Genomic DNA, 144179 nt, shown 5'->3' with positions numbered 1-144179 from the left:
TTTCTTATGTACCTTTTCAAGTTTTGTTCTGTATCACAAATATCCCGTGTATACGCAATGTACATAAAGTTCTTTGTTCATTTTGATGGAGGTGAAAATAAAGTTGAAAGTTGAAAGACATTGAGGATTTGTTTTTACAATCCCTCAACGACAACTTTAGGAATCATATAATCATTTCTTCAGGTTCGGCAACACGAGTTCGAGCCTTTCATTTATTTGTTTTTTTTTTTCAAAGTCACATTTTAGAATTCATTAAGTATTCAACGATTCTCAAAGCAAGGACAAAAGTTGTTATTGTAGATGACTGCCATAAATTTTCTGATGAAATAAAGTGGATAAAGTATCAAGGCAAGACGCCTTAAAAAAAATGATCACATTGCTGTTACATGTCTCTATTTCTTCAAGATAGAATTTGAATCTAAATTATGCGTTCAACATCAAGTAGCAACATTATGCGTTCAACATCAAGTAGCAACATTGCAATACTTAAATATTCCTATCACAGAGGACTGCTGTTTGCCAAATGTAGGCCTACAAAGAAGTTTCCATATTAAAGTTAAATCGAAACAAGATGATATGAGGTCTAGCCTTGTGACATCAATATAACGAATATTGTTCGTCAAACTCACTTGTCATAAACGCCATAATTTTGAAAAGTTTCTAAGAGTTATCGATCTACAATCTTTTCCACAAGAACCATGATGTAAATTTCAAAGGCGGAAAGGCAATAACAAACAGAGAGCAGTACATGGAAGACTCAAGAAAATGCCAGCATACTCGTTCAATCATGTCGATATTGTATCATCAATCTTTCAAAAGTCTCTACCAAATCTTTGAGAGAGTAGTAACTCTGAAATACTCACCCTCACAATCTCTGCCTGGGTAGGCAATATTCAGGTCATCAAAACCTTCATTGCACTCACAAGTAAAATTGCCGTAGGTGTTTATGCAGGTAGCGTTGGCATGGCAATCAGCCAGCGAAATGCATTCATTGATATCTGCAAACAAGAACGATGGGTTAAAGAGGTAGATTTCTAAGATTTGTGTGTGTGTGTGTGTATGATTATCCGTCATAGATGTTCATAGAGGTGATTATCTCTCTTTCTTTTATTCATCATTTGCAATTTGAAATAAATAGAGAGAATTGACACGTACATTAATTGTGGCGAATGCACGGCATGAACAGCAAATACAACATTGCATGAAGAAAATGGGACTGTGCAAAAGGCAAATGGCTTGTCGTTTGTGGTGGTTAATGGGTGTAAAGACAAACTTTTACAATTATTAGAATGAACAATCATTCCAATGTAACATGTATAATGAGGAGATTTCACGAAAATCAGTAATTTCAAATCACATAAAACAGATGATTAACAGTAAAGAATAGCCAGAAAACCCAAAACTTTGATGCCACTGCCAACCTCCGGGGAAGTGGCTTATAGTTAGGAATAACTCCTGGTAACTCGGAAAGGCCCTTCACATCTTACCAAGTACGAAAATAATGAACTGGCAGCTTCCAACGTTTCCACTCGGATCCTGCGAAGTTACAATGACCGTAGTGTTGTCGACAGGAAACAGAGTTCCTGATTCGGGAGTAGACTGAGGCTCTGAGTAAAAGCCTGAGTTATCCACCACCACCGGGTCTGACCACGTCACGTTCAGAAAAGCAGAGTTCGGCATTTGTTGCACCGTAATGTCATCAGGACAGGTGATATTAGGAGACTCACGGTCTACAACAAGAGATGATTATTTCAGCATGATTTATGAAATAAAGCAGACTACACATCGATTAACTTCGAAGAGTTGAAGTTTTTATGTTCTTATATGTAATCATCTAGACCGCCGCGTTTTCCATGCCAATGACCCTCCTCTTAGGGTTGAATTAAACATGGATTCTCTTTTTGATGTGGACATCACATAAAGTTCTGAGCAGGCATGGCTTCCACCTAAATTGTTCATGGGACTATTACGTCGCCGTCACCACTCTATCCACTCACCTATCACGTTGATTTCAAACTGGCAAGTAACAGCATTGCCAGCCCAGTCTGTCGCAGTGTAGCTGACGTTGTATTCTCCAATGTCGAATCGAAAGCCATTCCCGCGGGGTCCGTTGAACACAAGAGACACGTAGCCAGATGAATCTGATGCGTTCGGTTCAATCCAGGAAACAATCGCGTAAGGCAATCCAGGGAGTGTGGACACCGACTGAGAATCTGGACATCCAGTGATGTTTGGAAGTGTCACATCTGTGAAGAGATGTTGTCATGTCAGTCTTCAAGTAAAACCCCAGTTGTGTTAAAAATCTTGCTGCTCGTGGATTTGACATCGAGAATTTGTTTTACAAGCCCTAACAGCAGCTGCAGGACGCATTTACACAGTCGTCAAGATTTCATTACATGAGGTCGAGGGTTTTATTTCATATTTTTAAGTCATAATTAAAAGTTTATTGAAAGCTCAACTATTCTCAAAGCAACGACAAATGGATCATCATCGTAGAAGACTGAATAGGCCCTATACAATGATCTGATGGAATAAAATGGATAAAGAATTAAGGCATGACGTACAAAATGATGAGATCACTTTTACGTGTCTCTTTTTCTTGAAGAAATGGCTTTCATTATATTCACAGTAAATTATGCTCTCAACATCAAGTATCAATATTTTAATGGCTAAAGATATCGATCAGAGAAGACCGTTATATGCCAAAGTATTGTCATATCCTAGTATACGTGGGAAGAAGCCGCGAACCATGATCAAAAAGATGCAAGATGGAATGAAACGTTACCATTCATTTAATTATGTCAGTATGTTACCAGTAATGGATTAAACGGTTTACCAGTGAGCTCCGAGGCAAGTGACAAATTTGAAATTCTCACCTTCACAACTTCTACCCGGGTAGGCAATATTCTGGTCATCGAAACCTTCATTGCACTCACAAGTAAAATTGCCGTAGGTGTTTGTGCAGGTAGCGTTGGCGTGGCAATCAGAGAATGAAATACATTCGTCAATGTCTGTTAACCAGAACAGATGGGAAAAGAATTATATTTCTATGTCTTCTGTATGTGTGGGGTGTGAGTGTGAGTGTGTGTGTGTGTGTGTGTGTGTGTGTGTGTGTGTGTGTGATTATCCGTAATGGGTTTGGATAGATAAGAATTATTTTCTTTTTCTTTCATAATATTTTTTTCACTTAAAAATAGAGGTTTGACAAGTACATTGAAGTAAAGTGAAAAGAAATACAAGCAGGCCTCCATGAAAGATATGTGACAGCGAACAAAGAAGAAGGTATGTCCTTTGCGTAAGAAGCGTAAAGGCAAACTGGTATTGACATTATGTACTGCTATCCACAAAAATATTATCCTCATTAAATAGCACAAGCGCACATATTCTGATATTTCGAGAGAGGATATTACCCTGTTCCCTTTAAACCCTTGACCTCTCTGAATTTGGCGCAGGTAGAAAAGAAAAAAAAAAATCTTTCTCCAGAAAAATGAACCGGACTCATTAAAGTCATTCGACACTACGGAAGATCTCAGTCCGCTGCGCCATTGACCTCTTAAGTAGCTCAGAAATTTACTCATAATGGTAAATTTTAAGACGTTACAAGCGAGCTCTGCTTTGGTAACGATATGACAAGAGGTTAATATTTCGTACACACTTTCATGACTAACGGAATAATGATACGGTCGTCTTTATCTAGGATTGAATCTTCAGTGTTGCCACTGCTCTACCAAAGGGCCCCGGTACCTCCTTTACCTGAAGGTTGAAAAGTGTGAGACATCAGAGACAGCAGAAACAGAATGGGCGGACAACCCGAAAATACATTGCTTCTGGCAAGCTTTGGAGGTATAAGAGAGGGTTAGCAATCAGTTCTATGGAAATTTGAGGGGTCCCTGCACGTCTTACCAAGTACCGTGATGATGAACTGACAGCTTCCAACGTTTCCACTAGGATCCTGCGAAGTTACATTCACGGTAGTGTTGCCAATACCAAACAGCGATCCTGACGCAGGAATAGACTGAGGCTCTGAGTATAAGCCCGAGTTATCTACCACCACCGGGTCTGACCACGTCACGTTCAGAAAAGCAGAGTACGGCATTTGTTGCATCGCAATGTCATCGGGACAGGTGATGTTAGGAGATTCACTGTCTACAACAAGAGATGATTGATTCAGCATGATTTATACAGTATATGGGCGTAAAGCATACCATGCATCGATTTACTTCCTAACGTAGTCATTTTTATGTTCACCCACCGTTTTCCACGGACCCTAATTCTCCTATAAGGAATGAATTCAACATTGAATCTGTTTTATGTGCATATCCTCTTCATTCCTGTGAGAGGATGATTTCGACTTAGGAACTCCGGCTTTAAGTCACTATCACACCGCTGTCACCACTCTCTCAACTCACCTATCACGCTGATTACAAACTGACAAGTAACAGCATTGCCAGCCCAGTCTGTCGCAGTGTAGCTGACGTTGTATTCTCCAATGTCGAATCGAAAGCCATTCCCGCGGGGTCCATTGAACACAAGAGACACGTAGCCAGATGAATCTGATGCACTTGGCTCAGTCCAGGAAACAATCGCGTAAGGCAATCCAGGGAGTGTGGACACCGACTGCGAATCTGGACATCCAGTGATGTTTGGAAGTGTCACATCTGTGAAGAGACGTTATTGTCATGTCAGTCTACAAGTGAAACCCAAATCATATTGTTACAAATATCACAGTCAGAAAACATTTCTACAGTCGTGATGATTTGATGTCACAAGGTCTAGAGTTTAAGTTCACTTTCTTTTTGAAAGTGCCATTTAAGTGTTACGATTCTCCAAGGACAACTGAGGCATCTTTGTACAGGGCCGATATAAATTGTGTGATGAAATCAAGTGGATTGAGTATGAATTGAAAAGGTATCACGAAAAAAAAAATGATTAGATCACTGTTACGTGTCTCTATTTCTTTAAAAAGAAGGTTTTTTCATTACATTCACACTATAACCTTTATGCTTTCACGTTAAGTAGGAATTGTTGTAACAGTTAGCAGTACCAATCACAGAGAACAGGGATTTTGCGCGTCTATTTGATTCCAAGACAAAAACGTTTTCATATGGGACAACGAAATCAAGTGTGAGGACGTTGAGAGTTGTGATACCAAGGTAAATGTATTGTTCATCACAGTCACTTGTCATTGACGCCATGATTTTGAAATCATTTTGAGAATTATCGATTTAAAAGTTTTCCCACAAGAAATGCGATGTATATACATTCAGTAACGCAATAACAGAGAGCAATAGATGGAAGACATTTGTACCTCGAAATATGTCAATGTTCAAATGTATATTTCTTCTACGTGCTTATATGTCTATAGTATTTTTTGTTTTGTACTAATTTTTACAAGAAGACAAATGGAACAGACTGACAATACAGACGAAGGGGAATATCAGCATATTCATGTTTTTGGTGTTTGTTTTTTTTTTTTTTGGGGGGGGCAGTAATTGTTTAAAAGTTCTAAATATAAGATCTTCGAAAAGTAGAAACTTTGAAATACTCACCTTCACAATTTCTACCTGGATAGGTAATATTCTGGTCATCAAAGCCTTCATTGCACTCACAAGTAAAATTGTCGTCCGTGTTGATGCAGGTAGCGTTGGCATGGCAATCGGCCATCGAAAGACACTCGTCAATATCTGGTTACCAGAACAGATAGGGAAAGAAGTGCATTTTTGTGATTTCTATTTGTAGAACAAAAAATAGTGCTGAAAACTGCTTGCCATATATAGTGGCGAGCCAGTTGATTAAAATTGAATAAAACCTGAGCTTTCGATCCTAGCATAATATACGTCAGAAGCAAAATGGCACACACGTAGGATACTCATACGGACTACACACAACACGCGTAGTCTATAGGAAGAACAAAGGGACACAACAAATAAATCCATAGAGGTAAGTTAGAGGGCAACAGGGCAACAGGTGAGAGGAGGGGGATGTAAAAATAAAGGGGGTACGTCAAACAAAAGGGAGAGGAAGGGCTAGTGATAATCCCAGGGATTACGGAGGGCAAGCTGCAAGGATAAATGGAAAGGCAGCATTAAAGAAGATCAGGAACAATACAACGGTAAAGAAATGGATAACAATGAAAAAAAGGACATCGTAAGTGGAGTTTGTTGAAATGCGCAGGATGAGAAATAACTGCGGATGTAGTCATTTCCCTCCTGGATGCATGCTAAATTGATTCCATTGGGTTGGATTGTGCGAAGTTGTCTCATCCAGAGCTTTTCTCTGCTGGTTCGGACTGTGTCTGGAGGAGAACCCAAAGATTCGATGCCCTGTGGAATGATGTATGTGATAGGGTGGTTCAGAGAGGTTAAAATGGTGGCCAACTGGAGTGTCAAGCTTGACTGTGTTGACAGTTGATCTGTGCCCATAGAAGCGTTCTCTTGAGCGTGGTCTTGATTTACTCTACATACTGGATCCTACAAACTCTTCAAGTGATGAGATACACAACATTGGTGGTGATGCAAGGTAGATTACCCTTGGTAGGCGAGAGGAGCCGCTAGAGTTACTGGCGAAAGTGTCACCCTCATGGATGTGTATATCACAAACACCTGTTGGCTGTGAATTTGAAGATGCCATGCTGATGGGAGAAGAATTATCAGCAAGCATGGCGAGAGAGGGTACTTCAGCTTCAACGAAAGACCTCTTGAGGTTGCAGCACGCGTCTTAAGGAGTATCATTCAATTCGCTTTAATCTATTTACTTATTTATTTCCACACAAAAAAAGAAAAACATAATTCAGGGGGATAGTTTATCAATTCAACTGTTAACAAATTTGAAAGGAAAAATTGTTGAGTGTGATATAAATATAAATACGAATGCAGAGAAAAATGAACAATGCACTCATTGCAATGGTAACAAAAACAGATAAATGATATGGCGATGAAACGGCCTGTATAGAATGCAAATAGAAGTGTACAGAATATGGTTATTTTCATGAAGGATATGGATGCAGATTGAGATGGAAGATGGTCACAAGGGGCATTCTGTCGATAGTGTCTTGTTTGTTAGTTTTTGGTTTGAGAACTTGAGATCTGGGGAGAGAGTGATCTTTATCAATGGCTTGTTAAACTCTCCTGGCACCATAGCTCCTAGGCTCCTGGCTCCGAAGCGTCTCTTCAAGTGGCTGGCATGGGAGGAAAAGTCAGAACTGAACTCCGGACGGACGTCATCTCCACTAGACCACCGAGCTTCCACACGATAGTTTTTGTCATTGTCGCTTTTGGATTTATACTTTTCGTAACATCTGAAATGAAATAATTCCATCCCACCTGTTGTAGCTGTAGGCCTTCTTGTTTCAGGTGTCGTTTGCTCGGTTGTGTCGACTTGAAGTTACAACTGGAGTAGTGTCATGTAGGTCTTATTTTAGAATTGGATTTACAATACCAAATATTAACCGATACACAGTGAAACTTCGACTTCTGTTACTGAATGTTGAATCCTGCAGTTATTTGATTTAATCTTATCTAATCTATTCCGTTTCTCCTACCCGTTGTCACTGAACTTGTCAAAGCTGTTGTCAATTCAGTTGGCGTGGACAGCGTTGTTGCAACTGCTGTAGAACCTTCCAATGCTATGATAGGAGTTACAAAGTACAAATAAATAACATTGCTATGTGAAATCGAATTCTCTTAGTGAATGCTCAGACATAGCTACCCACAGTTATAGTCTTCTTACAATTAATATTTGTCTTTGAATATGATTTATAGATCCTGACGTGATGGACAATCTTTTAAAGTAAAAAGTTTGTCAAAATAATTGAAAACAATTTTCGTTGGAAACATGAACATGCTGATAAATTGTAGCTACTGTAAAGTTGAATTTCATTATCAACAAATTGTTGGCGGGAGGCGGGAGGGAATGGCAACAAAGATATTAGTAGAAATCCGGGAGGAAATCTTGAAGACCACTTTAGATTTCAAAAACTATGTGTAACGCTATTTATTCCCTGCACTTTTTTGTAACATCTCATATAAAGGAGTTTAGCAGTCCTACCTGTTGTGATTGTACTTCTTTCAGCTGTTGCTAACTCGGTTGCTGTCGACTGCGTTGTTGCATCTGGAGTAGTGCCATCTTATGTTGGAATAGTGTTGTAGTTAAAATATCAAGCAGTTGCTTTGCTAAGTACTACATATGCTTTTGCTGAATATTCAATCATAGTAACGCACTTTTTTGTCTTCTTACAATCGATTTTCGACGTTATGATGTATGACATGATATTCATTTCATTTTTCACAAAAAGTTTTCGCTTTCATCCTTGACACTGTTGAATGTGAGAATTCTGATTGAAATTAATTTCGCACTTAGTTAATCAATTGTGAACTATTGTCATTCGATTTTCTGCTTTGTCATATTTTTCATCGAGTGCGTTTCAAAGTCGTCTGTCACGGAAGCTGAGCTGGAAACTGCAAAATCAGCATTCATATTGTCAAAGGTTCACTTTGCTGTAATTATTGCCTAAATCGAATGAGTAGGGCCTAGTTTAACCATTCCCTGATGTTTTTTAACGTTTTTACCCTCACTTTTTCGAGGATGCTTTATCTGAATCTGGATGATGCCATCTTGAATCCTTGAGGGTTTTAAGATAATTATTATTCAAGATGATGGCCAAAGGGATCGCTAAAATTGCATTATCATCTTATGAAAAATGGAAACAAAAATAAAGTTAAACCCTATACAAAAGGTGGTGAATCCGAATTTGAATGATGCAACTTTTGCATTCTTCAGGATTGTGAGATGTTGAAGATGGTCGCCACAAATAGAAATTCCCATATATTTCTTTTGAAATGGTTAAAAGTTTTAAAATGTTGATGGTCTCAACCTATATCGGGCATCCTGAATCCCAATCTGGATGAAGGAACTCTTGCACCCCTGAAGTATTTGACATGTCCAAAAATGGCCGCAAAAATGTTAATAAAAGTATTTCCTATTGAAAATGTGAATAAATTGGAAGCAAGTTCGTTGTTTTGTCCTATTTCTAGGGTTCTGTTAATGCAAGTCTTTTATCATTGAAGTTTTGAAGATGGCGGCCAAAACGAATATAAAAATCTTGAATATCTCAAAACCTCAAGTATTCAGCACCCTCGAAATAGGGTAAAGCCATCATTTTCCCATTGATTAATTCACCATATATAAAGAATACTTAAATTGAAATTTCAATTCTTGGCTGCAATCTTGGATATGCCAATAGAAAATCTTTATTTTTATAAGATTTTGATCATCCAGATTGGGATTCAGCGCCCTCGAAATAGGGTAATATCATTATTTTGGAAAAAAAAATGACCGGTAAAACAAGGTTAGGCCCTGTATCTGAAATCAGGCAGACAAATACACTTTCCTTTACGCATTTAGTTATACCTATCCACAAAGAAAAAGCCTTCATACATGTCATATAGGCCTTTGCATTATACCGTACATGTACGTATATGATGCGATCTGGTATTATCAGCTGATTGTATAAATGCAACACCCGAATTTGATGCTAGTATTCCTAACTCGCTAAGCTACACAAAAAAACAGATTGGTCATAGTGACATATTGACGCATTGGAATGCTTAATTTCTGAATCTGATTGCTAAAAACTAATATGAATGACATTTCAACAGAATTAAACCTAAAATTCAACGCATTTAGGTTCTCAAAGCGAAGTTGAACTGAAAATTGATGAAAGAAAATGAAGATGTGACGAAAATGGGCGGGAAAGCCTGTACTGCTTAAATAAGGAGAACAATTTTTGTCGAAAAGATGATTTATAATAGGACCTATAGGCATACCATTATCAACAGGGCTAATAGGAATTCACCCGACATTATTATTATTATTATTATTATTATATATATATATATATATATATATACATATTAAGCAAAGCTTTATCATTATAGATTTTATAAATTCCATATTGAAATGATACATATCCAATTCACTCACAACTTTCTAATAATGTGACCTGGCCAAAAAAAAGGAAAAAAATAAGAAAGAGAAAGTATGCACAAATTGTTTCCAAACTCACATGTATATGGAATGAAGAAGATAATAAATAAACATCCGTAAAAGAGCACTTTCGAGACCACGAGACATCTCCAGTTCTTAGAATCCATTTTTCTGAGTGAATCATGTGATATCCGGTTGTCGGTTGCTCTTCTGTGATGACGTCTCCTTGAAACAACGCAAATTACAAGGGCAATGATATGGTCGCATTTATGTTAGCCATTAATGTAAGTAAGCTTGTTGCACAGGAGTATGTTATGTACATGTTTGAACAGGTACCCCCATATTTTTTTTTTTTTGTGAGTGTGGTGAGTGCACCTAGCAGCTGCCTCCCACAGTTCTCTCTACTTTTGCTCTGCTCATTAGTTTCAGCTGGAATTTCTTTATAAGGCTGTTGCCAGTCTGATTGCACTAGTTTGCAGACACTGCTAGACAACTTTGGTACCTGGATTTTGCATTTGAACGTGATATTTTGGAAATCAACTTTTCTGGCTTCAGGCTGTATTAGTCACAGCACTGCAGGGACCTGGGGCCATTACTTCTGTGCAGTAGGCCCTACATTGTTGTTCACTCAACTGTACACTCAAGACAGCAATGCCTTGCACCATTAGCCTCCTTTCACTGGTTCTTTTGTGTTTGTCCATCAACTTGAATGTGGACTTTGCTTCTTCATCTATTCATGGCAGGACAGTGAATAGAAGCCATGACCATCACCGCCATCACTACGCAGGGAAAAGGATTCTATACTACAGCAACTCCACCAGCACATTTCGCACTGAGTTGACAAAAGCTGGTGATGTACATCCCAATCCGGACCCTGGTGAAAACGCTAAGGATCATGGGCTTTCTTCAGCATTTTCTGCACAGGCCATTGTACCTAGGATACAGAGTCTGGATCGAAGAGTATCCTACAGCAGACACTTGGCAGATCTGAACTCTTTGAACTACACTGCATCCAACGAATTGACCTGGGTACTTGGGATGCCATTAAAACACTATGGATCTCAAGAAGGTCACAAAGGTCCCACCACCAGGCTACGGACGTTGTCAGATGGTTCTCTGGAATGCCAGATCTCTTAATAAAAAGATGCATATATATGGTGTCAGACATGGTAATCTCGCAACATGTGGATATCTTGGCACTCACTGAGACATGGCTCACAGGAGACGCACGTGATGATCGAGCCCTGTCTGATTTATCCACTGACCTCCCTTCCCATCAGTTTATTCACTCACCCCGAAAGGAGAGATCAGGTGGTGGTGTCGGTATATGCCTTCATCGAAGCTACACTATCCTCGGAAAGGATGTGGGTACACTTGAATCTTTCGAATACATCAATGTTTTGATCTCTGCCAAATGTCAAAAGCCTCTTCGTCTGGTTGTAGTTTACAGGCCACAGAGAACAAAGTACCGAAGATTAACTTCATCCGTCGTTTTTGGATGAATTTGCAGTATTTCGTGAACAACTGGCATCTGAATCCGACCATCTTGTAATCCGTGGTATTTTAATTTTCACGTCAATGATGATAAAGATCGAGAAGCTCTTCTGTTTCTTGACTTGATATCATCAGCCAATTTTACACAGCACGTTGACTTTCCTACCCATCAGAAGGGCCATACGTTGGACTTAATTCTTACCAGAGCCTCCGATGATGTCATTTCCCAAGTTCAATCATCGCAGTTTCTTCCATCTGACCACTCATCTGTTAGCTGTTATGTTAACATCAGAAGCCGGATCTATCGAAAATTGATATTAGTTTTCGAAAACTTAAGCATATTGATATCCAGGCTTTCCGGGCAGATATTCTTGAGTCCGAACGTTATGAGTCACCCGCCTCAGATCTTGAACAGCTTGTTCTCCAGTACAACAGGGTACTTCAAGCTCTTGTAGAGAACTATGCCCCTCGATCACTAGACGTATAACTGCAAGACCGCATTCCCCTTGGTTCAGTGATGATCTTCGCCATATTAAGCAGAGGGTAAGTCAACTGGAGAGAGGATATCGTCACTCCCGAACTGAAATCCTTAAGAATGAATGTCATTTCTACAGCAAGCAACTTGCCAAGGCAGAGCGAAAGTTCTACTCCGAGCAGCTGGACGACTGTGACATTCATTAACTCTTCCAGAGAGTTGATCGTCGACTTCAGCCGGTGCCAAAAAGGTCCTCCCATCTGATAACAACCCAAACGAATCTCTTGCCGATCGGTTTTCTGATTTCTTCATCGACAAGATCGATGTCCTCGTCCAGTCATTTCAGAAATTACCCTCGGATAATCTATCTCACATCACTTTTCAAAGCACTTGGCACTGTTTTCATGCTTTTTCTCCGATACTACAGAGCCAAGTTCAGAAAGTTATGAGAGAGTCTCGATCAGCCTCCAGTCGACTTGATCCTATTCCTACTTGGCTGCTAAGAACTCCGGTTATTACATCCATTGTCAACGCTTCCCTCAAGGATGGTCATTTCCCTGGTTCTCTGAAGTATGCTCATATAACTCCGATCCTGAAGTCATCTAAACTTAGTCCGGATGAAATTAAGAGCTATAGACCGGTCTCTAATCTTCAGTTCCTCGGAAAGATTATTGAGAGACTCGTGTTGTCTCAATTTCAAGATAAACTGTCTGAGCACAATCTTTACTCTGAGATGCAATCAGGCTACCGGCCACACCACAGTTGTGAAACAGCCCTGCTAAAAGTCACAAACGATATTCTTCTCTCTCTAGACAAAGGTGAAGAAGCAATTCTGCTGCTATTGGATTATTCGGCTGCCTTTGACACAGTGAGTCATGATGCCCTGCTTAGCCGTTTGCACGATAGATTTGGACTTAGTGACACTGCCCTAGAATGGTTCCGTTCCTACCTTACTAATAGAACCCAGTCTGTCGTCGTTGGTGGTTCTGAGTCACAAGTCACCTCCTCTAGCTTCGGAGTTCCCCAAGGGTCTGTGATTGGCCCACTGGCCTTTAAACTCTTCTCATAAGGTGTATGACCTATGCAGCCATACTCAAATTTACCTTGTCTTCAAGAAGCAGCATCCGTCTACTGCTATAGTATACAAAGACTTAGTGCATGTGTCTCGGATATCAAGAGTTGGTCAATACAGAATGGTTTGAAGCTGAATGAAAGCAAAACAGAATATATACATTTCACAAGCAGGCACAGGATTTCAAGACCGATTAGCACGATTTCTTTAGATGATACTACTATACAATGCTGCACAGATGCAAGAAACTTGGGTGTCATATTTGATCACAATCTGTCTTTGAAGACTCATGTGAACAATGTGTGCAGATCAGCCTCATTTGCCCTACACAGAATTGGCAGCATCCGCCAATTTCTAACGAAAAAGACAACCCAGAGACTCGCCCAGGCACTGGTTATGTCTGGCATTGACTTTTGCAACAGTCTCTTGTATGGTCTGCCTGATGCGCAAATCAACAAACTGCAGAGAGTTCAAAATTCAGTTGCCAGGCTTATTGCTAAACGTCGTTCACGTGAGTCGCTTACCCCACTACTGAGAGAACTGCATATGTTAAGAATCCGCGAACGAATTAACTTCAAGATTCTTTTGCTAACTCTTGAATATTTGCGAAATATTACACCGGTTTATCTTCAACAGTTGATAGCTGAATACCTACCCTTCCGGAACTTGCGGTCTAACAACAAATCACTTTTAATACCTCTTCCTGTCAATACACGATCTTATGGTTCTAGAGCTTTTCAGTCAGCGTCACCTCAACTCTGGAACAGTTTACCTGAATGCTTGAAACAAACAGACTCAGTAGACAAACTTAAATCCATGTTAAAAACGTATCTGTTTATTGAGTAGTATTATGACTGTGTCTCATGTCTTATGCCGTTTCTGAACTGCACCTTCTTCTTCTTTATCTCTTTTCTTTCTTCTTCTTCTCTTTCTATTTTTTTCTTTTCCCATAGCGCTTAGAGACATTTTATGTAATAACGCGCTATATAAATGTTGTGAATTATTATTATTATTATTATGCCAAATAGGATGACTGGACTTGATTTTGATTGTAAACTCACCCGCCCCAGCACCCCCCCCCCAAAAAAAAAAAAAACACACACACAAACAAAACAAAACAAAACAAAACAAAGCAAAGTCATGGAAAACAAAACGAAACACAGATTATGACACCCTGGATGCGATGCACTTGACACAATTATTTTGGGGCAAATACTCACCAGATGTGTTTGAAATATAAATCGACCATCTCTGCTTCAAATTTCTAAAGAGTTACCAGTCAATACGGATGAACATCATTTTTGAGACATACTTCTCACAAAGGTTAGTACAGGAATGTATGAGAGTCAGACCACATATGAAAATTGTTCAGTTTTCGCACACACACTAAAATACATAATAGGTCTGCTCTATCAATCTGATTGATAACTTTGTAAGTGTTCCTTGGACTTTGTTCATAGATGTAGGATTTTATGGTTTTTGTGGAGCTGGTAGAAAGGTACAACCACTATACCCATATATGAAATGGGTTCTTTTTTCAATCCAACGTTTGTAGGATTTGAACATATTCAACTTTCTGTTCCTCATTCATTAAGACTTAAATCCAAAGGTGTTCAGCGCAGTGAAGACGGCTACGAGCCAAAAACACGTGGTTTTAATGTACAACAATCTGCAACACAACTGCTCTGAAAGTCATATGGGTCACTGAGCTTTTTAGTAGGCCTGAAAATATGAGGGGTTTTGACAGTGATTAAAAAAAAATGAGCTAGTTGCCGTCAATATGCACATAACCTATGCTTGAGGAAACTAAATAATTCATGAAACTCTGAAAATAAAAGAATTGGCTCTCTTTGAAAAACCTTTTCTTACAAAAGTAAAATCTTGTACAATGTAATAATGAGTTACAAATTATCTCAAAGCTACGAATCACGTTGACTTCAATGTCCCATCTGATCTCGAACCTAAATTTTAGCGCGGCCAATTTTTTTGGTTTTGCAGTGAAAGGTCAGATGGTAGTTGCAATCGTATGTGGGTACTACTACTGTCTATATGAAGCCCCACTGGTGACCTGCATAGGGAGGGACACAATGTGACGAACATGTTCAGATTACATTTACAAAGTGATGAATTATGGTCCAGCCCCGGCTGACAAACATTTATTCACCCTTGGTGCAAACATTGGATGGATTTTTTTTTTGTCTCTTTTTTTTGTGACGAAAATACTGCCAGTCATAAGCTACCCATTAACTGGAGACATGAATTCAGGAAGCACATCTAAGTAGATCTATCTCTAGATTCCTTTTGTATCACAAATGTTTTTCTATAAATGGTCCGATTGTGATGGACAATACCTTGGGTCCTCGCTTGCATTTGGGAGGATATTGTTTTCCCAGGGCTAACAATAAGATAAATATGATAAAGGCACGTTTGTATAGAAGGGGAATCCACCTTTTTCGGAGAGTTTGCTGTTTGCTTTGCCTCACTTGAGTGAACGTGTGGTATAATCAAAGAAATATTTCAAAATATGTAGTACAGGCTGTAAACCATCTGCTTTAGCAATGAGCGAGATGAGGCTTCATATTTTCATTATAATTGTGACTGAATGAGGAGCCAGCGGGAACTATAGGCCTTTATACAACACCTCAGAATGATGTCGAATTGTGATTGGCCAAGAACATGTCACATGACATTCAATAGAAAATACCTACCAAACTCATTGAGAGTGACAGCCATACAATAGGCCCCTGGCATGGGCCTATTGCACGGCTCGAAGGTACTATAGCACGGCTTCGTGGGGGGCCACTAATGCATGGCCGCTCACAGCAGCAAAGCGCCAGCAAACTACATTGTACGTGCTGGCCGGCTGCGCTGCGATGCGCTGCCGGTAAACGGACCAGTCGCGCGCGGCGGAGTACTGCAACGTTATTGTGTACGCGCAGCTACTTTACCTAGCTAGTTGCATGTATTGCGGCCTACATGCTGTGTTTTTAGTTTTGACTCTGATCTGCTACGTGGACCACAGTGATCCCAAAATCAAGACTTCATTTCAAGTTGAGAAACCGTAATTTGATTATTTTTCTGTGTTTTTATACAAAATCATTTTCGGAAATAGAGAAAGTCTAGACCTACTACTAGATCTACCGACATCTCAGGTAGGCTTAACAGTCAGGCCTAACTCGATCTAACGTTAGCGTAGAATGGGTATAGACCCTGCGGAGTTTGTGATTCCTGTGACTGTGTGATCGAATCATGACGAGTGTTTGAAAGCAGTACACAGGGTGGTTTACAATTCTCGGCCTAATTGTTACATTTATTTTTGGGCCTTCCTGAGTTAGCGGTCACTAATTTAGTACTGTGATTGTGGACAAGGTGTTGTATAAAACGAATAATTTATGATTTTGTTCGTGCATTGGGGCACGTAATACCGCACTCGGCGCGAGATTCGCCACTGGTCTATTCAACGCGGCGCTACGCGCCTTGTTGAATAGACCAGTGGCTTATCTCGCGCCTCGTGCGATATTCGTGCCCTATGCACTCACAACTCATAAATTATTCGTATAATAGTTGCATCTTTTCTTTTCTTTCTTTCTTTTTCTTTTTTTTTTTTGCCTTCACTCGCCAAATTTTACCCTTTTACCGGTCTCCTTGCATGGCTTTTGATACACAACAACAACGACAAAAACAACAACATCAGACCCGGGCGTCTCGCGCTCTTTTGATATACAACAACAACAACAACAACAACAACAACAACAACAAAACAATTACAACAGACCGGGCGTCTCGCGCTCACCTGAGTATCCGAAGTTCCACCTTCCACGCATTCTTGAAGATTATTACCTTTAAAGCATAGCAAACTTGAGGGGGGGCAGCTCTGACGACCTCCAGGGGGTATTGTGTCCATTGGTATGTCCTATCACAACTGGCATTTCTACCATGTCTACCTGCCAAGCATGTAGAAACTTTCACCATACATTTAATTTGTAAAAAAGAAGATGAAAATGTTAAAACCTGATCCCCCATTCGGTTCTGGGCAGATGGGGTCACCCCGGATCATCCACAAGTAACTTTACAGGTACACTCCTGGATCTATTTACTCATTTCTGATTTTATAGAAGTATTTCTGATTTTATAGAAGGGTTTGTGAGTGTTGTTGTTCTCATTGTTGTTTGTTTTGCTTTGCTTTGCTTTGTTTTGTTTTTGTTTTTGTTTTTGTTTTGCTTATTCAAAATGCCTTTTAAATTTAGTAACAGATCTGACCATGTGTTGCCAAAAAAAAAAAAAAAAAAAAGATGACAATGTGAAAATAAATTAGACCTCTTGTTGGTGCCCCCACAACGCCCATCCCGGGATCTGCCATGGACACCCTATCTATTTGATCATAACACTAATCTGGTTCATTACTTCTGGTTCTAGAGAAGATTTGTCAAGTTTCCTTAATTTCATTTGTGCCCCCCCCCACACACACACACACACACGCACACACTTTCTTGACTTTGTTGCCCCTGAGACTCCCTGAGAAGGGAGTGGTAAACATTATTTTTGCAGAAATGCATATACTACGATCAAGCGATAAAACATACCTGCCAAATTAAAATGCGACTACGCATTTTTAAGAAGAAGACGAAAGTGTGAAAACTGGGCCGCAATATTATTCCCCCGTCCACTCCATGATCTGCCATCCACAAACTTGAAACTACAATCACCAATCACCTATACTCATAGCACTAACTTTTCTAATACCATCTGCTTCTAGCGGAGATTTTTTAAGATTCCTCAATTTAGGACTTTACTTGTCATCACTCCCCCACCTCCCCCCCCCCCCCCGCCCCCGGGGATATTGTGCCCCTGGGGCTCACAAGGAGAAAAAAAAAGTCAATATTGATGTAAAAATTGTATTCATGTATTCAATTACTCTAATAATGATAGGCCTAAATGACAAGTTTGATTGAGTTTGACCATGCATCTTCAAGAAAATGATATTGTAAAATTTGGTCCCAATATGAACCCCCATAGGATCCCAAGGGGGCACTCCCTTTTAAAAAGTTTACCACGACGCAAGACAGACTACGAACACGAAGGCGTTTAACAAGGTAACGTATATTCTAACGTGTACCATTTTAGTACTGAAATTCTGCAAACTATGCGCTCGAAATGTACTCTCGAACTTTCGGGCAAAAGCTTGTTTTCAGACTTTCCCCAAACGAAATATGTTCGCATGCTTACTTTAATACCAGCGTACAAAGTAACGAGGAAAGAATATGCGTATAACGTTCATCCAACGGATGCTGAGCGGATCAAACGAATGACCAGCGAATACCCATCGTATGCATAACATAATGACTTTATTTATAAGGGCATCCCTGTCTGTACGCTTCCTTGTTTACCAAAATATTCAACAATATCCTTACAACCCCGCATCCACAAAGTCTCTTTAGTAGTGTTATTAAAAAGGAGAAGTCCCTTCAGTAGAGTTATTGAAAAGAATTATTTTCGATGCATTTGGGTGTCTCCAAAACTATTTCATTAGCGTTTGTTTGCAAGAATTTTCATAAAGTGCACACGAAAACAAATAACCGAATTGGTCACCTACCTGGCTTTAAATGAATCATATTTTTACAGATTCTTTAACCTCATTAATAATGGGTATGTTTGAATACCGTCAAGGTATAGCTTCAGGGAACTAACAAGCACAATCTTCTATCAGTAAGAATAAATTAGATCAAAGGTTTCTGAATTCAAGTATGTATTTGGTGCTGATCGAGCTGAAATTTTATACTCGAATTTTCAATGACAACACCATTACTACATTATTCATGACGCACTTGTTATTCTATCGGTAGACCAGCATCAGGCTCATCACATGAACTTCTTGAGAACGCTGAAGTAGTTTTGAATATGCTGTGTATTCGTTGCCCATTAGAAAGTGTAAAATTTATACTTCGTGCATTCGTTTCGGCAAATGTGACTATGGTCGCTACGAACAGCGGACGATTAAAAAACGAGCATCAAGCGGACAAAATGAATACTAGCGCATTGATTGATACGTTGTTACCTGCTCAGTATTAAACGTGCCCAATTTTTTTTTTGAAAAAAAAAAAATCGGCTCCAGCTTATCTCTGCATGCGGAGCCTTATGAACAGCTAATGAATGCAACGACCAAAATTTTACTAAATCCATGGTTATAGCAGCGGATGCGCACGTATCTTCAAATTTTCGAATTCGTTGGTTTGATACGCTCTATAGTGTAACACGGCCTTTACAAGGAAATTTGAACATAATCAAGGTGAAATGAAAACAGAAATATTATTTAACTTAACATAAAAACAAACAAAAATAACTTATGGAGTAGGTATCTGTATCAAAACAAACTGATTTAGGCTTACCTTGATTTCTGGCGTTTGGAAGAAGATGAGTTTGGCGGTAAAGTGTTTTGCATCTCTTGAGTGAATGGAAGGGGCGTTTTGTGTGCAGACGGGGAAGGACTGTGGCGTGTGGAAGTGGGGATAAGGTCAAATGTTGATGACGCGAAGGATCTGTTGGTGATACAACAGCTCCATCGTACAAAAAAAAAAACACGAAACAGCTAGTCTACAATAAGAAAGAAATGAAGTATCACATGACTGGGACTTTTGATAGCCCACACTGATAGTCATCCGATTGGGGGAAAGAATAAGTTTCGTCTTTTTTGTGATGAGGGAGGGGTACGATCCGGGTTGGAATCCCTGAATATACACTGCAAAAAGTCGGTGTTAGATAGTGAACACCGAGCTGGCGTTAAATTTTCGGTGCTCATTTATGGTGTTAAATTAACACCTCCGGGTGTCATTTCCAAATATAAAACTGTTTTTAGAGGAGTTTCTTAGTAACTGCACTTCTTGTTGATTTCTAATTTAAACAAGACGATCAAGAATTTAACATTAAAATACTAGATTTTTGAAAAAATGTGAAAATAAATTTACACCACAGTAACGCCAGCTGGTGTGGTCTCTTATTGAAGGTGGACGGGTGTTACACCATTGATATTAACATTAACAAATATCAAAGTAACACCATGTGGTGTCATTTTTGAATTAACACCAGTACAGTGTCAAAATATTACCAGGTACAGTGTCAACTTAACACCACGAATTGTCAGGTGAAGACTTTTCAACACCATTACAGTGCATTTTCAACATCTGTGGGTGTGGTCCTCTATTGAAGTTTGATTGGTGTTAGATTTAACACCCATGGTGTTAAATCTAACACCGATGATTTTACAGTGTACCCTTAGGGTACAAGTATACCTTAGAATACTTTTTCTATAAATCTAAAATTTTGTGAATTACATTCTCTTGATAAACAGGCTACTTTTTGTTGTTGTTGAATGAATGTCTTTCAGAGAGATTGGAGGGGGAAGCAGTTCAAGCATATCGATTGTGTGCATAGACCGGGCGGCTGGGGTATAGCCCTCTGTAAACTGCCTAATATGGAACTCGTCGAGTTTCGTGCAGGAATTTCAGAATCGCGTAGAATAGGGGCTAACACAAGGGAAACAAAGCTGACACTGGCTTTTTTGCTAAAGAAAAAAAAAACGATCACCACGCAGTGGCGGATCCAGAGGGGGGCGCAACCGGCGCACGCTCCGTCCCCTTTATTTTTCGTTAAAAACAAAAGAAATAAAAAGAAAAAAATGAAATGAAAACCCGTAAGTGCCACCAGAAATATTAGTCACGCCCCTCCCCCCCCCCCCCCCCCCCCTTTACAGAATTCCTGGATCCGCCCCTGCCACGTTTAGGCAACATTAGCACAGGCTTGAAAAAGCCGCACATCTTGCATATTTGCTGTTGATCAGTCTCCTGCCTGGTTTATTGTGAGAGATCTTTCGTTGAAAACAGACATGTTGAGAAGTCCTTACATTGTTACAGTTCTCCTCTTCTTCTCGTATATGGTATGCACTATTTCAAACCTCTTATACAATTTAGAGGAAAAAGCGTGAGTTCAGCACATCAGTATGATTCACATCTGCCTACAATCAAACAAACAGAAAGGTTCGCCTGGGTTATAAAACTACATGTAACGTGCCAGGCTTATACATACTGTCTGTGGTTGCTACTCATTTTTGCCCAATCATTGTAGTGGCCAGGATTACCAAACTTATTCTTTGACTTTGTCTGACTTTGCTGATTTTTAATAAACTAAATAAAAGAATTACTTTTCGCCAATCACAAGCTCATCTGGACCTTCTACTACTGAGATATATAATCTATTGTCTTATAAGCATTTGCTACTGACCACTATTAAGTCACTAATAAATAACAATTTGATCAGATAGCTCTCTGCTAGTCGACCCAGAATGGTAGCTACCTCCTTCACTGGGGAGATGGCATTAGATAAGCCAGGTTATCTTGTCATGTGGAGTTCAGATGGGGAATTGAGGTGGTGAGTTGGCTCAGTCGGTAGCGCGTCTGTCCCACGATCCTAAGGACCCTGGTTCGAACCCGAGTCTGGACTGAGCAATGTTGTGTGTTATCACACCGTCCCCTCTAGTAAGAGGCAAAACACTCTGTCCCTCGGATAGCACATAAAATGGAGGTCCCGTACGTGTGTGAGAGAGTCACAACTCATGCACGTAAAAGATCCCGTTTCATTCATTCATCGCAATAGCAGGGTGTTTAACCCGGTGAAGTGGTTCCGCATCGCATCCAACTGGACCCCATGGAGACAAGGTATCGTATAGCTGAATATGGGATATCCAGCCATCTCCTCAGATGGAAATGAACAAACAAACAAACAAACAAACAGACCCGGCTCTTAGGCTTTTGATGTAAATTGGCTCTGTCTTGTAGCATTTTAAGTGAGTTGTGGGTATTATTATGTGATAATGAATGTGTCTTTTATGTTCATATTTCTTGTTCAGATCAGGGCCCTTAGAATAGAAAATAGTGAATAGAACGGAAAAAAAAAAACAGATGAAAAGCAACATGCTCTCATGATTAGACATTGATATAATGATAACACTTTTTTTTCGATAAATGAATGCACTTATATTGTTTATGGCTGTCGGGTAAAAAAAAAAATCCAAATATCCGGGCTATGATAATTCACGCCAGACTTCTTAACTGATTTTTTTTTAAGCGATCAGAGGTATTTCTACAATCAACATGATGTCGCCAGTGCATCAATTGAAATGCACCAAATGCTTGACAGAAAGACATGAAAATGCTGAAGTGTTGGTGTATCTATTACACTATGCTACAGTGTCTCCTGAACGAATCACAGTCGATGTGTGTCGCCTCCATTCACTAGTTACGCGAGATCATTATGGGTGAACCCTATTTCGCAGAGCGTGACTGTCAGTATAGGAGAACAACGTGCGCGGCTTGCTGCTGATACGGGAAGGCGGTGTGTGCAGCTACTCCTCGTGACGCCTTGTTTGGGTTAAAAAATAAAAATAAAAAGCGTAAAGGCGACTCGAACAAAGGCAATTCCAGGGAGACGATCTTTCTAGTTCATGTAAGCCACAGAGAAACTTTGGCTATTTCCGTGTTTAAAGCTGCTATCAGTTCAAATTAATATTTCTTTTTGCGTAGAGTTGTTTTTATTGCAACTGACTGATAAATTGCCTTACATCGACCTAAATAGGCACCGAATAGGTAGCCACTATGTCGATGTAGGGCAATTTGTCAGTAAGCTCAAATCAGTGTTTCAAAGTTCTCATGGGAGTTCAAAATATTAGTGTCATCAGCAAAAAGTCTAGATTTGAAAGTTATGGAGGAATTGTTATATCATTAATATGTTCAAAGAACGACATATGCCCAAGATTGATCCCTGGGTAACGCTATATACAATGTCAAATATCCGAGTTTCAGAAGATTTAAATGAAATATATTGCTTTCTGCTAGATGAATAATAAATCCTAATCCATCCGGTCAACAATCCATGAAAGTGTTAACCCCAGAACATCATATCTTTTTAATTTGTATAAATCAAATAACATGACCTATGCTGTGTGAAATGCTTTCAAAAGATTCCTTAATAATTATTCGAATTAAACGGTCTTTAAATGATAAAAAGGACCAACGAGTTTGACATAAGGCGAAAACGGCCCACGAGATCGACATTACATTACTGGGATTAGTGTGTCGGTCTCGTGGCTTTGTTTGTTTAGTGTTGAACTCGTGGGCCTTGTTTATTTCGTGTCGAACTCGTGGGCCTTCTTTGCTTCGTGTCGAACTCATGTGCCTTGTTTGCCGAGTGTCGGACTCATGGACCTATGCTTATTAGTGTCGAACTCATGGGCTGTATGAATCGTGGGCTGTGTGATTCGTGATTGTCGAACTCATGACGTGCATCCAAAACATTAGCGAACTTGAATACATCATTAAAGGGATAGTTTAGTATTGGTGGAGATGAGAATTTGCCTTTTAACTTTTTTTCGAGATACCAGGAAACCACTTATGAAATAGTACAGAGGATACCATTCTAGGAGGAATTCAAAGTTTATTTGATGAAAATCGGTTTTGATATGGCTGAGGCACCCAAAAACAAAGTAAAACAAACGATCGTAATAAAAGCTGGGTCCCATCTTCTATGAGAATCGCTCTTTTTTTGGATATCTCAGCCATTTCAAAACCAATTTTCATCAAATAAACGCTGAATTCCTCTTAAAATTACATGCTCTTTCATATTTCATTAAAAGTTTTTTATTATCTTACCAAAACATGTTGGAAATCTGAAGTTAGGTCTCAACTGAAACTGTACAATCCCTTTAGTCTTTCTTGTAGATTAGCTTACGAGATTGACCCACACTTGAAAAACAAGAAAAAAGTAGAACACGCAGGTGTAAAGCCAGCATAATTATGATTAACCGTTATCTGATTTACTACACGTTGGGTTAAAAAAAAGCAACAACATTGATAGTGACAAGAACTATCACGAGGGCAAACTTGGGCAAATATATTGGGCTGTTTGTGTCTTTATTGCAAATATTATCCATGCTCCTTTCTATTATATCAAAAGATGTTAAGTTAGGAACCGATCTAATAAATCATTATAATACGACGTGATTGCATCAATATTGACTAATATAAATATATATATATATATATATATATATATGTATATTTTCTTTTATGAGAAACAGAGGATCATATCCCATTTCAGTATGACATAAAGAATCCTTAATCAACAAAAGTGGTAGGCGAATGGATGGAATACAAATTCATATGCAATGAAATCACGCCAAACATAATTCTTATAGGCAAATTTCAGTTAAACATCTTTTTGTCATAAGGCATCATTAGTTTAAATCGCTTTCAAATCGATGAAGCCGTGGGATTTCAGAAATTATGTGTTAGTCAGTGGAAACGTTTGTGCATTGTAACACATTAGATAAGGAATACACAGTTTTAAGGGGGAAAAGAATATTTATTAACAAAAGACGACACAAAGAATGGTTTGCTTTTCTTTTTGCGTCATCAGTGCGACAGGGGCACTCTCTTGAAAGCGAAATTATTAATTCATACGTATAAAGTATAAGATAAGAAATCTCCGATGAAAATCAATAGCATTAGTCTGAAATCAACAGCATTAGTCTGAAATGATAGACGGAACAAGAGATTTTAGACATATTGATTAAAAAACTAGCATAGAATAAGCATGTGGTGGTGATGATTTGCCAGTATTGCGTGAACTTATACCTATTTATCTAAACCTTCAATTTCGTTTTCAACACACTTGATAAAAGTTTGGATACACCAGTGACGGAAACACGACAATTTGTCTCTTTGTACCTCCTTCAATTTGTCCACACAATAGTTATTTCCTTCAATAAAAAGGAGAGTTTCCATTTCGCAAGATCACAGTAATTTTTATGATTCTTTTTAAAATACACATTAGATGAAATAAAAAGGAATTCGTAGGTTACAGTCTCCAGTTTTGTAGGTATAAGACATGCGTAGGTATAAAACATGCAAACTCATGAAATCATGGAACCGACTGGTATACTGGAGGCCGATACATTCTTGTCTTATTATTGAGGAAATACTTTATGAATTGAATGTAACTATTCCCACAAAACAACGCAGTCCCCTCAGGTTTCCTCTTTTGTGGCTGTAATCGATGTCGTTCATTGTATAGAGATAATGAACTATCTTTGCGGTAATGTATGGAACGCCATTAAGGAAACAATACAAAATTCATTTCACTCCAGCCAATATTCATTTCACTTTTAACAAATACATTTCACTCACAAACATTGATTTTACTTTATATAAAAATACATTTCACTTTTCACAATAATACATTTCACTTTTAAATTAAAATTCATTTCACTTTTAAATTAGAATTCATTTCACTTTTCACAAAAATACATTTCACTTTTGAATTAAACTTCATCTTACTTTTCACAAAAATACATTTCACTTTTGAATTAAAATTCATTTCACTTTTCACAAAAATACATTTCACTTTTACATAAAGATTCATATCACTTTTCACAAAAATACATTTCACTTTTAAATACAAATTCATTTCACTCTTCACAAAAATACATTTCACTTTGGCGTACCATATCACTCAGACGAAACCATTTCACTGCGCTAAAACCATTTCACTCTGATAAAACCATTTCACTCCGATAAAAAAAAAAATACGTTCCTCTTTTTTCCCGGCCAAAAGGTGGCGCCAGTCTGAGAGGAGTCACAGTGCCATGGCACTTAGCACTGAGCTGAGGTGAGTGGCCGGCCAGCTGGCCGGCTGGCTATGCAGTACCTAGATTTAGCGCGCTACGCTGGCGCGGAAGCGACGCGAGGCGAGCTACGCAGTCGACGGTCCTCGCCTCGGCCTCACTCACTAATATGCACGCTCGTGCCGTTACATGCATACTACATCGAGAATTGAATCTACGCCTGACTTGCTGAATAATTAACGTGTGTTTTACAACGCTTTTCAACAGCGATGTTGTGGGGTAAGTTTGATGTCTGACTTCTTGTGATCGACATGCTATTTTTTCCGCTTCAAAATGAGTATTTTTTTGCCGTTTAAATAGTATCTCGAAGTTGACATAGTATTTTTCCTCTTTCAAAACATTCCCGTGTTTATAGCTGGCTGCTGACCCATCTAAAAAGGGGATTGATGTGATTTTTTGTTCATCAGGTCGGCAATACTTCGTGCTTTACGCAGATACCAAGATCGACGGTGCCCTAGAAGCATAACTTGTTAAAAATTAGGCCTGAAGATTTCATTTTTAGAGGCCAAATAGTGTATTCTAGTCCTCCGGAAGGTCACGTGATCGCATCTAGTGCGGAAGGGGACTTTTTCGGACCGTAAATGCACCGTTGTTAACGATCTCTGCGGAGGTGCAGGGTCAGTCCCATATATTGAAATTAGCGTTGTTCATTCGCTCAATTGGAACTTCGTGATATCTAGCCCCGGAGACCGCGCCGCCACACTGCGTGTGGCGGCTGTCGCAGTTACGTGATATCGTGTGTTGTGTACAGTGAGTCAGTGTAGGCCGGTGGCGGTAGGCCTACAATTGTATGTGGCGATGGCAATTTGTAAATTTGAATTTACAACTTATTCACAAAAATTGTACAGTGTACAATGTGTATGCTGTCTATAATAAACAGGGTCTTAGTCTTCATCTCTTAGTAGTTAATTATATGATTTAGGCACCTACTCATCACTTAATACAAACAAGAACAATATAGATTCAATATTATTATTATTATTAGTTTTTTTTTCTTTCGCATGGAGAAAGAAGGCACAAGAGCGATTCTAGTATTTGATGTAAACATAATTTTCATGACATGTTTAAGAGTTGACCCGGCTGCAATGTTAACACTAATAGAGTACCAGGCTATTTGAATTTTTCAAGTTGGTATACAGGGTGTCAGTAAATATAGAGATGTATTATTAGTCTTCCGCATCTACAATTTGTAACAATAAAGTTTACGAGGGTGTCTGAATGAATGCAATTATTCTCAGAATAATATGAAGAGTTTGTTCGCAAAAACCGATAAGTCCATATTTGCCAAATGGAGATATTTGCGATTAAAGGTCAGGAAAAATAAAGAGAATACTAAGAAAATTTTTGCTTCTTTTGACCATAACTTCAAAAATGCCCTTTTATATGTAGTGACCAATATCTCATTTAAAAGGTGTTATTTTGTACTTTATGACAGAGACCGTACTTGAAAATCTTCAAAAATGGACTTATCGGTTTTTGCGAACAGACTCTTCATATGTTTACCATAGTACAGTGCATGTCTGTAGTTTCTCTCTGCTTGAATTGGGGTTTACTCCAACATAATGTTTTCGGACATGTTATTGTGAATAATGGTTTATAATATCATCTATGATTAATTTTCTCTATTTGTGTCACATTGTATATGTAGGTATCCCCAGTACCTGACATCACACCGATGGAACATGCATATTTAAGGTGATTCTCTTCTCTGTGGCCTCCAGGAAAATCTGCATGACATAAACGCGAAGATCTACACTGTCAGTTCTATAGTGTATTTTGTTTTCTTGGATGCACACGTACCATTCAATCTCTGACAGATTTTTATCAAGGAGAGCACTGCTGTTTTGCAAGCGCTGAGTGACTTCCTCACAAGAATAGAAACAACTGATTAGTACACCTGTCAACTTTTTCATTTCATTGAAAAACCTGGAGCAGTATGTGATCATGATAACCTACCTCAGAAAGGTGCTAAATATGTGATATGATACAATAGGAAGAATGAAGTTGATATACAATTGTAACATATTACAGTATGCTACTGGATATCAACTTCATTCATCTTTACGGTAACATTTTTAGTAAAGAGGATGTACATGTATATTCTTTGAAAAGCACGGTTGTTGTAGTAAATGTGAAGTTCGACCATTACAGATACATCAATGTGTGGAACTATGCAAGATAGTATATGTTAAATTATGTGCATTTAAATTACTTTGGAGTTTGTACAGATGGCAGAATTATGAGCCCTGATTAAACTAAATATTATCCTTCATGATATTCTTGATAAATGTTATGGAAGCAAGTACATTGTACAGTATGAAGTAGTATCTGGACGTACAGCCATTACTCGACAGGGGCATGTCTTGTTGCTGAAGGTATGAATTTAATTTGTACATCATCACTGAAGCACTATAAGAGGTTTAGTTAGTACATGTATGCATGTTTTATTGCTAATATTTTGGTTGTGACCCATTTCAGAAGAGGTTTCAAAGATGTAAGAATTCTGTTCGATCAGGAAGATACACAAGGTATGTCACCAAAAGGAATTGAACGGTCAAGAAGGGATAAGGAAGATGAAGATTTTGACACAACAGTTAGATAGATGATACATTACATTAGTACTTCCCCCAAATCAACCAAAATTTTGAACATGTTCGCATTGAACGGGCATGCTCTTATTAGATACCTATAAAGAAAAATTGTGGACCTTGTGAAAGGTAAGATGAGCACATTATTATAACACCTGGGGGGGGGGGGGGGGGTTTCATGTTGGCCTGTAGTCTACCCCAGGGTTGTCGAGTGTTGTTACTGGTAAGGGGTTCGAATACACATTTGTATCATTCACTCAGTCATAACCATGAAGAGAGTGACACACAGATATTTTAAATGTGTATGATACTGCTTGTGTACATGTACTGATACATGTGTATTCAGTTGACAGAGATGTTGGGATGATTAGTTTGCCTTTTGACATTTCAGATAAGATTATATACAGTCAATGCTAAAGTTGGGAATGAAAGATTTCTTCACATAGATGTTTTGCAAGATGCTATAAGGCCAAATCTAATCTGTCTGCTTCGATTTCCAGTAATATTGATGTTTTAAAGTTACTTAAAATTTTTTATCTGTTTAGTTTCCAGTAAGTGAACTTCATACATTGGCGGATCCAGTTAGGACCGCAACTGGCGCACGCCCCCCTTTATTTTTTGTTTAAACAAAAGAAATTAAAAGAAAAAATGGGGGGAGGGGTGCATGCGCCCCCCTTTAATTTTGTAAACGCGTCCCCTCTTTACGGAATTCCTGGATCCGCCCCTGCTTCATATGTAGTATGTACACTTCTGAATTGTTGATGCAGCTGCCAGTTCATGTGTTTGAAACATTGGCAGTGTGACCAATAGATACATTGTACTTGCCTTCAAAGTATTTAAGGGCATATGTACACCTTCAAAACATTCTCTGCTGTTTGGACTGTCGATGAAGTTTATATATTTTGTACATGTTTCATTTTGTTTCCAGTAAGTACACTTCATATGTATACATGTACACCTTCAAATTGCTCTTGCAGCTGCCAGTTTACTGTCACCCTCTATTCATGTGTGTGAAACCTTGGCGATTTGAATACTATAGTAGATACACGTATGTGTACCTGCCTTCAGAGTACTCAAGGGCATTTGTACACCCTCAAACATTCATGCAGTTTGAACTATTAATGAAGTTATCTCTGTACATGTATCATTTGAGTGAAACCTTGCCAAAAGTGTAGATGGCATGTAATTTACAGAGTATTGCCTCAAAACATTTGTGGTATTCTTGCTTGATTTTATTCACTTACATAACATTCAAGCCATATTCACAACTGTTTCGTGTTTGTGCAACATCGGTATCAGTATAGTTTGTTTATTGCCAGTGTTAAAATTTGCCGGCATTTTATTTGTACAGATCTGCTCCATACAATGTAGCTCTGCAATTGTTCAAACTACCTGGTACATTCATTTGCTCTTGTCTTATTACTGAGCTTCACCAGAAGAATTTTTTTTTTTGAAATGTTCACTGTACATCACTGTTGTAGTCAAGACAGACTGATCCTACTCGCGTTCCTACATGTACTCACAAGACCGCTGACAGTTGTACCTTTCGCAGGTCTCTTACATGCCACTTGGCTGGAGACTGAGTCCAATACCACCACCAAAAAATGAATTAAAAATAATTAATAAATGAATGAATAAATAAATGAGAGTTATAAATAAAAAAAAATGAAATGATCTAAAACTGCATTTGACTATACTGCTAAAAAGTAGATAAAACTGTAGACTGCTTATGCAGCTCTTACTTTAGGTATTATTTTTTTTTTTTGTTATGTGTGTGATACATTGTCATGAAGATTGGTGGATAAGCCTACCTTGAAACTTAACTGCAATGTAGTTCTTTCAACACTTACATGTAATAAACAAATATATATATATATATATATATATGGAGATGTATATACATTTATAAAGAAAAAAAAACTTGTGGATTGTGCTCCTTTCTCTGTTGTTATTAATGAAAAAAAAAAGGTATTTTATTAATTGATGAGAATGGCACGTGCAATAATATATGTAAATTTCTCTGCTAGTTAGGTAGGCCTATAGTAATAGAGTGAAGTAATGTAGTGAAGTCCTTGGGATCAACAGCTTTCTTTTGTTATATCAAAATGTTGTTATAACCAAGCATGTAAAAAAAAGTGGATAATGTAAGCGGAATTTTGATATAATGTAACTGTGTTCACTTTAGCGGAGTGAACGGTATAAGTAGTGGTTATAATATATTTGAGTGGATGCTTAGGATGCTTTGAATTGAGAGAGAGTGATGTGAATGATTGATGGCAGAATGAAACTGAGAATCAGACACTTCCTGTTGACGAAATCAGAAGGGTGGACAAAAGCAAACAAAACAAGCATACATTGTATTATGAATAACAAGAACAAGACATACAATCAAAAAAAAAGAGGGAAAGAGAGAGAGAGAGAGGGAGGCCCAGCAAGAGGCTGTAGACTATTAGTACGTAATGTCTAATGACAGACACAAGCACAGTATATCACAGCTAGACGCTCGAAACTGACCACGTGTATTTACGCTGGGGTCGCTCATACAGTAACACACACGTACAAAGGCATCGAGGGCACACGTCAATTTCTATATGTGGGACAGTACAGTACTTCGCGATTTCGTGCCGAGAAAAAAAGGAATGACATCCCTATGATATCAGCTGGCTGCTGACCCATCTACAAATCATCACATTACACTTTTAGGTATCATCTTAAAGCTGAATAAATTTCCTTTTACATGATATAACTTTTGTTGGTGCCCCACGATGAAAAAGAAGACTTTTAGGAGAATTTTAGAAGAATATCTGTATCCATTATTTCCGGAACATCTGCAATTAGTCATGGGCGTCACCAGGGGGGGTGCGTTGGGTGCGAACGCACCCCCCTTCAGACTAAAAAAAAAAAAAAAAAAAAAAAAAAAAAAAAAAAAAAAAAAAAAAAAAAAAACTTCAGTCTGCGAGCGACCTCAACGCCGGACACTAAATGATTATTATTTTTTCTTATATTGTTTTTTTGTTGTTGACATTTTTGCATCGGGGACAAAAAAAAAAAAAAAAAAAAATCGTGGGCAAAAGCAATTCGCACCCCTGGTTCTGGCAGCACTGATTTTATACATAATTATCTACTAGTACAAGTGTATTCTATACAGTGTTGACTATATACATAGATTTTGGACATCCTTCCCATACTTGGTCACTTCGACGCCACCTCGCTGGTCATACCTCCCCCAGTCATGAACATAAACCGACACCCTTGACTACCAGTGGCGGATCCAGGGGGAGGGGCGCACCGGGCGTCCCCGCCCTCTCTTAATTTCCAAAGCGAAAAAGTATAGCTAATACAAATGGCAGTTTTTGGACTGTAAAATGTCAAAATTTTCAATCTCGCTCGCTGGCATTTAGTCGTAATGCCATTCTCCTGCCAGTAATTGCCGGCAGTTCCACCCGGTGCGCCCCCCCACCCTTACTGCAAAAAATATAGCTACAAACGGCAGTTTTGAGTCTGTAAAATGTCACAATTTTCAAGCTCGCTCGCTCCGCTCGCTCGCATTTAAATTCTCCTAATATTGGTGCCAGTAATTGCCAGCAGTTGCGCCCGGTGCGCCCCCTCAATTTCGAACGCAAAATAAAAAATATAGCATCAAACGGCAGTTTTTCTACTGTAAAATGTCAAAATTTTCAAGCTCGCTCTCTTCGCTCGCTCGCATTGAATCGTTATGCAATTCACCTGATGTTGCTGCCAGTAATTGCCAGCAGTTGTGCCCGGTGGCATGCGCTCCACCCCCCCCCCCCTTAATTTCCAAAGCGAAAAAATATGGCTAAGAACGGCAGTTTTTGGACTGTAAAATGTCAAATTTTCAAGCTCACTCGCATTTAATCTTTATGCAACTCCCCTGATGTTACTGCCAGTAATTGTCTGCAGTTGCGCCCGGTGCGCCCCCCCCCCCTTAATTTCCAAAGCGAAAAAATATAGCTACAAACGGCAGTTTTTCTACTGTAAAATGTCAAAATTTTCAAGCTCGCTCTCTTCGCTCGCTCGCATTGAATCGTTATGCAATTCACCTGATGTTGCTGCCAGTAATTGCCAGCAGTTGTGCCCGGTGGCATGCGCTCCACCCCCCCCACCCCCTTAATTTCCAAAGCGAAAAAATATGGCTAAGAACGGCAGTTTTTGGACTGTAAAATGTCAAATTTTCAAGCTCGCTCGCATTTAATCGTTATGCAATTCACCTGATGTTGCTGCCAGTAATTGCCAGCAGTTCCGCCCGGTGCGCCCCCTCCCTTTATTTCCAAAGCGAAAAAATATGGCTAAGAACGGCAGTTTTTGGACTGTAAAATGTCAAATTTTCAAGCTCACTCGCATTTAATCTTTATGCAACTCCCCTGATGTTACTGCCAGTAATTGTCTGCAGTTGCGCCCGGTGCGCCCCCCCCCCCCCCCCTTAATTTCCAAAGCGAAAAAATATAGCTACAAACGGCAGTTTTTCTACTGTAAAATGTCAAAATTTTCAAGCTCGCTCTCTTCGCTCGCTCGCATTGAATCGTTATGCAATTCACCTGATGTTGCTGCCAGTAATTGCCAGCAGTTGTGCCCGGTGGCATGCGCTCCACCCCCCCCCCACCCCCTTAATTTCCAAAGCGAAAAAATATGGCTAAGAACGGCAGTTTTTGGACTGTAAAATGTCAAATTTTCAAGCTCGCTCGCATTTAATCGTTATGCAATTCACCTGATGTTGCTGCCAGTAATTGCCAGCAGTTCCGCCCGGTGCGCCCCCTCCCTTTATTTCCAAAGCGAAAAAATATGGCTAAGAACGGCAGTTTTTGGACTGTAAAATGTAACATTTTCAAGCTCACTCTCTTCGCTCACTCGCATTTAATCTTTATGCAATTCCCCTGATGTTACTGCCAGTAATTGTCTGCAGTTGCGCCCGGCGCACCCCCCCCCCCCTTAATTTCCAAAGCAAAAAAATGGTTACAAACGGCAGTTTTTCTACTGTAAAATGTCAAAATTTTCAAGCTCGCTCTCTTCGCTCGCTCGCATTGAATCATTATGCAATTCACCTGTTGTTGCTGCCAGTAATTGCCAGCAGTTGCGCCCGGTGGCATGCGCTCCACCCCCCTTAATTTCCAAAGCGAAATGATATGGCTAAGAACGGCAGTTTTTGGACTGTAAAATGTAAAATTTTCAAGCTCGCTCGCATTTAATCGTTATGCAATTCACCTGATGTTGCTGCCAGTAATTGTCAGCAGTTCCGCCCGGTGCGCCCCCTCCCTTAATTTCCAAAGCGAAAAAATATGGCTAAGAACGGCAGTTTTTGGACTGTGAAATGTAAAATTTTCAAGCTCGCTCTCTTCGCTAGAGCGCATTTAATCTTTATGCAATTCCCCTGATGTTACTGTCAGTAATTGTCTGCAGTTGCGCCCGGTGCCCCCCCCCCCCCTTAATTTCCAAAGCGAAAAAATATAGCTACAAACGGCAGTTTTTCTACTGTAAAATGTCAAAATTTTCAAGCTCGCTCTCTTCGCTCGCTCGCATTGAATCGTTATGCAATTCACCTGATGTTGCTGCCAGTAATTGCCAGCAGTTGTGCCCGGTGGCATGCGCTCCACCCCCCCCCCCCACCCCCTTAATTTCCAAAGCGAAAAAATATGGCTAAGAACGGCAGTTTTTGGACTGTAAAATGTCAAATTTTCAAGCTCGCTCGCATTTAATCGTTATGCAATTCACCTGATGTTGCTGCCAGTAATTGCCAGCAGTTCCGCCCGGTGCGCCCCCTCCCTTTATTTCCAAAGCGAAAAAATATGGCTAAGAACGGCAGTTTTTGGACTGTAAAATGTAACATTTTCAAGCTCACTCTCTTCGCTCACTCGCATTTAATCTTTATGCAATTCCCCTGATGTTACTGCCAGTAATTGTCTGCAGTTGCGCCCGGCGCACCCCCCCCCCCCTTAATTTCCAAAGCAAAAAAATGGTTACAAACGGCAGTTTTTCTACTGTAAAATGTCAAAATTTTCAAGCTCGCTCTCTTCGCTCGCTCGCATTGAATCATTATGCAATTCACCTGTTGTTGCTGCCAGTAATTGCCAGCAGTTGCGCCCGGTGGCATGCGCTCCACCCCCCTTAATTTCCAAAGCGAAATGATATGGCTAAGAACGGCAGTTTTTGGACTGTAAAATGTAAAATTTTCAAGCTCGCTCGCATTTAATCGTTATGCAATTCACCTGATGTTGCTGCCAGTAATTGTCAGCAGTTCCGCCCGGTGCGCCCCCTCCCTTAATTTCCAAAGCGAAAAAATATGGCTAAGAACGGCAGTTTTTGGACTGTGAAATGTAAAATTTTCAAGCTCGCTCTCTTCGCTAGAGCGCATTTAATCTTTATGCAATTCCCCTGATGTTACTGTCAGTAATTGTCTGCAGTTGCGCCCGGTGCCCCCCCCCCCTTAATTTCCAAAGCGAAAAAATATAGCTACAAACGGCAGTTTTTCTACTGTAAAATGTCAAAATTTTCAAGCTCGCTCTCTTCGCTCGCTCGCATTGAATCGTTATGCAATTCACCTGATGTTGCTGCCAGTAATTACCAGCAGTTCCGCCGGTGGCATGCGCTCCACCCCCCCTTAATTTCCAAAGCGAAAAAATATGGCTAAGAACGACAGTTTTTGGACTGTTAAATGTAAAATTTTCAAGCTCGCTCGCATTTAATCGTTATGCAATTCACCTGATGTTGCTGCCAGTAACTGCCAGCAGTTCCGCCCGATGCGCCCCCCTCCCTTGATTTCCAAAGCGAAAAAATATGGCTAAGAACGGCAGCTTTTGGACTGTAAAATTTACAATTTTCAAGCTCGCTCGCATTTAATCGTTATGCAGTTCACCTGATGTTACTGCCAGTAATTGCCAGCAGTTCCGCCCGGTGCCCCTCCCCCCTTAATTTCCAAGAAGAAAATATATGGCTAAGAACGGCAGTTTTTGGACTGTAAAATGTAAAATTTTCAAGCTCGCTCGTTCCGCTCGCTCGAATGTAATCATTATGCTCTCCTGATATTACTGCCATTATTTGCCAGCAGTTGCGCCCGATGCGCCCCCTTAAATTCTAAAGCGAAGAAATATAGCTACAAACGGCAGTTTGTTTGTTTTTTACTGTAAAATGTCAAAATTTTCAAGCTCGCTCGCTCGCTCGCATTTAATTGTTACGCAATTCTCCTGATGTTGCTGCCAGTAATTGCCGGCAGTTGCGCCCGGTGCGCCCTCCCCCCCCCCTTTATTTCCAAAGCGAAAAAATATAGCTCCAAGTGGTAGTTTTTCTACTGTAAAAGATGAAATCCTAGCTACGCCGGTGCCCTTTCCCCACTTGGTTTCCCTCAACAACAGTAAAAGTCTAGGGATTGAGAGCTTCCTATATTCCAAATGTCTGTCAAAAAAAAATCTCGTTACATTAGGGTAAAAACGCACCCCCCTTGAAAAAAAGCTGGTGACGCCCCTGAATTAGTTAGCCACGAAGTTGATAATCTTTCATGTCGTTCTTGGAAAAATCAACAAGATAGCATCCAAGTTTTAACCTTTACCTATCAAATAAAAGAAAATTCATGTGAAAACGTAATTCAGTGACCAAGATATGAGCATTTCAAAACGATTCTCCAATCGCGCTCTATGACTTGCGGGGTCAACTCGCGTGCGAGGACTTGGATATTCTAGACGGGTTTTTTTCGGGCTTGCCGACTGACTGGCTTCTCAGTAAATCTAGGTATAGTACTGCATGCATAGCCAGCCGGCCAGCTGGCCGGCTACTCACCTCAGCTCAGTGCTAACAAAGTGCCATGGCACTGTGACTCCTCTCAGACTGGCGCCACCTTTTGGCCGGGAAAAAAGAGGAACGTATTTTTTTGTATCAGAGTGAAATGGTTTTATCAGAGTGAAATGGTTTTAGCGCAGTGAAATGGTTTCGTCTGAGTGATATGGTACGCCAAAGTGAAATGTATTTTTGTGAAGAGTGAAATGAATTTGTATCTAAAAGTGAAATGTATTTTTATGAAAAGTGAAATGAATCTTTATGTAAAAGTGAAATGTATTTTTGTGAAAAGTGAAATGAATTTTAATTCAAAAGTGAAATGTATTTTTGTCAAAAGTGAGATGAAGTTTAATGCAAAAGTGAAATGTATTTTTGTGAAAAGTGAAATGAATTTTAATTTAAAAGTGAAATGTATTATTGTGAAAAGTGAAATGAATATTGGCTGGAGTGAAATGAATTTTGTATTGTTTCCTTAATGGCGTTCCATAGTAATGTAATACCGTATCCCAGCCAAATTATGGGCAATATGAACTCTCAAACCTGAATTCTACATTATCCAGTGTGTACAGTTTTTACAACTCTTTGTCATCGTCATCTTCGCAGTTAGAAAACACAATACAGTTAATCGTATTCGCGGGTGACAATCTTACGGTACGTATAGGCCTTATACTAGGTGTTTCAAAAAACATTTCCCACTTTTGATCATTAATAGTTCTAAAACTGTTCATCCGATAAAATTGTCATTGATATGAGTAATAGCTGAATAGTGTACAATTTTGTTGAAGGTAATTAGAATGTGAAAGCATAAATCAGTTTCATTAAATCTAAGATTGATTTGTTTGTTTTTTTGTTTGTTTGATAGATACTTTATTTTCTGCAAATCAATATACATAAGTTACATAATCATGAAAATGCAGGAAATATACAAAGTAAATTAAACGCAAAGTCGTTTGACTTGCATAAACCAAGATACATACTAAGTACATAATCATGAACACGTAGGACATATGTAAAGTAAATTTAACACAGTCTTTTGACTTGCATAAACAACGATATGAAAGAAATTTAATATACAGTATGCATGTCTATGCAGCAGTGATAAGAATAACATTTATAGTTAAGAAACGATTATGCAGAGGGCCGCCATTATAAGCATTGCTTGAAAAGATGGCCGGCCCGAGGAAAAGATAAGGACGTACTAAATTCGTAACAATATAAATTCTGCTGCGAAGGTAGCAGGGGAAAATAAACTCTAGTGTGTGATGGTGGTGGTGGTGAATGTGTGTGCAGGTGCTTGAGGGTGCACAATAGCAGATAGGCTGGAATTTAGAATAGTGAAATTGGTTTACTGAAAGAGGGGACGATATGCGCTGTTGCTATCAGGAGACCAACATTAGTTACAGGTTTATATAATTTATTTGTTTTTAGTTCATATTTGAAATATACTGTAATAAAATGTACTTCTTTAAGTTTGCTTTAAATGAAAACAAGGAGGCACACTGTTTCAACTCCTCAGGAAGAGTGTTCCATGTATCCGGACCTTGATGTCTAATCGACTTTTGAGCAAGTAAAAGCTTCGGATTACTTAAGTGAAAATCATGGGAACGACGGGTAGGGTATGAGTGAATATGGTCATTGGTTACTAGGGTATTATGAAAAAATGGTAATGCATTTCGAGTGTGTTTATACATAAATATGGCAGTTAGGTATAAATGTATATCATGGGCCTTCAAAGTTTTTAGGCGATAGAATATGGGGTCAGTGTGAGCCAAAAAATGTGAATGTGTGCATATACGAAGAGCCTTTTTCTGGAGAAGAAAAATTGTGTTCAATTTTGTTTTGCTACTGTTGCCCCATACAATATTACAGTATTTTGAAGTAAGGTTTCAGATTTTGGTCAAATTTTAACCCTCTGTACAAAAATGAACTTTACACAGAAACCAATGATGTGTATGTGAGTGTGTGCTGACAATGGCCCTGAACAATGGACATGCCTGAACCACCTGTTGACAAGGCGTCAGTCTGGCGCTCCCTGGCACATGAATGCTTAATCAATAACTCATGTTGATTGCCCTGGGCACTGGTAGTCTGGATTCATGCACGGTAAAGGGTAAAATGCATGCACATGGAAAAAGTAAGTACATCTTTCCATGTGCTTGCAAACACCACATTTCATTCCAGCTGGCAATCATTTTCAAATTTTGCTTCACATATCACTAAATTTGGGATATAATTAAGCATAAATGATCTAAAGTTCCTCATTTTTATACAACTGTCTACTAATTAAATAGTCTGACAAATTTTCGCTTTTTCGATAAAAAGAGATCATTTTTGGTAAAGAGTTCAGCAGCATTTATCATTGGACTGATTTGTGTCACAGTAGATTTGTTTAAGGCTCCATATACACAAGTGTATACTCTAATTGATTTTCTTTGCTTCCTGTCACCATGTTTACGATAGAACAGAAGGTATTCATTATAATTTCGTTTTTCAGAAGTAGGGAGAGCACTGTCGCGACTCAAAGACAGCATCAGCAGGTGTTTGACTTTACACAGATACTGCCAGAGGCTGACTAAAGACTAGTTGTGACAGTGGAATTTCTCATGAATAAATAATAGCCGGGTTCACACGTACAAATTAGCGGGATGACGATCGCGATGCACATCCCGAGTTTTTTTGCGAGCGTCCACACGTAGGCCTACCAAATTAGCGGGATAGCGATCGCGATCGGTATCCCGCTAATTTGGCGAGCGTCCACACGTACCGAATTATCCCGCTAATTGCCGATAGGCATAACAGCAAAGCCTGCAAACTGGGTCACGCAGCGCCCTTCTCTATCACTGCCTGCGCGCACTTACCTTTGTCCATTAGCCGGGTTCACACGTACAAATTAGCGGGATGACGATCGCGATGCTCATCCCGAGTTTTTTTGCGAGCGTCCACACGTACCAAATTAGCGGGATAGCGATCGCGATCGGTATCCCGCTAATTTGGCGAGCGTCCACACGTACCGAATTATCCCGCTAATTGCCGATAGAGATAACAGCAAAGCCTGCAAACTGGGTCACACAGCGCCCTTCTCTATCACTGCCTGCGCGCACTTACCTTTGTCCATTGTCTTTTACGCGTCAGTGGTGTGGTTCGCGCGCTGTTGTTGTTGTGCTCCAAAGAGGTGAAGGACCTCTTCGCAGAGGCCTCGCTGTTGTTATGTGCGCATTGCATGATGGGATGTAAAAACTCGAGATTGTAATCCCGACCGTTCACACGTACCAGCGCGGGGCCAATTATCCCGCTAATTGGCGAACCAGCGCAAGATTTCTTGGGATTGGCATCGCGATGCTTATCCCGCTAATTTTCGGGTTTTTTCTGTCCACACGTGCAAAAAACTCGGGATGACGATCGCGATGCAAATCTCGAGATTTGTATCCCGCTAATTGGTGTACGTGTGAACCCGGCTATTGTCTTTTACGCGTCAGTGGTGTGGTTCGCGCGCTGTTGTTGTTGTGCTCCAAAGAGGTGTGAAGGACCTCTTCGCAGAGGCCTCGCTGTTGTGATGTGCGCATTGCATGATGGGGTATAAAAACTCGAGATTCTAATCCCGACCGTTCACACGTACCAGCGCGGGGCCAATTATCCCGTTAATTGACGAACCAGCGCAAGATTTCTTGGGATTAGCATCGCGATGCTTATCCCGCTAATTTTCGGGTTTTTTCTGTCCACACGTGCAAAAAACTCGGGATGACGATCGCGATGCAAATCTCGAGATTTGTATCCCGCTAATTGATGTACGTGTGAACCCGGCTAATGAAGCATTCAAACCCTGGCCATTGTTCAGGACCATTGTCAGGGTGTTAACCACACACTCCCATACACACCCATTGTCCCCTGTGCAAAGTGAAATTTTGTACAGAGGGTAGAAAATAGAGCAAAATCTGGAACCTAACTGTGAAATAAATTACGGATTTCATGAAATTGATTCATGCTTTCATATTTAAACCACCTTCAATCAAATTGTACAGTATTCAGCTATCACTCATGTCAATGACAGTGTTATCTAATATATAGTTTATGAATTATTAAGAATCAAAAGTGGGAAATGTTTTTTGAAACACCTAGTACTTGTCCTGAGGAAGGTGCTCAAAGATAATCTATTTCGACCTGCATTTCTATATAGGCCTAGACTTCATAATAATGATGTATAGTCCATGGGCCAAGACCCGAAAAATGGGTTGTTGGTACCATCTGAGGTGGCACAACCTTTTTGGTGTCAGTTTGTTTGTCGGGCATAGATATGCTTATCAAGCTATGATAGCATTTCCAAATGAGTAGCTTAGTCATGATAAATGAATTTTTAACCAATTTGGTCTCGTTTTTATATCCCTATACTTCTGAATCGAAACTAAACCGCTATACAAAGAAGAGCACTGCCTTCTGTATGTCCACAGGTGTTCTGTTGTAAACACGGTGCGCTTAGTCTTTATTCAAGGCAGCGAAGGGAATATCCAAAGGGTTATGATGTCCACAGCTGTCACGCGGTGCGCTTAGTCTTTATCTAGACCAATGTACCGTTATCATATCTAAAGTTCCTCATAAAAGGGATTATCTATACTGTTTTTATACTACCCTATCAACAAATACATCAGTTTTAAACAAAAATCACTCTGTTCATTTACAATATCATTCATTATAATGTATCGTAGTGTACCGGTACATTGTTTTTGCATTATCTTATATTGTTGGAGGGAAATAAAGCGACATTGGCGTGGTATCAGCGTTTTCACCGTAGCGTTTTCGCGGGAAAATGATAAATGATTGAAAGATACGGTAAAATTCACGAGGAATTGCTTTTGTAGTTGTTGTTGTTTTTAGATAAAAGGATATACACTGTATCATACGCTTTGGATATTCCCTTCGCCGTCTAGAATAAAGACTAAGCGCTGTGGACATCATAACCTTTGGATATTCCCTTCGCTGCCTTGAATAAAGACTAAGCGCTCCGCGTTTACAATAGAACACCTGTGAACATACCATAGAGCTGCATTTTACAGCTCTATGGAACATACAGAAGACAGTGCTCTTCTTTGTATAGCGGTTAGTTTCGATTCAGAAGTATAGGGATATAACAACGAGACCAAACTGGTTAAAAATTCATTTACTATGACTAAGCTACTCATTTGGAAATGCTATCATAGCTTGATAAGCATATCTATGCCCGACAAACAAAATGACACCAAAAAGGTTTTGCCACCTCAGATGGTACCAATATCTGGCCTGGCCCATGGACTAGTAGGTGTGATGACTGACTTACTTGACGGTTTCCGTCGTCGAGTGGCTTACTGACTACATGTATATAGATCCAAACGCAATAAATAACACAACCCCAATGGACATTGACGGTGCGACAGTAGAAGTACAGCTGTAATCAGTTAATAATCACGCATGGGTGATAAAAAAGTGGTCCGATTAAACTTTTAATCGTAAAGCCAACTGACGTCATCACTTTGAAGTTTTCGAGAGTACATTATTTTAATTCAACAAGGCTTTATCATTACGTCCATTCTGAGTCTAATTCCTTTTGCGTATACTAAATATTCTTGGGTAAAATTTGCGTACCTTTTCTTGCTCCCGTAATATCCAAGAGAACACCGTTCCCCTTCTCCGGGACTTTGACCTGCAGAAGATAACCTCGGTCTGTGTAGCAAAACCACAACTTCCAGATTTCTTTTCCAATTACGGTTGGGCAACTCTTTCTTTTCTGGTGTCCTCCCACTGGGCCTCCTATTTGATGTTAATTTGAAATTGGTGTTTGGTGGACGTGCGTGCCCCAGCTGCAGGGAGGCACATCCAACTAGCGTCTGCCCTTTTGTCCGCGAAGGCTTTGGAACTATAATAGGGATATTGCATGAGCTCATTATTCAATAGTGCTCGTTAACATGATCGGTGAAGATTTTTTTTCTTTTTCTTTTCATTCAAGGGTGGATGCTCCATTGCTTGTGTGCTCTCTGCCTGCTATTGCCTGAGTTTTGTTAGTTTAGGATCCTTTTTTTTTCTCTAGAATATATACTCAAAGGTCGGAAAAATGTATCAACCATTCGGGGAACGCCTTCTCGCTGAACTTCTAAGAAATACATTGTAATTCCAGAGATGAATACAATTTCCATGCAAAGTGAATCATTTCTGGTTAACTAGAAATTAAAATTACCCCAAAATGGCAATTTTATTGACACAAAGTTCATGCTTGCATTCAAAAAAATGCGGAATTACATAGCACTAATGATTGCACTATACTGCAGGACATCAGACAATAGACGGTGATTTACTTTTTTCCCCTTTTAGTCAGGTCGCTTATGCCCCTTTTACACTTTCACGGATTGCTTCACGGATGACCACGGATCGTCATCCGTGGTGTTCCGGCATGCAAACTATCTATTTTCCTCTCAATGCCGGTGTGAATACGATCCCAACTGGGTGCCTACACGGACAAGTACGGAGGCTACACGTACAATTAAAGTGCCTACACGAACAGACAAGCAACGAACGCGAACCACAAGGGAAAAGATACGGAGCTAACACGGATATCAAGGAAAAGCACGGATGCAGCTGGGTCCCTTCGCGGTCTTTACACAGATGTCCCTAAAATGTTGATAGATGACATTTACTTTTGCTTTGGATACTTTATCATTCTCGGGCAACATGCCGCCAGAGCTAATAACAGCAGCCTACATACTGTACATGACATACGCCTGGGCTTGTCGACATCAGGCAAATCTCTTCTCGCAAACTCTCATTTCGCGAGAACATCATGACATAAACAAAGCAAAACAAAACAAAGCAAAACAAAACAAAACAAATAAAAAAACACACACACACAAATCATCAAGGAAATGTGTGTGGGTCACTGAAGCTTCTCAGGCTACAATTACTCGAACAGTATGAGGGGTTCCTGGCTGTACCGATGGGGGAAGATGTGAGCAAATTTCATGGACTTTACGAGCTTGTATTGGCAAAATACACGAATTTCTCATCCCGGATGGAGCCGATGCTAATACGGACGTCCCGATGTGTACACGGATTGTCCCGGAATGAGTACGGAGGCAACACGGAATAGCCGGTGCCTACAAGGAAGGAATACGGCGGCAACATGGAGTAGACGGTGCCAACAAGGAAGAGTTCGTATTGATTTTCATCCGTGATGTCCGGGATGAGAAATTAAGCAAGCTTAATTTTTCCCGCGGACATGCCGGATGATCAAGGATAATGCCGGATGACTTCACGGAGTCAACACGGTCATGCCGGAAACAGTACGGATGATCCCGGATCGACGATCCGTGGTCATCCGTGATGCGATCCGTGAAAGTGTAAAAGGGGCTTATGTGAAATTACCGTTACACGGCGGATAAAAGCATCAAATTTAGCACATGGATTCCTTGAGGACTATGAAACAATATTAGAGTAGGAGCCTTCCGGGAATTTATGAGAAAAACACTAAAAAGATCAAATTTCAAAATGGCCGACACTTAACTGGCAAACCCCTCACTTTTCATGTCATATGGGCAATATGATGACAATATACATGTATTACATATTTTTTTATGTTTGATTTGGTTTAGAGCCTTGATATGGACATTGCAGTAGGAGCAATGTTTATATACTTGCGTAATGTAAAGTACCATCTAAACTGCTGGGAGAGGGGTAGGGTAAAAGGGGCGGGGCACACCCCCTCCCCTCTTAAAGATATAGGGTTTTTTTTTTTTCGTTTTGCTCTATACACCGCGGATAAAAGCATCATTGGCGCACGGATTACTTGAGGACCATCAAACAATATCAGAGTGGGAGCCCTCCTGGAATTCTTAAGGAAAACACACACACATACACACACACACACACACACACACACACACACACACACACACACACACACACAGAATCAAATTTCAAAATGGCCGACACGTCATACCCCTCACTTTTCATGTCATTTATGGGTGATGTTATTCTAATTTTGGTTTGGTTTACAACTGAAGTTGAATATTGCGGTAGGAGCATCATTTCTATCATATTCTTGCGCAATGTAAAGTCTAGGAAATGCTGGGGGTAGGTCAAAAGGGGAGGGACCCCCTTAAAAAAATTGTTGGCTTGTTCTTTTTTCTTTTTTTTTTCGTTTTGGTTGTATACACGGCAGATAAAAGCATCAAAATTGGCGCAGGGATTCATTTGAGGACTATTAAACAATACATTAGAGTAGGAGCCCTCCTGGAATTTTTAACAAAAACACACTTACACGTACACACACACACAAATCAAATTTCAAAATGGCCGACACTTATGGCAAATTCCCCGCTATGCCATATGGGTGATTCGATGACAGTATTTGTATATCTTTATCTTTGGTTTGGCTATACTTATATGAACCTTCATTATAGACATTGTAGTAAAAGCATTGTTTAAATTTAACTCCGGGGGGGGGGGGGGGGGGGAGGGAGGGTAGGGCAAAAGGGTAGGATCCCCCCCCCCTTAAAATGGTTGCTTGCTGCTTTTTTGCGTGCTTTTTTTTTCGTTGTGCTTGTATACAAAGGAGGATAAAAGCACCACATTTGGGGCACGCATTCCTTGAGGAATATTGAGCAATATTAGAGTAGGGGCTCTCATAATATTTCTAAGGAAAACACACACACACACACAAATAAAATTTCAAAATGGCCGACACTTTTGGCAAACTCCCCGCTTCTTTTTATGTTTGATTTGATGACAAGATATATTTGTATATTTTTATTTTTGGTTTGGTTAGGAGCCATAATTTGGACATTGTGGTCGATGCATTGTTTACATTTTTGCGTAATATAAGCTGGGGCGGTAGGGCAAAAGGGACGGGGACCCCTTAAAAAGTGTTGCTTGCTTGTTCTTTTTCGTTTTGCTCTTACACTGCAGATAAAAGGTTTAAATTCGGCACGCTGATTCCTTGAGGACCATGAAACAATGTTAGAGTAGGAACCCTCTCATCTACAGTGAAACCCCGTTATAACGAGGAAACGCTTTTAACGAGATGATCAAGTCGGTCCCATTTTTCTTTGAGTGTAAACCTATGGTAAAACGGATCGCTCGGTTACAACGAGTTCGGTTATGATGAGATTTCGGTTATAACGAGGGCATCTTCGGTGAGTCATGATAAAGAAACACATAAGCAATTTGATCGGATACAACGAGGTTCCATTTCTTGACCTGCCGCTTTCAAACACGCGAGACAGACGAAATATTGAAAACCAAATTCACGCTATCCTTCTGTTCTCTTTCCTTCTGCAGAGTCATTCTGAACCAAAGAGATTATACCTATAGAGTAAGTAGTCGCCATACGCGTGCGTACAAATAGTGCGTCCAAAATTGAAGAGGGAGCGCACACTCAGCTCCTGGCACTGGATCTAAGTCTACGTTCAAGTCATATCTTCTCATATCATATCTGGAATGATATGTTATTCTTCATTACACATTTTCTTTTTCATAATCACAATGTGGTTAATTGTTTAAATATTAGTTTCTACGATGATATCACATCATTTGAACCATTTGGTAGAGTCCAGACCTTTTTGTTATTCCCAAAATAAACAGTGGGAACTTGGGTGTAGACTAGACAGTACTTGAGCATTATGACGTTTGTTTCGCGTACATTCCCACTCACGCCATAAAATCAAACAACATCAGCACCATTATGACGCTTCAACATGACCATTGTGACGTCACAACAAAAACAACGCAAGGTCACTGCGCCGAATATTCAAGTCGAGCGCATTACACAGTGCGCTGCCACCTACTGATTAATAACTGTACAGGATCCGTGCAATGGCGGCTCCCACAACGCAAAATGGCAGCTCCCTCGCGCGGCTGCCTCCCCAGTGCCGTATATTAAGAGAGTCTGGCCAACTCTGTTTTCGGCTGATGTGTTTTGAAGCCTGTGATTGGTCAAAAGCTGGTCCCGTGATCTACAGGCGCCATGTCGTTACCAAAGTCAATCACACGGGCGTGAGCAGAGTTCATACGCAGTGCCCATTGTTGAACATGCGCAGCTACGCGTTAATATTGCTTGCCTTTGGGACATCCCCAACATCACACCCCTTCGAAACCGTCTGGACCATCGATGGGAGAATTTTCGCCATCAAGAATGCGAACGGAAAGGAGGAGAAGCTATCCATCGACTCCGCGAAAGACCTGCGGAAAGTGGGCTGGACAGTGGAGAAGATCAAGGACATCACTCGCCACTAGGAATGCGATGGCAACAAAGAAGAAGTGGACTTCTTATCGATAAGTAACTTAACTGATTCATCATTTCCATCTGATATTCAAATACTAGGTCTAAATGTGTGTGGTTTGCATTCTAAACTTGAATTGGGTATATTGTCTGAAATTTTTTAACCCATCTGCATACTTTGATTAATTAACCACATACATACTCAGTCAAGATTTTCATTCATACATACATGCATCTTTTCTATTGTTGTTTTTACTGCTGATTGTAAATAATGTATATAGTTTATCAAACGCATTTCGTTCAAGAATTTCGCAAATTATATCAAATGTATATTATCTACTGTGCTTTGCTGTTGATTTGTAAATAATGTAAATAGTAGTTATAAATTGTATTTTTCTTCGTTTTCGTGTTATCACTCTGTGCCATGATTTGATTTTCCCCAATACTCTATATTTGAGTGACATGGGAAAATAAAAAAAAAACATTGTCAAACATTGTCAAACATTGTCATTGTCAGTCACGGTGCAGTGTCCTTGCCGTTGTCTATTTTAGTGAAGTATACGAAAGATATTTTGATATCTTACTGCGATAAACTGAAAATTCGTCATGCCTTCCTGCGCAGCATGGCGTTGCGCTAACCGATCGACCTGGCTCAAGTGTAATGATGCACCGCTTTCCGTAAGATCCAAAAACGAAGGAAAGAAGTGATAAATTAGAGTGTGACCGGAAAACTATATGATTTTTTTTTTCTTTGGATTCCTCGCGGTGTCTCTCAGACTATCCAAGTTTTTATTCACATTAAGATTGTATGTCACCTCTATGACGTACGAAGTGTCGCCTGAGGCATTTGTCTGTCCTTCATTCGTAATCAATTTTGTTGAAACCATTGGCCACGAAACTTGACATGATTGTGTGCATGTGGGAGTGGACGAAGTTTTTTTAGCATATAACATTTGTGTAAGCATGCTCAAAGTGAACCGTCAAAATCATAATGGTTAAAATCTTAAAATACTGCCATTTCCCCCATATCTGTATACAATTTCTGAAGGTGAGCACATGTATTTCCAGACGAAACTTACTGCCCGACCTTGATTCTCTTGTGATTTTTTTTTTTTTTTTTGGGGGGGGGGGGTGGGGGGTGGGGGTGGGGTTGGGGGTCATGGGAGGTGGCAAAGGTCAAGGATCGATGTCGGGTAAAATGTTAAAATTCTACTATCTATTGTTGAAATATTATTACCCAGTTCATCTCTACCTTGGAGATTATACCCAATGCACAAATTTAAAACCAAACGCGGTATTTGCATGTCACCATTCGTACACAATGACGCATGGGGAAAGATTTTGGCCATGATGGTCAAAGGTCAAGTGAAAATACTAAAATGACAGTAATTTCCGCAGATTTGTGAAATAATCGCTTAAAGTATTGCTCATCAACTTACGAGTGAAAAAATGCTCAAATTCCTTAATACTTCTCTTTTAAATAAAACTCATCCATTTACACCTAGTTCAAGGAAAGTAAACACTCGACGCATTAAATTTTGTGACAAATTTTTCTGCCAATAATATGTGAAACTGTCGTGTAACATTGTCAAGGCGTATACTCTACATCTGCTAAGAACAATGTAATATGGCGGAGGTATACCGGTCGCCATTTGGACATTTTCATTTTTTAAAACTCATTTCATATCCAGTCAATGGTCCTGATCATAGTTTATATTTGGTATGGATGTCACTGAGGATATCCCTCATGATTATCATGTTATCCAGGTATAGATTGTGCTTGTTCAATTGTTCAATTACAGGTCTTTTTTTTTGGAAATTATTTTTAAACAATTTGAGATCATTTTATGACATATTACCATTATGATTACGCACTTGCCGATGACTTTTCATGTTGTATATACATTGTACATAGGTGTATTCCTCTTGAATTAGGGCCTACTTATACTAGTAGGCCTTCATGTCAGTTTATGGTACTAAATATAGGATGGTAATTGATGGTTATTTATGTGCGAAACAGTAAAACTGTGAAATCCGTCTATCGTCTGTGCACAGTACAGCTAGAATTGTAAATATATATACATTGCATCATTTTGTTGTACAATATTCTTGTTCCCTGGACAACTTGCTAAATAAACAATATAGCATAGGGGGCCTACAGTCTAGTGAAAGTTTACGACACGACATGCTGTGAATTCTTCTTTTATTTATACAGCAATAATTTATCATATTTATATTCAGGAATTACGTCCTTTAAACAGCTTCCCTATTAAGTTTATATACCTGTGTGCTTGTGTCTATTTGAATGTGTAAAAATGATTGATTGTTGGCTTAAATGTTCAACATGGATGGAATGAATGAATGTCCCTCCCCCAACCTACACCCTTTCTCTCTCCCTCTCTCTCTCTCTCTCTCTAAAAAAAAAAAAAAAAAAAAAAAAAAAAAAAAAAATCAAGCAACACAGTGCCTTGCGCCTTTGGGACGCCTGCGCGCGCTAACCCCAAAGCGCACACGCTAAAACCATAAGCGCACTGTACGCTGGGTAACGACATGGCGTTCAATTTGTGAGTTGGCCAGACTCTCAAATACGGCACTGTGCCTCCCCACTGGACTACGCCCTCTTGTGGTATAATCTCTTTGTTCTGAACACATAGCGCGCGCGTGTATGTATGTATGTGCATTAAAAACACGTGAGCCGTAACGTAGCGATCCCCATGCCGTCTCTCCATGATCTCATGCGGGAAGAGGAAACTAACTGTGCTAGGCTCAGTCGTCCCGCCGTTATCCCTCTTTTATCCTCCTTTATCAGTGACAAATGCTGAGTACCTTTCTTTGCATGTTTTCTTATAAACCATCCGATAAGACACACGGATACCGTCTGATGTTCTTCAGTCTTTGAACATAATAATTTGATTTTTTCTTTCCGAGATACTCGTAATCGGCCTACTTGATATTAGCTCAAACCAGTCCGTAATGTGAAAAAAAAAACACATTCAAAAATGTTTCATCCAGTAAAACAAACTGGTGACAGAACATTGAGAAATATATTTTTGGAATGCATGTGCAGCTTATCATAATCCTCTCCATATTAGTTCCGACTTCCGGTTGCTTTGCTGGTTGGGAAACATTGATGTGTACACTATACGTAAAAGATTACAGCCGAAATAATTAATGAAATCATCGTGATGTTCATTATTATTTCACACTGTATCTTACAAATGAATAATTTTATTCTTTCAGAATGGTCCGTTATAATGAGGAAGAGATAGGCGTAAAAAGGATCACGAATTCAACCACGTGTACCTTTCAAGAACGCATGTATAAAATGCGAAGAGATATTGGGGAGAAAAATACAAAACGCATTTTCAACCCCTGCTGGTGCAGACATTGAATACAGCCTAAATAATTAATGTAATCATCGCGATCCCGCTGGGCGCACACAGCGTAAAATAATTTTGAATAATGCATGTTGCTCTGCTTGCACCCATGTTCAGAAAAAAAAGTAACAAACGTTTTTAATACAACATGATTTTGTTTATCAAAATTTTATACTGTGTTTCACAAACGATACTTTCATTTTTTCAGAATGGTTCCGCAAAACAAGAGGAAGAGATAGGTGTAGAAAGGATTACGAATTCAACCCTGCCGTGCACATTTCAAGAACGCATTCACAACACACGCGAAGAGATTTTTCGGAAAAACAAAGAACACGTTTTCAACCCCCTTTTTGTTTTTTCCTTTTGGCTACGATATTAACTCACAAATGAATCCTTTTTATTCTTTCTCAATAATAATGATACATTTACTTGTGTAGTGTAATAACGCAAAGTGCAGACATGGAATACAGCCTAAATAATTAATGTAATCATCGCGATCCCGCTGGGCGCACACAGCGTAAAGTAATTTTTTGAATAATGCATGTAACTCTGCTTGCACCTATGTTCAGAAAAAAAGTAACAAACGTTTTTAATACAATATGATTTTGTTTAATGAAATTTTAAACTGTGTTTCACAAACAATATTTTTATTCTTTCAGAATGGTTCAATACACGAGGAAGAGATAGATGTAGAAAGGATTACGAATTCAACCCTGCCGTGCACTTTTCAGGAATGCATGCACAACACACGCGACGAGATTTTTCGGAAGAAAAACAAAGAACGCGTTTTCAACCCCTTCTTTTCTTTATTCTTTTGGTATCAACTCACATATGATTCCTTTTTCTTCTTTCTCAATAATAATGATACATTTACTTGTGTAATGTAATAACGCAAAGTGCAGACATGGAATACAGCCTAAATAATTAATGTAATCATCGCGATCCCGCTGGGCGCACACAGCGTAAAGTAATTTTTTGAATAATGCATGTAACTCTGCTTGCACCCATGTTCAGAAAAAAAGTAACAAACGTTTTTGATACAATATGATTTTGTTTAATGAAATTTTAAACTTTGTTTCACAAACAATATTTTTATTCTTTCAGAATGGTTCAATACACGAGGAAGAGATAGATGTAGAAAGGATTACGAATTCAACCCTTCCGTGCACTTTTCAAGAATGCATGCACAACACACGCGAAGAGATTTTTCGGAAGAAAAACAAAGAACACGTTTTCAACCCCTTCTTCTTCTTTTTTTATTCTTTTGGCTACGGTATCAACTCACAAATTATTCCTTTTTATTTCTTTCTCAATGATAATGATACATTTACTTATGTAATGTAATAACGCAAAGACTGCTCATAAGTTTGATTCCTTGGTATGCGACTCCACGCTTATGTTTTTCTTTGTTTTTAGTGCGTACGGTTATAACGAGTAACCAGTTACAATTCGGCGGTCCCACGGACCTCGTTATAACGGGGTTTCACTGTATATGTTTCTGGCGACTGGCCTGTCTTGCGAGTGTGACTGCGATAGTGATTTCTAAGCTTGAGGAGACAGGTCAAATGATATTTTGCTTCCATTGTAATGACATCTCCTCCGACTATTCTGGCCATTAGTAAGGTGTCATTGAGCTTTGTGATCATGTCAATAACATTTTTATCAGCGTCGGATGTTGACATTTCATCCTCCACCCTCTGCTCCTTTCTCACAGAAGAAACATTTTTGAACATCTCTGCGCTTAGTGAGCCTTTTTTGGTCTTTATTTGGAGTGTGAACTCTCTTTTCTTTGGCTTCTCCACTTTAGATTTATTAAATTGCAAATGGTAAGATCTGTGCCATTGAGCAGAGTTTGTAACAAAGCTTTCAACACTTTCTTTGTTCCAAAACAGAGTTAAACTGGAACAGCATTAATGACTCGGAACTGTTCGACATTCGACAGGAAAGACTTGTAGGGATCGGTCTTGTCACCACTTGCCCTTGAACTCTTCAAGGGACACTTCAAGGGTTCATCGGTGTCTTGCTGGCAAATCACGCAACGATCCCACTTAGGCCTAATTACCATGATGGATTACATTCTGAAAAGCAAAAGTATTGGAATTTAATCCAAATATCGTATAAACCTTTGAATTCCATTCAATCATTTCACGTAAGGTGGATTGGAGTAATATTGTCATGTATTTGGCAGCAAAGACATTTTCTGGTGAAAATTGATCTCTATAGGTATGTACATTTACGATGCCTTGGGCTGTTACAGCAGAAAACACATGTACATGATAAAGGTAATCCTCTGGGGGGAAAAGGACAAAGCGACTATGCCAGTCAGCTAGTTTCGTTCGTCTGATGAAACATTCTGCAAAACAACCTCCCTCATCCCACAAAACTTCAAACATCTGTAAACACAAATATAGATTATGGCCAACACAACTATGACAAGACATCGTGTATGATTATCTGATTCAGTGAAATTCCTGGTAAAAGATAAAGTTCACCCATAATCTCAGGAGGGAAGTTTTCGGTTGCTGAGACTCATATCGATGGCACAAGAAGAAAGTAGTAGCTGAATGTAGTCTAACATCCTCACCAGTGGTTTCTAAGATGTCTGTCTTTGGCTGTTTCTAGATGAACAAAACTTATCTCAGCATGACCTTCCATACCACAACAGGAAGTTGTTCGTGGTTTAAGTAATTAGTTAATCGATGACCATTCAATTTCATGCCATTTAGAACAGATTTACGATGGGAGTCAAATAATGTTTTCCAAAAGACTGCAGTACAATGCACCCCCATTATAACAAACGTCGTCAGGACCGGCAGGTTTTTTTTTTCCCGTAATATCGAAATTTCGTTATAACCGAAGAGCAAAGTATATAAAGATATAGATGATAGCTTTTTTTCTTTTTTTTCGTATATAACATGCTATTGTGAACAATAGTCAACAAGGCGTGACACTATAAGTATCAAGATCATGCATACAAGATCATACATAACAACTCATGGCCTAATCAAGGGTTCACAGCAGCTTAAGAAAAGAATAATGACAAAAACAGAAAAGTGGGGCCTAATGAATAGTATACTATACAATCTGCAAAAGATGGTTGTGGATGCGACTCTTGAATGACTGAGACCCTCTGTCACTAATCATGCCTACAATGTCTTCTGGTAAGCTGTTCTAGACTCTGACTGCAGAGTGTACAAAACTCCTGCCAGTTGAGTGTGTTCTGGACTTGGGTTCCACGAGAGCATGTCTCAGAGTTGACACACTAGAGCGATTTGTTCTTCTCGTTGTATAAGGTGGGGGAACCAGCTTTTTCAGGTCTTGAGGGCAGAGGCCTGTCTGCATTTTGTACAGGGCAACTGCAGCTGCAACTTGACGTCTATGGTGAAGCGAAGGAATATTGAAGTTGGAGCGTGCCTCGTCCTCATTTATTCCAATTATGCGTAGGGCCTTCTGTATACGATCAAGTAGTTGAAGTACTGTGGGAGATGCATTCAGCCAGCACAGAGAGGCGTATTCCATGATACTTCTTATCTGGGCCTTGTACACTCTGGCTCTCCCAGGGGCATCCAGTTTAGATGCTATCCTCCTAAGAGCACCAAGTCTCTGTCCAGCTCTGGACGAAATGTTCCTGATGTGCTTATTCCAGGTGAGCTTCTTGTCAACCGTGATGCCCAGTATCTCCAGTTCGTCTACCTCGGTGATTTTTGTGTTTCTAAAGTGCAAGTCTACCCTCGATGGTTGTCTCTTTCTTGATATTGTTAGAGCCTTGCACTTGGCTGGCTCAAAAGACACCCTCCATTTATCAGCCCATTGCTTCATGTTTTCCAGGTCTCTGTTTAGGCTTGCATTAGCTGGCTCCGCTTCTTCTGATGATCTAATTTCACAGAACAGGGTGGAGTCATCAGCATACAGATATAGGGCATTCTCACAGAGATCACCCAGGTCGTCAATGAAGACTGAGAACAGCAGGGGACCTAGAACTGATCCCTGTGGTAATGAAGCATTGATGGATGTAGTTGTGGATGACTGGCCTGACAAGACAACCTTTATTGATCTATCTGACAGGTAGCTTTCAATCCAGCTGAGCAGTTTTCCTCTGATACCCTTCCCTTCCAGCTTGGAACAGAGGCCGTTGTGCCAGACTTTGTCAAAAGCTCCCTTAATGTCCAGTGCAATCAGTCGAACTTCATTCTCTCTGTCTAATGTGTTAGCCCATTGTTGAGAGAGGAGGGTTAGCAGATCTGCAGTACTGTGGTGAGGTCTAAAGCCAAATTGTCTGTCTGAGATAAGATGATGCTTGAATAAGTAAGTCTGAAGTTGGGATTGAACAATCGACTCCATAACCTTGCTTATATTACTCAGAAGAGAGATTGGGCGGTACATTGCAGGGTCTGACTTTGAGTCCCTTTTGTGGATCGGGATGACGTGCGCCTGGTGGGGAAACATTCCATTTGAGAAACATAACTGGAAGAGGCGGCAAAGTGGTCTTGCTAGTTCTGCACTACACTCTTTGAGAATTCGCGTTGGAACTTCGTCAGGGCCAGTTGCTTTGTCTGGTTTGAGTTTCCTAAGGGTTCTTTTGACGTCTTTGGCCCTAAAGGTGATGTTGTCTAGCACATGTTGTGTATCACCCTGAACCTCCGGTGCAGAGTCCCTGGCATCATCAAGATGGCACTTCTTGGCAAAGGTTTGGCTGAGAAGCTCTGCTTTCTCCTTTGCAGTAGTGTAAACCTGGTCTTGTTCCTTCAGAACTGGTATATCTACATTGGTATTCTTTCCAGACAGGGAATTCACCTTATTCCACCATTCCCTGCTACTCAGACTCCCATTTGTTAGATCTTTTTTCAGATTCTCATCGTGTTGTCTCTTAGCATTTTTTCTGCCTTGTTGTATACAGCTCTTGCTTCTTTGAATTTCTGTCTGGTTTCTTCTGTGTTGTTTTTTCTCATTTGCTTGTAGAGCCGCCTTTTTTTTGTTAGCGGCTCTCCGGCAGTGATCGTCAAACCATGGTTTATCTCCTGTCTTTTTCACAACTTGCTTGCTCGGGATGTGAATATCCATTGCGGTGTGAATGATGTTGGTAATATTGCTGCATGCAGTCTCTGGGTCAGTACTGAGGGCTTGGTTCCAGTTTGTAGAGGAGAAGAAACCTCGCATTCCCCAATAGTCAGCTTTATCGTATCGCCATACCTTCCTTTTGTAGGGCTTGTCTCTGAAGACTGGTACCTTAAACTTGACAAAAACTGGGTTGTGATCTGACGTACCCAGTGTGGCTAGCGTTTCTGTAGTGACAGTCATATCAGTCAGGACAAGATCCAGGATTTGGTCTTCTCTAGTGGGCTCATGTACAGCTTGTTGTAGTCCAAGAGAGTTGGACATTTCTTGTGTACGTCTACCAGCAGTATCTGTAGTGTGGCTGCCTAGCCATTCTGTGTGATGTACATTAAAGTCTCCGAGGAGGATCACAGACTGGGCATGACATTCTGTTAGTTTGGAGAAAGTGACAAAGTCAAGATAGTTGATAGTGTCGCTGTTGGCTGTTGGCTTTTGGCTTTGGGACCTGGTTTTTAACTTTAAACGAAAACGTTTATAATGACGAAAATTATTACCGCGTTCGTTATTACAAGGGTGCACTGTACCTACAAACAGTTCAAAATCTTACTGCAAAATAATCCAGTGTAAAATAAGTCTCAGATTATGGGAGAAGCAGGGACAGATGCAGGAATTCCATAAGGGGGAGAGGCGCCTTTACAAAATCAAAAAGGGGGTACGTGCTCCCCCGCTATACATTTTTTCGCTTGTTTTATTTCTTTTATTTCAACAAAGAAGGGGGGCCGGTGCGCCCCCACCTGGATCCATTATTGAGTATAGGAAAACTGCTTATGTCAGAAACTATTTTCTTTTTAAACTGTGTACATATATTTGATTGGTATGTAATATATGTATATCATATTTGATCGGTAATTAATTCCACCAACTCCATGTATCATATGGTTTGATGTTGATCATGGTCTCAAGCTTACGTTTAATATTTTCAATCCATTAAAAAACATAAATCAATTCACAACAGATCTGAACCTATATGTCACCACATTCCCCTATATATTACGCAAATACGGTATATATCTATCATAAATAGAGAAATATTGAAATTCAGCATTTTCACCCTTAAAAATCAAAACAATTCCAGAGGGCTCCTACTCTTATATCAATGAGTAGGTCTTAGGGATCACCTCTCCAAATTTGGTGCTTTTATCCGCCCTGTAACGGTAAGCCCAAATTCTGACATAAAGCGACCTATTTCATCCTCTCCGTCCCTAATACGTGTATAATATTTCATCTCACTACTGTGGGTCTGGGAATTCACCATAATCATATTTTGAATGCCGTTCCCTTCACAGTAAAGGTAATATCAGAAGACTTGTTTTTATCGCGTTCATCAGATAATTTTTTCCATCTCTCCCCCCCCCCCCTCTCTCTCTCTCTCTCTCTCTCTCTCTCTCATCTGTCTGTTTCTACCTCAGCCCAACTGAATACACAAACAATTGGTCTTTTTTATTGACATTACATAGCATTGTTTATATGTATACACGGGTTGATGGAAAATTTCGAGTTTGTCCATTTAGCTGTATTCTATTCTTCGCAAAGAGGAAGTTAATGTATCAACAAGGTCAAATTGTGGCCATGTGTTGATTTGTGCATTTGTTGTGTGCGTATGTGGGTGTGAACGCCAGAAAACCTCCTCTCTTTCATACATCTTACTATAAAGCAGATTTGTTTTGCACATTAGGCCCAGCAAGAATATGAAAAATTCTGCATTAAAGACACTGTCAAAATCGAATCATAAACGGTGTATGTATCTTTTATACAGTCCGTGTCAGACACAATTGTTAAAATGCGGCACTCGCTATGTTATCGCTCCTTCAAAGCCACCGGGTCAGAATGCATACTTCACTTCAAGAGAAAAGGGACAGAAAACTATCGTGTGCAATCAATGATTTTGCCTTCGGTAATTTTTGTCTTTAAAGGGACTGTGACTGACTGCACAGTACTCGTTGAGGTGGGGATTCATGTTTTGAATATTCTTAAGTGAGATAATGAGAAACCTTTTACGAAATATGAAAGAGCATGTAATTTTAAGAAGTATTCAACGTTTATTTGATGAAAATTGGTTTTCAAATGGCTGAGATATCCAATAATAAAAGGCGACACGCCACAACTTTATTAGGATCTCTTTGTTTCACCTTGTTTTTGGATATCTCAGCCATTTCAAGACCGATTTTCATCAAATAATATTTTGATACACCTTAGAATTGCATACTACTCTTTGGCATCTCATAGAGTGGTTTTTGAATATCTCGCAAAACATTAAAAGCTAAATCCTCACCTTGACCAGAACTGTACACACCCTTTCACAGTTCGACCCTTCCCCTGAAACATATACGCATAATTTCAACAGGATATACACCATAAGCGCTCAGTCAATTTTCATTCCTTTCATGCTTCCTTGCATGTCCTTTTGTTCGCAGATCCCTAGAGTACAGCCTGTTATGTTTCGTCTATTCATCATTTGATTTATGGTCTTTAGTTGTCAAATGGTCCATTTGTTCAATCTTGCACACAGTGTACAACCATTCACTATTCATCTTCGACTATGTTCAGGGTAAACATAAATGAATTAAGGAAGTAGACATTCAAGCTTCGATAACAATTACGTGATGAGAATAATGTACTGTGATAGACTTCAGGAAATGAACGGAAAATTTCATGCCATTTAACTCTTTAAAAAAATGGTAAAAAATAAACAAAAACTTGTTGACATTATGACAAAATGAAAATCACGAAGTAGTGTATAAACGTTATACTAATTCAGAGATTTCAGTTTTCCTGATTCACCTTTCACAACACACCTGGTGGAATGGGACAGTGATAAGCGAATGGCTGATTGGATCATGACACTGCAGTGCACGATTATCTTTGGTGGTGATATACCATGGAATATCAATTCTTCTAAACGAGTACAATGTATGTTGTACAGGACATATCGCTGCGTACACAACACTTGAAACAACAGTGAGACAATGCAAAGATCGTCATCTCTCTTTCTCATCTTTGAAACAGGAAGAAAAAAAAAAGGGATCATAGAGTAACCTTGTACACTCCATGCTTTAATCCAATACTCCAGATTTATTAGAGATGGATTATTTATAAAGGCTGCAAACACTTTGATACAGTAACGAGTAATCATGATTACTCGAGCAATTGCACATATAAAATTTCTAACAACCATGCTCAAGGTCTTTTTATGATTATTAGAGAGTGACCACATTGTTGTTACTTCTTTAATCAACTGAGGTGAATATCTACAGCAAATGAACAATAAAAAAAGTAGGATCACAAGTCACAATGGTTTGTCGTAATATAAGTTTCTACATAGAGAATAAAGTCTAACATGGTTCACATGAGACATATAACGGGTGAAACACAACATTTGGAGGTTATCAGAGCATCACACATCTGTCAGATGCCTTAGAAATGTTAAGTTCAAAAACTGTGTAGGCCTACTGGAAAATGGTAGTGAAAACTAGCAAAGAATCAATAAAAATATAACGAACTATGATAAAGTTGTAACATATCTTACATACGTGATTTCCATTTCTCTCTGTCCATTTCTATTAAAGCATATCATTATTATTTTTTTTCTTCTAAAATGGACAGTACAATTTTAAGATGAATGAAATTCCCCAGAGATGAGATTATAAAAGGTTTAAAGTATTCTAGAAAATTTTAATTTTCAAAACCATATGGCTGTTCAATTGTAAATCATCATGTCTGGACAGAAATACTAAACATAAAAATCAATTCCCTCATCCTTTCAGTGGCTAACCCATTCACCATGAAAACCTGATTAGATAGACAAAAGTCCACTAGAAGTCCTACCGTATCTTGACAATCACATTGCAATATCAGGTTTCTTCCTTTATCAGTAAATAAACAGTGGTAGACCTGCAGAACCACCTTGCTATGAGAAGGTTTGTTATACAATTGACCTCTTTTTAATGAGGTTCCTCGGTACTTCCAACAAAAACTGAAGTGAATTCTTTATCCAGAACTAGCCCTACATAAAACTGGGTCAATAAAGTTAGAGGGGTATTCATGTCTTACCCAGGAGGTGCTCTATATTCCATTTGAATGATAATGAGATATAAGAGGTGACCAAGACTGAGACTGTCATTAATATAGATTTAATGGCAGTGACACTAGGGGGTACTGTGTTGTTGTTGTTGTTGTTGTTGTTGTTGTTGTTGTTGTTGTTGTTGTTGTTGTTGTTGTTGTTGTTGTTGTTGTTGTTGTTGTTGTTCGGGGGTGGGAGGGGCTGCTTCATTTCCACATTAAATTCCATAAGTCTATTGGATTTGCATGTTGGTGATGTGATGAAAGAGTAGGGGCCTATCTTTCTGAGGTCTCCCCCACAGAAACTCAAAGATGAAGACAAAAAAAAAAGACAATTGAGCTACAATCAATGTCTTCTGCAGATGAAGAGAAATCAAAACCATATGTAGCAGATTTAATTACACAATGTTAATCTACATTTACATTTCATTTACCTTTCCTCTTTTTATTTCATCTTTTTCATTTTTCCCAGTTTGCTGTTGATATTATCACTTTAATTATTTGGATACCTCTTCATTTGGTTGTGGTGGATAAGAAATAACAACTAACATTTTCTTGGTTGGCTCGGAAATTGAAATAAGGAAACCATGAAAAAAAGAAAGACTACCTACGTATGCATCTAGGCATTAATCGTATATTCCATCTCTGTTATTCTAAAGATAACTGTCATTTGCATTCATTTTCCACAAAATCTCAACTTGCATTCATTTTCATTACAATTTAAATTTCATTTCAATCTAATCAAATGATTTACTGTTTCATCAATATCAAACTGTATATACATATTTTTCTTTAGTACAAAACAGTATGTAGTAAATGGAAAACACCATCAACTTCAGTGCAAATTCTCCAAAAGAGAACTTCACTTGTATTGGTTATATCCTTATAATGCCTTGGTAATAAGAATATACATGAGAACAAAGTCAAATGACTGATCTGTAAAAAGGAGATCAAGTTATTGATATCACTCTAAGATGGCACATGTGTTGAATGATTTAATGAAAAATCAGGACAACTTACTTCGAAGATCCATTCCAGTGGTATAAATGAACAACAACAAAAATATAACATAATAATAATAATAATAATAATAATAATAATAATAATAATAATAATAATAATAATAATAATAATAATAATAATTAAAAAAACAACAACATTCCGGCCCCAAAATGCCTCAATTACAACAAGAATTCAGTCCAACGTGTTTAATGATGAAAAATGTTTTATGTACAACTGATAAACAAGCTTTCTCTCCTCACTAGATAGGTATGTACGTGTGCTGCTGATGTGATATAGGACCCTAGAGTCAAGGAAATCAACCTGTGATTATCACACATAATGTGGATGATGCTAAATACTTTTTTTTAATTTCTATGTTATAGTCTTAATTGCATCAGTATAAATGTTTCTTGCAAGTAGAGCTGTATCTGCATGTGGTGCCTCTAAAGCAGTTGTATATTTAAAGTTTTACATGCTTCATAAACAGGGGCCAATGAGTTTCACATGTGATGAAGCGGAATTAACCATCTACTGGTTGCATTAATGACACTCCATTACTGTGCTATTACTCTTTTGAGAGTTAATACGATGGTCAAATACAGCGGTCATATTCAATCAGGATCACTCCTTCACTGTTCTCCCCAGAAACCCCTGCCACAAATCATTACCCCATTACTATCGGGTATTTCACTGTACATCTGGGTCAAGGGGAACAGAGCAGGTAGAGCATCTTGTTAACTACATGAGAACCTCATTATAATGACCTAAAAACAGGTCAGCCAGCATTCCCACATCCAAATCAGGGAGATTCCACGAAGCAATCAGGGAGATATCTGTTTGTTACATGCATTTCAATGGGCTAAAAATAATTCCCAAATCAGAAATATTTTAATATTCTCTTATTTAGACATGAACAGATTTGACATTTTCAGGGAGACTCCTGCAGAATCAGGTAGACTTGGCAGCTCTGTAAAAATCATGACAATTACCTTGTTATGTCAAGCTACTCTCTATATCAGGGTAAGAAAAACAACAACAAAGAAATAGAAAGAGTTGGGACCTGCAAAATCACCTTGCCATAAGAGGGTTTTGCTATATCCGACCACTTTACAATGCAGTTCCAAGGTAAAACACACACCAGGCATGATTCAAAGTGATGTTTATAAGTCACTTTAAAAGACCAAACAAACGAACAGAAAACAAATCAAAAAGTCTTAATTAAGGCTTACGGCACTATCCCATAAGCCATTATGGCTTCAGAATAACATGGCGATAAATGACTCCTCCCATTTTTTTTTTTTTCTGTCTGTTCCATTTGAGTGCTCCATCCTTGCACATCTAGTCTTGGTCCAAGACCCTTGGATTCCTAAGATTGTTGGTTCTAACCACCTTCAGATTGGGGCACTGGGTTAAGGAGTTGGCACAGGTTGCAGACACACAGGTGTAGTCCAGATTCAGGAGTTCCAGATACTTGAAGGACAGCAATGAGATGCCTTGGGAGGGGAAAGAGAGCATATGAATACTTAAACAGAGTCTTTGCTGATTTCAGCTAAACCCAGGGGCACCTACATTTTCTTGATATGTCAACTTTTAATCACTGAAAGAACAGGTACATACATCGCACAAAATTTAATCTGAGCAAAACATTTATGATAGAGATGAAAGACTTGCTGGAAGTACATACAAACTCAGTAAAGGATACTTACAAATTTTCACACACTGCAACCCCTGCCCCCAACATGCATTTGCACAAGGATGTTTGCTAACGATTTAGCGGTTACAGGGTTCATACAGCTTCTACTTTCTGAATATATTCAAGTATATGTCAATGTTTACCTGACTCTGTCAATGGATTTCTGTGGTGAGAAATGAAGATTTTTCACACATACATTGTACATGTAGTTTCCAGCTTTAATTTGATTGTACAAGGTATCTACCACTGAAAGAAACAAAAACTGAATTGTAGTTAATTGTGCAAGTGTTAACACTGCATCTTAATTTAGTATCTTGAGCTGCCATTTTCAGTTTTGATATTTGTTTCCTTTGGAGGTTATGATAATTACTACTTAAACTTTTTCATTTGATTTGACAATGCTGTGGCATAATTGTGTAATGCACAATATGAAATATAACACACATTCTCTGTATTTCATTACATGGATTTTAACAAAAACAAAGCTTGGAGAAGAACAGGTCTCCCCAAATGTTGGAAAAGCTCTAAAAACTCAGCATCAAACTTACAAATTTTACAAAGCAACTGTAAAATCTAAATAAATAGAATACAAATGGAGTGCACTTTGCACACGGGCACAAAAGTAGCTTGTAGGTGAATGCTTTGAATACTTGTCATATGGATGGTACAGTTGTAAATCTAAGTTCAACTTAACAGGATAACTTACCTCTGTCTGTGAGGTCAGTTCTGCTGAGATTTAATTTAGACAAGAGAACACATCCATTGAGGGCACCAGATAATAAGAGCTTATCAGTGATCCTACAATGAGAAAGTAAGTAATAACAATGACAAAGTGAGTGAAGGAGAGATGGGGGGAGTGGTGGGGTTGGGGGAGACAGATAACTACAGTATCATGCAATTCATGAATTACTGTAAAACGAGGAATGTTCGCGTGCATTTTAATTTCGCGAATTTCGCGAGCGCCAAGATTCTCGAAATTAAAATGCAGGCGAAATTTCTTATCTACACTATATGCATTGAACGCAAGTGGCAAATTCGCGAAAATTTCTTGCCACGAAAAAGGCCGTCGGCTCCAATTCGCGAAAATTTCGTGCCGCGAATATATCATGTTTTACAGTAGTGTGGTATCTTGAGCTGTAGGAAATTCATCAGTAGGCCTTCTTCTACATGCATACACACATAATATACACTACCCTATGGGAACCTACAAATTGTATGTTGACTCAGCAGCTGAAGACTGAGTCAGTTTGGAGCACATTATTTATGTACCTACACAGAAGCTGCAGACTTTTATCCATGAACTTTAACTTCTTCGCATAATCCTCAGAGAGATCAAGAGCCACCTTACCAAACATCACATATGAAATCGGCAAAGGTAGTATCTCGCTCATCAGAATTCAACACATACACTCTGTTAAGTATTCTTTCACCATACAGTATCAAAAGATGCAAACATTATAGAAAACTGTTTTGTATGCAGTTTGTTAATATTAGAAGAATTCATACTGAATTTTGCATTGAGGGCATAGTTTACCTTACACTTTGACCCGAATTAACGAAGGTGGTACAAATGAAACCATGGTTTAAACCATGGACAAAAAACCATGGAGCGCCAAGTGTCGCATGGAATATTTCGTTACGAAATCAGTCATTTCGTCGATAATGACTGATTTTGGTAATGAAATGACAACATTTTGTAACTAAATGAACATTTCGTCCACGAAATGATAATTTCGTTAACGAAACGGTCATTTTGTCGACGAAATAACCAATTTTGTAACAAAATATTCTGTGCGACACTTGGCGCTCCATGGTTTTTGTCCATGGTTTAAACCATGGCTTCATTTGTACCACCTTCGTGAATTCGGGCCATAGAGATGTCAGCATTTGTGGCATGGGGACCAGAAAGGCTCTGCCTACACATTTCTACTAGAGATTTTGTTTTAACATATCTGTTCTATGAGCCTTACTCCTAAGATCATCTAAAGTAGAAAGCAGCATCCACACAACAGGCTAAATTCAATTTCACTGTCGTCCTCGTGTAGAGCAGAAACTTAAATACCAAAGTTTTTGAAGAGTCACAACCAAATCTTGGTGTTGAGGCAGTACCTTTAACCCTATAAAGCCCAAGGGGGGGGGGGGGGCACATTGTGCCCCCCTACCAGATTTTCGTTTGCCACTCCTTCGCCCTTGATCCGATTTCAACCAAATTTAGTGACTTTTCCTAAAATCTTATTGCGAACATTTTAATATATAATTTAGCTATATTTGGTGTTGCTGGTTGCCATGGCAACCATAAAGTGACAACCATGTCAGTCAGATTTTGCATCTTTTTTCTGTTCCCATTTCTTTTAACAGCATTACAGTGTATGAAATGGGTGTTTCTTGGCTGAAATTTGTTGATGGAGGAAAATTTGAAGTAATTATGGTCCTGGAAAGTTTTTCTTATTATTTCCTTTGTTTTTATGTGACAAAGGCATAAAACAATAGATATAATAGAGATAATTGAAAACAATATTTTCTAAAGATTGCCCTTATATTTTGAGTTATTTTGATTCCTTCACCCAAGTTATGCCTCTAATATCATTAGTTTATCATATTATCAATTTTGCAATCTCAAAATTCCAGTATTATGCAAATATGAAATGTCATAACTATATATGTGACCCTGCACCTCAAAACAAACAAAAAGTCGCCAGACATGAATTTTTAGTTAAGACCTTATTCTGAAAGAGCAGACTTTAAGCTTTAAAATGATGTATAACTCAAATCAGATGGACTCTCCTAACCTATCTAAACATTGGAAAGAAAGCACAAACTCAGGAAAAGTGTGAACTGAGAAAAGAGGCTCTGAAGTACAGCATCTATTCAAGAGCTTAATATTTACCAAACCGTGCTGGCTGTGCGATGAATGGGACAAAAAACAGGAAGTAACCAACCAGAGTAACAACAATGAAGGGATTATCAGATTAAACTGAAATTAAGCATGCCTCATTAACACATTCTGTCCGTAATTAATGCCAACTTTCAAAGCAGTAGCACTATCCTTTCAAAAGTTATTAGAGTTGAAAGTGAAGAGTGTGGACAAGGTTTTTCAGAAATGAAAAAGGGATTCTAAAGACACACCTAATCACACTATTCTACCAAAAATTTTCAAGATAAACTGCTAAAAAAACACACTTTCCTGCCCGTTTTATGATACCAAATTTTAGCATAATGTAAAAGAAGACCCGCTCTTTCAGAAAATATGAAAAAGTCAAGTTCGGCTAGGTTGACCCATTTCACTTATTTTCAGTCCTCACGCAAAATCAGTGTGTGCGACTCTATGTTCGTTTTGAGATGCACTGTCACATATGTACCCATCCCAAACATTTCATCCCAGGTCTCATAATGTATCACTATGTTGATATGAATACCACCCCCATGTGGTGACCTTGAGAAATTTCAACCATGACAACTAATAAAATTCCACTTGCTTATCATTTGTGGCAAATATGAAAATGATTGGTCTTTAATAAGACATATATAATGGGGATAAAGAAATTATAGAGAAAAATCATGTTTTTAGCATATTTCCTATGTATTTCTTTATATTTTGGTAAAGAGCGCCCTCCATGGGTGACCTTGTGAAAATTCAAATGTACAGTCATGTAGAGTATGAGTTACTCTACCAACGTGCCAAATATGACGATGATACATCAAATAATAAAAAAGTTACATGGGGTGGGCACAATGTGGCCCCCCCCCCCCCCCCTTGGGCCTGCGAGGGGTCAAAATAGCTTGGGCTTAATAGGGTTAACTCAAATAATCTAATTACAGATGAGGCATCCACATTCATTTCTCCAAAGGCCAGTGTGAACTATTCTGCCCCAGTAATGCCCCCACCCACTTGTAATGTTTTGTTCCTCACCACATTATTGTCTGATACTCTCTCTTTTCAATTCAACCTACGTATCTCTCATTCTTATCTCTCTTTGGACGGATGCTCCTCCTTTTCTCATTCTCAATCCACCTTCCTGTCTTTAGATGCACATGAATGACCTACACTTTGTGTTTGACATGGATATTCAGTACACATCCAGAGACTTCCTCTAGGCTAAAGCCAGAGATGCAAATGAAATTAAGTGAGCTGCTACTACCATCTTGTCATCCCTGTCATGCTTGTTGTTTGTTTATTTTTATTTCCGAAACAGTAAAATCATATACAAAATATACAGTGTTGAACATGACATAATTGAAACATGAATCAAGGTTGAAGTATCAAAACACATGCTTGCTGGAGATTTCTTTTCCCTGCATTAATTCCAAATTCCTTTTTCTTTTGTTTTTGTATGTTTATTTGTTTGATGTGTTTTTTTTTTTTTTTTTGTGGTGTGGGGGGTTGTTGTTACATGACATTGTTTCATGATGGCTGCCTTGACAGGAAACTCACTTGGTTGCTGCCATACTGAGGACTAGCAGCATTTTCAGCTTTCCAATTTCTTTGGCTCCTTCATCATCGACATCTGTCCTGTCCAAATGAAGCTCTCCTAACATCTTTAACCCTGGTATTCACAAGAATGGGGGAAAATACAGTAATATTATTTATACATGTAGATGTATTAAATACATCTATGAACTAGAGAAAACATCATGGACAGATTCACAAGCATGGTGTAAAAAAAAAGAAAGAAGTGAAGAATGAATGTGTTTGAGGGGAAAGCAAAAGAAACAGCGAGGGTTATTACACAAATTGTAAACAAAACAATGAAGGTTTTGTCACTTTCAGTGATCATACATAACATTGTATACTGTCTGTCAGAGTTTTCAGAAATATGTGACACAATGACTACTAATATAGTTTTACAGTAGAGAAGGCATACCTACGTTGCTATGTGTATTACTACGTACTGTACTAGTATCAGGTCTAAACTACAGATTCATTAAATTCTTTGCCTTGTTAATCAGGTCCTGGGCACAGTTTCATGAAAGTTGTCAGTCTCTGACAATCACCATCGTAACAGTCACTGACCAGAGCTTCTCGGCCAATCAAAGCCAAGCATTTTAATGAAATATTGCCAGAGACTGACTTGTCAGAGCTAACAACTTTTATGAAAAAATGCCCATGGGAGCATTTCACAGAGCATTTTGTCAAATATTTTTTTTCTGACAAGCTGTTGGTTATAAGAAAGGTACTAACATCCTTGTATCTAATTGGCTGAGAACAAATAGTTGTCCAACAAATTTGCGGAACAAAACAGCAAAACGGCTTCATGAGCGGCTTCATTAAATGCCCCCAGATCTCTCCATTACTCGTTGGCTTGCTATCTCATTGTATAAAAGGTTTGCAAACTTTGTGAAAAATATGTCCCATTTTGCTGATGTCTCATCCATTAAAGTACAACGTACAACATAAGATTCATGTTGACATGATATTGTCCCATAACAGCACTGTTCTCTTTTTAATATCTGAGTCCATATCATGTGTATTTGGAATCAAACATCAAAATCACACACAAGTGCTAAATTCCAATGAATTCCAGGTCAAATTACAGATATTTGCTCTATAAAAAAGAAAAGAAAAAGAAAATTGAAACTTAATTTATCACAATGTGATGAATAAGGTCATTGTTCAAGAAGATAAAGGGTACCTTTCTTTCGTAACAAGAAGATCTGTACCATGCCCATCACTGAGGGGCACCTCCATCGAAATATATCGCCTTACATCTGACAACACTACCGAATACACATCATTAAACAGACATCATGACACACTGCAGGTTTGGAGAGCTCTAAGGAGGTCACTTCTTACCAGTCAAATGGGTCATGCCAGCACCAGTAATCTTGGTATTTGACAGATTCAGCATCTGCAACCTGGTGTAAAGATTGACCCAATAATGCAAGGCATTAGTGATTTTCAATATCCTTTTTGTAATATGTGTCCAATTTTAGTACAGAAAACAACAGGATTTCAGATTCTCCCTCAAAATTTCTTTTTTTTTTCCCAAATAAGTTTTGCACAAATAATAATCTTTTACATATTCAGTTTACTTGTAGTTCATTACATCAAATCATGTACTCTAGTACTTGAACAGCATGATGATTGATGTGACAACAGTCTCAAATATGCCTGGCATGTTTTCTCTCAAAAAAAATAGTGAATGAATTTAAAGGTAGATACACCTGGACCAGTAATCTCAGATAGTAACTGTTCGATTATATAGCACATTTTCAAACATGAAAATGTAAATAATGCAAAACATCAAACAATGGCAAACATACATGTAAACATGACAGAACAATAAATTATCAACAGCAATTGATTTTAAATCAAGTTTCAGCTTTTCTGCAATGCTCAAAATTTTATCTGTGCAGTGCTGTTGAAATGGTGCGAATGCTGCACTTCTTAGGAAGTAATATCTTGGAAAGGACTTTAAAAAAAAAATCCCCTGTTTAACAAAATGAGTTTCTATATAGGTTTTCTATGCCTAGTTGAGGCCAGAGAGTGTGGCAACACATGTCATGAGGGACAATGATGTTGTTCATACTCAAATGTTGTTGGAGTGTCTGCAGATAACTTTAAGTTTGCATGACAATTTGAAAGTATATGAATATAAGTATTGTGACAAACCCATACATAACATGTGATGACATTAATATCAGAAACATGAAGAATATTCCAATCTCAGGGCTTAAAATGATTCTTGTGAGATGTCCAGTCACCTCTTTCAATAGCATACAATTGTATCAATCACAACGGATGGAACATTAAGGCCCCCCCCCCCCCCCCCCCCCCCCCCCCCCCCCCCCCCGGGTCAGGTATCAACTGGACAGTCATTCTTACGTGGTCATGTCTGCCAAGTGATGTATCCCTTCATCTGTTACATGGATGAAGTCTGCCAAATCCAGTTGGGTGAGCTGCATGCCTGCATCGAAATGTAATGAATCATTGAAAAAATGAAATAAAATAAAATAATAATAATGTCTTCTTTTTCCAGGGTAGCCTCTTCAGTGTTGCCACTGCTCTATGCGTCCAGAGGGCCCTGCCATTATTATTACCCTTGCATTGCCAGGTACTATTTATACACCTGGGTCGAGAGGGACATGGTGGATAAAAACATCCTGTCCAAGGACGTAAGCACTAGGCGGGATTCGAACACGGGTCCTCTAACTGGGAGTCGGGAGTCATATCCACTATGCCACAGCACCCCACAATGGAACAAGACAACACAGTCTGATCATATGGCTAGGTTTTGGCAGGCCATCAGAGGTTCTAAGCCACAAATCAGTGGCTAAAAAAGCATTTTTGCACCAGTTTCTTCTGGACTTGATTCAGCATCACTGGATTCAATCCAACCTGAATCTGGATTTCAAGGACCTACTAGAAAAGTACATGACACAAATCAACTGTCTTATTTCCACTGCTGCCGACACTATTTCATTGCAGAGTATATTCTATTTCTCATAGACGAGGTTATAATATGATCAATATATATACATGTAATATATTTTTATGTTTAAAAGCAAGATCATTATACACTTTGTCATTAATAAACTCTTGACTCAAAATTGCCATCAAATCACTACCCTAACATGAGTTAATAAACAAATCTTCATTTACATTAGCCCAATCCCTCAATCTCTAGTTGCTGTCAAATTGTATGACTTTGCTGATCTCGTTACGCCTTATCACTTTCTCTACCATCCCTATATTCTTGACATTCATGCAACTTTCTTCCTTTATATAACCCATCCTGTACAATCTTTCATAATATACAAGTGACGATGTACACTGTAATACAACCAAGGAATGCATATGACACCCAACTATTGTTTTAGTTGGGTTTTCTTTTCATTGCCTTTATTCAACATTTGAAGGAATTATCTTTCAGATCATTCCCTCTCCCATTCCTGAAGGGTTCACACGGAACAATGAAATGTTGCACGACTTGATCAATCAATTAATGTGGGTCACTGTAGGAGATGTAGTATCACATATCTCCACATCTTACCAGCAATGCTCTTCAGACCAACGTCTGTGACTGTGTGGCGGTCAGGAAGCGAGAGTCTAACCAACTGCAAACCTGAAATCAGGACCATCGAAAACAAAACTGATCACGTCAGGATTTGCAAACAGCAATTTGATCTTTTCTTAACCCGTTGAGGACGGTTTGATTTTTCTACAACACGCATTTCCCATAGACACCTGCCTAAGTATACTCGGGCCTCATCCTCAACGGGTTAAAGATGAAAGAAACAAAAGAAAAAAAACACAGAACAAAATGCTTCTGCTACGATTTCTCTGTCAAAGGAAAAAAAACAAAAACAAAAACAAAAACAAGAAAGAAAGAAAAAAAACAAAAACAAGTCACACCAAAAGGTGACATCAGAGATGCTGGTCTGATAAATGAGCAACAGAGGTAACTTGTGGTGTCTGGAACCCTGAAATTCTAACAACCCATTGAAGATTTAATCTTTGTTCCATACATTACCTGCATGATGATGCTGTTGTATAATTGAAAAAATTGTATCCAAAGTTATCATAAACATTGTGATCAGCCTTCCATGTCATACAATCTACTTGACCACACAGAGACAGTACTGATTATTCATGACTTGGTCCAGCCACACTTGCCTTCCTTCAAAAACAAAGGCAAATAGTCACATTTAATGCATGAGCATATTATTGTGTGAATCAGGGTTTGTAGGATAATTTCTTAAGTGGGTAAATATGTGGTCAGGAACAAAAATAACAGAATGAGAAATAATAACCATCATCTCACTCAAGAGAAGATTTAGCAAGTTTCCAACCTGAAAGCCATACTGTATATGTTGCACTTTTTGTACAGGGGACATTACAAATATGCTGAGTTGTTAATTTTGCAAAATTCAGTTGATTCACAGAATTCACAAAAATATTGAAAAAAACTGCAAACATATGACATGTACAATAAGTGACAATTTCAAAACGAATCATGCACTTGCTCCTATCTTCAAACACAAGAAACATCAAAAATTATTCTCAGGAATCTTTTGTAAAACATACCTTGCTTCTGTCACTTCTTATGGTCAGTGAAATCTGTACCAAATGTCACTTTGAACGAAGTATGACAGTACCATGTTGGAATTGTCATAGAATGTTAGCACCATCATGTCTGTTTTGCAGTCAATAATGCATGGGTAACAAGAATCTGTAATGTTCTTCCTCCTTTCACTTCCTGATGTACCCAGGGCATGCATTCGACTATGCGTCTTATGACTATCATACACTAAACTTCCACCTTACATTGTACATGTATGTCCTGTCTCTGGGACAGAGTTTTTAGTTAACCTGTTGAGGATGAGTGCCGGAGTATACAAAGAAGCTGAATTCTTACACATACACAAAAAGAAACAACAACTACAAAACAAATACATATTTAAAAAAAAACACTACCAAGACTGCTAACATCCAGATATGAGAATTTGTGGAGGTTCCATAGATCAATCAGGAAATACATGCTAACTAGATGAATCTAGATACAGCCAATATGATTCTCAAAGCAGAGAGGCTTTGAAAATCTCTTGTCGGGACATGGCAAAAGAGTTTTCAGGGAGCGTTTGCAGAATTAGGGACACTCAAGAGTCGCTAAGCTTGTCCCTACAGGGCCTCAAATCATATATCTCTTGATAAACGGACAGACCTGCCACAGACTGAGCCAGAAGGCTGCTCTCCATCTGAAGCAATAACATACCTTGGAGGCAGGCGAGGGCTTCGTCCCCCATCGGACTCTCGATGTTGACGATAGAGAGTGCCTTGAGGTTTGGCAGCCGGTGCAGGTTCAACAAGGCCTCCTTGGTCAAACGGTTCCTCGCCACGTTGAGGAAGACGAGGTGAGTCAGGTTACCCACATGTTCCAGAGTCTTCACCTGGTTTGACCAAGGAATACAGTGACATTTACCTGGCACACAGTAAAGAGAATACTGATGAATGAGAAGACTGCACTCTGTAAAGCCCTGTGGACTACAAACAGTTAAGACTATGAATGAAGCTAAAGTTTCACAACACCTTTTCATACAGCACCTTTCAACTATGTCATGGTACCCATAGAATTTTCAAGCATACGTACATCCAAACAACTAGAAGAAGGTCTTCAACAGTATTGCACACACTCTATTCTCTAGGGAGCATTCCAGCTGCTATTTAGACTCTTTTGGTAATCAAAAACAGACACCATATACCGTAATGTTGGACTTTCTTCTGGATTCTTCTAATCCACACAAATACGTAAAGTGTTTTTCTGACTAAACAAAAAACAAAAAACACTAGCCTAGAAACCCTACAATCCACTACCTATTGTCTGAGAGCAAAACACGTACTGCAAATGCAGATATTTTACGTGGTACATTGATTTTCATGTATTTCGCGCTACTCCTGGCTAGCGCGAATTCTGATACAAAAAAAAAAAAATCCCCACAATTTTCTCTGCACATCTTTATTAGGTTGACAATTGTGCAGCGCAAATTCAAGAACCTGCTAATGTCGGCGGTATATTTCATAACTGCTTGGCACGAAAAGTTAATCATGCAACTTACAGAGTACATTTACAGTAATCCAATAGTCCATTACCTATCTATACTATTTCATGAATATGATGAAGAATTCATTGTTAGCAAACAACCTCATAGGTAGCCCAACATTGATTTGGTGTAAAAGATATACGTTTGTCTTAGTTCTGACTGAATTTCAAACAAGTAGCCAAAGAAGACTCGAAAGGCGATGACATCATCATCTCCTTTGATTTGCATACTTTATATGATATAATTATGCTTTGTGAAATCTTTATTTTTGTGAATTTTACGAGTAGAGTGCACACCATGAATATTAGGTCACATAAAAATATTATTCAATCTGATCACAACATGAATGTGACAAGCATGCATACATGGGTTTGTACTCAGTACATTGTACATGGACATGGTTTGTGACAAAATTGTACGCGGCAATCTCAAATCAGACGACTTGGGAATTTGCCAGAGTCCCTTCAGTCAAACCTGCCTTAGCGGCCACCTGTCTCGAGTGGTCACCTGCCGTATGTGGCCACGATCAAAGGCAATTCCCTCCGAGAGAAAAAGCATGTTATAGAGCCTGTCTATAGCGACCACCTGTCTGTAACAGCCATATTTTCATCTCCCATGTGTGGCCGCTACAGACAGATTTGACAGTATCGGAAAAAAAATAGACTTGCTAAATGTATGACATATACAGCAGTTTATACAGGTGGGATTAACATCATTCATTCATGATATGATGCAAAATCTTGCAATCTTCTTATTCATCAAGTAACAAATAATGGTGACTCCTAGTATAACGAAGTCCTCCTGACTGGCAGTTTTCTTTTGTTATTCCGAAATGTTGTTATAGCTGAACAAATGAAATGTACAAAGATATTTAGATAATAACTTGGGGTTCTGAATTTTTACTTTGTCATAACGAAATTTTTTCAACTGTGTTTACAATACAATTTTCATCGGAATGCACTGTACTGCCTTTGTTTGATTTTAGCCTATTCCCATCAAACATAGAGTGTTTGCAATGGCAATTTTCAATCCTACTGAGTAATTGGCTTGATAAGTAGGGATTGTCTCTGATGGAGAAGCTTTCAAATTTTACAATACCGCATGCTGTTCTCATGCTGAAATTGTCTGACTGAATAATAAAATGGTTCAAACTTTGACTGAAGAGACTGGATACACTGTGGGCATTAATCATTGCCACAAATGCATCCTGTGTGGCACTAGTTTACATTAGCCAGTGATCTTACCTGAGTGTGTTCTACTGTCAGATTCACAATGGGAAGTCCTGCATAGAATAAAAAAGTACAAGGAAGACTAAAAATGAGATGAAGTATGTTTACCTTGATTTGTAATCACCAAACATTACAATACAACAACTTATATAAAAATAACATGTAACATGCTATTAACATCTTCAAGGGCAACCCCAAGATATTGCACAACACACACACACACACAAACTTTATGTAGGAACAGATAGAAATTCATACCTGTCATGTTAGCTTAGCGGCATTCTATTCTACCACCTGATATACATTTTTGTTCCATTCCACACCAGAATCAGTCTCATCATGGCCATTTTTTCCCCTCTCTCTTTTTGGCATACATACCACATCACGTAAAAGGCTTTAGGCCCCAGTCACATATAAACAAGGATCCCCTAGGATCAACACGATGATCCGGGGAGGTCCGGGATAGTTTCGCCCTGGATGGAGTGTCGACAAGAGTTGATGACTGTGCACACGGTATCATCACGGCATCTACACGAAGCTTACAACGACCATGCCAGACCCGCCCAGCAACTGCACGGTCCATGCCGAAAGAGCGCAACGTTTACACGGACCAACACCGCAGCTACACGACAGCCACACAGATCATCCCGGGTTGCCTGGCCAACATGGCAGGCCCTAGATGATGCCGGATGTTTTTGACCACCAAAAGTTGCTGTGTTGGCCTCCCGGATGTCAAGGGATGTCCAAGGCGTCAACATGGATCTCTCCCCGGATCATCCCGGATCAGATCCGGGGTGATCCAGCATGTCTATGTGACTGGGGCTTTATTCAATGCAAGTATACAGTTGGAGGAAAATGTTGCACAATTCTGTGAGATATACCTATATTTTTGTGAATAGCCACAGACATGTTGTAGGGCTAAAGAACTTACTAGCAAGATACAGCAAAGCAGTGTCTGTTATTTTGGTCTCGTTGAGGTTGAGAGAAGACAGCCCTGGAGGCGGGTCTGCCGTAAGAGTCTCAATGCCATCATCAGTCACTGACGTGCCCCCAAGCAGCAGCACATTCAGCATCGGAAACTCTGGAAGAATGAAATGTCCATAAGGATGAGCACAAACCACCCCAAACAAACTAATGTGGATAAAAAGTTTGATAATGGTTCCAAAAACATTGATCCTAATCCATGCTGACCCACTGAGACCTGAGAGACTTTGCTGCAGAAACTATAATCAAGTAATGACTAAATTGGCAGTTCTTAATTCTACTGCATATCTTACATGAGAGAAAGATTTGGTGGCTCTGGTTGAATTCACTAAGTATGCACAACATCAGAAAGCCAGAGTTTTTTTGGGGTTTTTTTTGTTTTTGTTTTTTTACAAAAGTGTTGCCAATTTAAGTACACTTTACAAATCTAGCGATTAAGAGGTGTTTGAATATTCAGTGGCAGAAAAACAAAACTATATGTGAATACCAAAGGACTCAGATGAGAGTGATTTATTACTGTACTCCACAATACAGTAGTAGTAAATAGTACACAAATATTGACTGCTTCAAGGGGCACGGTTACAACTACTAGTATTTGCTCAGAGGTGATTTCCCAACAGTGCTATGCCCCTCAGCTTATCTCAGGGCAGAGTACTGTTGAGAAATTATTGAGGGCAAATAGTTTTAGCAGGGACCTTAGAAGAAGCAGTTGATATTTGTTTTATATATCGCATCCCACATAATTTCAGATATTTATGAGAAATAAAGGCATTGAAATGAAATTGTGCTCTCAGAGAAACTCCATGAAGTATCATTTCAAAACGTGCAAATATAGATATGCGCGCAAGATGTGCTTATGTGCAACTGCTAGCTTAGCTGACTGCCCGGCAGTGCAACGAAAACTAGAGAATGCACATTCGACCACTCAGAATGGAGGCTTCATCAAATGAGGTAGATGATAACAATCACGAGAAAGAGATACAGCACCAAACCACCAAAATGTGGTTTCTTGGACTTGATGTGTTATAAGTCAGAACGAAGAGTTCAGTGATACAGCTTAGAGTATACCTGAATGTTGAAGACTTGGTAGTGTCATATAATACAGAAACCACTCACTCTTTGGTATTACATGCACCACAAATACTCCAGCAGCGTTTCGTGGTACCATATTAAGCGGACTATTTGGTATTAAGTTGTCACTTCTTAAAGTTTGCTGCTCTTAGCTGTACTTTTTGGCCTTTATAAAAAACAAATAAAAAAAACGCTAACCTGATAGATTTCACTGTTATCAATCTATGAGCTATATGTCATTAACAATTTTAGTGTCCATTTCAATAATATCCAAAAATTGCTGTTTTACTCTGATCAAAACTCCTGTCAAAGAATACCTTGACAAATTCACAGAATATCACAAACAGATAGGGAACAGGGTGTGTTCAAACATTAGTCATATAATATTTCATGCTTTTGACTGTACTCAGTATGCTCTTTCAAAATTTTGATTTGATGATCAAAAGCAACACACACCACATATTTTTCCCCCCACTGTCAAGCTATATATTTCAAAAGAGACAAACCATAAGTGATACATAATCATAACTATCTAAATGTTATGAGTTATACTAAATGCAATGCATAATGAGAGTCAACATGGCTCTTCATTTCATCCAAACTTTTGGTAATTGATTTTCTGACATAATTATGAGGTTCAATTTCACAGGAAATTTTGCTTGACAGCAATGTGTAGGCCTACTCAATACTTCTGGGGTTAGCATACGAAGAAAAAGCAGAACATCAACAACAACAACTAGAAATGTCGCTATGGCGACTGGTATGCCTCCGCCATAATGCATGATTCTCCTAATAGGTCTAGATAGTACATGTGGACAATGTGTGATTACATTTTCACAAAACTGGCAAAATACTGAAATGACAAGTTTGTCACAAATGTGTTGAATGTTCTCCTTCCTTGACCTTGGTGTAATTGGATGAATAGGAGAGCATGTATTTGGGGATTTAAGGACTTTAACTTGACTTTGACCCATTCATACATTTATGCATTGAGTAATTTTCATGGTACCGGTATGGAAAAAAAGTGCAATTTCTGTACTGAATAGTAAATTGTTACCATGTTCATCTGGCCTTTGACCCTAAAATTCATAAGATAATCACTTTCAGGTAGAACATGCATAAATATGCAGTAAGTTCCACGATAAATTGAGCCACTTCCGAGATATGGAGGAAAAAGTTAGTTCAGCACTTTCACTTGATCTTTGACCTTTTGACCTTTGAGGCAAAAAAAAAAGAAAAAAAAAACTCTCCAGAGAATTTCTATTAGGTTACACATGCATACACCAAGTGTAAAAAAAAAAAATAATAATCCTGCTGGCATTGCATGAACATGAGGGAAATAGTAAAATTTTGAAGTGTTGCACTTGACCTTTGACCCCTGACCTTTGACCCCATGAACCCTACATTCTCTAGATAATTACTGCCAGTCAGTACATGTATATACTATGTTCCATGAAGATACCTTGAACAATCTTCCAATTTACAGAAAAAAAAAGAAGTTTTAATACTTTTACTCGACCTTTTGACCTTTGACCTTTGACCTCATGACCCAAACTTTCACCAGAGAATCTAAATTGGGTAATACATGTATGCACTAAGTTTCAAGAAAATATCTTCAGGCATTGCATAGATATGGTGGAAATAGTGAAATTTTATGTATTTGACCTTGACCTTTTGACCTTTGACCTTGAGCACGTGCACCCAAAAGTTGATAGGCACAACTTCACCCCCTAATACACATACATGCCAAGTTTCATTAGGATACCTCAACAGCTTTTGATAGTTACCTTGTCCACAAAATTCATTACGGACGGACGGAAAGACGGACGGACGGACGGAAGGACGGACGGACGGACAGACGGACGGACGGAAGGACGGACGGACGGACAACCCGAAAACATAATGCCTCCGGCACCACTTCGTGGCGGAGGCATAACAACAACAACCAATACCTTTCACCACATTGAAGATTTTGTCGGTGAGATTCTTGTTATTGCACAAGTTGAGCTGCTGAAGTTTTTTCAGACCTGTAAAGACAAAATGCAAAAGTTTGGCATAGCAATCAGCAACGTTTAATTAACAAAGAAAATTCATTTTATGTCTGAAACATTTCTTTTCAAGACAGAACTGAGAACAAAATGTATATACCAGAATCATAAAGGTTGAGAATTGAATATTGCAATTGAGGAATGTCCATTCCAAAAAAGAATTACAAAGACATAATGTGTGCACGTAGCAGCCAAGTGGATCAGAAATGATGTTAAAGGTAATCACTACAAGTTGTTCTCAATGTACATTGTACAATCAGATTTATCACACATTTTTCCCTTCCATAGCAACAATGAAGTCTCCTTGATACTTGTGTGACACTGCACTAATTAGAATGTACAATTATGCACTCTACATTCAATCTAACAATATGCCATCACTCTCATGTACACTGTATTATGTATGGTTTGCATACTGCTGAGTGCTCAGGAGAAAAATAAAAGCTGAGAAAATAAGTATATCAAAAAAGACTGGCTCATTCACTTCTTCCAATGTTACAAATTTTGGGTGCAAACACACATACATGTACCGACACACACATACACAGCTGTACTAACACACAACATACGATGTACACACACACAACACACACGTTTAGTGCACATGTACACTCACACACTTTTGAAAGTGGATAGTTACGAAATATACATTTTCAAAACGTTTGTAACATTCAGACTAACTTGTGATGTGCTGCAGCCCTTGGTCGGTGATGAATGTACAGGATGCCAAGCTAAGATGGGAAAGGTTGACGTGGGGGCGCACTGTCTGCATCAGATCATTGGTGGCATACTTATAGCAATCTAAGTTGAGACGTTGGAGGTGGCTGCACAGATGGAGAGGAGGAAAGATTCAGGAATTGTATCTTTTAATATTTACTTATATTTTCATTTTATATAAATTGGGTCTAGGGCAATTACTCCCTGGGCAATTACCCCAGACCCTTCCCCTGATGATAACCCTAATCCTAATCCTGAACCTAATCCTAACCCTAACCCAAACTCTAACCCTAAACCTAAACCTAACCCTAACCTTCACTCTTACCTTATCACTAACCAGTATTTAGCCGGGGGTTATTGTCCTCGAGGGGTAATTGCCCTGATATGATATAAATTCATATTAGATGGTTTACATAAATACTGGTCTGTGATTGGTCATAATGCAATCACATGACTAATGCAGTGAGGATCAAATTTTTTAAACTGCCAGCAGTGGCATCATAGCAGGTAATATAATTCAACAAATGTGATTGGCTGCTGATGAGTTACAATGAAATGATGTGTATTTATGTAGACCATTCCGGGGAACAAATATTGCCTTGCTTATTGATGTAAGACGACACTTGACAGTCCCTCGGGAGTTATATTTTCCCTTTAAAGATATTTTCACTTAGTACTGTGTGCTCTGGGAAAATACAACTTCCAAAGGGATGTCAAATGTTATATTACACCTCTACAATGGCAACATCTGTCTAATAGATACTTTCACCTGCCAGCATTTATAGTTTTAAGTCAACTTTTCATATTCTGTGCCTGTTCCACGTGGTGAAAAGTAGCTTGTGAGAAATCCTTTTGACGGATCGAATACCAATAAACTAACTACATTTGATTCATTTTGGTACAGCTTAAGCAAAAAAACTTGACACCAGGAAGAAAACTTGGTTTTGCAATTACACTCATTAGAAATAGTGAGAAATACTGTATACGGCGAATATTTCGGGAGATCTTTATTTTTGCGAATTTCGCGAGTGAGGTGCTTTTTGCAAAATTAAAGGCACGTAAAAATACTGACTCTGATTCTGATGTGAATGTGACATATTCGTGTACACTTCTCCATTCATTACAGGACTTCAAGATCGTGAATTTAACCACTCGCGAAATCGTTGGGAAGTCCCGATTCGCGAAAATTTAGACTCGCGAAATATATGGCGTATACAGTATATCCTTTTTGACAAATACTTCATGTTAGGTTACGTCTATTCTTCAACGCAGTATGTACAGCATAAAGCTAAGATAATTACATCAAAGTTGCATCACACTGAGTCTTTTAATGCAACATATAAATTGACCAAAATTTCTTCAATACTCTCCAGGATGGGCAGAACCATTATCACCTATCAGAGCGAAAGGCAATATTGTCGGATGAGAACCATAACGGCGTTATCACAATTTAGGGGTTTTGAGTTATTTGGTATCACATTGTATAGCTTGATATCCTCTACATTATAAGAGTCATTTCTAAATTATTTTCATGTTCAGTAAAATGTTAAAAATCAAAACCTCAGGGGAACAATTTCACCCAATATTTGGAACAAAGCTTATAAATCTATACAACCACTTTCATTAAGTAAACTTTTGATTTCATTATCATTGATTATTTTGTTTTTATTTATGCTCAAATCTTAGCATGCCATAGTGCCCTTCTGGTTCTCAGCTGACAATATGAATAAGGGTCTGTGACATGAAAGAACAAAAAAAAATATCATAAAACATTGTTTAAAATTTAATGGCATGGATAAAAGTTGGTGTCCCAAACTTGGCCAGTGGGAAAACCTACCATGGAGTAAACATCATCAGCGTCTTGGGCCTCAGGTGACCTGTTGTCTTGAGTTCTTTTAACAGCTTCTCTGCGAGGTTGGGAGGGACCGCCTCCAGCTTGGTGACTCCACTCTGGGGGTTCTCCAGCCGTTTGCAGGAACACTTGATGCACAGGTTGAGCAGACTTGGCACCGGCTTCTCTGTTGGGGGAGACGTTGGCGCAGCAGCAGGGGTGGGGCCGGTATTGTCCAGTCGCTGCAAGGCTGCTGCAGCTGTATATGGGGGGGGGGGGGGGAGGGGGAGGCATTGAGAGGTGAGTAAGAGAAAAATAGACATACTAGACAGTCAACAACAGGCAGAGGATGATGATGTGGCTTATACACTCCAAAATTTAATAACAGGCTATCCGGATAGACTTCTGGGCACTACACTCCGGAAATTTTGTCATCACTTGTCTGCATAGATTTGATTACATCTATTTCATGCATTTTGAACATCAAAATTGTGCTTTGACACAATGTTCCAGTTTAACACATCATAATCTTCACATTATTTGCCCTCAACTGAAGGTTTGACAAAGCTAATGACTCAGCTTGACATGTTCCATGAATGACTTCAGTGTCATATTCCATACACAGCTTGTTTTGGTATCTCCGTTGTGGTTCCCATACCTCCACTCACTTTCTGGTCACTCTTCCCCATGTCCCCACACTCCATCTACTAGTAATATTTTAACATCCAAACAATAGTTGTTTCTCCATCAAAACAATGCATTATCTCCTCATTTTCTTACTATGTATTGTCAAACCTGTCTATAGCAACCACCCTTGGGAGGAAAAAAAGAGTGACCTTTATAGACAGGTTGCCACTAAGGCAGCAGGTTTGACTGTATACCATTTACACTTCCTTCCACTACATTGCTTGTAGACACAGCATTGTAGATTTACCTGAGACAAAAACAAGAAGACTCTCCCACCAGAAAACAATAAACAAACTAGAGAAGCACTCTAAGAGCGAGACCTCTGCCAAGCAGATCATTCACATCCAAAGAGCTTATAATGAGTGGTGGTGAGGAGAAAAATTTCTTTGTTTACACCACTGATCTTGTTCTTCCATAGAGATCATAGAGATCAATGATTTCCACCCATATGTATGCATGCTGAAAGTTGCACGATTTCCCAATATAGAAACCTTTTGTTACATAATCACCCTCCAGCTGCGCGGCGCGCCTTACCCTAGCAGAAACTAGCGCAAACACTTTAGTGCATGTATGAAACCCTAAAAAATGTGCAGCTTGAACTCCGAATTTCATTGACCCTACCTGCCAAAATATCAAAAATCCTTCATAAAATCCACAAAAATTCCTGAATCACATCCAAAATGTAATCATCTGTTACTTGTGTTGTTCTCAATCTATCCTGTAAGTTTCATCCAAATCTGTTGACTACTTTTTCTGTTATTTTGCACACAGACAAACAAACCAGCGAACGCCAAAGAAAACATAACCTCCTCCCTTGGTGGAGGAAACAAAGAAAACAAAGCAAACATAAAATTTGGGCTCACCTATCCGGGCGGGGCTTGGAGCCATTTCCATCTCTTCTCCATCCTCTCCCTCCTCATTTCTGTGCGGCTGTGCAAAGCCATAGTCAAATCTCCTACCCTCGCCATCGTTCAGACGTCTTCCCTCGCCCCATGCATGCTGACCACGGCCTGCAGGTGGACAGGTGTATTAAAGTGAGTAAATAAAGTCTTTACAGGAATATCACCAAATTGTTGACAAAAACTACATAAAGACACACAAGTACAGATTCAAGGAGTAAATACATGGTGGAAATCTGTGCACAACAGAAAGAGATGAAAATACAATGTATCAAATTCATTGCCTAGTGAATGAGAATCAGTGAAACATATACAGAACAAATCACTTAAACATTTCAGTATTACATGTAATCACCGGAGGAGCCGAGGAGCTATTTTACCAGCTAATTTACCAGCTACAGGGGACACATTTCTTCGAAATTCTCGTGCACCTTGCGGAACTGCTACGATACACTAGAATATTAATAGTGCTTTTGGCTGCGGATTCTGAATTCAGAAGAATGGACACATTTGAATTTCACATTCAGCCTCAGCAGCATGACCCCGCTCTTCGTGTGTAGTCCCGTCCATTTGTCTTTGTGCGCTGTGCCCTGGAATACTGATATACAGTCAGTGCACCGTGTCTCAGCTTGGCACTGTGCTGTGGAACCAGAACTTCACGTTGGAGACGAGCAGTCTACCCCATCATGCCCCAGCCTGTTCCGTCACAGTCCCCTCCCTCAACGAGGAAATCAACTGCGCTTGTTTGTCAAGTAATCAAGGAGCTGTTGAACAATGAAGACTACATCAACATGCTCAACAGTGTAGTCAGCAATGCAGTCGACAAGGCCTTCACTAAACTCAACAGCCGTGTTGAAGTGCTTGAAGGTCAAGTCCATGATCTCCAAAATGAATGCGACAACAAGTCACACCAGATCACAGTTCTCAAGAAGGAGATAAGTCAGCAGTCAGACCGAATCCAAAATCTTGTCCAGGGTCAACTCGACCTCGAGCAGTACTCCAGACGTAACTGCATCCGGATCTTCGGTGTCAGAGAAGCAGCAGGGGAATGCACCGACAACATACTGTGCGACATTGCTCAGAGCAAGCTAGGAATCACCATAAACCCAGCAACAGACATAGACCGGAGCCACCGCACAGGAAGGAAGAAACCTGAATCGGCCTCTCATTCTCCCAGACCAATCATCGTCAAAATGACCTCGTACAAAAAGAAGCATCAAATCCTCACAGCAAGAAGAAAACTGAAAGGAAGCGGTATCTCCATTCATGAAGATCTCACGAAGCACAATGTCGATCTCCTACGCAAAGCAACACACCACCAGAAAGTGAAGAATGCCTGGTCATCAGACGGTCGTATCATAGTCGAAATACCTGCCTCACATGGGAAAACGATCAACAAAGTAATCAGAAGTGAAAGTGATCTGGCCAGATTATGACTTCAACTTCTCAAAGTCCCCCACCTCCATGTATGTATCCTGTAAGTTTTTGTAGTTTTTGTAAGAGACAACGGGCTCAAGATAATATCTGTTATTTTTGTGCAACCTCTAGTTCCAGTCGCCTGAGGGCATTAGAAGAAGATGAAGATGGTGTATCTGTACTTAGTACTGAAACAGAATATTTCATTCCAAGTGAATTTGCCTCTATGATGAATGGTACGTTTTCAGAAATGTTTACGTGTCTGCATTTCAACTGTCGAAGTTTGAAGGGTAACAGTGATAACTTTATATCGTGCATTAATTCCTTGAATACTGAAATATCTATTATTGCTGTATCTGAAACATGGGCACAGGGAAATGAATCCCCTCAGTTTACGTTGCCCCAATATAAATTCCTCGGAAGGGGAAGAACAGATAAGAGAGGTGGAGGTGTTGGTATGTTCATTAATAGAAAATATAATGTTAAACAGAGATGTGATTTAGAGGTTTTTGATCAATGTATTGAGTCAACATTTGCTGAAATTATCAATTTGAAGGATAAAATTGTTATTGGCGTGGTATACAGACCCCCCAATCAATCTCTTCAATCATTTCTTACTGGTCTACAGCCAACATTACAGAATATATCTCGAGAAGGTAAACATTGTATCCTACTTGGTGATTTTAATGTTGATTTATTGAGTTCCGACAGTTCCACTCACCAATTCTTGGACTTAATTCTTACCTCCTCATACACTCCTACTATTTTTAAACCAACACGTGTAACAAACCACTCTGCAACCTTACTTGATAATGTATTCATTAATCGTCCTGAAAATGTAGTTAAGTCTGGTATATTGATTTCAGATGTGAGTGATCATTTATCACCCTTTGTCATCTATCACCTTGGCCGTCAGCAGGTGAGCACCGAAAAGGAATCATCCACTTATATTTACAAAAGAATGATACATGAAGAGGGTATGACAAATTTTTTTTCATTGCTCCAGTCTTATGAGTGGAGCCACCTGGAAAATATTCCAGACATCAATGAGAAATACTCTGTTTTTATATCTCATTTTATGACCCTGTACGATGAGTGCTTTCCTATAAAGAAACTTGATAAAAAAAAATATGAGAAAAAACAAACTTGGTTTAACAGCCATCTGAAGAAGTTGTGTAAAAAGAAATACATTTTGTACCGTAAATACATCAAGAATCCTACAATGTACAGAAAAGAGATTTACGTCAAATATAGAAATTTTGTGAATAATGAAATACGACGTGTTAAGCGGGAATATTATCATGGTATTTTTGATAGAGTAAAAAATGACCAAAAAGGTACATGGAAGGCGATTAACGAAGTCTTGAATACATCGAAGTCTAAAACTACATGTGCAAGTATTATGAAAGAAGGTGTTCTGATTGAGGATAAAGAAAACATTATGAATTTATTCAATGATTATTTTAGTAATATTGGTTCTGAGTTGGTTAGAAATATGCCCCTGTGTTCTATGAATAATGATTTTTCAGAGTATTTAAGACCGAGAGTATTACATACTATGTTTTTTAACCCCATTTCTGAATCTGATTTGATTACAGCTGTATTAAGTATAAAGGATAATAAGAGTTCAGGGCATGATGGCATAGAAGCATTTATTGTCAAAAAATGCATTCATTTGATTGCATCCCCATTATGCCATATTTTCAATACTTCAATTGAAAAAGGTGTTTTCCCAAGTGATATGAAAATCGCAAAAGTTATCCCAATCTTTAAATCTGGGGATAATCGTCTTTGTTCTAATTATAGACCAATTTCTATTTTGTCCATTTTTTCAAAGGTTTTCGAAAAGTTGGTACACAAACGATTGATCTCATTCTTGGAAAAAAATGCAATCCTGTATCAAGGGCAATTTGGTTTCAGACAAGGATATAGCACATTTATGGCCCTTTTAGAATTTGTCAATAATGCTACTTTGGCTTTTGAAGAAAAAAACATTGTTATTGGATTATTCTTAGACTTATCAAAAGCCTTTGATACTATTGATCACAAAATTCTGATAAGTAAAATGTATCATTATGGAATTAGAGGCAATGTGTTAAACTGGTTTGAAAGTTATTTGTTAAACAGAAAACAATATGTGTTTATTGATAATCATACTTCACAATTTCAACATATCAATGTTGGTGTCCCACAAGGATCAGTGTTAGGTCCATTACTCTTTTTGCTTTATGTAAATGACCTGGCTTTTGTAAGTGATGTTTTAAAGCCCATTATATTTGCTGATGACACAAACATCTTTCTGTCAGGCAAGGATATCCATGATATGAATGTTGTATTCAATGCAGAACTTGAAAAGGTGTATTCCTGGTTTTTATCCAACAAACTCACTATTAATTTTGAAAAAACAAATTTTATGATATTTAGACCTCAGCAATTACAGCTAGATACAGCTTTGTTTGATTTATCCATTAATGACCAAAAAATAAGTAATGTTAAAAAAATAAAGTTTCTTGGTGTCATTATTGACGAACATCTCACATGGAAAGATCAAGTGCAAAATATTTCAGGTAAAATAGCAAAAGCAGTGGGTATTTTAAACAGATTGAAGAGCTTGCTTCCTCTTCGAATTATGTTAAATATTTATAATACCTTGGTTTTGCCACATCTTTCATATTGTACTGTTGTATGGGGAAACTGCTCTAAATATCTTTTGGACAGATTGCTTGTTTTGCAGAAACGTGCAGTCCGTTGTGTCTCAAACTCTCACTTTTTAGCTCCAACAAACCCTTTGTTTGAGAAATTGAAGGTTTTAAAGGTCTTAGATTTGTATACATTGCAGGCAGCATGCTTCATGTACAAATTTTCTAGGGATTTACTGCCTGATGTTTTTAAAGAGTATTTTATTTGTAATAACAAAGTTAATTTGTATAGAACTAGAAACTCTGATAAATTGTATGTACCATTTTACCGTCTTAGCCTGTCAAGAAAGTCAATAAGGTATACAGGCCCAAAAATATGGAACTCAATTACCCCCAGTTTGAAATCATGCCCCACCATTTCATCATTCAAAAGACAGTTTAAGTTACAGTTGATTAATGCATACCGGTATTGTTCATAGATCTGTACTGTGTCTATACAGTGCACTGGCTGATTCTCGGCATGTGTTGTTCTGTGTTCTCTGTTCGGGCGCCTGCTCGGTGACCTTCACCCCGGCGCGCTGGCGGGGTGCGCGCGCCGGGGTGGGGGTCGCCGGGCGGCCGCCTCGGGTGGAGGATGTAGGGTGGTACAGGTTGGGAATCGCGCGCGTGCCTGTGGTGATTATGATCGGAGCCTTCTACATTCATTATACAATGTATTACAATTATTCTTTTACACTGTACTCAGTACATGTATCGTAATGGAGAGCTCTGATCATGTTGGAAGTGGTGCGCCCTCAGTGGCGGGGCGTGGCTCACGATATTGCTTGGCATAAATGTACACACTGAAGAATCACGATTATACAGCTGCACACCATATTCAATGATACTCGGTATTATGATGATATGTATTTTTTTTTTTTTTGTCTTTGTCGATTCTTATAGAATATTATATGCTCAAACCATATATATATTTCTTAAATTGCATTCAATGATAATTCTTGCCCATTTTTGTCCCACCCTTTTTATGGTTGTTTTTGGTATGTCGTGGTTCCTTCCTTTTGGATGTGCTTTTTTTTCTTCTTCTTCTTCTTCTTCTTCTTGCCCCTATTTATTGCAAATCCAGTTCTTTTTTATGCGACTCATGATTTATGTAACAGTGTATAACGACATACAGTTTTAATATTGTATATTTGCTCAGGGGATCAGCCTCGAAAGGCCAATGGCCTACTGCTGATCTCCTCCACCATTTATTTTAATTGTTATGTCAATCTGGAACACACACTTTTTAACTTTTAACTGTGATTATGTATTTATCCAAAATAATTTTTGGTTTGTATGTATGTGTTTAGAACTGATTGATTGTGTATTTATATGTTTTTACCTGAACTGTGGAAATAAACTGAATTGAATTGAATTGAATTGAATAGTGTAACAAAACATGCCAGCCTTTCTCCTTTAAAGGCATTATTTACCATTTGCAGATGAAAAAAAAACAACAACTGTAGTGCTTCAAAATGATTTTTTTTTTCTCATGGCAACTAATAAAACACTGATCAATTAAGTGCTTATTTACGTCAATGTAGGGCAACATGTCAATCAGTTGCAATGCTTCAAAATAGTTATCAAATGTGAGTTAGGGATAGAAACAACCAGTGTACAAATTTTAGTCAGTCTACTCAATGCTACTTATTGTTAATTATATAAAATATGAAAGATAGTTATAATAAAATACTGTAAAAGTGGTTTTTTTCGCGTACAGAAACTTTCGCGGTTTCCATCGGTGCCGACTTTTTCGCGTGTGTTTAAATTCGCGGTCGGCAATGATAGCGTTGTAACAAGCAACAGGTTCAAAACATTTTCGCGTGATGTTAAATTCGCGGTTCAACCTCAAAGCGCAAAAAAAAAAAAACACTGCGAAAGAAACCACTTTCACAGTAATCGTTTCTAGAAGAAACCATCTACAGTTACGGTTTACTGAGAAAAATAGTGATATTTCCTTACATTTTTAAGCTTACTGCAAAATTTTACATGGTAGGATGTTTTGTGATATAACTGAACTACACATATGCATCAAATGTGATAACTCGAACATTCTTTAAATCACTGCTCCCATTGGTAAACAATACCTTTTTAACACCTGGAGCATCCACTGACCATATCACTGACCACTCAGTGGTTCCATAGATGTGTGTGTAGGTGTGTGAGATGTGTGTGTTTCTTTATCTACTTCATGTCATCCCTGCAGTACATTCATCTGCAAGTTACCCTCCATGAATACATGATCAACATGTCTTAGACCCATGCACGACAATATGAAATCCCCTGCTACCTTTAGCAAGTACCATTAAATATTGCCAAAAAACCTTCAGGAGCTAAAGGGTTACAGCAGAGTCAGATTTGAAATCTGTGTACCTCTTCCTCCGGGCCATTGTCCTCTTCCTCCACCCAACAGGTCTGCAAAATCATCCAGCTCAGGTGGTTCCTCATCAAACATGTCTGCCTCTTGCAGTATTTCCTCCTCCTCTTCCTCACCGAAAGCTCGCTCTCTTCTTCCGAGTCCAGCCTCATCAAATGCCATCCCCTCTGCCCCACCACCACCACCACCACCACCGAAACCCTGGTCTTCTTCTCTCATTGGTTCCTCAGGAGTCTCCAGGTTTGCTTCATCAACTGCCGCTCTGTTGCTAGTTTCCCCTTCCTCTGACTCTGACCCCCCACCTACTGCCTGTCCCCGGCCCCACTGGTGGGGCTGTGGTATGGAAGCAGAGGCTGGGGGAGGGGGCATTAGCTCTACCCTACCCCCGGCCCTAAATTCTGGGAGGGGTACTGGCGGAGGCTGGCCGGTGTTCAGTTCTACAGGTAGGCTAGGTGCTTGGGCTGTTGTGTGAAGAGAAATGCAACATTCTGAGCATTTCTTCATGTGAAATTATGACACTTTGTACAAAAAGTCTAATATCAGCACAGCAGTGTTCAATATTATTTTTTTAAAGGTGTTAGTGTTTTTGAATAATGAATGCTAACTACAGGGGGCATTTCATGAAGCAGGTTGGTCTGATATTTTTCTTACAAACTGTTACAAGCTGCTGAAATCCTTGCATCTGATTGGCTGAGAGCATATTTGTTAGACAACTTTGTCGGACAAAATGCTTTATGAAATGCCCCCCAGATTTTCACATCATAGTTATCATCATCTGAGCACCTCTGTGATATCAAACTTCCATTTAATGAGAGCCATATCTAATGAAAGATGCAATTGAACATTTGTTTAGGTGTAAATACAATAACTTTTTTCTGTTCTAACTAAGAAAATAACTTTCAAAAGGCACGCAAAAAAAATGTAATGACCAAACATCAGAATTGTAGAACCAGCCTCTTCAATGCATCATAGTCATTTTTAAGGTTGAGATAAATGATAAGTGCAACAGGTACATTGGACTGCCTGAAACAACAAAATAAAAGATGCCTTTATGCCAATGGCTCACACTTCAAATGAAATCTCTCAGACCCATCTCTGTCCACAAATAGCAAATATTGCATTTTCTATGCTCATTATATACCCAGAGTAGAATATGAACTAGTCAAGTTTGATATTTGGTTTTCAAAGTGATGTCAAAAGGTGATTACACCTGCCACAAGATAGGTAAAATCACCAAGTACGAATTTCCACCAGTATCTTTACATGTATCTGTTGCATGCTACTCTTGTTGGGACATACAACAATATACATTTGTACTACACCCTGTCTACACCTTCTCCTTGAGAGATGTACCAGTATAGACCAGCCTTTATAACACAGGTATGCATCACATATTTTCTTGCATTGTTAATATCCACTGTGCTTTATCAGCTACAAACATACCTTGTGATGGGCTTCCAGAGCGAACCACTAGTGTTCCACTTGGTGTTAAGCCAAGCTGGTGCAAGCTTGAAGACAGTTCTTCGATGGAAAACACCTTACGGGGAAACGGCTGAGAGAACACAAAACACCATTTCATTGTATTCAATACTGCCCTACTTTGGCAAAAGGAAGCAAGTGACAAAAGTGACATTTCTCGTAAAAGAGCAAAATGTGTCTGTCATTTACACTGACGTCAATAGACTATCATGATGTCTTATCTAACATATCTCTTAGTAGGATGAGTGTTTCTGCATGAAATTTGGCCTGGGCCCTGTTTCATAAAGCTGTTCGTAAAGTTACGAACAGCTTACGAGCGACTGGTGATCAGTTCTGATGTGCTATACACTATTGTACTTATCAGAATTTCCATAATTCAGCACAAGAACTGACCACCAGTAGCTCGTAAGTTGTTCGTAACTTTACGAGCAACTTTATGAAACACCCCCCAGGGAGAATGAGTTCATTATGTGAATTATAAAAACACCAATATCTCAAATTCGGATGGTATGTCACTTGCTTCCTTTTGCCAAAGTAGGGCAGAATAGCTCTAACCCTTTTAGTGCCAATGAGTCATATGTGCACAAATTTCACACACAAACCTATGGACAAGAAGTTACATGTACTATGGCACGCAAAGGATTGATAAAAGCAAACTGTATCTAAACATCCCTTTATGTTGCTCTATGTCCATTCATACACAACCCTAACCAACCCCCCCCCCCCCCCCCCCCACGTGTGCGTGTGACAAAGTGTACATAATACATGTACCACACAGGAGCACCTTACAAACTGCTCATAAGTCTCAATTCAAAATATTGCATTGTCACAATTACTCCCTAATTTTGACTGTTAGGTCTGAAAGAAAATACTGTAAAACTACAATTTTTGTGTGCTTGTTTCTTTCACAAATTTCATGAGAAGTCAAGATTTGTGAAAGTAAAATGCATGCAAAAGTGTTTGTCTACAAAATGCATTAAATGGCAGTGGTGATTCACGAAAGGTTCATGCTGTAGAAAAGGCTGTCTGCTCCAATTCGTGAATATTTCTGATTTTAGAGTCCATCCAATGGCTCCAGAAAGATTTGTAGATCAAGAGATGTGTCTTGAGATTGTTTGAGAACAAAGACTAGAAAACCCTTCTTTACAGATAGAGGTAAAGACTGACCAAAAAACAACAACCACCAATAATATTGATAGGGAGTGAAATGGGGTGATGCTTAGCTATTAACTTTTTATGTGCCATAGTGGAAACCCCCTGTGTGCCACATTATTCTGAGACACCAACGTAGTCATGTTTTGATAAAACATTATGTTTTCAAATCTTTGTAACCTATATAAATTTCTGTTAAGCTGGACAAGAAGGGAGCAAAGTTGTACAGAAAATGCCAAGCTTTGTTTTCGTGTAAATTGTGTGACAAATCTATGAGTGTTTTTTGTTTCAAATGACCAGTAGGCTTTTGCACACACAAAAGTGACAAAAACTTAGAATTTACACTCAAACCTATTAAGAACACTGCTTGATAGTCAATCACCACATAAAATGCAAGCTATATGTGAGACGAACGGAAGCTTGAGAAAAGTTTTCACTGTACTGCGGCATTTGGCGATTTATAGATCGGTTTGGGCGGGTTTGTGGGTTTGAGAAGAATATGCGAAGTTGGCACGCCGTCGACTGAGTCGGAAGTGCGAACGTGGCATATAAAGAGTTAAAGAAGGGTCATTTACCTGCAAGAGTTCTATGTTGTCTCCCAGACTCGGATGTTGTTCCCTGAGCCTTGTTATGACATCATTTAGAGAAGAATCACTAACAAAGTGCTCTCTTGTATGCTGGCCTGATGGAAGACGAATCTTTGGAGGGAGAAGAAGACACATGACAGATATCATGATAAAATCACTGATAAGACATACATACACAATTAGCATACACAATTAGAGGTACTGTTTACCAATGGGAGCAGTGATTTTAAAACAAAAATGTTGATACATATGTGTAGGTCAGTTGTAACACAAAACATCCTACCACATAAAATTTTGCAATAAAGTCCAAACTATATGGAGATTCAGGTGTATCTCTATTTTTCTCAATAAACCATAACTGTAGATGGTTTATTCTAGAAACAATTTCATTATAACAATTGTTCACATTTTTTATATTTAACAATACTTAATATTTTGTTTCATCTGCCAATGGTAGATAATGCCTTTAAGAGATGCAAGGATGATTCTAATTGTTTGTAACTACAATTATACATTAACAAAAGTCTTTGTGTGATTTTAAAAGTAAATGCATAATTCTCATGTGATACCATGTCTATAATGTATGTGGAACTGACTACACACTATTGTATCTGACTGTTCTCTATAAAGCAGCTTTCCTCTACCTTTCCCTTCCATTGCTGTTCCATAATTTGCACACAATTTTGTTACAGTAACATTCACTCCCGAGAACATTACCTGCAGGGTGCATGGAGTGACAGATTTTGGCGTGTCCGATCCGGATTTGGTATCTCCCGCCTGTGCCTCCTGTGTGTCCATTCTGTCTTCGGCACCCTCCCCCTTGCAGGACCCTGAAGATGCGGTATCAGCCGATGCTGATGAGGAAAGAGCAGGTGGAGATGCCATAGAGGGCGCTGCACCGGCAGAAGGCACATCCTTTGGTGTTTTGAGTTGTTTGGCCTTGCGATCCTCCTCTATCTCTCTGAGGACCTGTGTGTGAGCCTATTCAAACACCAAAAAACAAAACGGTTACAAACGTTACTTGATTCAATAACCACTAGGCTCGTTGAACGGTAGGTTTAGTTCATGTGGCCTCTTGAACTGATATTTCAATTTCAGCCTTTAATACCTGTAGTCTATGATGGTTCCTTGTATCATAGACATACAACTCTTCTACCAACATTTTTTGCCTTAAATTCATTTATCAGCATCAAGCATACATGTTTGTGAAGTCAATGTAAGTATTAAGACTAACAGAAGCAGAAATTATTAGTTTCCTTAAACTACACCAAGACAAAGGTATTAACTTCTTTATTTTGGGGTTTGTGCATTTGTTGTTGTTGTTGTTAGGTGATTCGCGTATCCTCTTGGATCATTTTTGATGTTGTTTTCGACAGCAAAATAACTTAAAAAGGGACTATACAGTACTGGTTGAGGTGGGTATTCAGGTTTATTACATTCCTAAGTGAGATAATGAGAAACCTCTTTTGAAATATGAAAGAGCAGGTAATTTTAAGAAGGATTCAACATTTATTTTATGAAAATTAGTTTTCAAATGGCTGAGATATCCAAAAAAGTGATAATAATAAGAGGCGACAGGCCACAACTTTTATTATCTCTTTGTTTCACCTTGTTTTTGGATATCTCAGCCATTTCAAAACCAATTTCCATCAAATAAACTTTTGATACCCCTTAGAATTGCATGCTCTTTGACATCACATAGAATGGTTTCTGAATATCTCATAAAACGTTAAAAGCTAAATCCTCACCTCAACCAGAACTGTACAGTACATTTAAATCATCCTGCACAAGACATTAGAGTTGTGTGAATAGTTTTCTTGATGACTAATATACCTTGTATGTCATTGCTTTTCCGTAGGATGCCTTTCCTCATCAACTAAACTCTTGTTTGATAGAGAGCAAGAAGTTTCAAGAACTGACCTTCTTTTTCCTCATCCTCTCCTCCTTGTACTTGGCAGACAATTCCTGCCTTTGTTCTCTCTCCCACCGATTCTTGTCCTCTCGCTTTTTGTCATCGAGGGAGTACCTACTGACGACCTTGACATCCTCACTGCTATTTCCAGGGGGAGGTTGTGGAGATGAAGGGGCAGCTGGTGGTGCAGCAGAAGAGGAGGTGCTTGGTATGCTGACTGGTGGCAAGCTGAAAGGGAGGTAGTCCTGAGGCTGAGAAGAGCCCTGGATTGGAATTCCAATGAATAAATCCTTCTTTGTCATGATTTTCCGGAAACATAATGAGGCCACATAATCAGGCAGTGCTAAAGAAACTTTTACAGTAGGTCTGTCACATGCAATGCATCCACAAACATCAATTTCATGGGGCACTGTATTGGCTTGGAAGGAAATTTCATTGTAAGAGCTCAAATGCACATGAAATTGAAAGCACAACAAAGTTTCAGGATGAGTAAACACAGCTATAAACTGTAACAAGTGACAATGCTTATTCACTCTGTATATTTGTAATTGATACCCAAATGACAAAAATCAATACTTGTTTCACACTTTGTTCGCTTGTTGAGCTAAAAATGGATTATATTCCATACCTGTGAGGGCCTCAGTGATAATGTTGGTGTGGATCTTGATGGAATTTCTTGCAGTTTATCTCCACCTTGCAAGAGCCTTGAATAAAAAAAAAGAAAAGAAAAAGAAAATAGTGTCGAGAAAGATGTCTTCACATTACAGCTCTACACATTCTATAAAAATAACATAGTGGAACAATGATCTAAAGTATTGTAATGTGATACAAACGTAGAAGATCTGGGAAATTTGAAAAATTAAATCCAAGAGTAACTATTACACAGCAAAAGAATACAAAATCGTAATAGAAGATATAGACATCATTTGGTAAACATGTTATTTGCCCTGTTTACGCCCTGAATACATAGTATGCATTAAAAGACACATGTAGGTTAGTCGTTGTCTAAGGTGAGCAAACATATCCACGTGAGAAAAACTCTGGACAAATGACATCATACGAAGGGACTACCCATTGTATGTAGGGGCATGACAACTCACACATACTATATACCTGACTTCATCAGTTCCTGCCCCAGATAGATGAAAAACAACAGTCATCAGACGGTATCACACAGGTACTTTTTGCCATGTAGGAAAAATATTAGAACAAGGTTTGGTCATTACGTTGAAAGTACAGTATAGTGTTTTACTTTTGAAGAAAATTTGTCATATTTGTAGTTTTACTTACCACTCAACTGCTTCATGAACACTAAGCTTGCCAGCTCGAATAGCAGCTTGTCCTCTGTCCAGATCAAAGCCCATGCTAGCCAGAGTGACAAGCAAGGTGTCAACGGTCTGAAGAAAAAAAAAATATGTAAATATGTATACACTATATGCTACAGCTCCAGGTCCAAATTCGTCTTAGCAAGGTTCTCCTTACAACAGCCACCTGCAATGGGAAAAAAAAATCTCTAATAATTTTCAATACATTTTAATAGTGAATACTTAATTTTGTGTATCTAGTTTTAGTTTTTGTTTTTGTGTTTCTTATGACTGGGTCTATGGTTGATATTTTTTTTTCTTTGTGTGTGTGTGTGTGTGTGAATACATTGTATTCCTTGCTTGGGTATGCAGTCTCCAAAGGAATTTAGGGTAAGGATATTATAGATTTGGGCTAATTGAATAAAGGTTAGGAAGATGATGGGTGGCTGTCTCTCATCTTAAAGGACAAGTTCACCTTCATAAACATAGGGATTGAGAAAATGCAACAATATTAGTAGAACACATCAGTGAAAGTTTGAGGAAAATTGGACAATCGATGCAGAAGTTATGAATTTTTTAAATTTTTGTGTTGGAACCGCTGGATGAGGAGACTACTACAGCTTGTGAGTCATATGCGTACAACAGTATAAAGAAAATGTAAAAGAAAAATCAACATATTTTCACTTTTTTCGCATAATAAAAGAGCACTTGACTTGCCTCTTTCTGAAGGCAGGGGGAATAATATTACCCATAACATTTGTCGGTAACAAGTCAGGGGAATGTGTACTTTTTTCAAAAGATGGAATTTTGTGAAAGTCTCTTTATGTTTTCATTATATTGTTGTACGCATGTGACATCTAAGTTATTCATACACTGCAGTAGTCTTCTCGTCCAGCGGGTACTGCACAAAAACTTCACAAATTCATAACTTTTGAACGGATTGTCTGATTTTCCTTAAACTTTCAATGATGTGTTCTACTAATATTGCTACATTCTCTCAATCCTTATGTTTATGAAGGTGAACTTGTCCTTTAAAGACTACATATCTGGCTTGGGATGGCTCTGATTGCAAATCAGAGATGCCAAGTTCAAACAAATTTTATGAGTGACATTTCCATGACTCGGCGCCCGTGTGCGCGAGCGAGGGAGTGAAGCAACCGAGTGGGGGGAGGGTGTGGGAAAGGGGTGTACCCCCTCCGACGGTAGGGAGCTTTTTCAATTTTTAGCTCTTAATGGTGCGATCTGGTGCATACTTAGTGACTATTTTTTCACTTATTTTGAAAGACAAAAGGGAAATATACCTTCAATTGCAACTATCACTTTAATCCTTTGAGCTATGCCCCTTATTATGGGCATCAGTGGTCCCGATGCGTGAGAAAAATGGGTGCCATGCGTGAGATCATGAGACAGACCCTACATGTACATGCGTGAGTCTCATACAGAATGCGTGAGACTTGGTAGCTCTGGCAAATGAACGCAAGGATTGTGAATAGGGAAAGAGAAGAGCAAGAGCTAGAGATAAATCTGTTAGCCTGATCCCATTTATGATTTGATAATTTTAATATGATATGAAGACGGATATTTATACTCTCACTGCACTCTATGAAGGTGAATGCAATTAAATGAACGGAAAAAAAATTCTAGTGAGATCATAAGAAGGATAAAAAAGTAATCCCCTGGTCAAAATTTCAAACATACATCTCACAACTAGAAGTAGTCTAGAAAAGCACTTGGAGAGCGCAGACCGCCACCAAGCAGCTTGTAAATTTCCATCCATATACACGCATGCTGAAATCTTCTTCTTCTCTTCTTCTTCTTTAATCTTCAAAGAACAAAGGGCTATATAATGCAGCCTATCACCTAACCGCAGCAGCGACCCCATACGGACAAATACGTACCGTAAAGGGTTACCTATCACCATGACTTGTGTGCACGAATCACCCTTACAGTTTTATTCCCAATGATAAAGAAGTCTTCCTGTTGTATCTCAGGCAGAGTCTAACTCATCAACAGCTAACTGTACGCTGCGCCTTGAGTGCACACTCAGTTCACTTATTAAGTATCATCCATATGCACACCTCAATTACTTAATACAATGACATAAATGTAAACACAGTTTGAACTCCCTCATTTATTTGTTGGCACTACTTGCCAATGATAATCCTTCCCAAAAAGTTTTACAAAATATCCTGAATCAAGACGGTTACCCAGAATGCTACAAAAATTTAATCATCTGTTCTTTTAGATTATTAGTTTGAACAATTTCCTTTTTGTCATTAACTTTTCTTGTAAGTCTCATCCAAATGCATTCACCACAACTTGTTGAGTTAATAATTTTGTGGCAAAATCGTGAAATAGGCCCCACCGCAGTGCGCGTGCACCTGTGCGTTAGCAAGCAAGGGTAGGTCCTAGGGTTAGGGTTAGGGTTAGGGTTTAGGGTTAGGGTTTAGGGTTAGGGAGGGTTGTATTTAGACCATTTTTTATGGTTAAATTGGCCGTTAAATTAGTCGAGGGACATTAGGGAGTCCTTCCAAGAAGAAAGGGAGGACGAAAGATGCTATGCTGTGGAAATCGGCCCCGCCGCTGTATCAATTTCGCGTAAACGCCGTTCGGTGGGGTCACATTCACGAGTATTATACTGTGGAAGGAAGCCCCACCGCCGTGCTTACCTACCGATGAACGCCACACGGTGGGGCTGAATTCACAAGTATAAATAGGCAAGCCGCCGTAGTAGTACGGACACACAGTGGTGGGGCCTATTTCACGAGTATGCCTATTTTGTAAACAGACAAACAAACAAATAAACGCTGACAAAAACACTAACGTTAGTCCACCAGTAACCACTCTACCCCTTGCCGTATGGCGGAGGTAAAAGTCATTAGCTGTTAACAATGGTTAAGCCTTTTTATATAAATTAAACTTAACACCAGTCCGGGAAACCCGCTCATGAGGACCGCTCCCGCGTACGAGGATTGCCTGCCTCATGAGGACCGCCCCCACGCCTCATGAGGCCCAGGGGGGGAACGCCTCATGAGGCCCCCCATTCACTTCTTATTCACTTCACATCTGACGTATAAATTGTCGCAACTTTGCACGGTGATTTTTTGTTACACACACATGTCCACTATCCATGATGAAAAGAAGAAAAAATCCTGTCTGTTTTTTTTTTTCAAAAATCGAGTTTTAATCAACCAATGCACAGCGCCCATCAAAACGCGGGCGCCAGCGTGTTCGCACAATGCAAGACTGCCGCACCTATATCTAGCGGCCTGATGCGACTAGTAAAATTCATATATGTACTATCAAATACTAGTAAAATTTATATACGTTATCCATAGATCTATATGATTACTAACATGAAATGGAACACTTGGGACTGAAGCAACACACCAGGAAGACTTGAAGTTATCGTAACTAGATCTACCACATCAGCACTGCACTACTGTATATCCACCAAGAAAGTACTGTAAGATTTATGTTAATTAGGTTACAACTACTTGCCTCATTTGGTGAACTCATACTGATGGCACTAGAATCTGAAAAAGAATTGCTTGAAGAAGAACTCGCATAAGTGTGTGTGTTTGTCGCCACCCACACCTCGCATCTTCCGTGTAGCTAAATGTACACATAATAAATCATGTACAAAGCGCACGGACGGGTACGACGCGTCAACGGCAGCTGATTACAATTTTTTTCCTTTTTTTTGGGGGGGTGGGTATTGACGTGAGCACGACGTACGTACGCGGCGGAGGGCATGCAGGGCCCGTGGGGGGGGGGGGGGGGGGGGGGGGGGGGGTAACTGGGCTGTGAACAACCCATCCCCATTTCACACGTTAAAGGGATCGTATAGTTTTGGTTGAGACCTAATTTAAGGTTTCTAACATTTTTTGGTGAGATAATGAGATACCTCTTATGAAATATGAAAGAGAATGTAATTCTATGAGGAATTCAACGTAAATTTGATGAAAATTGGTTTTGAAATGGTTGAGATATCCAAAAAAGAGCAATTCTAATAAGTGTGGGACCCACACTTTATTACGATCGCTTTGTTTTACTTTATTTTTGGATCTTTCAGCCATTACAAACCCTATTTTCATCAAATAAACTTTGAATTCCACTTAAAATGGTATACTCTGTATCTATCATAAGTGTTTTCTTGGTATCTCGCAAAAGTTAAAAGTCCAATTCTCATCTCCACCAATACTGTACCATCCCTTTATTTTTTTATCGATCTTTCATTTTTCTTTATTTTTCATACAAACAATATACAAGTTAATTCATGACAAGATAACTCAACTTTCATTATAACAACATAGATTCCACATAATGTCAATATTTCGAATGACAAAGAAAGAATTCTGTAAAATTATTTTTAAAAAAAGGAAAAGAACAAACACAAATAAGGTCTAATGGAACAATACACCCCCACCCAACCCAGCCAATATCCGGTGAACCCGCTCACAATCTCACTTACTCAAATGCTCAAATTACAAAATTACAGTGCTGATACTGCCAGTGACGCATTAATTAAGGGTAGGAAAAACAAACCACACAAACAACAAAAACCCAAACAATTGACATAATAGTCTGCTAAGCAAAATAATAAGAATAAAGTTCAATAATTATAGTAGGCCCTACTACACTTAAATTCTCTAAATATTTAGCTCTTTCCATTTCAATAAATGTAGCCCTAATTTTCAAGTTTTAATCTCTATAATTCCTTTTCCTGATCTTTACAATGAAATCATCATTAAAATTTCATTCCTTAAAACGGAAGCACTCCTTTTGATTTAGAAAGATATATAGGGCTAATATCAAGAAAATAATGGAATTGCACATTATTTTGATTTGATGAGACTTTCCTTGGATCCTCGTGGAAATTAAATTCTAGTCACTGATGTCTATTCCCATCAAATCTAATCTGTCTATTATACTCTTGCCAATTAAAGTTCTTTGAACTTGTTCACAAAACAGAAATAGGGGCCTATGTAGGCCAATGTGGATTCGTCTCTTCCTGCTTTTTACAAAAGGAACATAATTTATCAGATGCAAATCCAAGGCACCATGATAGTGACTTGTATTGAAATCCCTTGTTCTGCAAATGCATGTAGTCTTGTTCTTGTTGTTTCTAACATGAACCGGTAGGATTTTTTTTTTTTTTTTTTTAGGTTTAATTTACTTCCTATCAACCTCATACCATAATGACGAAACTGAAATACTATGCATATCAATAGATTCCAAACGTGCATAGTGTTATCGAACAGTCTTTGAAGGCCTACGGCAGCACGCCCAAACGTAAACCCTGTCGATATTGTGGTTTTTATTGACTTCACGTATTCTTACGTCACAAATTTCCCGAGAATCGCAGGGCGCCATCTTAGGTCAACTTCTAACATAAAAGGCAGAAGTAATGTTTTGGTTTTTACTGGAGAGGGAAGAAGAACACTTGGTGGGATTTTATTGGGCGAATTCTTGTTGTATAATCCCCTTCTGGATACCCATTTATGGGTAAACATTTCATAATATGACTATCCTACCGAAAAAGAAGGTTCAGCAGGAGAAACGAGGGGCGGAAAGTGGAGAAAATCATCAACATCACGGACACAATCCTCATCACCATCATGGACATAACCTAGGCCATTCTGTAGCGCATTCTACAGGCGAATCAAGGGGAGGAGCTCGACCGAAATCCCGAAATTCTCCTCCACGCTGGAACACAAGTAACCCAAGAGACGATAGACTAAGTAATCATGATACAAGGACTAGCTATGATTCTCAAGAAAGGAGAGAAAATGCGCACGGTGGACATTCAAGTAACAAAAGGGCGAGGCACCGGTCATCGCCTCAACATGAATATGGCGAATTCGATTACGAACACGCAGGAGTGTCGTGGAACCAAGCTAATTCTGCGAGCTCTCAAGCGGAGATCCACGGTGCAAGCCCAAGGGACAACGGGCAAGATCAAGAAGCAGATACCGTAAATAGCGGTGATGAGCATGAGGATAATGGAGAGGAAGCCACGGAAAACATTGAAGAGGTAGCCATCTGCCAGATAAAAGCAACTGAATTAACTCTTCCTTTGATTTTCAGTCATATTTACATATTCTAAAATACTAGTGTTATTAACACTCATATGGTGTCAATATATTAAATGTCTTTTCTCCTTTTCCCCCGAACTCTAGCTCACTCTCAATCCACTGGCACTGCAATAGAAAACACTAGCTAACGTTAGGCCTAGGCACCTACAGTAGATTCTAACCTGTTATTACTATGTGCTGTATTGTAGCCGTAACATTGACCGACAAGTAGATCTATGTCTAATTCCGCTAAAAAACTTATTATTATAATAATGACACTGGCTGGGTCAGTTTTTCGCTTAACTGACCCAGCCAATGTCATTATTATAAATGAGAAGTTTTTCACAGAATTAGACATACTCAGTTCGGGAAACCCACTCACAAGGGGGGCCCCTCCTTATAAAAGCTTCACAAGTTTCCTAGTTACTCACGAAATTTGAGCAAAATCGGTTTGAGGCATCATATCTAAAATCATGGATTTAGATGCGATGTCAAACGACCCATGCGAATGCTGAAATGCGAGCGATTACTGGCGTGAGTGTCGCCAGGCGCGGCGGCGCGGCAATGCTTGAGTGCAGACGTGGCGACTGAGTACGTACTCAGTCTCCACGTCTGCACTCAAGCATTGCCGCGCCGCCGCGCCTGGCGACACTCACGCCAGTAATCGCTCGCATTTCAGCATTCGCATGGGTCGTTTGACATCGCATCTAAATCCATGATTTTAGATATGATGCCTCAAACCGATTTTGCTCAAATTTCGTGAGTAACTAGGAAACTTGTGAAGCTTTATGGACATAATCAAGCGAATTGCCGCAGTCCTTTCATTTTCGCGTTGCATTGCAAAAAAGCGTGGAGACTCCTTATAAGGGGTGCCCCGGGGGTTACTTATAAGGGGGACGGGGGTACTTGTCGGTCAAGCCGTAGCAGAACTACAAATGTAGCTGCACAAGAACACCCTTAAACAGTTGGACCTATTTCAATGTTCAACAACAACAACAGCAAAATTGTTATTATTACTAGAAACTTTACTGGCATTTGGTTGAAAAACTCACGACAACCAATCAGCAGAGTGCAGTGTAAGGAGAAGCTAATGACCATGTAATATCAGGGGCCAAAGGTATGCATTTCGCACAGATGGCTGACAGGAGACTCGGGCAGTTTCTTTACTTGGTAAAACGTAAAAGTCACAGATTGGATTATTCAGTGCCTGAATTATCCAGGAAGTTGTTGTTTAATTTCATGGTGCTCATCATTCTGCCTGATTATGCAAGCCATTTGAATGTTATTAGTGTTGTTGATTTTGTTTAACAACTGTTTCCTTGATTTGCCGACAATTTCATTTGTTGTACAATTTCATTAGACTCTAATTGTACCTGGTACATCTACACTGTATAATTCCCTCTTTTTTTTTTTCTTCTTTTTTTTTTTGGCTTGTTACCTTATGGTTGATCCAGTTCTCATACTTTCTTATCCATTCAGTAAGAATGGTGCACAGGCCACAATTGTGCAAAAAATATATATAGGCTTTCTCCCAGTCTTGAATAATGATTATCACAATCACAGATCTGTAAGGCTCATTGACGCACTCGCCTTTGGACATCTGACTCTTCACTCACGACCGTCAAAGCTAACAACAGTGTAGGGGCCTTAAGAAAAAAAAGCTGGGCACATTGTAGACTCTGTCAGAAAAAAAAAAAATCACAAAAATATACTTCAAATATCAGTACTTCACAAGTATGATCTGGGAAGAATCAAATGATTGAGGAGAGATGATTGATGAATGTCACTACAGTACCTCAAGAAATGGACTTCATTGTCACATCACTTGTATGAGTGTTAGCATCTGTCTTGAACCTCAAAAATTAGCTTGGCAATGGGTTTATCTGTCTAGGGAAAGCCCCTGAAAATTGTTTGGTTGATTCATGGTTCATGCTGTGGTGGCACGCATTGATGGCCCTTCAGCTGAATGAAGTTATGAAGATGTAAAGCAGATTTACACAGCTTGTACACCTGTAGCATTTTATGGCTAAGAACACAATGGGTTATAAACTATTGAAATATGGTCAATGAGGAGGTGGGTAGTCATTCACAAGACTGGTGTTGTTTTAAGGTTCCATGATGTTATTTCAGACTATAAACTTGTTGGCATTCACATACAGCTGTAGTGGTTACTTTGGTCTTATCCACTGTTGCTTTTAAAACATTGTGCTAGTAATGTTTTCATTACATCAATTTTCATTCAAACTAGATGTTTTCCTTCTTTCATATTGAAAGATTTGTTAAAGGGTGAATGTCTTCTTTTAATTCTAAATTGAAAAATCACAATGTACAACTGTACATGTTGCATACAGTACAGTGTATGTGTACTGTAGTGTAAGTTGCAATGTACATTGTACACTGTACAAGTGTACAAGCATGTACACTTTGTAGCAAATCATGCTACACACTGTACATGGTACATGTTCATGTATATTTGCTCTTAACAACTTTTAACTTGTATGTTCTACTTATGAAACTTGTGTAATCTATAGAAACTGAAATTTTGTTCACAAAACCCATCATCCCTCGTTTCCCACATTCCTCATGTTATTGAGTATGATCTGATTAAGCATGTCTAGCATTTGTAATGATGATAATTGGGTTACAGGATAACAACTTCCTCTTGCCCTGTATTTCTAAGTATCTTTGTGCTATGAGAAAAGGGTCATAAATAGGACAAAAAAGGGATGAAGCATTTTCATACTTACATTGTAATGACTCATCAAGATGTGATTTAGGATTATCATGCAAATATAAGTGTATGAGTGGGGGAGAGAGAGACATAAATCATGTCTTCTGCAATAGAAAATCATATTTCAAAATTGTGACAGATGCTAATACTACATCGTAGTCTCCCAGCAAATTTAAAAACGAAGATGACTGTTGGTACGAATAACCTTTTTCTTTTTCTGCTCATGCGCAAAGTGGAACTCCGAACTGGCTCATTGGTTTCCCCTGCCCAATCATTGCCTTTCCTTTGCCAATGAGAGAAGGATTTACCACTTTCCAAAGAGCCTGACATCTGTAATTTACCCGGCAAGACAGTCTGAGGCTAACCTGTTTTTTAATGTATTGAACACTTTGTGCTTACAATGCATTTTCAAAATCATTAACCCTTTGATTGTTTGTATGTTTGTTGTTGTTGTTGTTATTGTTGTTTTCATATTTGTTTGTGTGTACCAGTACAGTGTATGTTTTTGTGTAAATTTTTTGTGATACATGTATGTACAACTATAGAGCGTACAGGTAGAAGGCATTGAAGAACAGTGCAAAGCACCTTCATCCATGTTATTCTTGGAAATATAACATGTCTGACAGTGATGCATCTTATTTTGTAATTGAGCCATTGATGAAATTATGATTCAACCATGCCTTTGTTGGAAATCATCCATGCCTAGCGCATTAAAACAACAGATGATTTGTTGTTACTACCTAAGTATTTTGTTTTGTACTCCATTTTTGTTGACAGCTTAGTCACCATCTGTGTACATGTACCGGTAGCTGTTGGTACAGTAGGTATAGTGTAGTAAATCACAGCTCACCCAAAGAATCAATGGAGTTCATGTGATGTGACAATCTTGATTCAAAGCTGTACCACTTAGTAAAATTCTGACCATGTGCAGTTTATCAAAACTTGTTGCTTACATTCATGAGCAAGTACAACTTTGTATCTTAATAGGGAGAGCCATAATAAATAAGATGTAACAAAGTTTATTATTTTTAATATATAAGACTGAGGATCTCATTCATTATTGCTGTGTAAGGAGCCTGTGTTGTGTTCTCTTGCCTTCAGTTCACTGTGAAACCAAGACTCTCAGTAGTTATTCAATTCATTATATTATTATTCTATCTTCTCTGTTTGGTTTTACTTTGGTTTTTAAGATTGAAGAGCGGTTTTCCAGAGCCCTGAAGGAGAAGAAAGGTTTCATCATCAAGACAATGGTTCCAGATGGTGCATGCCTCTTCAGATCAGTTGGTGAGGCTTTATCTTGTACATTGTATGTTTTTGGATATCAAATTTCTATTTGGCCCAAATTTATTTTTTACATGTGTATATTATTTGTTTTGTTTGTTTGAGTTATTGTGCACCTGTTGTGCAACAGTATTTGAACCAGTTGCATTTTGTTCATGTCATTACAATGTTGTGTGTATGTACAAATATGTACTTCATAGTGGAACTTGAGAGAAGGATGGTTGTATTTTGATATTGTCTGTAGACAAAGAAGGGCATTCATACCATCAAGCACAATGGTACAATGTAGTTGCCTTTTTGGTTCTCAAAAGACTTTACAACTTGTGACTAATGTACCGGTACCAAGGTAATCAATGATCCAATGTCCCAAATTACTTAATGCTATCTTTGCATTCACCTTAATTTCTGTATGAATTGAGTGAATGCAGCAATATTACTAAAATACAGTGAAAGGTTGAGGAAAATTGGACAATCCGTTCAAAAATAATGAATTTGCACATTTTCTGCACAGTCACTGCTGGATGAGAAGATTATAGTTTATGATATCATATGCCTAGAAAAATATACCAGTAAAGAGAACTTAAGAGAACTCCACAAAAGCTTTTTTTTTTTTTTTTGGACAAAAGTACACCTTTTCTTGATTTTTTGACAAAAGTACACCTTTTCTTGACTTGTCGGGTTCTGACATGTACAAGTTTGTATCAGGGGTAATATTATTCCCTTACCTTCTGGAAGGGGCAAGTCAAGTGCTATTTTATCATGAAAGAATACAGAAAATATGTTGAATTTTCTTGATATTGTCATTATCATTCTATACATGTAACATCACAAGCTTCAGTCTTTTCATCCAGCAAGCGGCTATGGGGGGCACTGAAACTTAAAAAATTCATACATGTATGTAACTTTTGAACGCATTGCCGATTTTTCCTCAAACTTTCACCGATGTATTCTACTGATATTGCTTCATTCACTCGCACATGTCTCTGTTGTTGCCAGAGTTTGTTTTATGCATGTAGTCATCCCAAATTCTGCATTGGGCATTAACAGAGGCGAGCCTTTTACACATGCAGTGTAGTGTGTGACACGTCAAATCCACCATACGTGTACATGTTGTTCAGATGCACGATTCACATGGATGTTGAAATGAGTGAAAACAGACTGGTGTGGCCTCGCCTGGGGCTGAGATATTTTGCTGTGAATCACATCCACTGGGAGCATGACTTGATGAATAACCATGAAAACTATCAATGAAAATGCAGAATTATGTCTACAAAGCTTGGCTTTCTCAAGAGATTATTGTACATTGTAACTATGGTACTGCTCCTGTCTGTGTAGCTCTACGATTGTGTACATGTCAGTGACAACCAAAGCTATTGCTTGGCATTTGTGAGATTGATGTAAATAGGCACTTTCCTATTGCATTTCCTACCGCAGCTGTGAAGAAATAGATATAAACAATGGAGAAGATATAACAGGAGGGAAAAGAAAAGTGCCCTCTTGGCTTAAAATGGCATGAATCATGAGGGTGTAATCCATTCCAAGAAGGCAGAATGACCCAGCCAGTCCAAACTGCTCAAAGCTGAGAGTGACTGTTGAGGAACTGCTTATTTCCCGTTTGATTGGAAGCCAATCGCTGAGCTCTGTGCTGTACCACTCTGCATACCAGAAAATGTTAGCACTCTCGGTGTTAGTCCAAACATTCATTACACTGGATGATATTCCCACTGGATGGCATGTTCTTGCATTGTGTGTAGTATGCGTTATCAACGCTACAAGCTTACTGTAGTTCCACTTTGTAATTGCCCACAAGTACAGTGTAGACATGTGTACTATCTGACGCTGTATGTGATGTATTGTACATCTTTCAGTGGTGTTTATAAAGTCAATGGTATTTGAGGATCTTGATCTGTAGCTCAAGAGAAAATCAAGGGAGATTCATTCACAGCAGTCAGCAACTAGATGCATTTACAATTGTACATTGCAGGTGTACAGTACGTGTAGATACAAGTACCAATGTTCATACACGATGTACATGTACAACACTTTAATTACAATTTTATGCATTTGTTGTTGTTTTTTTCAGGATAGTACGGCATACATGGCATGCAACATGAGCAAACTTTAATGCATTATGTGACCCACTACAACAAAAGGATCGGAAAGTCGAGGAGGACAATTTTCAGAAAATGACATGACATGATTCCATTACTCTTTCACTTTAATTTCATAAATTATGCGACTCATAAAGGTACTCAGTTGTGGAGATATAGATGATTTTATTAGCGCATGTCGAGTGGTTTAAGAAATCAGCATTTCAAGAAAACCGCCTTCAAAGTTTTCCTTCTGACGCTGTCATGAAAAACGGGAGGCAAGACAGTTTTCCCCTCTTGACAATAGAAGGTATGCTCCTAGCAACCTTCATGCTGTTCATTCAAGCTTAGTGCCAGCAGTCGACGCATGACCAATCAATAACCAGGATGCCTCGCACTGACCAATAAGGTAACTCCCTCGTTGCTAGGGGCGGAGTCTGTCTGCGGCATTAAATCCTAATCTTTGGACACGTTTCTGTTCTGTTGAAAGTCCGAGAATTATGGCCCAGAAAACCGCTAATTTCTTGCCTTTCCTTTGATCATTTACAACAGCTTCCAAATTGCAGATGATAGCTTCCAAATTGCAAATGGTAGACAATACATTACAGTGTACATGTAGACTACAAAATTATGCCAAAAACAGAAATCTGATGATTTTGCCCGATATTGATGATCTGACTTCAAACTTGATTTTCTCGGCTCAGCCGTTGGCTACTTGAGGATCCTTTTGTTGTGGCGGGTCACATATGGCCTTTTTTACGATCAGTGGTGTAACTTTTGTACTCGGAGGGTCAAAATTTCAAACAAAATATTTTTTCATTATTCTGTTTGATTCCTGTTTGAAAGTATTCAAATTTTTGAAAAAATAACATTTCAGACCTTAAAGCTGAAGGGTTATTGGTGTAATTTAAGGAAAACCCTGGCACCTGAAGTAAATTTAAGCAAAATTTTGCTTTCATAAATTGCACCATATTGACAAAACTCTGTAGTCAAACTTCACCATGCAAAGTTTATATGGTTAACAACAATATATAGTTTGTGAATCAGAACTATTTGGGGGTTGAATATAAAGTGAATTTTTAAAAAAATACATGAGATTTATAAATTTTTGCTAAAAATGCCAATTGACATGTAATTTTTAAGATTTTAACTATTTATTGGAGGGCAGGCCATGTCAAACTCTTACTATAACAAGTCTTTAAGAAGGGCTACCTTCCTATGTAGGTTAAATGAAATTCCAATCATTTCTTTAAAACTTGGATTTTTCACACATGGATGTTTCGGAGGTGACAGTTAACATATTAGAATGTTTCGGAGGTGACACTAATATTAACACTCACTTTTTTTAGAATAAGTGGCAATAACACAAAAACTTCTTCTTTTTATCAATGTTTCTAATAATTATAACTCGAGAACAAGAAATTAACTCCTGTTTGAAGCAGATAAACCAAACAGAACAAGTGTTTTTTTACACTTCATTAATTAGCATGGGTACCGCTAGTTTGCCTTCCATTTGGACAAAGGATGTAAGCTAAATATTGTAATCTGAAGAAACATGGTATTCCATTTTCTACCTTAAATTGAGATGAGGGTGTGAGATCATTTAAGTAATGTTTCTTTGCTCTCAGAACATTTTATTCCACAACACCAGGGAAGAATCACTTCGTTTCGGAGGTGACATTTAATGTTAACATTGTGTTGAAATATTCATTTACAGTAAGAATATGATGGACATAAGCTAGACATCATAACCTGAAGGAACATGGCATTCCATTTTCTACCTTAAATTGAAATGAGGGTGTAAGATAATTTTAGTAATGTTTCTTTGCTCTCAGAACATTTTATTCCACAACACCAGGGAAAAATAACTTTGTTTCGGAGGTGACATTCAATGTTAACATTGTGTTCAAGTATTCATATAGTATGTCCCCCCCCCCCAACAAATTTACAATTAGACTTCTGCATTGATAACACCCAATATGATTAAATCAGCTAAATTGTACTTTGGGGTCTTAAATCATAACATCTTAGCTCTATTTTGCAGGAAGCCCCAGTCAATTTGGTTAAGTGATCTCAAAGAAATGTGGATTGTTGTAAAGGATGTCAGGAGTCTGATTCTTCCAAGTTCAGCACTTGGATGCTCTTAGAACTGCATATTAATGTGTAAACACAATATACAGAACTTGGAGGGAAGGGATTCCTCACATGCTCTACAAAAATCCTCAATTCTCTTTGACCTCTGAAGCAAATTTAATGGGGGTTTCTGTAAGGTGTGGGCAATGAGTTATAGTTTCAATCCCTCAAATTGTATTTTAGATTGATTCACTATCTTTAAAGTTATCGTTGCGGAGGGTACCACTGTACATAGTTTTTTGGTGGGGACATACGGTATGAATACCAAAAGCAAAAATTATTTGACTTGTGTACGTTTTTGTTTGCACATAGTTTTATAAATAGATTAATTCAAGGATGTTCATGAATTCTTCATCATCCTTGATAGCCACCATACAAATGTTATAATACTGGTGAAAGGTGTTTGGTTCATCTGGGATAAATTTTCTATACACCAGATTCATTTAAACTGTTGACATTACTAAAATATATTTTACGTATCTTTCTGAATTGCTTGAAAATTACCTGCAAATCATATTAGTCACTTTTGAGAGTAAAAAGTATAAGATAAGAAAAACCATTTTATTATTTTTGAGGTGACACAACACAGAGACAACCCAACTTCTCAGGTGTTAACTATTTAGTGAACATTCATATCTTTCCTCATGGCTGTAATTTTCAAATATAAGCTCTTTCTTTCAGTTCTTACTTGTTATCTTGTTTAGTTATTCTCTTTCATGATAATGGATACCAGCTCATATTTTGTTTGAGATTGTAATTCATACTAATCTTTAACAGGTTTTTACAATTTGGTTAAGACAACAGTTTGTGTTTCTCAGCTGAAGAGAGCAGCATAATGCTTTTCTGTGAACTTGAGGGGAAAATTTGTTTTTGTTCAGTAATTTTCCCCATCAACTTCACAGAAGGTCCCGGACACAAACTGGTCTCAAATAAACCTATAAGGGACCAAAACTGGAAAAGGACAAGTTCACCTCAATAGACGTGAGGGTTGAGTAAATACAGCAATAATAGTAAAACGCATCAGTGAGAGTTTGAGGAAAGTAAGGCAATCCGTTCCAGAGTTATGAATTTTTGAAGTTTCTGCTCCTAAAGCTGAATGAGAAGACTTCTATAGCTTGTGATGTCACATGTGTGCAAGGATATAGAGAAAGTATCAAGAAAATTCAACATACTGTATTTTCACTTTTCTTGCATAACAAAAGAACACATGACTTCTCTCTTTTGGAAGGCAGGGTGAATAATATTGCCCTAAAATACATCAGTAGCAAGTTGAAGAAATGTGCACTTTTTTCAAAAAGTAAAGTTTTGTGAAATTCATTATATTTTCCTTACATGTATATCATTGTACGCATGTGATATCATACACTGTCGTAGTCGTCTCATCCAGCAGTGATTGCGCAGATACTTAAAAAAAAACCATAACTTGAATGGATTGTCCAATTTCCCCCAAACTTTCAATGATGTGTTCTACTAATGTTGTTGCATTCACTCAATCCACATGTATATGAAGGTGGACTTGTCCTTTAAGAAACCATTTTCTTTTCCTTGAAATTCCAGTACTTAAAGCCAAATTCTAAGATAAAACATAATAACAAAACAAGGTAAACACCTCATCAAAATTATATTGAGATAGAACTACTAATCTTGTTTTTGGATCTTTCCCTTTCCAGTCCTGGGGACTTGTTCCTCTGTTCACTTTAGTTGTCACAGAACTTCAATAATCTTAAAAAATACAATGTCATAAACAGTTGGTTCAACTTGGAAAATGTAATTATTATTGTCATATTTTAAAAAAAATCACATAATTTTGTTTATGATTACCACATTGTACATGGAAAAACAACAACTAAGAATTCAAGAACAAGTTGTGCACCAGCTATAGGCATGTGGCCTTTTTGTGGAGTTTGATTATTTGATGATTTTTTTTTACATTCTTTTTTTTTTAAAGATTGTGGACTAGAGCATGCATGAACTGCCACATGTATCACTTTGGTATTAAGGGAATTCTGGTGAGCTATGTATACAAAAGTCACTTCTGTTGTGATGATTTTGTAGTCTATATTAAATGTATTAGAACATGTTAATAGATAGTGACAAGGAACTGAAGTCTTGCCTTTCACTATCACATAACAATATGGTGTTAACAAACAGTGTCACCTCCGAAACACAAGGAAAAGCAACCTACATGGAAAGCTGTGATTGGTAAATCTTTACAACTAAATTGCTTGTGGAAATCAAGCTTCTAAAGATGAAAGCATCTATATGTTTACTTAACTAAAGCAGGAGAATTGAACTTGATTACAATATTTTATATACAACAGATGGGTGTATTTTGTGCATTCTCATTGTTAAAAAAAGTGAAAAAATGTAAATTTGCCCTAAAACATACAGTCTAGTAATAAAATAAAGAGTGAGAGTGTGTTAGTTGATTTCTCTACATTGAAACTTATTTTACTTAAATAAATGAAACCATTGGTGTACATGATATGGTTTCTCTTCAACAGAAATGAACAAAAAATCTTGTTAACAGTGTTTTGTCACCTCCGAAACAGTAATTCTTAGTTTTTATTAGATCTTTTTTTAATCTCTAGAAAATTCTCACTTCCTCTGGCCATATTACTATTTTCATCCAAAAGAGATTCCTGTCACTTGGACAGAATCAAACAAAATTGCTTTGTCTTCGAGAAATTATCAAATATAATATGCTTGTTGTTTCGGAGGTGACAATTGTTTCGGAGGTGACAAGTGTTAACGGAAAATTGTAAATTGCTCCAAAATGAAAACAACAGGCTATATTTCTACTACCTTCCTTCAGAGATAATGTGAGGGGATATGTTACATTTTTGCAAATGTAATGTATAACTGATGTCAAGAATAAAAAAATCAAATACATAAATCTATTGTCTCGGAGGTGACAGAAATGTTAACGGAAAAGTTACATAAATTTATAAACGCTCACCAAAAAATGATAAGCTATTTGAATTAAATAATCTTTGGATCAAAGTTAAGTCAGATTGATTACTATTCTGTTTTGATGGAAATTAGCAAAGTTGAATTTTATAATTGTGAACAAGAGCTAACTCAAAAGAGGGGTTAATTGTAAACGGAAAATGTCACCTCCGAAACATAAAGTTTGGACAATTTCAGTCTTTAAAGAAGACAAAGCAGAACCTGGTAAACATAATAGTTCTTAATGCTGGATACCTGTCTATCACAACAACAACAAAAATAACGAAAAGGAATACACAATTTAATATGCTAGCTCTGACAAAAATACTATGTCAGAATGAGTACACCAAAAGTGTTGGATTTCAAGCATGTAAGTGCCTGCCACATCTGAAAGAAAAAGAGAGGAAAGTTCATTAAGGTACCCAAGGTAGACACTGTGGGTGGTAAGTTTGTGAGAAAAAATAATGCATATCTGTCTGTGTATAAGAAAGTTATACACCAATTAGTGCCAACACTGTGTTTTACACCACTGATTGTAAAAATGGCCATATAGTATACGTGTATATAACCTTTATTCTGATTGAATATCAACTCCATTTAAAAAGAAAGTGAACTCCAATGTAGCATGTATCCATGTACTCACACAGCAAGCTGTGAAGCCTGGGTGAAATGAGAAAATGAAACTGATCAAGTGCAAAGGTGTTCATGGTAAAATACATGTAGTACCGGGCTTGTGTGATATAAATGTGTATTGCACTCACATCCTCCATGGCTTGTCTGTCCCTCATCATCAGTGTTTGGATTTCTTCCTTGTAGAACATAACTTAGAGCAACAAGAATGGCAGTCACTACACACTGCCATTCTTTATTTTAATGTTGAAAGTAATGAACATAAATGTCAGCATTATTCATACCTTGTATTGTACATACATTACATTCTGGCTCAGAGAAAGCCACTGCCTTTGAGAACATTAAAGGTCCTGTACAATTTGTAGGGGAATTTGCCAATCTTATTAAGAATGGGTCAAGTCAATGGGGGGAGGGGGAGGAAGAAATGGGTGATTGAGAGATGGATAAATGTGTGCATGCAATACTGCCCTTCAAAGGAAATTGGTTTTTCACTGGATTACACAATTAGATTGCAATAAAAAATTCATACAATTCATCAGTATTCGAGTTTCAATGATACAACGTATTATCACTCTTTGAAGATCTATATACTGCAAAGTTACATTTTGTAAGGACAGAATACTCTAAGCTGTAGGCCCTCTTAGTTGTGTCATGAACTTTCCTGATCTCCATTGTTCTTGTCACAAAGTCTGATATTACAGCATTTTATGGTGTAGTAAATGCAGTGTTTCTATACATTGTACATACAATGTACAGCATGTTTTACAGTAAATCATGCCTGTACCAGTGAGTGAGTTTGTTAATAATTTGTCTTTCATATCACACTGAAGAAGACATACAATTGTACTTATACAGATTGTACATGGTATACACTACTTCCTCTCTTTATTATTATTATTATTATTATTATTATTATTATTATTATTATTATTATTATGAAATACTACAACTAGGTTCAAGCAAGAAAGAGACCAGGTTTGGAATTTCAGACCAAGTTTATATTTGATAAAATCTTTCATGAGCCAAATTTTTAGGACAGATATTTCATTTACTTTTTAAAGAAAATAATTGCACCTGCCCTACAAACATAGCTATAACTGTAGGTAAAATGTAGAGTTACATTGTGCATGTGGTATCAGTGGACCTATGAGTGTATCTACAGTACACATACCTACATTGTATACCGCAAATGTTTGTTCATTTTATTTTGTGATGATTACAATGTATGCTAGTCCACAGCAGCAAATTTATACAATGTAGGCCAAGCAAATCTGAACAGCCCACTAAATTTAGCAAGCCCATGTCTTTCTATAAAAACAATATTATGAGCAAATGATATGCAATGTACATGTACTGTATGTTGTTATGTATGAATGGACATTGACACCAGTGATCAGCAGTAAGGGCCCATAAAAAAAAAATTGTAATTTAAATGTCATCCTGTGTATACATTGCGGGTACCAAACTACCATACAATGGTTTTGTGCTTCTAAAATGGTATGTACAAATGTAACATTTATAGTATGTTCACTTTACACTGACTACATTGTAGATAGCAGTAGTGCAACTGTATGCTTTAGATACTAAAAAGAGATTTCATGGAATTATTAAATGGAAATAATCTCATGTGTGGATTGTACCAGGATACACAAGCACCACTTCTGCCAACTTGTTACTTGTTGCTATGTATTCTCGCACCAGGATATTGAAAGGTGTCTGTTTCAATGTGACCACCAAGTGAAATGATCAGGGGATTTTAGCTCAGCCTTGGTCATATGACCCATGCATTGTTTCCTACAGTTTTGTACCTTCTCCTGGCTTTTATACTCCATGTACACATTACATGTACATGTACACGTGTATGTTGTACATCTCGCCATTACCTTCTTGGATTCTGAAAGCTGTGATCATGTGTGATTGTGTCTGTTGATGGTACAATCCGTTGTACATTATGTGAAGAAGTGAAATTCCACTTGCAAAGCACTACCAATAGTACCATTTCATGCCAAGCTAAATGACTATATAGAATCACAAAACATGTCATCACTATTAATAATGCATCAACTAAGCACAAAAATATGAGGAGTTGTTACTAATTAAAGTAGTTCAGCAAAACAGGATAACCTTCAATGTTCATATGTGTCACCAAAAATGGCATCAACTACCGGTCCCACGTTGTAGATGCAATCTTTTCACACGTGTTTGGTTGAAGAGGACTGCAGTACAACAGACACGGCCACACATGAAATATTCACTAGTATTAAACATGCACATAGGTTTCTTGAAAGAAAAAAAAAAATGAGTGGATTTTATGTGCATGTGTATAAAGCCTTTAATGTAATACAATTTATGGATTGAGCACAGCATTTTTACGTGACCATGCATAATTCTCAAAGGTTATTATTATTACGATTATTATTTATTCAGCTTTCAGTCACAAATATCAATATTACATTATTATTCAAGATCAGGACATACAATGGAGAGTTAAATGGGTGCACCAGGTAAGGCAGCCCAGGTCTGTAATAAGCATACAGCATTCAAGATTTTCTAATAATTGTTAATGTCATACTGTAAATATCAAAATGCAGTACGGTGGCATGTACGTGTGTAAAAATGTTCAGTATTACCAGGGGTATATGCAACAGTACACTGATGTATGAAGACTAACACTTTATGCTCGTACAATGTACTGGAAGAATGCAACATGAAGATGATGGCTTCCTGTATAATAACAAGTGACAGTTATACAGGTTTTCCTTTGTTGTTGATATTGTGTATATGGTCAGAATATTGTTGATTATTGATGTTAATGTGTTTGTCATTGTATCTATAGCTGACCAGGTCTATGGTGACCAGGAGTGGCATGCCATTGTGAGGGGACATTGCATGGATTATATGGTAAGTTTCAGATACAGTACATGTACACTTTCCAACCAACAGGTTACCTTCAAGAAATGAAGAGCTAGTGTTTCAACCATCCTAGTGACAAGGACATTTTTTGTGTTGTACACAAAATGTTTTTGCTTACGGTCATTTGGTATTATGAGAAACCTGTAAACTTAAAAGTCAGTTGATGCGCATGCATATTTGCTTGTCCTGAAAGGTAGAATGAAGTTGTATCATTATTTTCACTATGATAAGGATTGATTATGGTAGTGCAAACTTTTGGTGGTTCTGTTTACAATTTGCATATGACTGAAATATCAAAATGTGCAGTGATGGTCAAATTTCTGTCTACCTTGGTACTGAATATACAACTGTAGTGTATACCAACATGGAAACAGTAAAATATGAAATACATGGTATAGAATTGTACACTGATTGTAAAATTTCTGTCTACCTTGGTACTGAATGTAATATACCAACATAGAAACACTAAAATTTACTTGTTGACATAATTCATGTGAACAAAATAGACATTGATCAATGATGTTACTGTAACCCTGTAGTGAATTAGAAATCATTTAAATACCAAACTCAGGCTATGTACAAAGTACAATGGTATTTCACTTTTCTGTTGTCATTTGAAATCTGAACATTCTATTTGTGCATCACAGACAAAGAATGCAGACTACTTCTCACAGTTTGTCACTGAAGACTTTGCCACGTATGTCGCACGTAAACGCCTGGACAGTTGCCATGGTAACCATGTGGAAATGCAAGCCCTGTCTGAGATGTACAATCGCAACATTGAGGTCTACATGTACAGTACAGGTAAACACTTTTTATGCCTCCGCCACGAAGTGGTGCTGGAGGCATTATGTTTTCGGGTTGTCCGTCCGTCCGTCCGTCCTTCCGTCCATCCGTCCGTAATGAATTTTGTGGCAAGCGTAACTAAAAAAACTTTTGAGTTATCCTAATGAAACTTGGCATGTATGTGTATTAGGGGGTGAAGTTGTGCCTGTCAACTTTTGGGTGCACATGCTCAAGGTCAAAGGTCAAAAGGTCAAGGTCATATCCATAAAATTTCACTATTTCAACCATATCTCTGCAATGCCTTGAGATATTTTCTTGAAACTTAGTGTATTCATGTATTACGCAATTAAGATTCTCTGGTGAAAGTTTGGGGTCATGAGGTCAAAGGTCAAAGGTCAAAAGGTCAAGTAAAAATATTAAAACTTCACTTTTTTCTCTGTACCTTGGAAATTGTTTGAGGTATCTTCATGGAACATACATGTACCGACTGGCAGTGATTATCTAGACAATTTAGGGTTCATGGGGTCAAAGGTCAGGGGTCAAAGGTCAAGGGCAACACTTCAAAATTTTACTATTTCCCTCATGTTTATGCAATGCCAGCAGGATTATTTTTTTTTTACACTTGATGTATGCATGTATAACCTAATAGAGATTCTCTGGAAAGTTTTTTTTTTTTGGTTTGTTTTGTTTTTGCCTCAAAGGTCAAAAGGTCAAAGATCAAGTGAAAGTGCTGAACTAAATTTTTTCCTTCATATCTCGGAAATGGCTCAAGTTATCTTTAAACTTTCTACATATTTATGCATGTTCTGCCTGACAGTGATTATCTAATGAATTGTAGGGTCAAAGGCCGGATGAAAATGGTAACAATTTACTATTCAATACAGATATTGCACTTTTTCTCCATACCTTGGAAATTACTCAATGCATAAACGTATGAATTGGTCAAAGTCAAGTTAAAGTCCTTAAATCCCAAATCATACATGCTCTCCTATCCATCCAATTAAACCTAGGTCAAGGAAGATGAACATTCAACACATTTGTGACAAACTTGTCATTTCAATATTTAGCCAATTTTGTGAAAATGTAATCACACATTGTCCACATGTACTATCTAGACCTATAAGGAGAATCATGCATCATGGCGGAGGCATACCAGTCGCCACAGCGACATTTCTAGTTTTTTCTTGTGGAAAGCTTAAAAAAAAAAAAAAAATGTGTAGCAGGTTTATCTTGTTTATGCAACCAACATTATACCATGTGTAACTGCCATAGCAGAGATATGCAGTGTATAAGCCGGGATATTTCAAAAATTCAAACACTTGGTGATGATAACGTAATTCTGATTGTAAAATCCCAGGACCAGATGCATCATGAGAGATGTATTAATATTTCTTCATTTTGTACTTTATTTCCAGAACCTATCAATACTTTTCATACAATCAACAAGACAGACAATGATCCTATACGTGTGAGCTACCATCGCAATGTCCACTACAACTCGGTCGTCGACCCTCACAAAGCTACCATTGGTGTTGGTCTAGGAATGCCATCTTTTGTTCCCGGGGTGAGTTGATGAAGAGAAAAGCAAAATGTGAACATATGGTTCCCTTTCACAGGTGTACATGTACATCTGTAGCAGCTATAAAGATGGATGTTGCCCTCAGTCTGTCAGTGAAAGGTGACTACCCTTTGTCTTGTTATAGACAACTGGGAGACCATTGCCTGAGAACTCGCCATGCACTGAAAATCCAGACTGGTCGATTAATTTTGTGGCCATCAAATGAGAGCAATGACCTGTGACACATATATAGCTTATAACCCTTATAATCAGCTGTTGCTTTTATGAATGTATGTGAGAAGGGTGCCAGCTCTAGGTATTGTGTTGCAGAGTTGTCCATACATCTTGTGTCTGTCTGCAGCCTAAGATCACGTCTTAGGCAGATTTTCTTGAAGTTCATTGCAAGGAGTGTAAATGTGGTTTGAAAATCTTGCAAGAGCATGGACAAAAACAGAACGATACTGCAAGTTCTCCTCACATACTGTATCAGACTGTTGTGGAAGTGCTCTATGTCTGTATGTATGCAGATACTGGCATGTAAGTTTTGGTTTTTGTACTTCAATAGCCATGAAACTTACTGTCAGTGAGTAACATGTTGTGACTGCCCTGCCCCCCCCCCCCCCCCCCACCAATCCAATGTTTGACAGTAAAATTCATTCTGTGATGGAGGTCTGTCCTATGGGTTATTGTACTCCAATGCAGCTGGCTGACAAGATGATGATGCGGGATGCAATTCATATATCAGAGAAGTCTGCCATCGAGCAGGCTATGCTACAGGACAAGCTCATTGCCACAGACTGGGAGGCCACCAATGAAGCCATCGAGGAGCAGGTTGCTAGGGAATCCTTCATCCAGTGGCTGAAAGATAATGAGAAGAGAGCCCAAAAGAAAGCAGTAAGTTTGCACTTGAACTGAGATCCTTAGCCCTCTAGTCTAATGAAGCAGTGATTGATTACTTTCATTCTTTTCATTTTCGGGTGGGAGATCTCAGAGTATAACCTTTTTTTTTCAAGAAATGTTTTATCCATCTTCTATGTTTTGCATAATAATGGTACATGGGCAAGGCCTACAATGTAAAAAGGATAAACCATTATGTGGTAGTTTTCATGGACATTTGGAGGTCAGGTGTAAAATCCATGGAATTTGTAATCTGGGTATTAAAGAGAAAGTGTTCTAAATGTTATATGTACATGCACATGCAGTGTGTGTTGTACTTTAAAAGATAACTGACAGTTGCAGTAGTTACTAGTATTCTGGTGAAGGATACATTTTCACCAGCATCACATACTACATGTTTTGTAAAATCAGATACAAAAAAAATATTTGTACAGGTTTGAACTATGCTTTTGTGAAAAAAAAAAAATTGTGAATGCAAAATGTATACTTTTCACTAGTTTGAACATGTACTTTAATAGTAGCCATTTCTTGTCATTACAGCATGTATTGCAGAGATTGGATAGATACTGAAACTAAGCATTTTGTCTGTGTGAAATGTGCAGCTTCCTGCAACTGCAACGTGCAGTTCTGCCCCTCCTGACTCTCCCCCTGGCTGGTGGGCTGAAGGGGCCCAGAAATCTGCTTGCAGCCCAGGTTCCCACCACCCTTCTGGTCACCATCCCTCCACCCAGCATGCTGGGGGGAAGCACTCCAGTGACAAGCACTCTGGGGGTAAGCACTCCAGTGCCCATCACCAGTCATCTCATCACTCTGGCTCCCATCACTCTGGCTCCCATCACTCCGGCTCCCATCACTCTGGCGGGCATCACTCCAGTCACCACCCTACAAGTCATCTGGCTGCTGCACACTACCCCACCAACCACCTGGCGCCCAGGAGCAGAGGGCCCAGCAACAGCTCAGGGCCCAACAGTCCAGAGCGGCTAGATGCAGCAAGACTAAGGCCACTGTCACCAGGTGTGCTCAGGGGGAGGAATGCAGATAAAGTGAAGGCTCAGCAACATGTGTCCAGTGCAGGTTGGTGGTCAACAGATCAAACATTGGTTACGTTCAGGCGGTGATCCTTAACCTCGAGGATAGCTATCTTCGAGGATAAGCTCATAGTTAGGCACCTTGTAGATGCACTCATTGATAGCTAACTTGCAATTAACTGTAAGGTAACTACCCAGGAGATATCTCGGGTTTAGCGCTCTATCAAGGAGCCGCAGTGGTTCCCCACTCGTAGGAACTGTGAGCCTATCCTTGAGGATAGTTACCTTCAAGGATAATCTTTGTCGTGTGAATGTAACTATTACAACTTGTTCTCAAAGTCAAGTGAATGTTGATATCCTCCTCAGATTCTTGTTCTTTAAATGAATCCAGCATATACTTACAGTGTAGCTTGATATTGTAAGGACTCATGCATGTTATGTAGATTATTGCTTTAATCGGAATCTATCACATGCTGTAGATCAGTTCTAGAATTTTGATGGTCTTGTTTATCATCTGATGAAAAGAAAAAAATAGCACCATATTTATATTGCTTACAGATCCAACCTGTGTCTGAAAGTTATTAAGTCATTTTTTTATAGCAGCCACATTACACATGTACCTGTGTTGAAATCATTATGTGGAAACATGAATTTTAACATAGGCATGAAAACATCTAATGTTAGCTTCTCAGGTTGGTTTCACACTTTAAATCAGCCACTGTTATGCTGATTGAGATACACACCTTAAGAAAACTCATTCCCAGTGTCTGTGCTGCATATGAAACCAAAAATTAGTTATTGATGTATTACTTTGAATCCCAGGGAAGTGTGTGATACAGTTGCCATGACTGGAAATATGAAAGCTTCGTGATTAAAGGGGATGGCTAGTAACTGATCAGTGGGAATCGGTGGGAATGCTGGGGGATGATTGTTCCAATCCTTGTGGGATTTATTCAAGAGTACAGGTTAACATGACTGTACAGTGTCGGGGCGATCATTACGGTACAGGCACTGTACCGTTAACTGTACAGGCATGCTTACCTGGAAACATTGAACTGCACATTACTTGAATATGAGACCAATCTGAAGCAATAATTTTCACACAACAATAGATATATAATGTACACTTATATGAATCCCACAAGGATTGGAACAATCATCCCCCAGCATTCCCACTGATTCCCACGGATCAGTTACTAGCCATCCCCTTTAAGGAATCGCCTCTCCCAACAGTTGTCTTTTAAAGCAATATGGGATATGAGCTGATGTTACATTTGTGTTTTTTGTAATTATGATAATGATATGATTACTATTGGGCTCTCCTCATGAAAACAAATCTTTTCTGCTGTAAGTGCTTGCACAGGGTTGCAATATCGGGTGATACAGTCACCATTTACAACCGCCCCACAACCAGTGGTCACATCTCAAACCCAGCATCTCCTCAGGGGGCCCATGCCCGAGACACAGCCAGCCCGCAGGCAGGGCCTAGTGGCTACAGCCCCCCTGTGACTCAGCGGCCTCCAGCCATTAGCATGGAGGATATTCCACCTGAAGAATTTGGTGAGAGCTAGTTCTTAAGTACACACACACACACACATACACACACCATGTTCAGAAAGTAAGTAGCAAGTGTTTTACATTGTATCCAAATTCTAGATCAGATTGCCATCATGTCAAAGATTAAAAGTCCTTTAATTTCCCCTTCCCTTTTTTTTTTGGGGGGGGGGGGGGGGGATTAATTCCATTTTCTGAAAGTGTTATCCAGCTGTGAACATTATTGTCTTGAATGAAATTCAGTGCCACATTTTACCAGATTAGTACCCATAAACACTGAAGCTGCAAGGACTTGATCCTTCTGCGATTGCTTTTGTAATTGAGGTGTTGTAACCTCGAGAAGGAGAAAGGAGTCCCCACTATGCACACATCTCATTTCGGCCAAAACTCAGACAAAACAAGTCTACCTCACTGTGATGTTTATGAGGAACTGTCAAATCAACTTAATTTCCCCAAGTGTTGTGTGCGTCTCTTCAAAGTCTCGAAGCTTGCAAGAGGTGGGCTCTGCATGTGTACCTAATTTGCATAAATTTATGCATATTCATGATGGAGGACTTTATCGAATACATGTTATCTAAACTGCATGGTCTGCTGTGCTTCTCCAACCCACAGGTATCTCAGAGTGGGAGTCTGAGGATGCGATTCTTGCTTCCATTCTTGCCCAGTCTCACCAGGAGTACGTGGACACTCTAATACGCAGCGCTCAAAGGGATACCGACTCAGACAGTTGACCTGCAGGAACTGGCTTCAACCATTAATTCACAATTCTTTTTTCCACGAAAAAAAAAGAAACAAAATCATGCAAACAGTTGCCTTTTTTGTTGTTGTTTCTTTTTTAATGTTTTCTTTGAAGTGATGTTCACTTCAGGGGTAATGAGAGTCTTGGAATGTATCAAGATGCAGTGGAAATTTCTCTGTTTTGGTCAGTACAGAAAAGTAAACATTTGTCAAATGTTTGTGAGATAAAGAATATGAAACAAGCTTATAACTTACTGTTGATGCTTAGTTATTTTCAGAGTTGATATTTATTATCTGATGATAGCAGATTATGTGGACCAAGTTAGAAGCAATATGTCCGGCACTTTTTTGGTGTTGCCCAGGAGAGAGTAGGTATTTAGTATTTAGAAACCAAATAAAATATATGCAATGTTAGCAGTATCTTTCTTTGTTTCTTTCACCTAAATGCCTGCTGATGTTACTCCTAACTGTGAAATAATAGGAAAGGAAAAGAAGTAAAATGAAATAAGTTATTAACTGCCATATTCATTTTTACACTCTGCACAATACTGCAGAATATGTCTTGGAAAGATGCATCCACAACAAAAGTTGTCACTGTTACTATTTGTAGGAATGCAACTAGCAAGTAAGTCCTATGTTCTGTTCAAAATATATTCTTTGGTCAGTGCAAGAAATAAAAAGTTGGCAATTTGTACAATTGTAACCATTCCTTTAGCAGCATATTTCTCAATTGTGTCCAGAAAAAAGGAAACAATATGACCAGCAGTTTTTGATCACAACAGCATATGAAGTGAGTCCAGAAATGTAGTGAAAGAATTAACTGTAGGATGTATATCTCAACCCTCCCCCCCCCCCCCCCCCTGTTTAAAATGTTTGTGTAACTAAAACTGGATGGTATCTGTCAAAAGAGTACCCATTTGTTTGATTTGATGGGTAGGAATCAACTGCTGCTGAATGTAATGCTTCTGATTACTGACGCAAGTGATAAAATTGCATGCCTAGTGAATTGCTGGTGAACTAGTGAAGTTTTGTTTAATCAAAGCTATGGTAGCACAGGAAATTGTCAGGAACAAATGTTAAAATTGGAAGCTGTAGACTCTCCTAACATTTTTGGACCATTTAAACCTCTGTTTAAGAGAATGATGAATGTGATTACAGAGACACAGTTGTGCATTATTTGTTGTATAGACAGGTATATAGCTCCCTGTCACATGCTTCATGAGTTTGTATTGAGACATCTTTAATCATTGTGAAGAAGACATAGTTGGGTCTTTAAGACCTGGCCATTTTGAATGAGAATTATCAATGAACATACTATAGGTACTGGTGGAACACTGTTCAGGCACAAGCAAAGTGATGAATTGATGTGTTTTGAAATACTTCAAAACTAATTGATTTCTTGAGAGTAAATCATTCGTTGAGGAAAGAGCACAATTTTGTTTTGCAGCAGTAGTATTAAACCGTCATTTCTATAATTAAAGGGAGCATAATAGGCTTCAAGAAGACTGTATCCAGAAAGTCTTGTGTTACTGTTATTTAAGAGCCGTGCTCTCCCTACATCAAGTCAAGTTACATTTGGACTCTTAAATTTTCTTGAGATATGTCCTTTATGACAAAATACTACAAACGGGATAATGCTGGTGGCACTTGTGCGGATTGCACTGCTGTTTCTTTTAAGTTTGGTTATCTGTGCATTGCCTGGACAGTATTGCCAGTTTTTCATGGCCTTTGTGATGAAGTATTGAGCAATTTAATACAATATTCTGCTAGTTAGAGTGTACCTATGGTGGATACAAAAGCATGACGATCACATTGTCTTTCTTCTCCTTGATAAAACGAAACTGGGCATTGAAATACTGTGCACAGGAATTCTATACAATCTAAAGTGGCAGATTGAGATATGAAATGGAGGATTAGTCTATTAGTGTCATGCATTTGTTAAACATGAGTTGGCTTTATACTTTGTGAACCGCTGCTCTATCATGAAAATTCTGGGTAGAGAAAAGTAACAGAAAGGCAAAGAGTGAAATGAAGTTGTTGATTCTTTTGTAGTAACTTTTTTTTTTTAAGTTTCCCAGTTTGTGGAAGTCATTCATAAGCCCAGGGTGAATTCTCATCAAACTGTCATGCATGAAATAGTACATGTAGTTCTACTGCTGCATGAATTTTCACTGAGGCTTGCCTTTTATTAGGGTAACACAAGGGATTTTCAGTTGAAGTCAAGACACCTGTCCCTCTTGATGATGTGAATATGCATCGATATGTGCGAATCCTCATTCTGTGTTTTCTCTGAATTGTCTTTCATCTTGCTCCGAGCTGTGACACTGCTTTTAATTATGTACTTGTGAACCCATGCTTTGTTAGTTTGCATGAGCAAATGGGATAGTTTCATGTTTATTGTTTAGTGATCACTGCATTATCTTCCATATCTAGCATATATGAAATCCATTGATGTAACAAACTGGATGTGCATATTAGCCACTTATCTGGGATTTTATAGGATGTATTAAAAATCCTTTTTATAACTAATTATTTCCCCATATACAATGTACTGAAAATGTATGGATTATCCTATGCAGGTTGCTGTGACTATTTCCCGCTCTGTCGGTGGACCTTGGATATAGTCTGGTCAGACATGAGAATAGATTGTCCTGTGTTGTAATGTTGCTGCCTGATCAACATTGTTACATCATTTCAGCTGATTAAAGTACCGGTATTGCTTGCATCTTTGGGCAGTGAAATGGTGTTAAATCAGTTTTAGAGAGCTGTTAGTCATCAGTGCCCATCAGCAGTTAAATAGCCAACATAACCCCTCTACGGACACTTACGTTTCATAATTATGACCCGAGTTCACCACGCTCTGCCCAATATTTTTTTACCCAATACTCTCAGGGGTGGATGTTCCTTCTTGAGCTGTAGGATAACCCATGAAGAGCAAAAACACGATTCATGCAATCTGCAAACTATCTCTTTAGACACCACTTCAACATTTTCTTGCTGGCAAGTAGCAACCTATTACTTGGAGAGAGAGGTGGCTGGTCCTTGAGCTGTAGGGAAAACCATGAAAAGGAAACAATTCATGCATTCTGAAAGCTCTTGCCTTGAAGCTTCTTGCCTGCTGTGAGAAAAACTGCTGTACAGACAATAGGTATGGCATCAAATGCAGAAGTACAGCTTGTCACGTTTTCATTTCACATACAGCTGTACACACATTATCAGTGCATGAATGATTCTTATGCTAAAGCTGTAATTTAACATGTATGGTAGTCAGCAAAGAGTGACTTTCTCCTACAATACTTTGTAGAATCAAGTTTTGCTATAACAGAGTTTGGAAAGGAATCCATACCTAAATAATGTATACATGTATCCTGTATTAAGATGACAATGATGATAAACAATAGATTTAAGAAAAAAGTGGTTTTAGTTGTGCTGAGGTTTAAAAATATTTTCTTTGCAATGTATTTGCAAGGAGGTGAATGGCCAAGTCGAAGCCCTGTGATATCATTGATCCCTTTTCTTATAAAGTTGTTGACTTATAACACTAATCAGCTTAATATGTGACTTTTTTTACTGAGAATAACCTGGATGTTATGCTATATTTTCAAGAAGTTCATTACACATGAAAAACATTATACCAGTAGGTAGAGGATTTTCTTTTGATTTTCTCTCTTTAAAGCCATAGTATTAGAGTAAGCTGAGTAGAATACCTGGTATGTTGGACTGTCTCATCAATTTCCACCAAATTTTGTCTGAAGATTGTATCTAATAGCATGTGACCCTTTGTCAAAATTCCAAGATCCAGCAGTTAAAAATGAAAGTGTTGCACTTTCTGCAAATGCTTTATACATCTTCCTGTTATCTTCAAAGAAAAGAATATCATCTACAGTACCAAGTAAATCTTATAACATGAACACAAGTTTAATGTTATTATATGCCAATCATGTTTTTAATTTAAAGCTACCATAGCCTTTTTTCCCCAGTGATATTTTACAAACGAATACTACTACATTTTCTAATCAGTGAATCGTGTATTTCTTAAGCATGTACAAATTGTATCTGTTGGGGAACACTGTAATACACCTAGGTAATCTTCCTTCAAATGATTTCCTGATGTGCCAACTGTTGCTACAATCCAGAAGATGATTGTAGTTTTGTTCCCATGTATCTAAGGTCTTGAAACCAGCTTGAAGTTTTCATGAAAATTTCATGAATCCTCATTTCTCTGACCATATGCGATTAGATCTGTTACAGTACATTGTACATATTGTCAGAACAGCTCAACTCTCCAAGTTCAAGGTCATTTTAATGTGTTTTGCTCTATACCATCTATCATTTCTTCACATGGAACTTTTAAATTTTAACCCTAACAAAGCACCAAATGAAAGTAAAGTGGTATTTCTATAATCTGATATTTTTCATTCAGTAACGTCGGGATAAGTGTGGTGAACTGTTTTAGACTTTAGCAATCCTGGTCAATAGTTAGGTTTATAGTTTCATGGTGCATTTATAACAGCATTTATCTTCTCTTCTTACAGTGATTGAAATGGAACAAAGAACAATTGCTGTTTCCAGTCATGTTGCAGAACAAAAGCACTTTCTTGCTACCTTTTGTGAAATTACTTACTGTGTTGCATTTTCCTACACTGTTATTTGAAAAGAAAAAAAATGACAAGCATATCTGTGTGAAAACTTTGTTTTAATCTGATGTGGAAGTCGGGAATATAGTCATTGATTTTTGAGCATGATTTATAAACATCAATAAACATACTAAAAAGATACGATATTCTTTAGGGTAGTGCAGCCCTAATGTTTGTCAGTGTTGTATTTCTGTCACAACCCCATGATGATAATTTCATGCTGGAAATGAAACTTCTATCAAATATCAGCTCCAGACTTCTACACATCCATCCTACACATCCATCTCCAACAGTATAGATCAGAGATACATCAACATTGTTCAGAGAAATTAATGAATTCCCCTGGAAGAGAGATTTATGATGCGTCATCACTTTACCCATATAAATCCGAGATCATAAAAGGTAGGGAAATGCATGTTAAACCAACGTTGGCAAAGTAAACTTTACACTTTTTTTGCCAGAGGCATTATGTTTTCGGGTTGTCCGTACGTCCGTCCCTACGTCCGCCCGCATTCATTTACGCGATAACTTGAGTAACATTGACTGGAATTTTACCAAACTTGGTCCAAGTATATAGTATGATGGGGCAATTACTTGATTAGATTTTGGGTGAAATTGGCTAAAGGTCAAGGTCAAATCATGAAATTGTATCCGTTTACGCAATAACTCAAGACTGGATCAAGCAGATGTCACCAAACTTTGTTCGAGGATGAAGTATGATGGGACAATTACTTAATTAGTTTTTGAGCGAAATCGGACAGAGGTCAAAGGTCAAAGATCACGGTCAAATCCTAAAATTTATCTGTTTACGTGATAACTCTAAACTAGATGAAGCAACTTTCACCAAACTTGGTCCAAGGATGACGTGTTATGGGGCAATTAGTTGAGTAGTTTTATGGTGAAATTGGTAAGAGGTTCAAGGTCAAGGTCAAATACTGAAAATGTTGCTATTTCCCCCATATCAATGCAATGCCCAAAGGTATTTTCTTGAAACTTAGTGTAGACATGAACTACTGCGTAAAGATTCTCCAGAGAGAGTTTCATGTCATAAGGTCAAAGGTCAAAAGGACAAAGGTCAGGTGAAAATGCTACAATTTCACTTTTCTTGCAAATGGTTCAATTTATCTTCATGAAACTTGGTACATGCGCATGTACTGACTGGCAGGGATTATCTAGGGAACTTAGGGGTCATGGGTCAATAGGGTCAAAGGTCAAGGTCAACTCAAAATTTCACTATTTCCCTCATAATACACTGTACTAGTATATGCAATGTCTGCAGGATTATTTTTAGAACTTTATATGTACATGTATTACCTAATGGAGATTCTCTGGGAAATTTCCTGCCAGAAGGTCAAAGGTTAAGGATTAAAGGCCAGGCTAAAATGGAAAAAAAAAATGTTTTATACTGTAATTACACTCTTTCTTCATACCTTGAAAATTTAGTAATACTCAATGCATAAACTTATAAAAGGGTCGGTCAAAAGTCAAGTAAAAAATCCTCAATTCCCCAAATACGTGTACCGGCACTCTTGGACAATTATAGCAAACCTAGTTAAAGGAAAGTGAACGTTCGAGACATTTCTGACAAACCTGTCATTTAGGTATTATGCCAGTTATTTGAAACTGTCATCACACATTGTGAAGATATTGTACTATACACCTATTGAGAGAATCATGCATTATGGCGGAGACATACCAGTCGCCATAGCGACATTTCTAGTTTAAATTATTTTCTGTGCAATGAAGAAGGGTATGTTATTAAGTTAAAGCTTAGCATCTTACGAATTCATATCTGCCAAAGACAAAAAAAAAAAAAAAAAAAAAAAAATCCCTGACATTATATGGCTTTCGTTATGATGCATCACATTCATTTTACCCAAGATCTAATATAAAAGCAGAAGTTAAAACTGGGGGGAAAAATGATATAGAAACCAATAACGAAAACGTATAGCCAAATAAAAACTTTTTAAAAGTCCATTTAAGAGGAACTTGACGTAACAGACCTAATAAAAACATTTTATGGACGTTTATAAATGACGAAGACGTATAGCAGACATTAAAAAACGTTTTGTAACGTCCATTGACGCTTTTAAAACGTTTTCCTTTAAAAAAAAGAGAAAAACTTTGCTTTTACAGTGAATGCAAAGTCAAAACTTCGACGTTGTATGTACGTTCTAAAAACGTCCGTTTCAGACGAAGACGTATGGAATGCTTAAAAAAGGAATACAAAACAAAACAAAACAGAACAAAAACGTTGCGGGAACGTTCTGAAAATATGTTTTCGGCTTTTTGCTGGGAAGTGATCTAAACGTAATACCACAGAAAACTTCATCCAATGCAAGCTGACTATATACTACTGAAAAGGGGCAGTCAAACAAACAAAACAGATCTGAACTGCTTATCGAGGTAGAATCTGACAATTTAATTGCATAAGAGATTATCAGAAGTTTTGAAATTTCCTCAAACGGTCATGTATAACGCAAAGCTTACAAGGCTCTACAAGACTTATGTTTTTCTTATAAGGAAATTTTGAACACGGTTAAAATTTCTTTGCGACAAGCAAAACTGTTTTCGACAATGAAAACCGTTGGCGAATTTGATGGCGTCTACGAAATTGATTGCAACTTTTAACGAACCCTGACGAAACCTAAAATTCCCTAGAATTCGCTACGAAACATTCGGCGCTCGGCTCAACGAGATACCTCCTTGGAGGACAAGTCAAGCTTCAAAGACATTTACCCACTAACTGATTGAGTGAATGCAGCAATTCATACCTGCCAACATTTCAAGATGAAATATCTTACTCGTGGATTGCAAAAATCTTATTTTATATGCAAACTGAAGTTAGAAATCTTACTTTCAGTCAAATCTTCAGAAAATACACATAGAAGGTATATCTATTTTTTTTAATCTTATTTCTCTGACAGAAAATCTTATTTTGCTATTTATAATGTGCAAGAAAAAATCTTACTGAATCTGATAAAATCTTATTAGTTGGCAAGTATGAATATACAGTAGGCATAGAACACATCAGTGAAAGTTCGGGGGAAATCAGACAATCCGTTCAAAAGTTATGATTTATTTATTTTTTTGGTAATAATCTGCTCAGTCACTGCCGGATCAGAAGACTGCAACAGCTTACATTTGTATAACGACATAAAGAAAATAGTTTCCTTATCGTTCTACGCTTATGTGACCTCATATACACTGAAGTATACGGTCTTCTCATACAGCAGTGACTGCACAGATACTTTGAAAATTAGTAACTTTTGATCGGATTGTCCGATTTTCCCCAAACTTTCACTGATGTGTTCTACTAATACATGTCTTGCTGCATTCACTAAATCAACATGTATATGAAAGTGGACTTGTCCTTTTGAGACTTTGGTACAGTTTTGATGCGACCCGATGTGCAGTTAATGATGACGGTACTTCTTTATTTTGAATAAAGTCTGAAGAGGAGCAATAATATCCTAGAAAACTAAAACATACATAGAAACTCAACTCCACTAAAGTCTACAGATGCGCGGTTACAATTCACATTTCACCAAGTTGGTGGAAGGTATGTTGCAAAAAGCTAACATTTATCCCCTCACTGTAAGCATTGGCAACATGTAGGGCCCGGAAGGGGGTCGGGGTATACAGTCATGTTGAGCTCATTTTTGCTTTTGGCTTGATACAACAGAAGTGATTGGTTTTCTTGCAAAAAGTAATATCTTGTCATCTTATTTAACCCGCTGTAAACATTTTGTAGCTAGTTTTTACTCGCTATCCCCACACAGGTCAGTATGACCTTTGAAAAAAAAAAACAGAGGTCAAATGGCTCAATTTGCCCGCCTATGGGGTATGTTAATCCAACAAGTGTGGTAAGTTGTGCAGACTGCGGTAAGTCGAGCATTGATCTAGATTGATAAATCAATTACAAAAACATTATTCTACTTGAATTTTTTTTTTTTATAAAGTTTGACAACACCCAACAAAATGATTACCTTCTGTTCATACATTATGGTTAAACATTATATATACATGTGATTATCACTCGGAAACAAATTTAGTCACTTCATATACATGTACTATTGATTAACAAAACGAAGATTGTCTGCTTGGTACGAAAAGTCACCTCCATGCATTTGTCAGTGTCTTAAGCAAATCATGTCCCAAGTAGTGTTGACCATAATTAGCTGAAGCATGCAAACTTCAAGTATTGTCAATGTTGCGGTCACATCAGTGAATTAATGAAATATTTCAAACACGTCCGGCACTTGCTGTTCCTTATATTTCAATAAAACAAATCCAAAACAGTATCTCATGTAAAGTACACCATTGTCCCAATAAACATAAGAAAAGTCCAATCCACTGTTTTGTCTGAAGAAAAATAAAATCTGGTCACTACAACATTTACGAAAGATTTGTATCCCTGTACAGAGTTACAAACAAATTGATTCTTCTAAAAATCAAAATTGGCAAATATGGTAAGGAAAATTAGTTTAATCCAGCAGCCAGTTTCAAGTTACATGTTTGTATGTATAGTTTGACGGTGGACTCTCATTATGACCGGGGTTATGACAAAATCCTCAGACCCAGTAAAAATTCTTATGTATGGAGAATGAAAATGTAAATGTTAGGACCAAGAAAATTGTTGTGTTATCGAAATGTCAATCAAGGTTATTCATAACAATTGAAACAAGAGTCCACTTGGTAATCATGCAGTTTCAAAAGAATAAAACTATCGTCATACAATGCTGAACTAAATTCTCTCATTTCTCGTGTGCTTTCGAAAGAGAGAAAAATTGGCTTTAAATTACGTGGCAATGATATTCTATCTCAGAAAACTGCAATAGCTTTAATGCAATGACCGACTTTAGGCCAATGGCATTAGTGCCTTGGCCCAAGTAGAACATAAAAGTTTCTCATCAAGATCAAAAGGATAAGATAAGCAAAGTCCATGATATTTGACATTATCAACTTCCAGCTATTTGTGCAAACCCATATGACACAAATATCAGACAGAACTTTTAATTGTCTTTAACTACAACGAGTCAACCTTTTCAAGAGGAAAAATCAATGTATTTCTTTTAATCTTTTCTTCCTACCTTTAAACATAATATCTTAAATCTTTGCTTACTATCTAAAAATCAAAATACTTCATGTTGCTTTAGATTTAGCAAGATGGGCCAGGCATTGTGGGGGCTCAACTTGTCCCATAAATAAGGTCTTGCTCGACTTACCCCAGTCCCAACATATAAGAGGTTGCAGAAATACACAAGTTCTGTGCATCTATTATTTCAAAGGGTTTGATAGACTAAAGACCCATATCTGGACTTCACAATCATCATCTAATATCCATGTAATTATATAGCTACCTGTGATGCATATTATGGAAAATTTTTGCACTTCTGACGGTGTTTCACATCTTTTTACTTAATGGCCGAAAATTGCATATTTCATTCTGCAACATAAGCTTCTGTTTCAATCTAGAAAATAATATGGTGGGGTCAGGGGTTATGGCATGGGTCTGCAACAAATGGCACCACTGGAGTGTCTAACTCCTTTATACATGTATTTGGGCTATAGGGGCTCACTTACAAATGTATACCCCTTGTACTCAACTTACCCCGCCTTCCCCTATATACTCTACCTCACTATAATCATCATGCTGTAACCACCATAACTATTACTTCTCTGCATATAATATCATGAAACCTGATCACTCTCTGTGCATGGTTCGCTCAACCATGTCGTATTGATACAGTTTATTGCATGCCTGATTGCTGAAAGAAAAAGAGAGGAGAATATAAAGCAATCCAGACAGTCATCACATCCAGACAGCTCATGTATCATCGATCAGCTGTACACGTGTGAATTTACAACAGAGGTCAATCACAGTGTGTGCTAGGTGACAGTGTATTCACGATGCGCAGCAAATGACGTTGCTCGACTTCACTGCTTGTGAAGAGGTTCTTTACATCTTGTAAGCCCAGGGGGTGAGCGTCAAATTGTTTATCGAGGAGGCTGTGTGCTGCTCTGCGATGTAGAAGGCACAACAGCGGTATGCTGCTCACGGTAAGGCTGTGGAAGCACACTTTGAAATACTATTATGTGCCTATAGCGACCGTACACCGGCTGAACTGCACATGACAAATTATCTCTATGCGTATATGATTATACTCGATGGCATACTTATGTCAGATATTGCGCAACAGCCAACGCCGCCTCGGTGGCATATAGGAGGTACATAGTTACGATCAGCCATGTCCCTCGCAATGTCCAGTGCGTTTGTGTTTTGTTTCGTGCTTGTTTTTCTTTGTGTTGGAGTTTTGGATATTAAAAACCACTTTCTCTAGATGTGACGACTGCTCATCATTCGCTATTACAGGATGTTTGAAATGCTACAGCTAGATTATTATCACCTATAGCTGTAATTATCTGTATTGTTTATTGCTGAAATCAAATTCCTTCCACGCCGAGGTGACCAACACGCAACAGCATGCACTCCAACCAACCCCCCCCCCCATCATTCCAGCTGAAATGTTTGTTTTTTGTTAATAGTTTCTTTGTTTTGTTTGTTCGTTGTTGTTGTTGGGTTTTGTTTGCTTGTTTTGTTTGTTTTTTGCCGATGAAGCCATATTGAGATCTGTTGCATGTGTACATCGGATCGTTGGCCTATTCTATAAATACGCTATTATAATATGTATGCGCGTGCATATTGTAATCTTGACTTTTCAATGAAAGCGCCTCTTCAAGCTCCCCCCCCCCCCCCCCGTCCATCATCAGTCTTGATATGTCCTGTTATACGTTTACTTTTATTGATTTAATCTATTTCCCCGTTTTCTCTTGTCTTCTGTTTTTTTCCCCCTAGCTGGTAGTAAGAACCGAATCAGATAACACTTGAACGATCGAATCATGGCTGCCTTAGAGGAGCAGTCATGATAACAGAAAACTGTTGCCGTCCATTAGCGGATACTGTTTCCCATAAATTTGGAAACTACGGGATCCGACCAAAGGAAGTGCTGTTGCCACGTGTAATACAGGCTACACTGCTCGTAGGAGAAATTTTTATCTTGGGTGGAGGTCACAATGTCAAACCGGTAGATCGGGTCTTTCGTTACTCGTCCCGCTAGATGTGAGACCAGGGAGGTGTGAGAGAGAACCATTATCTCGCTTTCAGCTGCTGTCCCAGAGCAGAAGTTCAGAGAGGCACACCGGCAACGCGCAGCCAACTAACCGAATTGGTAGGATGTTCATCTGCGTTAATTTTGGTTGCATGAAGAATCGCATGATTTTTGTGTGGTTAGGGGAGCTTGGTTTGTACATGGAGTCATTCATGAGATGGTTTCGGATTGTGGTTATCTGTGCATATAATTTGCGCTGTATTTAGGTGATACGTTTCTGATATCCTCAGTTACTATTACTGGTGTCTGTCGACTGTCCATCATGTTTAATTTCATCCTCATCTATCTTGAAAATCACCGTTTGCACGAAACGAATTTAACATCATCCTAAGAGAGTGAGCCTGATTATATATTTAAAGCCTTTTCTGCGTTGATGCTGCCACTTCATATGCGCTATGCCGTACTAGTGTATTTATAATTGCTGTAATATCATAACATATATAACCACGCAAGGAGGTACTCATGTAGGCCTACTCAATGTACTCAAGTACCTCATTGGACCATGGACCATGATTGGACTGCCTCTCAACGAGCAGCATCAGAGTGACACCATTAATGATAGTGATACAGTTAAAAAAAAAATTAAAAAATGTTGTTCCGGATAGAGATCGGCTGTCATGGAACTGCTGTGCTGCAATTGGATACACGTGCACAGGTTGCATGCAGGTCTCCGTGGTTTTTCTCAAACGTTAATTACAGTAATGTGTATTGTGTTCTCATTCTCTTCCCTCTCTCTCTCTTTCTCATATCTCCTTTTGTACAATGAATATACGTCCCTGGATATGCCACGCTTGAATAGAAAGAGGTATACGCAAAGACACTATTCTTTTCCACGCGCGAATGGCGTTCCTTGCATGGCAGAATACAATTGCACTTACTTCTCAATGAAAAACAAACGAACAAACAACGGTCCGTTATAGTGAAGGAGTCATGTTTTTGTTCATTTGTGTGTGTAGTATGTATGTGTTAATGGGTATATCCACGTTGTATACACTCTATATAATAAAGTGTAAGAAATATTGTTGTGTGTGATTGTTGCCACAGTATACTCATCTTTGTTGTACATGCAGTACTTCGTATAACAAATGCCGGTTTTTCTTCCGTTTTTGTTTGTTTGCTTGTTGTTGTTAGATTTTTACTTTTTTTGGGCGGGAGGGTACTGCTATAAGCTGACGCGTTTGAACCAAAGTGTGCGTGGATATCATCATTATAATCTATGTATGTGATACCATAAAGGTATTGTTTTGAAAGGAGCTCTACAGCCTAGCATGGTGTCTGCGACGTATTATCATTGCATTCAGTCAACTTTCGCAATCCTGAAAGCACATTTTAAGCGAGCGGATAGATAATATCAACGACAAATAATTATGAGAATGTAGAGCCTATGATAACATTACGACTCCAATACAAGTAATATTTTACGTTAAATATTAGTTTTTAAAGCTTTCATTCTAGTATGTTGTAATTATGCATTATTTCAGTCGTCACCAAAATAAAAGAGCCAAGGATTTCTTCTTTTTTTTTTTGGTAATTCATGGAGTATTTTTTTCCCCATTGCATGATGAATGTATAATTATGCTTTAAAATTGCAGTATGCAAGCAATTTATATGTAAGCTTACACCATATTCAAGATAATTTTCCATATCCTGTGGGTTTCCATATCTCAGTTTCTTTATACATGTATTTCCGCTTTTTATTTATAACAGTATACTGTATAACAGGTTGTCACCGTTGTTGTACGTGTGCGGGGGAATGCACCCTATATACAAGCACTGCTTTTTAGCAATCATCCCTTCCCATTTCCAGCATTTCCGTATGCTTAATGATATATTCTGTAAACTTATATTTTATGTATTGAAATGTAATTTATGTATTCAATTTCTGTAAAATATTGATGTTTTTGTTGGAAATGGGAGAAATAATGAATAATTGAGAAAATTAAATTCATAATAATGTATAGAACAGAAAAGTACTGTTTAAAGGTTTCATCAGACTTCGACTTGGTGAGAGTTGTTAAAATAATAAATGACATGCTTTCATGGAACAGTGATAAAGTATTAGCAAGCACAAAGTCGCTTTGCGGTGGATGATGCGAAGTCTCCCCTCAACCCGTAGACATAAAGAAACTACATGTAGTTCTGACTTTCCCTCATTGCTGTACACTATTTCTTAATTATTATAAAATCTTAAAGAAGGGTATTACAGTGGAAACTCTGTATAACGAGATCCTTGAGACCAATACAATTTCTTCTCTATATCAGATATTTTGTTACAGTATGTCAGTAGTCAATAAACAGTGCAAAACCAAGTATCTAATTTCATTGGGACCCCAGAAATTATTTTGTTATATCAGGTATTTTGTTACATCAGATCTCTTCTTTATATCGAGTTTCCAATGTATTGGCATCATGCGTGGTTATGCTATTAGATTTCAATCATTTGCAACAATGACTTGTTTCTGGACTAAAGTGATAGAAGTATAGATTGACCAAAACAAAAACAAATACGAAACAAAAACGTTTTAACAAACCACGGATCGAGTTGTAACCTCTAAGATAGTCCATACTTTCAATCTCCGTTATACACAGACGCAGAACCTCAAAGTGATACGATCCACATTCCAATTTCTGGCGGAATGGAGGTCAGAGCGAAAGAACGAAAATATAAAACCCGTCAGCGTTGGATCCAGATGGACAAAGAAACTGAGAGACACACCGAGATGAACGCGGACAATAAAGGCAAGTTTGAAGACACATTTTCCAACCAACAAAAAAGTTGTGAAACTTTGCGACTTATAGATGGTTTGTGATGCAAACCATCTATGCGTTAAAAACGCTATCATCAGCAGGGTACTCAGGGTAGAGACGCTCCGGGACTCGGGACGGGAGGGGGTGGGGGCGCACTGTCGATGAAGCATCCCACGTCCATTCCGTTGGGTTATTTCTGTTCTCACGAAAGTGCAATAATCCCACAGGCAGTTTAAAAAACGGTGAACCCAGCTTTGCAAATTCGGTGGACTTTTTCGCCGCTATTTGGGCATGTAGCAAGAACAGAAAACAAAAGCCCAGCTCAGTCATACGTCGTCCTTGAAAGGTGTTTTTTATGCAGGGCCTACACGTATATTTCTTTATCGACCAGTTGCATGGGCAATACAATCCCGATAACAGCCTGTCTTTTGCATATCTATAGAATCGCCATCGTCAACCCGAGTACTCGTCTCATTAATATTCATTACACTCCTCATTTAGATATCATAATGGTGAGGATTCAAAGTTCAACAAATTACACTGACAATAATTTTTGATTCAATTTCACAGTTTACCGTTTTACATGTAAAACGTATTCAAAACTTGTACCCAACATGCTACTGTGTGAAAAAGTTTACAATACCGGTAAACTTTTTCACAAAACCTGAATTCAATTACATTTATGCCTTTGTGCATGTGCATGAGTTATGTCACGAATAAGTACATACAGATACTGTACATGCTTCCATCCAATTACAAGTTAATTTGGGAAGCGATGGTGCAATGAGACATGTGAAAATGTAGTACTGTAAAGAATTAAAGGCATAATTTACCATTTGCAGATGAAACAAAAACCTAGCAGTAGTGCTTCAAAATAGTTCTAAAATGTGAGTTAGGGATAGAAACAACCAATGTAAAATTTAGAATCATTATGATCAATGTGAAGTATTGTTCAATATAAAAAATGTGAACAATAGTTATAATAATGTTTCCGGGCTTAACCGTCTACAGTTATGGTTTATTGACAAAAGCCATGAAATCTCCTTATATTTTAGGCTTTATTGCAAAAATTTTATATGGTAGGATGTTTTGTGATACAGCTGATCTACACATATGCATCAAATGTGATATTGTATCTTAAACATTTTTTTTTTAAATCACTGTTCCCAAAGGTAAACAGGACCTTTAACTTATGGAATCAAATTGTGGTTTATTCTAATGTTTCAGACAGATCTAGTAAATATCCAGCAAAGAAGATTGGACAAAATACATGTACGGAATTTCATCCATTGTTGCTTCACTGGCAAAGAGTTGTAAAGTGTATCCATGTTCAGAGTGATCAAATGAAAACAAATTTCACCTCATATACAACTGTACAATATACCATGACTGCTGAATGCACACCGTCAGTTTTATTCATGAAGAAAATGAAAATGTTCTGAAATCACAACCACTGTATATAGTTGTCACCGCAAAGAGGGATAACACCAGATCATAAACAGTACAATATACTGACAGACAGTGATGATACCATCTACACACAGGATATCACTGTAGGGTACATTCATGATTCGGTATCTTCCATAACTGTTAGTACGTACACTTGCAACTGAGATCAGAGAGATTGGTACAACAAGCTTCAGGTGGTACACCTCGCTTGACATGTGTCTCAGCCGTCAATGTGCAAACAGGATGGTTCTTTCTTTTTCTGGTGTACCATTTCACATTCCGAGTAAGGGCATGAAAGCCAAGCCTCAACACTTCTTGATTGACTTTTACTTTGTTCTCTCCTGACTAAAAATGTCAACTCCATTGAGTGGAGTACTTAGTAAACTCAGAAAACACATCTGAGTTGACCCAACTCCTTGGTTGACCTAAAAATTGCATATTATGGTGTATTTCACCTAATTTAAGTTTACCGGTATCTAAGTTTGCGTTCGAGCACTCTCCTAAAGTGTACCGTACCGTACTGTATCGAGCCAAAAGTGGACCACTTCCCGATGTGCTCCAAAAGCGTACCAAAAACGTATCAAAAGTTTGCTGTAAAGCATGCGCATATGTCACAATGCAAAAACATCATTCTCTTTGTTCGGGACAGCTGTAAGTAGTTCAAGCGCCAGGTGGATGACATTCTTGCTATAAAAATGCATGACCTTTTCTAAAAATGACTTGTGAAGTACGCTTTCTCGCCAGAGCACTCGAATGCTTCAATTTCGGTACGGTACGCTTTGGTTCAGTTCGCTTTGGTTCGCTTTAGAGCGCACGAATGCACCCTTTGGCTCCATACAAGATCCAGGTAAACTCTCACACAATACAGGTGTTGGACGTACGGGCAGACCAACACTGCAAACAATGAGGACATTTCTTTGAAGGGGACTGCCATGTGGTTGCCCATAATTTTTGAAGAATAATTCTGATTCAAAAAGAGACCTTTGAAAAAAAAAAAAAGTGCCCAAACCTGTGATTAGCCAAAATGCTGGCAGTTTCAGATCCTTGTCAGAACTGACAACCGAAGTAACAATTATTTCACTTATAGCTTGGAAACATAATTTCATGTGCTGAGAAACTTTTTATCAGTACTGCTAGATCTTTGTCAGGTCCAAACCTACATTCCTCATACAGTAAAATACTGCTGTGGATTATTCCACAAACCTGCCTCACATGTAACATTTCCTTCCTGTGACAATACAAACTACGTAGGATACGCCTCTAAAATGTAGGAACTGACACTAATTAAATCAGAATAGAGTATTGTCTTTCCTTCCCATGGTCATAGTATACAGTGGAACCTTAATCAAAAGAGGTTGGACAAAATAAAACAACACCCTCTTATTGATGTACAGGTTGCAATTTTTCATATTTCTTTGCTTTTGTACAGAGAAACTGGATATCTAACAAGGTAAATGTCGTGGTTTTCACATCCTCATTAGACCAAGGTTTCTCTTTACCTCAGAGTTTAATTTGGAATGAACTACCCTTGTATGCTTTTATGTATTTCCTCATACACACGGTGGTGCAACATTCAATGGCAATTATGAATACCCAACATTTTTTACCCATGGATGTTGCTATGTTTCTTGTGAGCTTCTATGTCTAGTAACTTTTTAGAAGAAAGCATACATTGAGAAGTCTTATCCAAAACTCTGCAAGCTAGGAGATACACGTGTATGGTAGACAACATTGCATTCACCCCTGCAAAAATCAATGCAACTGTGTAATCAAACACTGAACATTTCCTTTTTTAGAAACCAAGGTAACCAACACTGTGCTACAGTGGACTCCCGTTATAACAAAGTCCTCGGGACTGGCAGTTTTCTTTGGTTATATCAAAATTTCGTTATAACCGAACAAATAAACAATAAAAATACATACAACGCTGTAAAGTGGATAATGTTGCGGCCTGAATTTTTACTTTGTTGTAACTGGAATTTCGTTATAACGGGAGTGTACTGTGCTCTTCCTGCCTCTCTGTGTAGAGTCTGCACTAAGTTGCTTGTTAGTTTTACAAATAACAGTTGCACCGATACAGTGTGATGTATTGGATAATTATACAAGCGGATGTACAGTCTATGTCTTCACAGTCCTTGGGTTAATCATTCACACTTCCTTGAAAGAAATACTTTCTTTTTAGCTCTGCTTACAATATCATAGTACACCATTTTGGTAATGTATTCAGATTTTAAGCGTGCTTTCCCTTTACCACAAAGCTTGCTGGAGGCTTGCCCTACATAGCAAAAACTGAGTCTGGTGAATTCCTGCCCAAGAAACTGATACAATATCCATGAAAGACAATACATTAAAGGGTTTATTTCTGGTACAAATGAAGTAAATACTGTGTACCAGGTAACATATTTTTGGTCTCTGTACTTATCGTGTATGACACATGAGAAACACTGTAGGTGATTCCCGTAATAGGCGAAGTCATCAGGACCGGCAGTTTACTTTCGCTTAATTGAAATTTCATTATAACCAAACAGTAGAAATAGAAAATGTAGGGATATGAATCTTTACTTCATTGTATCAAGAATGATGTCATAACTGTCTTAACTATAACAGGAGTGCACTGTAAAACACTAGTGACATTTCAGTCACGTAACTTGAGACAGGTAGGTTTAGGTGTCTGATTCACATGCCAGGTATTAAAACTTTATTCAAACCTGTCCTTTTGACACAAAATTTATTAGTGTCTTAACTTTAATTTTGCTAGAGCTTATGTCACTGTCTTGAAGTTGCAGTATTTCTGTGATAGAGGTAGATAATGCAAACCAATTGTTCATGCAATTCACAAGACTTCCACTTGTGATTAACATCAAGTCCAGTTTTAAAATACTCTAAAAAAAAAGCTCAACAATATCTACACTTATATTCAGTATCATTACTGTAGGTCTAGGATATGGGAACCATATTTCATCTAAAGAATCCAGTTTCTATGGCTCAGAGATATGACTACATAATGAATAGTCAGAATACCAAATACGATTCACAACTGGTTTTTTGTTTTTTTTCAAAAACAGAAAATTGAAGGGTTCTGTCATTAAAAAGTTTTCATTCTCTATCCAATGTCAAATCAATAATCTTATCAAGCGCTCAAAATACATGTAAAAGAATTTGCATCTTGTATGTTGTTGAATATCCTGTACAAGTCTAACCAGGGCATCCAGGGCATTTCTCGCAAGATTGCAGCAATATATCTGACAATCTCCTTCATTTCTCCAGTAGGTGAGGACTAAAAACTGACAATCTTGCTATACAGGAGGTCATGACCAGACTAATTCATCCCATACATATTCTGTGCGTACGTCTATAGTCCATTTCTTTACGTATAATCACATCCAGCATTAATACTGATTTAATTTGACCCCAAATATTGACAGCTGATTCGCAGCAGAGTTTGCCATATCCAAGGGAGCAGATGCCTTCATCCTTCAATCAGCACAAATAGCTTCTCCAAATTCCTCATGTCACAGATCCATTCATGAGAATTATGTCTGAATTAGAAAATCATTGAAAATGCATACCATTACAACATCCACAGAGCGAACCATCTTGAGTGCGATGGAAATCCTGATCAGAAATCAACCAAGTTACAGGGTTGGCAATCTTGCATAAAACAGGACAGTCCAACAGATCCCGCTGGGCCAACACCGTAAACATCATTAAAATATTGTAATTCTGATACAAATTACAAAATCACATCATTTTGACTCATGCTAGCTGCCTGCACTGTCTTCTTTTTGCTTATCAGCATCGTCATCTTCCGGTGGCGCTGTACCTTGGTCCGGCTCGTCGTGTGGCTGCGACTTGTCGTCCAGCGGGTAAAGTTCGGGGTAGGATACCATGCATTCCTGCATCTTGCGGAAATTGTCTATGCAGTCTGACCCTTTGGGTTCTGCCGTGCTGTAGTGGAAACAGGAGAAGGCCTCTCTGAACTCCATCCCACAGGGACCACTGGCCATGCCCCCTAGGCACGGGCAGCTCCAGTTGATCTCACCATTGGCTAGAATCAAGCCTGTGGGAAAACCATGAAAAAACAAACATTTTGCTGAAATTAATAATCACTTTTGAAAAAAAAAAAATGTTTTGCACTGATCAAAGTCCTCATCATATCTGCTTTCACTTCACTAATGATACATTGCACTTGCCATTGTATGTGGCACACAGGTTAGCCAGTTTTCTAGCAAAATGGAAGCAAAACCTTATTAGCTGCTTGTCATGTTCTTCTGGAAGGAAAACAAAGCAAGGGGCCTGTCTGTATCATTTATCTGTGAGATGGACAAATAATGTATGCTGGTAACTCAAGATAGCTTTTCCTCCAGCCATAGCTTACATGCCATCAGCATGATTACACTGTAGTGTATCACTTTACACACACACTACATACAATACAGAGGAATTTTGTTGTATTGAGGTCTGCTTTGACAAACCCTCTTTTAACAAGGTGATTTTGCTGGTTCAAACTCCCTTTTTTTCTGTTTGTACCCTGATTACTGAGAAACCTGGGGCCTGTTCCATCAAACTATCTACCTCAGAAAAACTCTCATAAGACTGAAAACTCAGGTGAGCATGATTCTGCCATTAACTTTAACACAGGAAAAAAAGCATACTTACAAATACCCTGAGTTTTCTCAGGTTGACAATTTTATGTAACAGGCCCCTAATATAAAAAGGTAATTATTATCATGGTTTCTAAGCTCTTGTTACAGAGAGCACCACAAAAAAAAATTCAAAGTACTTTGACAGACTCATTTAACATACAAGACAATCACTTTTTTGTCGGGATCACAGTGAAATGTTCCACCCTCAGTATTTGAAATGCTATCGGGGGGGGGGGGGGGGATAAAAAGATCCTCGATTAATTTTAAACCCCCTGGGTTGAACAAACATTCTGTATGTTCACCCTCTTGCCAGACATCATCTATATACATGTAGATAATGTACAACTGTAAAGATACCTTCTGCCTCTTCATCATCTTCTTCCAAGTATTTCAATTCATCCTTGATTGGGGCCTCGAGATCCTCCTTTGTTGCAAATAAGATTTTGTCCTTTCCTGCGCAAACAGTAAAACATACAGAGAATAAATGTTCGATAAGTAGTGCATTTGGCTTTCTTAGCATCAAAACAATGTTATACATTGTACTAATGCAACACTCATTTTGGTGTCCAAAATCATTATCAGCTAGTCACTCGACACTCCACAAGCTGAGCAGCATTTAGGCAACCTCCAAGAAACATTCAGAGCAAAAAAAGGGAGCGCTAGGCAGAAAGAAGGAGGTCCTCTCTCAGTGAGTTCCAGAGGTAGACTGACTCTTTATTATGAACCCACAGGGTTCTTTCCATTCGCGTATCATAGACTACACAAACCAATCAAAACGAAAAGAGTGTGACCTGAGGTCAAAGAAAGAACCAATGGAAAGTAAAGATGGGGTGATCATGAGCTGGTCTGAACTTAAACATGAATGGGACAGAACAAGAGTCATGAGGTGGGGAGCTGGGTGAGAAGTAAAAGTTCTTAGGTACTGAAAAGTGTATAATACATTGTAGGCACAAGGAAGGGGAAAGGATTGGGATGTAGTGTATGGGAGGCTAAGTATGAGAAGAAATGACAAGGGACATGTATGGAAAATAATCTCTATGGAAAGCTGAAAGAAAAATCGAATTTGATACAAATATATCTTTAGATCAATTTCACGCTCTTACACCATACCATACCCTACAGTAGACTACAGCTGTATAATTATCTACACTTTACAATGGGAAGCGAAATCTATTAGAAGGACCACGCTGTAATGATGCAGTTATCATGAGGTTATTACTCTCCTTAATTCAACTTCTCATGCATTGCTTTCCATTTTGTCCAAAATAAGTTGGCTGCAAGTAGACAAAAATAAAACAGCCTTTTTTTTGGTCATAGACCCTATCTAAAAGCTACTTTTGTTTGTACAATTGTATGATGGCTCCTCATCTAGCAAGTAGTGCAACTTGTACTGGTAAGCACTGAAGGACATGCAATGTAGATGTACATGTATGTATCTCAGCTGAATCAGCAAGAAATGCATTTGTATGTACACACACATACTTGTACATGTACATACTGTACATTGTAATGTTTTGTGGACATCAAGTAGGGGTTTAGACTGCATCTATAAACAATTTCAGATTTTGTACTAAAGTTGATCATTGGATGAGTTTTTTCAGCCTATTGTGCATGACAGATGAACGCAGAATCTCCCGTGGACGT

The 144179-nt window shown here is 38.4% G+C and overlaps 3 protein-coding genes across 3 annotated transcripts in view; 1 reads left to right on the top strand and 2 right to left on the bottom strand.

The window, feature by feature from the left end:
- Window positions 1–60084: 60084 nt before the first annotated feature.
- On the bottom strand, window positions 60085–98114 carry LOC139741283 (uncharacterized). The gene is made up of 21 exons (XM_071651873.1): window positions 98020–98114; window positions 94505–94611; window positions 93843–93918; window positions 93223–93477; window positions 92020–92283; window positions 91291–91413; window positions 89528–89636; window positions 88081–88545; window positions 81578–81724; window positions 80034–80286; window positions 78161–78303; window positions 77384–77458; window positions 74308–74457; window positions 73392–73429; window positions 71322–71496; window positions 69600–69671; window positions 68432–68513; window positions 67400–67461; window positions 66041–66152; window positions 62315–62406; window positions 60085–61408 (listed from the first exon to the last, which is right to left on the bottom strand). Exons 1-21 carry the CDS (start codon window positions 98035–98037, stop codon window positions 61254–61256), a joined length of 2973 nt encoding a protein of 990 aa, XP_071507974.1. The 5' UTR covers window positions 98038–98114; the 3' UTR covers window positions 60085–61253.
- A 1822-nt stretch (window positions 98115–99936) lies between these two features.
- On the top strand, window positions 99937–122716 carry LOC139741295 (uncharacterized). Its single transcript, XM_071651885.1, has 10 exons — window positions 99937–100555; window positions 104517–104610; window positions 115246–115310; window positions 115970–116126; window positions 117524–117672; window positions 118369–118560; window positions 119166–119631; window positions 120276–120287; window positions 120978–121151; window positions 121758–122716. Exons 1-10 carry the CDS (start codon window positions 100043–100045, stop codon window positions 121874–121876), a joined length of 1941 nt encoding a protein of 646 aa, XP_071507986.1. The 5' UTR covers window positions 99937–100042; the 3' UTR covers window positions 121877–122716.
- Window positions 122717–141650: 18934 nt separating this feature from the next.
- Window positions 141651–144179, bottom strand: part of LOC139741282 (mitochondrial intermembrane space import and assembly protein 40-B-like) — a 5101-nt gene continuing 2572 nt past the window's right edge. Inside the window, exons 2-3 of the mRNA XM_071651872.1 lie at window positions 142893–142988; window positions 141651–141949 (exon numbers count right to left, since the gene is read on the bottom strand). Coding sequence (XP_071507973.1) covers window positions 141651–141949; window positions 142893–142988 — 395 coding nt within the window. The remainder of the gene's footprint in view (window positions 141950–142892; window positions 142989–144179) is intronic.

Source organism: Diadema antillarum, unplaced genomic scaffold (assembly GCF_040938485.1).
Source record: "Diadema antillarum isolate AM-2024a unplaced genomic scaffold, OU_Dant_1.0 seq00000915_RagTag, whole genome shotgun sequence".
Lineage (NCBI taxonomy): Eukaryota > Metazoa > Echinodermata > Echinoidea > Diadematoida > Diadematidae > Diadema > Diadema antillarum.
Note: the sequence above shows the minus strand (reverse complement) of the source record. Positions and strands in the feature narration are given on the sequence as shown.

Excerpts from the sequence above, each read along its gene's own strand:
- LOC139741283 (XM_071651873.1), bottom strand. Across the intron at positions 89,637-91,290 it reads ACAACATAGAACTCTTGCAG|CCGTTTCCCCGTAAGGTGTT; the intron begins GTAAATGACCCT and ends GTGTTCTCTCAG. Across the intron at positions 69,672-71,321 it reads AGCCCTCGCCTGCCTCCAAG|GTTTGCAGTTGGTTAGACTC; the intron begins GTATGTTATTGC and ends TCCTGATTTCAG.
- LOC139741295 (XM_071651885.1), top strand. The coding sequence starts at position 100,043 with ATGACTATCCTACCGAAAAAGAAGGTTCAGCAGGAGAAACGAGGGGCG. Across the intron at positions 100,556-104,516 it reads CCACGGAAAACATTGAAGAG|ATTGAAGAGCGGTTTTCCAG; the intron begins GTAGCCATCTGC and ends TTGGTTTTTAAG. Across the intron at positions 118,561-119,165 it reads AGAGAGCCCAAAAGAAAGCA|CTTCCTGCAACTGCAACGTG; the intron begins GTAAGTTTGCAC and ends TGAAATGTGCAG.